Raw genomic sequence first — 144,179 nt, 5'->3', positions numbered from 1 at the left:
TCTTCATATCTAATCGCATTTACTCATAAGTATTCTAATACCCTAATTACGGATATTATTGAAGTGAACATTTATTTATTGGGAAATCCCAGTGGGACCCTAGTTATGTATTTTTCGCTTTTTTTTGTAAGCCTTTTGTGGTGTCAGGTGAACATAAGGTGTCACCAAAAGTAATTTAACTTACCTAGCCATGGCATTTTGCACTACTGCTCGTTAGAATTGGCAGAGCGATGATGGTCTTGATGAGTTATTACTACTCGTTGGAACCTCCATATCACTAATCAGGGTTTTGAGGTAATAGTGTATTCTGCCTCTCATACCCTGGGATATACTGTCTCCTACCAACAATATTTTTTCTGTGAAACCTCACTTGAACGATACTTGGTACCCAGATAAATCAGTCTTCCACGATACCTCTTTCTTGTTTGGAAATGCCTGTAGTCTAAGTAAACTGCCTCTCGGTATAACAGTAATCCCACTACAGTCGTGGTTCTTAATTGCACTCTGAAAATTGGCAAAGGATGATACATTTTGAGCATTTTAAAAATTGGAACCATTTCTTTACGATGAATGCTTGATGAGATAAGGGCCGAGTTAAGACTTAAAGGACAACCGGTATGTTGTTGTATCAGCTGGAATCGATAAGTAAAGAGAAATTCTTTGAAAGTGTTTTCCAAGAAAAATGTTATAAACCAGTAACTTTTTTTTTAGTTCAGTTTTTGAATTTATTAAAAATGAAAGCCAAAAAATAAATGTTGATAGTAGCCGAAAAAAGGAATTAATAAGTAAAAGGGTTTATAAAAATTAATTAATACAGATAATCAATGTAATTGATTTGAAGAAAAAAAAATAATGAATAGAAAATTGATTATTTAAGGAGGTGCAGGAAGGTAAGTCATACTGCACTTGGGGTGTGTGGAATGGAAAAAAAGGATAAGGGCCATTGCTTTTCAGCGAAATATTTTCGCAGAGAACAAAACTCTGGTTTGCTGTACCAGTGGTTTCCAAATTGTGTGCCGTGGTACTATGATGTTATGATCCATTCAATAATACAATGAAATGATTTATTAAAACATTTCTTACCATAAACTGTCATCAGTATTCTTAAACCTTTTCATATCTGTAAACCGGTGAAAATTTTCGAAGACCGAAAAAAGAATAAGTGAGAGAAAGAGAATGAATTTACAGACCTGGTGATGACTAATGCAGAAATAAAACCCAATATTGCAAATCTAGAGTGAAGGAACAAGAATTTTTGATTAGTGCGGCATCCGTTTTTCTTTGTTGAAACCGAAAAGTTTATATACATTGACTGGGTGGCCACAAAAGAAAAATGTCGCAGCAGTGCCGTAACTAGGCAGGTGCAACGGCCTAAATGCAAATTCTTGCACAGGAATGGCTAGTCACGGCACTGTGTCGCAGTGTATCGCAGGCCTGGTGTAAGTATTAGAGTTGTTTTTTCTGTTAGGGACTGGGTCTGAAAAAAGTTATCATTTTATTTCAGCGTTAATGCAAACAGCACCGTGAACCGAAAATATTTGGAAATTACTGGGCTACACACTATATGTGCAGTAGTGCATAATGTGTGTACAACAGGTGCGGTAGCGCCGGGACCCGTGATTTAGGCGATTCTGCACTTAAGGTGTCTACCAACACGGGAAAGTCGCGGAATTAGAAAAAGGTCACGGAAGTCCATAAAGTCACAAAATTTGAGTGGAGGTCACGGATTTTTTTTGATTCTCCAGAGACCTTTTTTTTTCGATTTTTCCTTAAAATCTAGGCTTTGGAGAAGCTGTGGCATTTAATATTTCTTTCTTCTCCCTCAGGTTTTATTCATTCTTTTTTTTTGCCCTGGAGGGATAGATGGATGAGTAGCAACAGAAAAGAACAATGCCAATATATGCAGCCACCCTACATTGGGCCAGACATATGGGTGGGGCAAAAAAGCTATTTAGACCTGGATGAACAAAAAACTTTTCTTTCTTTGCTTGTCTGGACCTTTCAACATCTGTAATATTCCCTCTGCAGTGTTCTCATGACCACATGATAATTCCTTGAGGGGGGACTGTAATAGACCACGGTAATAGGGAGTCCTCTTGGGAACAATATTGGTTTTCCGTTATGGTAAAAGGGACATGATCTTCCCCCCCCCCCCCCACATCAGGGAGCAGGGCCGTTGGATCTTTGGCGGGTCCGCAAGCCAGAGTTTTCACTGAGGGACCTTTTTAGTAAATTTATATCATGAAAAAAACAATGATGATGATTGTACTGGGCCTTTGGGCTGCAGCCCCATCCTTGTGGGGGACAAGTGAAAGGGCACCAATTTTTCCCCCGGGAAAGAATTTTTTTTAAATAATCATCCATTTTTTTATTTACTTATTTTGATCGCGTCGATCTTTATCGACTATAGCTATAGCGAACGACGAAATCGTATAATATACGCATGCGGCAGAACGAGAGAGTTCACGAGAAGACCGACATCGGACTCGTTCGCCATTAATTGTATTGCGACATAGCCTTTAGGCCGAATTTAAAGGAGTACACCACAGTGCTTCCAAAAGTGTGCGTCGGGGCTCCTAGGAGCATCGTGGCGAGCTCAAAATATGGATTTGTGCGCACAAAACCTATGCTTTAAAGTGGTTCTTTTTATATGGCGAAAAAACTACCAAACTTCTTGGGAAGCCGCCGATGAACCATGAAATACAAGGGAGGCAGCTGACAAAAGAGAACCATTGGAATTCGGTAACAAGCTTGTGATCTAGACCAGTGGTCTTTAACTGTTTTTCCAGTCGCGAGCACTGCCTGGTACCATCATCAAAAGAAGAGCACTCTTACGGCATGTTTGACATACGAATGCATGAAATCCGGATGATTTTAGTAATTGAATGCATGAAATCCGGATGATTTTAATAATTGAATGCATGAAATACGGATGATTCTAGTAATTGAATGCATGAAATACGGATGATTTTAATAATTGAATGCAATTTGCACAAGGTGTTTAAATGAAACGTTGATCAAATGCTCGCGAGCACCGAATCGGACACGAGCACTCTGGGTGCTTCGGGGAGCACCATGTTGCTCACGAGCAACAGATTGAAGATGCCTGATCTAGACATACACCTAGGCATGATGAGGACTGGAACCCGTCTCTCGTTTGCCGGACGAGTGCTCTACTAGCTAAGCTATGAAGACACAATTGCCGCTTCTTGGAGCGTATGTATATGCCGAATGGCTTCGTGCAATGGACGGTGGCAACACTGCTAATAGTTCACCCGTGAGGGCAGAGATGAATTTTTCTTTTCTGAAATATCGATATCTCCTCACTCAGCCAGTTTTTCGTATTGTCAAGGGAGAGGGACGTCTTTCGTCATATACTGCCCCATCTGTTGGCCCTGATGTCATTTGCGAGCTATTCGCAGAGTGTTGCCACCGTCCATTGCACGGAGCCGTTCAGCATATACATACGCTCCAAGGAGAGGTAATTCTATGTGTCTTCATAGCTTAGCGGGTAGAGCACTCGTCCGGCAAACGAGAGACCGGTGTTCGGTTCCCCGTGAGGGCAGAGATGACTTTTCCTTTCCTGAAACATCGGTATCTCCTCACTCAGCCAGTTTTCCGCATCTGTTGCAAGAAGCTGATAGTCTGAAGAAGAAAGGGTCAACAGAGGAGTTGAGGGACCAGTAACTTGTCTAGGGAGAATAGAAAGGGGGGTGGGGATGGAAACATCCTGGGGGAACTACAAAATCAGCATGGTACCCACTCAACTCAGCTTAGACCTCAAAAAGACGAAAGATCTGTAGTATAATACATTTATTTCATGTCTGTGCCGGACAATGCTCTCTTGGGGGAATGAAGAAAGAAAAACTATTAATAGTGGTGGTAATTATTATTTTATGTTGACTGATAATCGAATGTCCCTCGCTAATAATGCAAAAATAATATTAGAATAATTAAGAATATTATTTTGGGAAACAAGGTTTCATTATTTTTGAGACTTCAAATCTTAATTATACTTAAAAATTAACAAAGGGAGGTGACATGGAGGGGGGGGCATCTGTTTTTCGGTAGTATGTTCATGACAGCTCCTCCTTCGCGAAAACAAATTCTGGGGTTGCTAAACCCTGTGCAACAGAAAACTGGGTGTTCAAGCACAGGGCCGCAACTGGGGGGGGGGGGAGCAGGAGGGTCTGGTGCCCCGGGAAACAGTCCCCCCCTCTAGGCCCCTGAAAATCAGAAGGGGCGGAACCCATAGTTCAAGAGTCCATGGGGGTTAACAGATTAGTTCGACTCATCTCTCAAGCCCCTGTGAATCAAGTTTGGGTCGTGACCCATCGCTGAAGAATCCCCGGCTGTAAGTGGATTTTAACGAGCCATCTCGCAATCCCTTGCGAATAATGTGTAAGCCGTCACCCATAGCTCAAGAACCCTTGGCTGTAAGTAGATTTGTACACTTTTTGCTGCAGGGGCTTCTGCGGAATCAAGTTTGGATCATCACCAAGATTTACGCCCATAAATCCTTGGCTGTGAGTGGATTTTAGCGACTCATCTATCAAGCCCCTGCGAATCAAGTTTGGTTCGTGACCCGTAGTCAAAAATTCGTACGACCCTTCTCGAGAGCTGCGATTCTGAATACCCCAAAATCCCCGGCTGTTAGTGGATTTGAACGACCCATCTCGAAAGCCCCTGTGGCCCAAGTTTGGGTCGCGACCCATAGGTTAAGAACCCCTGTAATAGACAGTCGGGATAATAGTGTTGCTATAAAGCAGGAATTCTCAACCTATGGGTCACGACCCAAACTTAGGTCGCAGGGGCTTCCAAGATGGGTCGTATAAATCCACTTCCAGCCAGGATTTCTTAATCTATGCTATGAGTCATGACCCAGACTTGATATGCGGGGGTTTCAGAGATGGATCGTGCAAATTTACTCACAGCAAAGGATTCTTAAGATATGCGTCACGACCCAAACTTAATTCTCAGGGGTTTCCAAGATGGGTCGTACTAATTTACTCGCGTCCGGGAATTTTTCATCTATATAGGTGAAGATCCGAACTTGATTAACAGATTCTTTTTAGATGAGTCGCACGAATCCACTTGCGTAAGTCTTGTTATAAATGCACTTATTTCGTCACTGGCTTCACTAATTTCGTAAAACGAACAGTCTCGAAAGGGTCGCGAAGCTGATCTTGTTGCCGTTTTTGGGTCGTGGCTGAAAAAGGTTAAGAACCCCTGCTATAAAGCTTCGCGATATGGTGAAGAGAGAGAGAGGAAACAAAACACACAGCGCGAACTTATTTGAATTTATCCCACTGGTGTTTGGACGTAATATTACTCCCGTGATCGTATAAAAGAGGTTAAAAACACCCACACGCACACACACGAAAACCCTTCATTAAAACAACTACGTCGGGAAACAAAAACCGATCGATACCTTCGGAAGCAACAACCGCCACCAGATGTCGCTCCGAAATCATAAACACAAGAGATGTTGCGCAATTACTGACCTTGAAGAATATAGGAATCCCACACATTTCTTCAGGTAACAAACAACTTTATTTCTTACCGCTAAATATGTTTTAGTATGTGAGAAGAATTCTCATTATTTTTCTTCGCATGCCTGACCTTATAAGAGATAAGGGGGGGGGGGGAAAAACTCTTTAGACACGGTACAGTTGTTACAGCTTGTCTTTTAAAGCTGTACCTATCCCTGGAAATAGCGTGGTAACAAAAAAAAAACATTCAGTCATCTTAAGACTATAAGACATAATCCTTTTCCGGAAAGAATAACATTAGCGTGACATTATATCCAGAAAATCCTTCCGATGTTTCCCATTCTTTAATTCGATTCCTTCCGATATTATTCGCATTCCATATTCCAATTTCAAAACACGTTCGATAATACATATTGATGTTTTCACTCTGACCAGATGTTGCGAAATTGCCTCGTTCGGTTTGTTTATAGGGGTCGCTAGTGGCACCATTTTCTCATTCGTGTGTACATATCGCATTGATATATTTAATTAATTTACTTTATTAAAAAAAAATCAAAATAATTATTCATGAAATATGGCTTATATTATGGATAAAAAATGAGAAAAATTAATGAAAGAAATAATAACCAAAAAAAATCTAAAACCATCGAGAGAAAAATAAAAGCTTTCAGAATTATTAAAAGGAATAATTCCAGAATTAATAAAAAGAAATAATTCCAGAATTAATAAAAAGAAATAATTCCAGAATTAATAAAAAGAAATAATTCCAGAATTAATAAAAAGAAATAATTCCAGAATTAATAAAAAGAAATAATTCCAGAATTAATAAAAATAATAATTCCAAAACTAATGAAAGAAATAATTCCAGAATCAATGAAAGAAATAGTAATAAAAAAAAAACCAAATCAATGAAAAACTATTTCTGAATTAATGGAAGTGATAATTCTAGAATTGATGTACGAAAAATCCATTAATTAAAGGAAGAAAGAATAATCCAGATAATTCAAAATCAATGAATGAAATAAATTATTTCATAAATTTATTATTATTTAATAAAAGAAATAATTCCAGTGTAAATGAAAGAAGTGATTTCAATGTAAATGAAAGAAGTGATTTCAATGTAAATGAAAGAAGTGATTTCAATGTAAATGAAAGAAGTGATTTCAGTGTAAATGAAAGAAGTAATTTCAGTGTAAATGAAAGAAGTAATTTCAGTGTAAATGAAAGAAGTAATTTCAGTGTAAATTAATGAAAAAATTCCACAATTGCTGAAAGAAATAATGTTCCGAAAAATCAATGAAATAAATTATTTTGAAATTAATGAAAGAAACTATGAATTAATGAAAGAAAAATTCCACAGTTAATGAAAGAAATAATAACCCAAAAATCCGAAATCAGTGGAAGAAATGAATTGAAAAAAAACCGATTTCTGAATAAATGAAAGAAATTATTTCAGAATTAGGGAAAGAATGAAAGAAGTTAGATGCAATATCTTCTATTCAACTCCAGAAACAGATAAATACCTTGTTCAAAAAAGTATAAATTACCCAAGACCAACCATTTGTAACAAATTCGGAAAAAATCCCTTATCAGACCTTAGAATAAAAGAACATCTAAAGCAGGGGATTCTTAACCTTTTTCTGCGCGACCCAAAATTAGCGACAAGATCAGCTTCGCGATCCATGAGACTTGTTTGTTTTTCGAAATCAGTGCAACCAGTGACGCAGTAAGAGCATTTGTAACAGGATTGTGAGAGGCATGCCTACTCCTCACATCCTATAACAGGGGTACCAGGGCTGTGAAATTCAGCCGGCCTCTAGGACAAGTTTAAACGGCCCTCTTGTGGCCATTATAGTGAATTTATAGTGTGAAAAAACGAAATAGGCAAGAGTCGTTCCGGGCAACGGGGCTGGAGCCCTGTCAACCCCGCCCTAGTAGAGACCCCCCTGGTGAATGGTATGAATCATCTCGGAAGCCTTTACGAATCAAATTTGGGTCGTAACCCGCAGCTCAAGAGTCCCTACCTGTTAATGAATTAGAACGACCTATCTCGGAAACCCCTGGTAAACGAGTTTGGGTCGTGAGAAACCCCCATCTCAAGAATCCCTGGCTGCTAGTGAATTTGGGCATAGCCCACTAAACAATTATGTTAAACAATTATGAATGTCTAGTCGGCCGTGATTTGGGTGACCCATCTAGGAAGCCCATCTTTTGCTCATATGCGTTTTAGTTTTACTTCATATTTTTCTTTTCTTATAAAAAAAGGCGAAACTTCAGTGCTTTTAATATATGCAAATTTTTCTTTTTGTGTAAATATTTCCTATTGGGTCATATTTCCATTTTTAGGTCATACTTTTGCATTTTCACATGCAAATTTTGTTTTTCATTCCTTTGCGGTCATTTTCCTTTTCTTAGGGATTCAATGCAAACTTAGCATTTCTAAATGCAAATTTCTTTCTTTCCACATATATTTTTCTTCAATATACCTGTAATGCATATGAAAGAATTTTTAAGGCATATTTCTCTTATAATAATAATAATAACAACGTGATCCTCACGTATTTCCAAGGGATCAGCATGATACGTCCAGGGAATTTGTTAGTGTTAGTAAACATCCATGCCCGAACCGGGATTCGAACCCAGACCTGCACAATAAGAAGCTAGTTCCCTAACCACTGGACTGCCGCCTGGTCATTTATTTCATGAATATTTCGGTATTTTGAATGTATGTTTCAGCATTTTTATGAATTTTTTTTTCATTTTGGTGAATATTTTTAATTTCATGGCATATTTCGGCATATTTAAATGCAGATTTATCTTTATTTTTAATGCATACTTTAGTTCAACGTTCTTTAGTGATGCTTCGGCGTTTTTTTACGTATTTCAGCATTTTTTTACATACCTCAGCATTTTTAGTGCGCGTTTCAGCGTTTTTTAATGTATATTTTTGCTATTATTTTAGCGCATAGTCCGAGTTTAATTATAACAAAAAATATTGGAGTTTAAAATGACTATTGATGTTAAAAAAAATATTTCGGCATTATAGATATTCATCAAATTAATAATTAAAAATTAATTAATTATCTAATTAATTTTTTTTAATTACTTTGCTGACAGGAAACTCTTTAAATGATGCTCGTAGTGTTTCTCGTCGTTAACAAGCGTTTCGTTGAGTGTACTGCTGAATATGAGCTCATTTTTATTCAGCTCCTTTGTAGCGTCAATTAAATAACGGATGTGCGTATGATTGTGTATTATACACAGACATGTCGCGTATTCAGTCGGGTGTATTGTATGATTTCCATGTACTAATGCATTCTTCCATACCGATTTTTTTCCCCTTCAATACTCTCTTTTCCTGTCATCAAGAAACAAAGAGATGCAGCGGACATGTATTTTCAGGTTCGGGGTCAATCTTATTTCCTGCGGGGCACGTGCCCCCCACCCCGACAAAGAGTTTAACCTACATCCTCTATCAAAGCCCCGACATACGCCCAGAATCAGTATAACGTTAATTTGTGAATGAAGTAGAAAACAAAAATGTGTGTACACAGTGGAATCCCGCTTATAACGTTTTGCAAAAAAACGAAAAAAAAAACAAAAACCGTCATTGGGAAACGTACTAAGCGGGGGAAAACGCTTTAAGTGGGAAATTTTGATGCGTTTTAGTAACAGTGGGTATTACGAAAATTAGTCGTACTCGGTGTGTATTTACAGGGGGGCTTGGCAGAAAATTTGAGGAATGAGACGTCAAGAAGACTAGTAGAAAGGAAGGGTGGCGAAACTTGTATATATAACCCACAATAAGTCCACCTTTTCCCAGACAGCAAGGGACTAGGTCAGTGAGTGACTAAAAGAGTGGCCTAGAGCAAGGGTACTCAACGTTTTGGAGAGTGCGGGCCACTTGGGTGATCTGCTACAGTGCCCCAGGTTATTTAAGTGATGTATAAATGTGCTGCGGGTCACTTACGTGATTTGGAAAAGTGCCCCGAGCTGCTCAAGAAATCTTTACATATGCGGGTTCTCTTGAATGACCTGTAAATGTGTCGCGGGCTGCTTAAGGGATTTGAAACTGCACCCCGGACCACTTTAGTTATCTGAAATGCACCGCGGATCACTTAATTAAGTGAGAGTGTGCCGCGCGCCACTTGAGCGATCTGTTAGTTAGAGTGCCGCAGGATACTTGTGTGATTTGTTACAGTGCCCCAAGTCACCTAAGAGATATGGAAACGTGACCCAAGTCACTTAAGTGATGAGTAAATGTGTCGCGGGTCACTTAAGTGATCTTGTACAGCACCTCAGATAAACTTGGCAACTACTCCCCCTCTTTTACTGCCAAATAATAATTTCCCCTTGTGTAATCAAAGTATGCATATGAATTTAAAACCCCTCATTAACGGTCACCCCTCTTTTACGGACGAATTTTTTTGTCCCACCGGTGTCCGAAAAAGAGATGTTTTACTGTATTATGATAATTATGAATCATTTGTCACAATTAATTGTAGTCTAGAGCCTATCTTTTGCGGACATGGCTGGGGCAAGACAAAAATAATCCGTAAAAGAGGGGTGACCGTTAATCAGGGGTTTGAAAAGCACATTTTTATGCTCGGGGAAATTATAATTTGGCCGCAAAGGAAGGGTGAAAGCGACTGAGGGGGGTGTCCGTTAAGTGGGGTTTTGCTGCATTATGAAATAATCTTAATATTCTTGATTTAAAAAAATTCAGCAGAGCCTTGATGAAAAAACTGAAAAAAACGGGACATTTTTCGTAAAAAAGTTGCAGCCAAAAATTACGGGAATATCCCGTAAAATACGGGTCACCCATCTCTTTATAAACAAGTTTCTGGCCCGCGAGTGGCATGTCTGGCCCGTGGATTGAAGACGTTGTGCACCCCAGCTCCAAATCCTTGTTTTTCCTTCCGTATTTAACGTCTAGTTCTGTTCTCAAGCGGATAAATAGAGCTCTGTACGTACGTAATATGGGTTGATGGGATTCTCCACTTTTTCTCTTTTTTTTCTGAACCCGAATAAGACTATTCTGTTCTAAGAGTGTGGGAAAGATATGATTTCTCCTCCCTCGTTTATAGCGTGTCTGTGAAAGAGTTCTTCCCGACAGGAAATGCCACATACATGGTAGACTGCTGTAGAAAAATTAATGAAAAAAAAAGAAAGGTTTTTGAAATGATATAAAGTTACTTTATATACGAGTATAAAAGTCTTCTATATAACAACCTTTACCCTCTTTTTACCAGTTAGAACGAATCTCCACAAATCCCATTTAAGACTTTGAAGAGAAGTTTAAGACCCTTGAGAAACGTTCTAAACTAGGGCCCTTCAACGCATGGCCCGCAGGCCCCGTTTGGCAGTCGGAGCTGTTTGCCGTGGCCCACCGATCATTTTTTAGAAAAAGGTTGAAAACGTAAGAATGACTTATTCTAGAATTAATGGAAGAAATACTAATCAATTAGAATTATAATGAAAGAAATGTGTACTTGTAGAATTAATGAAATACTTCTAGAATTAATGAAAAACACGTACTTCTAGAATTAATGAAAAACACGTACTTCTAGAATTAATGAAAAACATGTGTACTTCTAGAATTAATGAAAGAAATGTATACTTGTAGAATTAATGAAAAAAATTTATACTTCTACAATTAATGAAAGAAATTTATACTTCTATGATTAATGAAAGAAACTTATACTTCTATAATTAATGAAAGAAATTTATACTTCTATAATTAATGGAAGAAATGTATGCTTCTAGAATTAATGAAATACTTCTAGAATTAATAAAATACTTCTAGAATTAATGAAAGAAATGTATACTTGTAGAATTAATGAAAGAAATGTATACTTGTAGAATTAATGAAAGAAATGTGTACTTCTATAATTAATGAAATACTTCTAGAATATCAATGGGAGAAATGCTTCTAGAATTAAGGAAGTTTCGAATTATCCTGGAATTATTTCTTTCATTAATTTTCTATTTTCATTAGTTTTTGACATCTATCAATTCTGAAATTATTGTTATTGTTTATTGTTTTAATGCTTTATTGCTTTCATTAATTTTTTATTTCGATCAATTTTGGATGTCTATCGATTCTCGAATTATTTCTTTCTATTTATTTTGTATTTTGATTAATCCTGAAATAATATTTCTGTCATTACTTTTCTATTTTCATCAATTTAAAATTTTCTTTCATTTGAAATTTTTATTAAATCTGGAATTATTTATTTTCTCTTTTTTTTTGTTCTTTCTGGAATTACTTCTTATTTATTATTCATTTCAAATTTTAAACTCTTCCAGCATTACCATAATTTTAATAATTCATGTTTTTTTTGATGCTGTCTCCCACTATCAAAAGTATAAAATTGGGACTCAAAGCAAGAAAAGTGTCAGGTTTATCGGTATCCTTGACATTCGCACAAGGACTCGATTCCATTACGATAATATCAGTTGATATTATGAATCGCCACCATTGAAACCTCCTCCTCATCATTTTCCGACGTCAATAGCAATGTAAAAAAAAAAGAGCCTATCCGTGCGCCAAAAGGGAATATAAAGGGCCTAATGAGCATTTTCTTCCTCCCTTAAGCCTTTTCTCAAATGAATAGTTCGGCCTTGGTCAAGCCTAAACAAACTCGAAAAAGTGTATACTGTATTCGATTGTAATAAAGACTCGGTGTTTCCTTGCCAATATTTTTCGATGACCTTCATCGGGCGATACTAAAGGATTTCAGGGTGGTTATTTTCTGAGGGATTAAGGATTAAGAATACATTTATGTATGTGTAGAAAAGGATATATATATTTTTTTTCGGTGTAGATAATGATCATGATTGTAAGGCCGCGTTCACTTTCCTGAATAGACATCGAATTTATGGTTGGTTGTCACGTTTAAAAACGTATAAAAGATTTTATTTATTTTGCATAGAGCCAAATTTTCAACTATAATAAAAATAGTGCTTAGATTTTTAATGTGAGTGGGTTCACACAAGAATATTATTTGAAAAATATAGGACACTTAGCTGTGGGTACACCTTCGGGACTCAAGTAGTCTGTGCGATCATCATCATTCGTTGGTGTTCCACAAGAGGGAAAAGCCTAGGCAGTTTTGCCCATTGCTCTGACACCAAATAGTATAACAGGAATTTCGTAATTAATCCCAGAAGTTTTGTAATATCGTTGGGAACGAAAGGCATGGGTAACTGTTACAGTTTTGTTGAATATTAGAACTCCTCAAAGTGGGATATTATACATAATATACCTGCAAACGAGATATATATATATATATATATATATAAAGGCTGCTCCCATCTGCGATACGCTTTCAAGGGAAAAAAGGAGTAGTGGAGATCTAGGAATATGGCCAGAAACTCAACATGAAGTAAAAAAAAACATGAAAAATAACACAACTCAACATGAAATAAATACTGAAAAATAACTCATGAGAGTTTGGATCACAGCAGAAAATTGAATTCTTGCCGCTGTAGTGATCGAGTGGTCATAGTGACGGAATGGGGGAACCCGGGACCTCGCATCGAACCCCACCGTCACCACAGTGGTGGTCAGCTGAAGTTGGTTTTCTGTGTTTCCCGACTTCAAGGCGTGAATGCGAGCCGATCTGTCCTTTAAAAAGTCTCTCCATAAGAGAGCAACAGATCTAAAACAGATACAAATTCAATCAATACACTTCACTAAAATTAGATACGCACTCAGACTGTTAGGTACACACACACACGTACACATCCGGCACTACTCACTAAGTAGTAAATTGCCCATAGATAGCGCTAGACCTGAGTTGTGCTCGGTTTGAAAGAAAGAAAGAAAGCAGAGAATTGATAATCACACCATGAGTTCAGGTGTTTAGTGTAATTAAGAAAATTTACCAAGTTGTAAATGTTGCCTGCATTTACTACTTAGCATCACCTGATGATCACCAAAGTAGTTACTTCTTAGGATAGGGAATATAAGGCAACATTCTAAATCTAGACAATGAAGTGGAGTTTCGTTTTCTTCTCCATTCGCAGGACAGCTAGACGATAGACGAATCTATGTACCCACAGTTGTATAGATGTTTCACTAGGTTAGCACATGACCAGTGATGATTTGTATAAGTAGTTTGTGTGTATTCAAAGGTACGGCATTCTCGATCATGGTTTTCTAACTGTTGTTTCGCGGGACCTTAGGGACCTTCCGTGAGAGCTTTTTTGGGGTTCTGCCTAATAAAACGTCACGCAGCCCTTAAAAATCACGAAACACAGAAAGCTTTAAAAGAAGAAAACTGATCTTTGCAAAGCTGCTCTTTATTATGAACTTTAACGTGATAGTGACGTTTAAAAAAAAAAATCCAGACCACACAACACTCTCTCCCTCTCTTGGATGACTAAACAACATAGAAACAGTGACAGCTACATTGTTTACACCGAACTTTTTGAACCAGAAGCTAGTTTAGGAATGTCATTTTCCGTTTCATCAGAAAATTATGAAAAAAGGTGTAAAAATGATTTTTTTCTAAACATTTTTATATACTAGTAATATTCTTGATATATATATAGTGAGAATTCTTGGAATTGCAGAATTTCCACAACAACGCAAGTGAGGAATGCAATGGATAAGGACATACAGACTCTTTCCTTCATGCCTTTGCCTCTACTGGTAACCTCACCCTTCCTCACATCAATCATTGATGATATTCCAAATCCTATTCAAACACTTTCAACTGAAACCCAAACATCTTCTCCAGCTGTTTTTCAATCCCAACCTCTCTCCATTGCATCTACTAACACTTCACTTCATATAAGAGTGGGTTTGGGCACTGGACACCCAGGGTTATCTAAACACACGAGTCCCATCCGAAACGCCACGGGGAACCTCAGTTGCATAGTGGCTTCCTCGATAAGATCTGGATCATTAATTTATGACAATAACTGAAATTTATTTTTTTTTGCCTTGATGCTGTTGTAGGCAGGGCCGCAACTAGGGGGGGGGGAGCAGGTGGAGTCTCGTGCCCCGGGCGCTGGACCTGAGGGGCGCAAACTTCATTCTGAAACTTCTCCTTCAACATTACAAGGGGGTGTCAAAATGCGCGTTTGCCCCGGGTGACCAAGCATCTAGTTGCGGCGCTGGTTGTAGGGACACTTGTTTTTTTTTTAAATAAATGTTAAAAATTTGTTTGAGTTTCGTGGAACAGCTCAAGGGTTCCGGGAGAGATTTTACGTTGGGAAACCCCTGTACTAGATAAATATACAGGGTGTCCTGTAAGTGCTAATGCGGCTTTTATCTCATCAACCGTCCGTCGTATAAGTATAGTTTCAATTTAAAAAATGATCAAAAGGTGTCAAAAATTACCCCGTACCAGTTTTGACAGTGAAAATACAGTGTATCACAAAATAATAAAGCTGGGTTATTAAACGGTTCCCCCCCCTCTCTTCTAACTTCCAATTAGAAAGTTGTTGCTCTGTCTCTCTTGAGGCGAAAAAAAATCCAAGCTCCTATAATCCAAGTGCAATAAATCCAAGTGCAATATTTACAGAGATATTCGAATTCAAAAATCGGAGAAAAGTTGGGAAAGGGCAGCCTAAATGAGAAATGGGAAGTCTCCGTTAGTTTTTGCTTATCTTCACCAACTTTCCCCCGATTTTTTGAATTCGAATATCTTTTTGAATATTGCACTGAGGAAATTGGAATTTTTTTTTTTGCTGGCCTCAGGGAGGCAGGGCAACAACTTTCTAATTGGACAAGGGAACCGTATAAAAATTTTCATTTTGTGACACACTGTATTTTCACTCTCAAAACTGGAACAGTGTAATTCTTGAACGCCTTTTAAAAAATTTTTAAGTTGGAATCATACCTCTACGACCGACGGCTGATGAGATAAAGGCCGCATTAGCACTTACAGGACACTCTGTATATTGTATCCTAAATTGAACGGCGCTTCCATAATGTTTACGTTAACAACATCTTTGGAAATAAGGCCGAAATTAGCAGGCCATTTTATTAGAAATTTAAAGCAGTGGCCCATTTTGGGGAGAAAAATTCATTCTACGAAAGGGTATTTAGAAGCAGGGATTTACGAATCTTTGATACTGTACCACTATGTCCATAGTGGATACAGACTCTTTGAACGGGAGGGGGCGAATCACCGATGGGTGATAGTAAACGGGGAATGCAAATGTCCACCTCCGCCCTCCCACCTATGCCAATAATACAACTTTTACACTGAACGGGGAAGGGGGTGGCGATCGCCCCTTTGTATCCGCCCTCCACCCTTGGAAATGAGATTAAAATTTTAAAATATACTCGGGGGGGGGGGGGGGGTGGCACTCCTGATTTTTCCCCCCGTTTTTTCCTTAGCAAATAAGCTAAATTGCTGGGAATCACTACTCGAAGTTTTGCATTTTAATTCCGGCTTCGTTTTGGGTTACATCCTGCACGTGATCCTAGCAAACCTCTTGCTGTGGTCTGTGAACCTCTGTTGGAAGATATTGGGGAATGCGTCTGATCCGATGATGCTGAAAGTTGTGTTTGGTCCTGAAGATATAAAGGATGCTTCTGTTCCTAAAGATACTGAAGAACGTGTTTGGTCCTAGAAATATTAAAGGATGTGTGCGTCTGTTGCTAAAGATATTGAAGGATGCATCTGGTCCGATGATGTTGAAGGATATGTTGGGTGTTGAAGATATTAAGCACTTCACGTACAAGTTTTTGGCAACAAACTTGGATGATCTCTATTTGACGAATCGGCGATAAATCTGGTAACCTTGTCCTAACCTAATCACACGTTCGTAAAAAGAAGGGGAAAGAAAAAATATATATAAAAGGAAAAAAGTATAATCGATATAAGGGAGATAAGAGAATATTTTTTTAAGAGTCTCTTTGTACCCTCACCCTACGCGTCTTCTTTCACTCTTACATGTATATAGTAGAAAGATACATTATGTGTGGGAAAAAATCATTAACAGGAGTATAGAACGATATACTCCTGTTAATGATTCAATTGATAGGGTTTACTGTAAAACTTCGCGATGGTTAAGAGGGAGGAAAGAAAATATAGAGAACTTGTTTCAATTTATTCCACTTGCGTTAGGACGTAATATTACGTCCGTGATCGTAAAGGGGCAAAGAATGTATATCTGCTGTTAAATATATTAAAGGATGCGTTTGGTCCTGAAAATATTAAAATATGCGTTTCGTCCTGAAAATATTAAAATTTGCGTTTCGTCCTGAAAATATTAAAGGATGCATCTCATGCAATGATACTGAAGGATGTATTCGCTCTAGAAGATACTAAAGGATGTTGTGTGAAAGATGTTGAATGTTGTGTGAAAGATGTTGAATGTTGTGTGAAAGATGTTGAATGTTGTGTGAAAGATGTTGAATGTTGTGTGAAAGATGTTGAATGTTGTGTGAAAGATGTTGAATGTTGTGTGAAAGATGTTGAATGTTGTGTGAAAGATGTTGAATGTTGTGTGAAAGATGTTGAATGTTGTGTGAAAGATGTTTAATGTTGTGTGAAAGATGTTTAATGTTGTGTCTGTCCCTGAAGATAGGGGAAGGATGCGTCTGGTCATGATATTAGAGGATGTACCCGGTTCATGGTACATTACATTTGGGAAGCTGAAAGAACTCCATCCTGGGGTGGGGGAGGCTGGAATGAATCTTATTATTTTTATTACTTTAAAATAGAGATATACTATTGAGGGACCAGAGAAAAATCTTCGCCCGATAGACCAAAAAACCTTCCAAGGATATATTTGATTTTGAAAATTTTGGAATGTTTGGACATTTATATCGAATGTGCGTGTTGGTTCTCGAAAACATTGAAGTGTTAGGATCTGAAGTTATCGAAGGACGTGATCCTTCAATATATTCAGGACCGAGACCTTTCACATATTCGGAGAGAAGAATTAAAGCCCTGACTTTTTATATAGAACCAAACACACCCACACAAAAGGCGTTTCTTCTCCACATTAAATATGCGCATACATTTCCCCACTTCACATCATGTTAAGAAAACGTAGAAAATGTTAAATAATCTCGTAGCTTGCAGCAACAGCACTCACCAATAAATAGAGAAAATATTTCTCCTTGATAATATTTTTTGCAAAGGAAAAAAAAAAAAATTCTCAAAGATTATCCTACGCCATTTTTTTTTTCACCGCAAATATCCAAAATATAAGAAAAAAACTCTAAATGGAGGAATATGGCCTCTTGGCCGTACGACAAGCATGAACACAACAAAATCCCTATCCGAGAAGAAAAAAAAACACAAGCAAGTCTTTTGTATGACAGAATTTTTACGTATTTATTTCTAGAAAAAAAAAACCACATCGGGAACTGGTTCTCCTCAAGCAAGTAATTCGGCAATTCGAATTCCCTAAACATGTTAAAGGACGCACACACTCGAGGAGATTCATTCAGTCGGAAAAACAGGGCTTGACTTTGGATATGTGCAATATGGGAAGACAATACGACAAAAAAATAAAGCCGTATTTTATTTAGGAAAAAAATGCAGAAAATATATCGTGTTGTACTTTTCGGAAGTGGATCGTTAAGTTAACATATACGGTAGCAAAAAAAAAATAGGCGTGTGTATAATATTTTATGTGACGGAACAGGAACCGTGAAGTTTGATTTTTTTTTCCCGTATTTCGTAATAATCCACGAGATATAGGTCAGGGAATATATTGTTTTCCATTGTTGTTGTTTTTTTTTACCCCTTGTATAGTATATAATTTATATTTGGTATCAATAGCCATTCTTATATGAAGAAGGTTGGTTGATTGACAGATTAGGTTTTCTCAATTCTGTCTGAAAAATTTCTTTAGGAACTATAGGGAGATGAAGACTGTTGAACAGAATGCACTAAGGTGGTACTTAATTATGGATACCCGTGCACGGAACGAGTGCCTCTCCTTAAACCTATATACCCATTCCCCTCTCACCTTCCCTTGCGTACGCCAGTTGAAGGGCCGCAACTGGGGAGGGGGGGAGCAGGTGGGTCTTGTGCCCCGGGCGCTGGACCCGACGGGGTGCAAATCTCATTCTGAAACCTCTCCTTCAACATTGCAAGGGGGACGTCAAAACGCGCACTTGCCCCGGGTGAACAAGCATGTAGTTGCGGCCCTGGCCAGTGGTTATGTCGGTTTTGAACAATGTGTCCATAGCTCTTATTTGGGAAAGCTGGCAAAAGACCTGGTCCTGAGGATACCGAAAGCTGCGTCTGGTCCTGAACGAATTGAAAGATATGTCTGGTCCTGAAGAAATTGAAGGGTGTATCTCTCTGGTCCTGAAGATATTAAAGGATGTATCTCTCTGGTCCTGAAGATATTAAAGGATGTATCTCTCTGGTCCCCCCTGAAGATATTGAAGGATGTATCTCTCCTGTCCCCCGGAAGATATATTGCAGATTGTGTCTGGTCCTGAAGAAATTGAAGGATGTATCTCTCGGGCCCTGAAGATATTGAAGGATGTATCTCTCTGGTCCCCGGAAGATATATTGAAGATTGTGTTTGCTCCTGAAGGTATTGAAGGATGAATTCTGTCCAGAAGATACGACAGGTTTCGTCTGATCCTGTAAGTATTGAAGGATGTGTATTAAAGGGGTACTGTAGGTATTGAAGGATGTGTATTAAAGGGGTACTGTAGGTATTGAAGGATGTGTATTAAAGGGGTACTGTAGGTATTGAAGGATGTGTATTAAAGGGGTACTGTAGGTATTGAAGGATGTGTATTAAAGGGGTACTGTAGGTATTGAAGGATGTGTATTAAAGGGGTACTGTAGGTATTGAAGGATGTGTATTAAAGGGGTACTGTAGGTATTGAAGGATGTGTATTAAAGGGGTACTGTAGGTATTGAAGGATGTGTATTAAAGGGGTACTGTAGGTATTGAAGGATGTGTATTAAAGGGGTACTGTAGGTATAGAAGGATGTGTATTAAAGGGGTACTGTAGGTATTGAAGGATGTGTATTTAAGGGGTACTGTAGGTATAGAAGGATGTGTATTAAAGGGGTACTGTAGGTATTAAAGGATGTGTATTAAAGGGGTACTGTAGATATTGAAGGATGTGTATGGTCTTGAGGATATTGAAGGATATATCTCTGACCCTGAAGATACTGAACTACGTCTGGTGCTGAAGGTATCAAAGGATACGTCTTACGAGCATTGAATTGACAATTGACGTTTCTTACTACGTACAAGGGCTTATTTACCAATATCTACCCAGTAGCGAGTGCCACCGACCAAGCCACGATACTTCCCTTTTTCTTACACCAGCGGATTCTGCAGGTTGTGGGAGAATGCGTGTTTGGTCCATGGCTTTTACTTGGGAAGGCTGACAAGTCTCTATCATTTGTTTGTGGAACCAGATTGTCATGAAGATATTAAAGGATGCGTTTTTTTAAAGATAATTGAAAGATGCGTCTGAAGTATTGAATTTATTGATAGATGCTTCTCTCCCTGGTTTTGGAGATATTAAAGATAATGTCTGGTCCTGAAGATACTCAAGACAATGACTGGTCCTGAAAATATTCAAGACAAGGTCTGGTCCTGAAGATTTTAAAGGCAATGTTTAGTCTTGAAAATATTGAAGATAAAATTTCTGGTCCTGAATATATTGAAGACAATGTCTGGTCCTGAAGATATTGAAGGATGCAATTTTTAAAAGATATTAAAAGATGCCTCCCAAGTATTGAAGATATCTAAGGGTAAGTCTGGTTTTGGATATATTGAAGATTATGTCTAGTCCTGAAGGTATTGAAGATTATGTCTAGTCCTGAAGGTATTGAAGATTATGTCTGGTACTGAAGGTATTGAAGATTATGTCTAGTTCTGAAGGTATTGAAGATTATGTCTAGTCCTGAAGGTATTGAAGATTATGTCTGGTCCTGAAGATATTGAAAGTTGAGCCTGGTCCTGAAGATACTGAAGGATTCGTCTTACGAGCATTGGCACTGATTGACACTTGACTGTCCTTAGTGCTTACAAAGACTTAATTATGGATACCTACCTAGTAACGAGTGGAGCTGCCGTCATATTTTTCAGTCCTTAACGGCGCCGACAGGATGTGTGTTGAAATGCAACTCACTACTCCATATTACTTGCTTTCAATCGTCGATGATCCATCCGCTGAGTTATCTGATCCCTGACAAGACGATGATGTGCATTGCGCAGTATTATTCTCATGGGTCAGGATAAATTCAGGATATAAAAGCTTATAGCGCGAAATATGCATTACATAGTCCCTGTAATGCCTCTCCTAGTGAAGAAATGGCTAAATTTCTTATTGCAGGCGATGGATTTTGTCATTACTTAGAAACTGGATATTAGAACATCCAATATCGTATATTTTCTCATGCAGTTAATAAGAATACCCCAAATATTTCCCAAGACACTATCCACTGATCATCCGACCATGGACCAATTCGATTTCGTTCGCGCGACCTCATTGCCTACCTCATTTCCCAATGCCTGAAGTTGCAGAACGATACGTTCGCAGCATGATGGATGCCACATAACAAATTTATGGCGAATTACCGAATTTAACATTTGTTTATTCCCTTCAGGAAGTACATCACACATGTTTGGCTGTCGTTAACGAACCAAGTAAAAGAGCTTTGCATGCGTGTGTGTGTACTCGGCATTATCATCATCGTAAAAGATGGCGTAAAGATGCAACATCACGTGATTTCGTGTGAGAACCTGACCAACGACATTCGTGGTGCTTAGCCATGCTTTGCTTTCTTTTTTTTAAGAGAGAGAATCACATGAATGGATTCACTTTCCCACCGAAGAATTTTCGACATTTATCATGGTATGTGAATGTATTTAGTGGGAATGGGAACATATTACACATGAAAACAAGTATTCAAAATAATAACGATCATGCAATCATGATCCTAAGGCGATTGAGAACTCGCTTATGTGCAGTGGGTTCTTGCTGAGCTCATAGGCGTAAAGTTATTCGAAATATTGAGAGGGCTTAAAAATATTGGGGTGGGGAATCTTACTCTCCTGGGCCCATTACAAGCTTACGCATATGGCTGAGCTTGATTTCTGCTCGTTCAAACGGGGAATATGCTCAGTTCTCTTTAATTTATAGGGAGGGGAATCAAAACAACATAGCTTCAGTGGTCGACCAAATATCTCCGATCCCGGTTAAGGTAGGGGTTCAGTCACTAATGTTAGCTTTGCTCAGAATCATTTCTCTCTCCCTCTCTCAAATCAAATTTGGAACTTGTATTCTATTACCTTAATCCGAAATATTTTTAAGCAATGTTATATGACGAAATTTTCGGCTACAAAATCGAAATTTTTCTTAAGGAACCCCTGCATAGAACTACTATTACTGATGGCATTTCAAGCAAATCCTCGGTCAAATATGATTCTTAAGGTAACAGCGAATAACAATTAGTTCATGAACAGGTTGAAGACACCACAGTGCTTGCGAGCTGTGCAGTCTTAAACGAGCTTTGGGGATCCCTTCAGCCCAATTTTAGAAGGAAATTGGGGGAAGGGGAGTGATCAATGCAGCATCAAAAAATGCATAGAATGAAAACATAACGAAACAAAATACAGTATGTGAGCACACAGAACAAAAATTAATGAGAAATTTAGAAAAATAAAGGAAATTATGCCAGAATCAATTTTAAAAATGGATTATAGTATTAACAAAAATTCAAGATTGATGAAAGAAATGATTTCAGAATTAACGAAAGAAATGATTTCAGAATTAAAGAAAGAAATGATTTCAGAATTAAAGAAAGAAATGATTTCAGAATTAAAGAAAGAAATGATTTCAGAATTAACGAAAGAAATGATTTCAGAATTAAAGAAAGAAATGATTTCAGAATTAAAGAAAGAAATGATTTCAGAATTAACGAAAGAAATAATTTCATAATGGATGTGAATTCATGACAGAAGTAATTTCATACTAATGACAGAAATTGTTCCCTAAGTAATGAAGAAAATAATTTCAGAATTGATGAAAATAATTTCAGAATTGATGAAAATAATTTCAGAATTAATGAAAATAATTTCAGAATTGATGAAGAAAATAATTTCAGAATTGATGAAGAAAATAATTTCAGAATTGATGAAGAAAATACTTTCAGAATTGATGAAGAAAATAATTTCAGAATTGATGAAAATAATTTCAGAATTGATGAAGAAAATAATTTCACTATTAAAAAATAAATTATTTCAGAAGTAACGAAAGAGATTATTTCACAATTAACATAATAAAAAGGTTTCAGAACTAACGAAAGAAATAACTTCGTAATGGATGCGAATTCAGAATTGATGACAGAAATAATTTCAGAATTAGCAAAATAAATACTTCCAGAATTCAAGAAAGAAATTCATAATTCAAGAAAGAAATAATTTTAGAATGAGTGGGAATTCAGAATCAAAAATATATATTGTTTCAGAATTCCAATGAAAGAAATAATTTCAGAATTCCAATGAAAGAAATAATTTCAGAATTCCAATGAAAGAAATAATTTCAGAATTCCAATGAAAGAAATAATTTCAGAATTCCAATGAAAGAAATAATTTCAGAATTCCAATGAAAGAAATAATTTCAGAATTCCAATGAAAGAAATAATTTCAGAATTGGCAAAAAGAAATAATTTCAGAATTGGCAAAAAGAAATTTCAGAATTCAAATGAAAGAAATAATTTCAGAATTCCAATGAAAGAAATAATTTCAGAATTCCAATGAAAGAAATAATTTCAGAATTCCAATGAAAGAAATAATTTCAGAATTCCAATGAAAGAAATAATTTCAGAATTCCAATGAAAGAAATAATTTCAGAATTCCAATGAAAGAAATAATTTCAGAATTCCAATGAAAGAAATAATTTCAGAATTCCAATGAAAGAAATAATTTCAGAATTCCAATGAAAGAAATAATTTCAGAATTGGCAAAAAGAAATAATTTCAGAATACCAATGAAAGAAATAATTTCAGAATACCAATGAAAGAAATAATTTCAGAATTCCAATGAAAGAAATAATTTCAGAATACCAATGAAAGAAATAATTTCAGAATTCCAATGAAAGAAATAATTTCAGAATTGGCAAAAAGAAATAATTTCAGAATTGGCAAAAAGAAATAATTTCAGAATTGGCAAAAAGAAATAATTTCAGAATTAGCAAAAAGAAATAACTCCAGAACCAAAGAAATAGAATTAACAAGAAACATATATAATTTTGGAATTAACGAAAGAAATAATTTCAGAATGGGTGAGAATTCAGACACTGTTTCAGAATTCACGAGGAAAGCAATTTCCGAATAAGCAAAAGAAATTATTTCAGAATAAAAAAAAATTTATTTCAGAATAAAAAAAATAATTATTTCAGAATAAAAAAAAATTTCAGAAATAACGAAATAAACAATTACAGGATAGATGAGTTAGAGTCCCAAAGAATATGGATCATGAAAGAAACCTATAAATTTGGCGCGTAGCACGTAAGGAATACAGAATCGAAGAAGTAGTATAAAAAGTAGCGATAAACAGATCTATAAATATGGGGACTGAAATGAATTGTTAAAGGTGCGACATTATTGTTAACGGGCGATCCTATTCATATATTGTTTCATTTTTTTTTCATTTCACCAACATACAACTTATACCGATCTCTTTCATAATGCCCTGCACCCTTTATACGATTCATTTCAGTCCCCATATTTATAGATCTGTTTATCGCTACTTTTTATACTACTTCTTCGATTCTGTATTCCTTACGTGCTACGCGCCAAATTCATAGGTTTCTTTCATGATCCATATTCTTTGGGACTCTTAACTTCTAACGCCTGGATAACACCTGGCTGGTATGGCTTTGAAATACATAATTTCAAAGTCCATCCTTTCATACCATTATCTCTCGAACGATACTATTATTTAACTTTGCTAATTCCTTTACAGTATAACAAGAGTTCAGAATTAATTACAAATAATTTCAAAATTAACAAAAGATATTGTTTCAGATTTAACAGAAGAAATTATTTCGGAATGAATGAAAGAAATAATTTCAAAATGAATGTGAATTCAGCTTTGGTCGATTCGAGTTCTTCACTCATCGCGACCAATTACGGATTACTTCAAGCTTCCTCAGGACAGACAATCCATTTCCACAAGGACTTTGCTTTCACTGAAAAAAAACAAACAAGAAACACATAACATCTCTTCATTTTCGTAAATGATCGCATCAGGGACCATTCACTTATCAGATCATTAGCTACTGCGATTCCATACAAAGATTTCCTACACAGCCAATAAATCATTCTACACTTGTAGCGGTTTCTCTTTTTAATCCTCCAATCCACCAGATGGTGTTTACTATATTTACATCAGATTAAAAAAAAAATACCTCCAAATCATCAACCACTTGTCACCTCGTTTCCAATACAAGAGCCTGAATTTCTCTTTCTGATCCTGCGAGAAAAAAAAATAACGCGATGATAGAATAGCTGATAAGATATAGAATGGATCAGTGTCTGCATAATGTAATCTGTGATTTGATCCGAGTTACGAATCATGGGATTTAAAAAAAAAAAAGTGTTATATCATGGTGTTGAACTCCTAAGACCTCTCTCACTATTATTTCTTTTATTTGGATCCTTTGGACCTTTGAGTCTTTGACCTGCGTTTGCCAATGAACTATTCATTCACATGGAACTTGTGAATATACAGATAAAAAAAAAATTTGATTTTTTTTTCATGTATTATTTATTTATTTAAGATGTTTTTTAATTAAACGAATGAACAAAAATAAAATAATTTGTCAATTTTTTAGGATATACACTCATGTCCATAAATTGAGGATAATGCCAGCTCCGGCAAATGAAGGTTCAGAAACAAAACAAACGTTACTTATTCATAAAGCCCATTTACTAAACAAAAGATAAAGAACAAAAACGATGGTGTATGTATGATACCATTCATAAAAACTACGATTTTTGCTCCCTGGAGCAATTGTAAAAAATATCTCCTTTACAAAAACTTACTATTACATGGTTGGTATGATGGTTAATACATTGTATGTCTCCCATGCGATGAAATACAGTCCGTACAACGCCTAGGCATGCTGAGTATCAAATTATCGATCTGATCTTGGGGAAGATCACTCCACTCAGCGAGCAATGCTCTCCGAAGTTCCGGTACACATGTAGGAGGTGGTTGACGGGCTGCAACTCGTCGGTCAAGCATGTTCCACACATGCTCTATCGGATTCAAGTCAGGTGAGAATGCTGGCCATTCCATACGTGTCATATCCTCAGATTCAAGGCATTCGTTTGCGATTTTTGCTCGGTGAGGACGGGCGTTGTCATCCATAAACACAAATTCTGCGCCCATGGCACCCCTAAACAAACGTACATGTTGTTCCAGAATGATGTCCCGATAAATTTGGGCTTTCATGGTTCCGGTTTGAACATGCAGATCTGTTCTGGAACCCAGTGTAATTCCATCCCAAACGAGCAATGCTGCACCACCGTAACGGTGTCGTTCAATGATGTTGTCTTGGTGGTAACGGGTACCTGGCGTTCTCCATATGAAAGTCCGACGTGAATCAGACTGCAAGCTAAACCTGGACTCGTCGGAAAACATCACACAAGCCCACTGTGACGATGTCCACATTGCATGTTCTCTACTCACAGTGAGTTGCCGTGAGCGGAACACATCTGACAGGCCTGCGAGAATATAGACCAATATCTCCCGAACGTCTGTACACGGTTTGTCTTGAAACTGTGGTACCCGTGGCTGCAGATAGCTGACGAGACAGGTCGGATGCTGTGCTTCGTCTGCTTCTTTTGGCAGTTACTGCCAAATACCGGTCTTCATTCGGCGTTGTAACTCGGGGGCGACCTGTACTGTAACGTCTACTGACATTTCCGTTATCTTGGAATCGTTGCCAAAGCCTAGAGATGACACTTTGGGCCATTCCAAGTTCCTCGGATACTTCCATCCGATAATTCTTCCACGTAAAAAATCATCCACATGCGTCCCCTGTGTCATAACTATTCGCTTATGGCACTGAGCGCCTTACAGAACTCTTGTGAACAATTTTACTTCTTTGCCACCATTCCTTATATACCCCTCTCTTACACTCTCGTCATTGTGACGTACTATCGGCATCATCTGGTGGCTTCCTGAAATTTGCATATCATTCTTGCAAGCATTATACTGATTCTAGTAATATTTCACACTTCTAAAAATTATTTTAATTTTTGTAATTTTAGATGATTATTTTAAATTTTGGTCAACAATTCTCTGGTTTAATTTTTTAAAACCTGGTTCATAATTTCGATTTATTTTTTAATTTCATCGGTAATTTTCATTTATTTAGTTTTTTTTGTATTTCATCGATAATATTGATTGATTCAATTTCCTAAATTTTATCAATTATGTTGATTGATTTGATTTTTTAAATTTCATGGATAATATTGAATGATTCAATTTGTTAAACTTCATCGATAAATACTGACTAATTTAATTTTTTAAAACTTTATCGATTGTGTTGATTGATTTAATTTTTTGAATTTCATCGATTTTGTTGATTGATTCGATTTTTTCAAATTTCATTGACAATGTTGGTTGATTTAATTTTTAAAATTTAAATTTAGTCTTTATAATTGCAATCCTTTAAATTTGACTGATTAATTTTTTTAATAAGTCAACTGATAACTTTAATATTGGTAATGGAATTTTGTAGTTAATCATTTTAGTTGATTATTTCAATTTTAATCTGAATTCATAATTAATTTTTTTTTAATTTGATAATTTTAGTTTTTGTTATTCAATTCGACTTAAAGGAAGACACAGCATTTCCAGGCGTCCCGTATTTTCGGGTTGCGTCCGTGGACGAAGGTGGGACTTGCGTTTCATTCCCTACTAGTTATTCAGAGTTGGCACGCGGAAAACATTAGGGCGTACGGTTGCCAGTACGAGGGGAACAGCCTCCCCGAGTCGCGTCGTGCGTAAGATGCTAGTCTATTACCATGAAGGTTTCCGTCAGGTCCGATCCTAGGGAAAGGACATAGATAACAAGTTCTTTCCTGCCGAACCTGAGGTGACCACCGATAGATGGCGCCTTCATTTCTGACCCAACTCTATCGTTAGTAAATTACAGTATGGCGATATGACCGGAGTTGGTGTATGGTAAAATATACGTTTTAGAAAATTCACCCTTTTGTCCTCCTCTTTTCAGGTTTCAGGGATTATTTTTCTTTCCTGTAGAAAATACTTTTTTTGTTCTGAAACATCTCTTCATTCATAAGAGTCTTTGTGTATCCTGCACCCTCCCCCCCCCACACATACACACACTCATTTTTACACGCTTTAAGCCGGCAAGGCAAATACTTCTTCAACCACGGCTCAGCTTGCTCCAGGATAATATGAAAAAGACGCACCGAAAAACAGCTCTGGAAGGAGAAACTATGAAGGTTCGTGTCAGGTCTGCGGGTTTGATTCTGGGGAAGGAATTTGGATAACAAGTTCTTTCCCGACGAACCTGAAGACCACCGATAGATGGCACCTTCATTTCCGACCCATCTCTATCGGTAGTAAATTGTGGTATGGTGACATGATCGGAGTTGGTGTTCGGTGAAGTAGTAGTAGTACGAGGAGAAAAAGTGAGGTGCACACCACTGTATATTCATGAATTTTTTGGTGGTCGTTAAGCCCCTCACTCACAAAAATTATTGGGGGCCTCAAGTACCGCGAATCTGGCACCTATAAAGTTATTGAGATAACTCAGTACCGTCACAGAGTTTATTGAGTGGGCCCAAGTGACCTGAGTCTTCCAGATTTTCGACATCTATAAGATCATTACTATCTTCCTGCGGAAGGACGCGTCCTTGCTCATCAAAAATGCGTAACGCGTCGCGCTTCTGACGATGCGTACGCATGTCACATCCTAAAATATCTTTGCCGTAAAAGAGTTGTTTGTAGATGGAACAAGGCAAGGAGGTAGAAGAAATATTACCCTTACCGAAGAAGTCAAGGAAATATGGATGTTCTTCTCGAGAGAGCGAAACCATCGCCATCAAAAAATAAATAAAAGAGGGAAGTGTGAGATTTTTTCTGTGTGAACGCATCGCTAAAGATGGCGGCGGCGGCGGCGTTACTGTTGTTCAAGATGCTGTTCCGCATTAAAGAGTTAATGGCAAGGCTGTCTTAGATGTCTCGTCCTTCAGAGTTCGACCAACCGATATGGTGGTCACGTGCCCTCTGCTACTAACTACCACCATTCAGGAAGAGATGCCTGACTTGATTTCGTGTTACACATTATTATCATCGTCATCATGCCATACCCCGTGACACTTTTTAGGACCTCGCATGTGTTGTTGTTCTCTAGTTGGCCTCGAGGATGTTGTTGCCTATTTCTTTATTGTCTCGGAATTGGCTACATGAATGATTTATACAAATACTTTTAATTAAATGGGTGTTTCGTTTCCCTGATGTCAAGATGAATGATTGTCTTTATATCTCCTACATCTTATACCCACTTCTTTTTTTTCTAACACCTCATTAACTGTCATTGTTGCCGATTGTTCATTTACGGTCGTGATTAAAAATCTTCCAATCTTTCGTCCATGGGAATTGTCCTACATAATAGCTTACAGGTTGACCGATGAGTTTTGGGTTACGTGTTCTATTATAATGACGATCGCAGAGCACTTTTCAACTGTTAACAGGGCAATATCTCCAAAATGAGAGTTGCTGTAAACTTTTTCCCTGGTGATATCCGTGTTTAGCAGGTCATATGATTCGGAAGTGTATATTTTCCATAACGTGCGCAATTTCATTGTTGTCCAGTAATAACGCTCAGACAGCACTTTTTCAACATTTAAGATAGTAATATGTCCATAACGAGAGCCAATAAAACTTTTTCATGGTGATATTCACGTATTGTATATTAGGGGGTGGTCAACAGTTGGCCCGCGGCCCATGAGGTAATTTTGTGTAGACGGCCACTAAGTAATATTAGTGTGTATTAAATTGATTATTTTCTAATCATTATTTTAGTCATCATTTCGCAAAGCAGACCTGTTCAACAGAATATTTCCATTCATTATTTCTAGTGACGATAGTAATTAGTAGAACTCGGAATTTCAGGAGAAATGCCATAAATGTTGTTTTTTTGCTTTGCTTTTTGACTATTTTCAAACTTTTTTGTTGTTGTTGTAAAAATGCCTTTTTTTGATTTTTCCTGTTGTAAATTCTTATTTCGATATTGTTTTCCGATTCACGGTTTTTATTCATGAATTTTGATGGCTATATTCTGTAGAACTTAGATGTTTTCAGCATTGAGAGCTCTTCACAAGAATTTTCAACCATTGCATTAAGTGACTCTGTTGATTTCACTCCAGATGGCAGGGTTTGAATTTGAAACACATGTTCCCGTAACAAGTCTATAGCCACCACACTCTGATTTCTTTCATTGTAGGTGATGGAATTGGGGGAAGGAGGGGATTTCAAAACTTCTCAAACAAACATTATTTAAGTAACTAGTAATCTATAAAATTGATTTTTTGTCTGTACGTCTGTGTGTGTGTGTGTCTGTTCTCTCTATACAAATCTACAGTTTTAGACCGATCGTTGCCAAATTTTGCATACCAACGAAACAAGACCCGGATGGACCCGGATTGGCTACTTTAAGGCAACTGACTGCGTTCAAAGGACGATTTTTTTCGAAAATTGTCGAAAATGGTTTTATAAATTCATTTGAAAGAATGTTTTACACAGAATTCAAAACTATTTTATTCTTGTGAACGCAACAAACAATTTTCAAACGCGTTTTTTGAGGATTCATTTTTTTCGTTACTTTATTTCACGCGAAACCTAATTTCTCAAACACTATGCAAGATATTCTCATGAAATTACTCAACAGTGTTCCAGATAACGTTAGCTGTGCAATGAACTAGGATCTTGACCATATGTTTAGAATTCAGTATTTTACAGCTGAATGACAAAAATTTAATTTTTTTTGTGAAAATTCACGTATTGTTTCACGAAAACTGCCATATCTCAGAGAATATCTTATGTATCTTAAAACTTTTAGTTCATTGCACAGACAACAGTGAAACATACAACACAGAAACATACATGATTAAAATTATTCAAGTAAATTGTGTGGTTTATAGTGTACAATATTTGGCGTAAGTACTAAAAATGAGCCAATTTTGAGGACATAATTTAGAATATCTCAGAAAGTTTTAGAGGTATTTCAGAAATTTCACTGGATTTCTTTACTTCATACAGTACTTTTATTCAAACCCCACTTGTTTTGTGAAAATCACTGTGTTTTCAAAAAAAGTGTCCCGCACGTAGTCAGTTGCTTAAAAGTTCGTCATAGCAAGGCAAATGGCAGCAATTGGGCAGAAATACCGTCGGGCCCCTCAATATTGACTTTCAAAATGTTTACTTTGCTTACCATGGTTCCCTAACAATGCTTTTTAGACGTGTGCGTATGCTTTCACAATAGTTCGTCATTTCTTTAATGCTGCCCGTATTATAAATAATAGTTTATTCCTTTATAATGGTCTGCCACTTTTTCAATCCTCTCAGTAATTGAAGATAACCCGTGCAGCGCCGGGTATCATAGCTAGTCATATGTAAAATATTATGTTTAATTTGGTTAATACATCGAAAGAGCCGATTCGCCTGCCAGGGAAAAGTACTTTTAATAGCGTCCTTTGCTGTTGACTTAAAACATCAAATTCTGAATTAATGAATACAGTGGAACTTCGGTTAACGAGCTTAATTCGTTCCTCCAACGTGTTCGTTATCCGAATAGTTCGTTATTCGAATCAATCTTCCCAATATGAAATAATGGAAACTCGGATAATTCGTTCCACAATTAGTCATTCACATAAAAATGACTAATAAAAACGGCATTCAATCAATAATTATACATAATGCAATAAAATCTACGTAATGGTAAATAACGCCATAAATAAACATACACTACGATAATATTTACAAATTAATTTACTCTAAACGGCGAGAAAGAGGAGGACTGTTGTTTAGAACGATTTACAGGCTCACTGTTGTTTGCTAACTTTTTTGCGCAACTTTTAAAAAGAACCTTATCCAACGACACTTGCTTCTGCCTCTTTTTTAGGATTTCTGGGAAATCGTAAGTCGCAGTGTTCATTGGAGAGATTCGTTGCTTGCACATTGCTACAGCTTTATTTGTGCGTATGAGCGGAGATACGGGGGGGGGGGGGGCAGCGTCATAAGGTGGAGTCGGCTGATCTAATGTATATATGTATATATGAACTGACATCATAATCATCATGCCCCCCAGCAATAATGAACGTGCCCCCCCCCCCCGACTTCCAAGTCTATCTCCGCCTATGTTTGGGCGGTTCTTTTCTACAGAGTTTTGCTCAGATTCCCAAATTCTACGCATCTCTCAAATCTCACTTTATGTGAGAGGGACTCCTCTTTACTACTGTCTGCCTTAGACGATATACCGTCCATGAACTCTTGCTGGTGCGTGAAAAAGAGATCCATCATTTCATCAACCGTCAAACGTCTAGACATTTTTCCCCACTAGTTTTTGAATGCCATCCTCATGCACCTCCAGTCCATGGTCTTCCCCCAAACACAAAATCTCGTGAACAAGTGGTGGCACTTGTTCATGAGCTAGCCCCCCCCCCCCCCATCAAAATCACATTCAATAATGTAATCATCCCACAGTTTTTTCCAAGCAGAATTTAAAAAGAAAACTTCAAGTGCACATAAGCATCGCTTCTATGCTACATCTAGTTTCCTATCGTAAATATTCACACTCGCCCGTGTGTTCAATTTCCGACTGAGGAACGCTTACCGGAGACCGTAGGGGAGAATATTACCCTAAATTCCATAACACGTGTGTGTGACCGAAAGCAAAAACCATCAGCTCAGTTGTTATAACGCGAAATTAAATTAAAAAAAAGGGCAAATTTTTGCTCGTAATGCACCATCGCTCGATAACCGAGTCAAAATTTGTTCAAAACTTTTGCTCGTTATGTGAATTGCTCGTTAACCGAAGCTTCACTGTATTATATAAACATATTAAATTTCTTTACAAGGAGAGATAAACATATTTCTATAATGTTCATTAATAATAAGTTTTAAGCTATTACTCTTTAATAAAATTGTATACAGTTATACTGAATTATAGATAATTTACTGCAGTCAAATATTGGTTAGTATAATTTTTATTTTGGTCAGTGGGGCAAATTTTGTTTCATTTCGAGTCAGTTTAAGTTTCGATTTTGTGCGCGCCTAAATAAATTAGTTTTGCTTTCAGCGCCATCTATCTTTGACTTTGAATATTACTTTCTGATTTACGCGTATAAGATTTGGTCATGAATTCTATCGTTTTGTTGTTTTTTTCCGAAAAAAATCAATATTTTCATAATTTACAAAATAATTAATTATTTTGATAAGTTGTTCACATTTATAAAATAATCGGATACAGTGAAATATCAGTTAATACGATGATTCGTCTGCTTTCGAGAGCCTGAACCATAAAAAGCATTAAAAAAATTTGGCCTTTTTAATGTATTTCTAGAGCGTTTATTTATTACGTTTTGTGAATATAGGAAACAGGGCTGGATGGGTATTTTGTCCAGGCATTTTAATGTTTACCGGGCGTATATTTTTTCGGTCGCTTCATTCGATACATAAATTTTACATATAATATTTATATTCCCAATCTCTAACGCTGATATGTTCAGATTGACGAGAAGCACTGATTTCTACTTGGAGGATTTTCCAACAAGACTTCGCACCGCTTTTCTTTTAGAGCCACTGTATATAGTGGATCCCGCTTGCAACATTCCCACTATATGTTTTCCCGCTTAGTGCGACTTATTTTTGTGGTTCTAAATTTCACTGATACTCATCGAAATTTCCCATTTAAAACGTTTTTTCATGATCGTTTTTTTGAAGAAACGTTATAACAGAATCTACTGTATTATTTGTCTCGAGATTGTCTTCTGACTCGTGATAATAAACCTGATAATTACGAATTGTAAATTTCTTATACCATTTCCATCGACGTGGCATACTTTCTATTTGTACTATTTTCCTATATATATATATATATATATATATATATATATATATACAGGGTGATTATAAAAAAACTATCCCGACATATGGGTCCCTAACTATCATACCATTCACAGAAACTGAATGAAATTTTGGCATAAGGTATTTTGAGGTATGCGCTCAAGAATGATATGGAAAACAACAGTGTCACTCTAACAGTTACGGTTACAGTGAGAAAATTTGGTAAATATCAAATGGCAACACCAAGTTTTTTGTATTGGAATGCGATCTCCATACTGAAAAACACTAAATAGCGTTGGAATGGCACCTGTAGCACGAAAATCCCCGGAGCTAGGCAAGGAAAAAGTAAAAAGGACTTTGCCGTGCACCAGAGCATTAATGTTCGTTTCATTCGTCACACCGTTTCTTCGGCTGATTAGTTTCCCAGTCTGATTAGTCCTCCACAAGGTCATGTGGGAAATTTGTGAAACACAATAAAATGCTTTATTTTATGCTGCTTCTCTGTCCTTATTGGTTGTCCTCACTTTTAGCCTATCTACCGCCGGTGATTTTCATGCTACAGTTGCCGTTCGAACGCTATTTAGGGTTTTTCACAATGGAGATCACATTCCAATACAAAAAACTTGGTGTTGCCATTTGATGTTTTCGAAATTTTCTCACTGTAACCGTAACTGTTAGAGTGACACTGTTGTTTTCCATATCATTCTTGAGCGCATACCTCAAAATATCTTATGCCAAAATTTAATTCAGTTTCTGTGAATGGTATGACAGTTAGGGGCCCATATGTCGGGATAGTTTTTTTATAATCACCCCGTACATATATATATATATATACTTTCTATACTTTTTTACACGCCAATTATTGTTATCTATTAATGAAACAATGGATTCAGTGAGTGCAGTCAGTTTTTAGCCAGTTAAGGACCCATAATATAGCAGTTTTTAGTTACTTTTCTTTTTTCCGCAAATGTCTTTTTAATGCCTATTTTAGGCATTTTTAGTGTCTTTTTGCCTGCCTATATTGGCCATTTTTAGTATCTTTACTTCTGGGCTTTAATAATTAGCTATGTTCTCATCACACTGACTTTTCGTCACACACGTTGCCCTTAAAATTTGTCATGGGGCTTTTTTACTCCATTACTTTCCGTCAAATCATTGGGCAAGTTGCCTTTTTTGTGACCTCTGAATTTGTAGCTGAATCTGAATGCATATTTGACGTTCTGCTCACAGTGATGAAACTTTTTCGAAGTTGATGCCAACTCCTAATGACACCTCGAAATCACAATCGACTAGGCTACGCAGACCTCCCAATAATTATCCCAAAGAGCAAAAAATTTGTATGTCATATGGGATGGTCGGATTCATATTGTGTCGTTGAACACGAGAGTTTCACACCCAGACACGATGACTTTTTTGTGTCGAAAACAGAGAATCAGTCATCTCTAAATTTCGACATAGTGGGTTGGTGGTAATCCAGGTTAAAGCACAGACTAATACTTTCTCAAACCAAAATACATACACTCTGTTCCAAGAAGGTAAGCTATAAGAATACATGTATCGCAAATCTGGTACCGTTAATCTCATGGACACACAGAAGCACCAGGTAAAATGATGCATGTATGCATCCTTTCACATCTACAGGTAGCTTGCCTGGTCCATACGAAGCTGTTCCATTTTATTTTGGTACCATCATGTTTACTCATTCCGGATAGTCAGTACTATCCACACGACTAGCTTTTGGCACGCTTTCCACCACAAATAAAACTTCTCTCGAAGGCTACCGGTGTGTGAATCAATTCCTTGAGCATCTATTCGACTCCTGCGACACCCCCTCCCCCACCGGTTGCAAATCAGGAATGAGGGATAAAAATAATTGCAAAAAAATGTTTTGTTTGTAAAATTCAAACTATGGATATAATAGGATGTGATAATTTGCGAAACAGTAATTTTTGATGCATTGCATGTACCAGCTGGGAACCGAGAGGGTGCGGGGATCAGTGTATGAAGAAGTGGAGCCCAGAGTAAAATTTTAACGACTGAATTGCTAATTTTCCATCCATATTAAATAGCTGACACAAATCTGCGAGTTTTCTGGGTAATTTTACGGGTGCGACTAATACATCGGAGTGTTGTCGCCAGTGCTGCCCGCAACGTCGCAGCTGCCCATTATGTTGGCCCTTGAATAGTGAGAAGTTAGTCACCCCTGTTGTATATTTTCATGTCGGACGCAATTGCATTGTTGTCTAGTGTAATGAATTAACTCACCATTGAAAAATTTCAAAGTGAGCTTTCTTAGTATACTCGGCAGAACGGCATTTTCCCAAATACTAAAACAGCCGAATACTATGAAAAAATGAATAATTCTGTTCTGGGAAATACGTACTGATTTGCCGCCTGGCAGTCCAGTGGTTAGGGAGCTAACTTCTGACTGTGGTGTGCAGGTTTGGGTTCGAGTCCCGCTTCGGTCATGGATGTCTACTAATAAATTCTCTGGACAGATCGCAACGATCTCTTGTGAATACGTACTGATCACATTATTAAAATAATAATCAATTGTAAAATGAGATTTTTCCAATCATCAATTTCTTTCGGCCAAATGGAAAAAAAAATTATTGCCAATCCAACCATAACACGCCAAACATGATCGATTCTGAAGCCAGCGGTTGCTTTTCTCTCTCTCGCGTCTCATATGTCTTGTTTGGCTGAGGAAAGGGTTACAAACAAGTTACAGAGTCAAAAGTCAGCCAAAACGCTGTCAGCTGTTTCTCCGGCCTGCCTGCCGCAAGCAGACGACGACATGCAGTCTCGACTTAGCTGTTGAAAGCAAAACACGCGTGGAAAAAATCTTCCTTTCTCTCTCTCTCTCTCTCACTTGATGATATCGGACACTTGCCATTGGATAAACTTTGATTGTGAGCGATGTGAACTTTTTTTCAAACTGGAAACAAGAAAAACACGCCAATTTTTGAATTTCATTTAAAGTTATAAAAGTGAGCAAAGATTCGAAAAAGAAAAAAACCCATTGAAGTTGGATTTTCATTGTTCACAATTAAGGTAAGAGATGATTTTTTTATACATAATTTATACAAATACAACGCCACAACAGGCAAAATGCCCAACGAGGTGGCTGAGAAAAAGATGCTCAATGCTCATAAAAATATGGATGTCATACATTTCAAAAATAAAGCAACCCAATTAAAAATGCAATTAATAAAAATTCCTCGCCAAAAGACCGGATTGGAATAATTGATCGGAGTCAATGTCAATTAAACATATGAATGATTTCAGAGTCCCCCCCCCCCCCGAAATCCTGGAGGTCCCTAGGCCGTCACCACTGACGAGGATTTTTCACACCTCCTTTAGATTTATAGTTAAATATATATATATATTGAATATTACCCGTCCCAAGCCTTATCAGCCTGCTATCGTGCAGAGGCACCAACACATGGGCGGTGGAAATACGGGGGGGGGGGGGGCATCAAAGGTGGAGTAGACTGATCTAATGTATATACGAATTGACATCTTGCCCCCCCCCTCCCAGCAATAATGACCGTGCCCCCCCCAGACTTCCAAGTCTATCTCCGCCTATGCATCAACATGAAAAAAGCATTGAGGGAGGTCCTAAAGTTTCTTGTCCCGTGAATACGGTTCTCATGCACGTACATAACAGGGGGAGATTGCGTTGCGCTCAGTGCCTGTTTCTTATAAGTTCGGGCCTTAGGCAAACACAACTTTTTAGGGCCCTTTATATAGCAATTTTTTTTTTTTTTTTGAGGCAGAAGCGTATGCAGGCGAAAGGGCATGGAGGGCTCCGTGATCCCCTCAAGACAACAAAAAATGTTTTTAAATATTTTTATTAAGAATTATAAGATATTTAAAGGAGATGCCAATTTTGGCATCCGAATGGGCCCCAAAAATTTGTGGGGCGTGGGCTTGTCCATGTGAGAAAGAGGCCCTGGTTACGTTGAATTGTATATTCATGAGTAATTGGGGGGGGGGGGAGACCAATAGCTTGAGCCCCAGGTTCCGGCAACTTATGTGGTGCCGGCTTAACGGATGGGGCCGCACCTCAAGAAAAGGAGGGTCCTCACGAAAATGAGAACCGGTTGAAATTTTCGAGAATTTGCCACGTAAGGGCCTCAGAAAAATCCCTTGGCCCGGGGGCCAATAATGCTCTTAAAACGGCCCTGCGCCTATGGGACATAGCATGCAAATATGATTTTTTTTAATTGTTGAAATTTAAATTTAATAAAGACACATACTACGGAAGACGGATACGCAAACAAATTTCATTCCGATATTAACCCTAGGGATCATACGATTCGCCCAGGGTTCATTAACGCATAAAACTTGGTTACAAGCCAACCAGATAATTCGTATTTATATCTCAAAACTTTTCAAACTAAATATTCGAATACGTAAATTAAGAATTCACAAATGCGAATTCTCGTGGCAACCTGTGGCGCAGGTGGGTTGGATCAGCCTTCCAAAGCAGTGGTTATCAACCTGTTATGCTACGAATACCTCCTGGAAATAATTGGGAGACCTGCGAACCATTTTGGATCGGTGCAAAGCGGCATGTGTACCCCTTACAGGCAGACATAAAAAAGCGTATGTAATCCCGGCACGCATAAAAAGAGTGCAAACTCATTGATATGCATGAAGAGCTTGCGTTTATTCCTTGAAATATTTTTCCCACTGTTGCTGACTGATTATCGCGTACCCTTGTATGGCCTCTCAAGAAACCCCAGGAATACGCATGTCACCGGTTGAAAACCCACTGTTTTAAAGAGGTACGAACTGTCTGGGGCAATTGAAGCCAGATTTCTCCTAGTGGCCAAATTTTCGCGTGCTTTTCTCATTTGGTCATTTCACAGTTGTCACAGTACCCGTGAGTGATGTTCTGCCCTTTCCCTATTTAGTTAGAGGTGTGTCTACCGATTTACATACTTTCAAAAAATCATGATTCCAAGGGAGCGCGCCAAAATGTGTGCTTGCTCCGGCTGACCAAGCCGGCTGTTGTGGCAATGAGAACATATTGAACATTTATAAAGTTTCGACACATCCGAAATTAAACATTTTTGATCTACTCAGAATTGTGACCCAAGGCGAAGGCTTCCAAGATGAGTCGTACAGATCCTGTTACAAATGCACGAATTACCCCTCACTGATTCCACTTTGAAATCCACTCATGGGTCACGTAGAACATTTGTAGATTTTGGGTCACAGCTGAAAAATGTCGAAAATCCCCTGACTTTGGGCATTGTAGTTGGGCTTTCTCGTGGTTCCCAGCAGCAAATGCTTTGTCAGTATAAAAAGTAACGGATCCAGAGAGGTGCAATATATGGGAAAAACGGGTCTTGCAAGTAAAATACGGGACGATCCAACAAATCTCGAAAAGTCACCTTTCCTGACACGTTGTCCTGGATGCGCTACTGGCTAGTTATACTACTCAACACAGAGAATATAGTACAGGGTGTCACATAAATTCGTAAATAGTTTAAAAATTCATAAAAACTGAAGGAATTGAGGTATTATTTGAATGTTGTTTGCTGGAAAAGTCATTCCCGAAGGGGAATTTTTTTTTTGGTATAGGAAAAAAAATATAGTTCAGATTTTAGTTGATAGGTGTCGTACGGAAGCAAATTACTGGAAATATGAAAATCAGAGTTCTATATAAAATAAAGAATTTACGATTAACAACTCGTTTCTGAGTTTCTTGTTTCTGCAGCTCACATAAGGTTTCATTGTGATGTTGGCATTGGTGGATAAAGCACTATTAATGAAACTGTTGTACCTCAGCAACGAATCACCGACTGAAGATTTTTGAATGCTTCGGGCACAGAAGAGATTGAAGAAAGGTTCAATCACTCCTGCTTCTATGGGACTGGCTTTCCCTGACCTTCTATCGACAAAAATTTGAACAAATTGTTTTTTCTGCATTCAAAAGAAAAAAATAAATCCCACTTCGTGATAACTTTTTTCGCAAACCGCATTGAAACACGGGTATCCCCTCGCTTTAAGCGATTTCACTATAACGCGATTTTGAAAAGTTAATTTCTGAAATTTCGACCGGAAAAATTTTGTCTGAAGTTTGATATCAATCCTGAAAAATGGGCGTGAAAATTAGAGATGACATTATTAAAATAACAAAATTCAATGGATTTATTGATGTTGATCATAGTTTCCCAACCTTTTTTGTCCCATCGCCCCCTTCAGAAATTTTTTTCTCCCAGCGCCCCCCCCCCCCCAACGCAATCTAACCCATAGAGTCCTATGCTATACCCGTAGATTCTACCGCCCACCTGGAACATTCTATCGCCCACGTTGGGAATCACTGATGTAGATGAAACAAATATACCCTGCAAGGAAGAAACGCGTTCAAATCCGTCTCACAAGATCTCACTAATGAATATCTTTTCGTTACACATCGAAAATGCCATCGGAATTCGAATCTTAAGCCGGGATTACATTATAAAAGTTTGATAAAAGTTCGTTTATAAAACTTGAAAAATATAACCAATAGGCGGATTAGTGAAGTTCCCTCAAATGTAACAGATATGCTTATTGGTTACATTTTTCAAGTTTTATAAAACAATTTTTATCAAACTTTTAAGTAAGTGTATAGTTTGTACTACTTAAGTGTAAAGGCCGGCATTACATTATAAAAGTTTCATAAAAGTTCTTTTATAAAACTAAAAATGCAGCCAGTAAGAGTATTGGTTGCATTTGCGCGAATATAACCGGTACGTTTATTAGTTGTATTTTTCAAGTTTTATAAAAGGGCTTTTACCAAACTTTTATAGTGTAATCCCGGCCTAAGAAAACGATCTTGATTGATCTAGAATTGTTATGTTTGCGAGGGATATTGAGAATTCTGTAGCTTTGCTTCTAAAGTTTTTATAAAGAGACGAATCTCGACTGCTTTCATTAACCCCTAGAATGTTATAAATTCTCTCAATTCTCTAAACGAAATGTATTTCAGGTTTGTCTGAGCAGAAATCAGCCGAAAAAGGAACATACGATTACATAAATGCACGGTAATAGGGTGGAAAAGAGATGGCTAGTTAGACTTTTCTTTCCGTGTGTGGATTTCAAACTGGTTTCCATGATGCTATTTGTGTGAAAAGATAGATAATAGAAGGTTTAACCTCTTTGCTATCGCGGGCGTAATATTACGTCCGAATTCCAGTGGAATAAATTCAAATAAATTGTTTTCTTTCTTGTCTTCACCATCGCGAAGCTTTACAGTAACCTTATTATCTACGGAAGAATTTTTCCTCCACGCATGTTTCTTTCGACTATATACGTGTAAGAGCGAAAGGGAACACGTAGGATGAGGGTGAAAAGAGGAACAAAAAAAAAAAGAAAGTTTGTCTATTATACCTAGGGTGACCATATTTCCTCAGGAGAAATACGGGAAATTGGGATTCCGAATACGGGAAAATACGGGACATCGCCAATTATTGCCAAAACCGAACAAAGTAACCAAATATTGTTGAAATAACGGAAAAATCACAATGGCGAGAAATGCAGTATTACTAATTGCAGTGGATTAAAATGAATTCCACGAAAAAAAACGTTGACTAAGACAAATATGGGAGATTAATATTCTCATTTATAGTTGTAATTTATGAGTTGAAAAATAATTTCAATCTTTGACTTCAGTAAAGAATAAAAATTCAAGTAGGCTTCGTGCAAAATACAGGAAAAACCGGGACACTTTTGCCAAAAAGTCGGGACAGCCAAAATAAACCAGAAAATACCGGGACTGTCTCGGGAAGTATGGTCACTCTAATTATACCTTTTATACTTATTTTCCTTTCTCCCCTTCTTCGTTTTTCTAACGCGCGATTAGGTTAGGTCAAGTTTACCATATTTATCGCCGATTCGTTAAATAGAGATGATCCAAATTTCTTGCCAAACCCTTGTACGTGAAGTGTTTAAGATACAACAGTAGGCGATGTATATATAGACTGTACAAGGAGTTCGGAGGACGTTTACGAGTGAATATTTGGTGAATTAATAGTTTTATGCTGAGCTTGCAAATTGCATGAAACGTCAGTTTTCTGTAAGCAGCATAATCGAAAACAAGAATAGTTTGCTCTGTATTCAAGACCTGGTGTTGGTCTTTACCTTCAAAGGCTAAATATGTATCATTTATGCGATTTTCTTTTATTGATGAGTGTAGATTTATTTTCATCTATTAGTTATAAGAGTTTTCAGATTCTTGCGCTATGCATAGCAGCATAGATCAGACTCAACAGGGCCACCCTTCCAGACGCCGGACTTCTTTCACGATACGAGAACAGTTTTCTCTAATTCCTTACACAAAAACTTCCCACAACGATCATTCACGATTAACGATTCTTTTTTTTTTTTTCAGGCCCGTGGAATAGAGTTTTTAATGACGCGATTCCACGTCATGTCAAAGACGTTGTGAATTCTGATTCGTGGAAATTCTGTGACATGGGAATTCCCATGAATTCCTTATCGAATTTCCACAAATTAGAATTAACTTATCTAACGGGAAGTAGGTCTACGTAACGTCATAGTAATATGTAGTGGCCTTTAATATGCCAAAATGAACAAAAATTATTGCCATCGCACGTATTAGAAAATAACGACTTACGAGATCCTATATGAAATCAAATGCGATTTCTGATCAGAAAATCATACGCACTAAAAATGTATTGCCATGATATGCTTGCGCTTTTTTCTTCTACAAATTTATCTTAACCCTTACAGTGGCAATCACGAGATATTTCGTCAAACTCGATCTGTTTTATTTCAGACACCCCATAAATATCTCGGGTTCTTACAACGCTTTTATTTTGGCAATGACGAGCCCAAATAAGGTTGAAGTTGTTTTTCCAGTCAAACATGTTTTCCATTTTCCCCCCTCCCCTAATCGATCAATTGCCAGTGGGCAGTCAGCTTTTGTTCAGTTAAATAACAGGAAGAGAAAGACCGTGTGGTTTTTACCACACGCTCGGTATAAATAATATTTTTTTTTTCAAAAAAGTATTTATCTTAAAAAGCCATACAAACTTCATGGCATATAGGTATCTTTGTATCATATTGAAGGAAATAAAAGCGATGGGCGGAGTCAATTTTCTTGGTTTTTTGTTGGGGAGGGAGAATTAATCAGCTCGCAATCGGAAAAATTCTTCAAAGTAAGTGGCACTTTGTAGAAAGTTTAATGATTTTCTATGCGGTGATTATTATTGCGGGCCAGGAAAATTTTAAAAATCACTCAAAGGGTTAAAATACATCACCTCAGACAAAAACGAGTGGGTAAAAGAAGATAATTTAGATCGAAAAGAACGTGTTTTTATTCTCACGCGAAAGGTTTTAGTGTTGCTTTGTTAGGCGCACACACCCGGTATAGTACCGGTATATACACACAGTAGCAGCGAAGGTATGGTATTTTATTCCTTCCATTTAGCTCCAGACGTAATAATACGTCAGAAACATGGTTAAAAATGTTATCAGCCTATCCTTTCGATCTCTTAAGGAAAGGAAACATACACATGAGGAATGACCACCACTACTACTGAACTAGACATGCACCTCGTCCATATTCCTATGCGGAACTTCTAACGAATTGGTACATGTTGGAATGTGTGCGTATAGTGAACCTTCCGTGAAGTTTGTTTCTGTGTAATTTTTGTTGTGTAGTGCTACCATCTGCCATCAGTTTTTCTAACTATGCGTGAAGTGTAATGATTGAATTGTGTACCGTTGTAGGTTTGTTGCTCTCTGCGGCGTGACTTTTTAACGGGGAGATCGGCTCACATTTGTGCCTCGAAGTGAGGAATGATTGAGTAATTGATACAATAGGTAGTGAGTGACTGACAGAATTAGTGTTGGTGAGTGATCGACCAGATGATTGAGTGTGTAACAGAGTGAGCAACCTAGTGAGGTGGGCTGATAGTGAGCAACCTAGTGAGTTGATAGAATGAGTGACCTGGTGAGTGAGTTAGTGAGTGATCCACTGAGTGAGTGACCTATGGAAATTAAGTGCCAGTGAATGAGCGACCTGATGATCAAGTGAGTGACTATAGCCTACTGAAAGAGCGATCGAGTAATATTGCGAATGAGTGACTCGGTGAGTAAGTGAATGATCTAAGGAGTGAGTAATAGAATGAGATACCCAGTGATTGTCTGAGGGCGGTATTCACCGACATGATTTAAACTATAGTCACAATTTTGTGATATGAGATCGACACAGATTGGTTAAATTCAGGTTTTTAACCAATCTATGTTGATCTCTTATCCAAAAATTGTGACTAGTTTAAACGATGTCGGTGAATACGGCCCTGAGCGACCTAGTGAGTAAGCTAGCTTTAGTGACATGCCGGTTTAGCTCATTCATTTGCTCGCTCGATTATTCACTCAATCGCTCATTCATTCATTCCTTCGTTCATTTGTTCGCTGTCACTTAATCCGAACTGAGGTCGGCGAATTTTCCTAACGGTGAATTATTGAAGAATGTTCCGGACACGGTGTTCTGATGTATGAAGGGTGAGTTTTCTTAAGAAAGGTTTTACTATAATAATTCCAGATGTTACAAACTTGAAATTCTTCACAATTTGTGACCCTAGATTGCTACAATCGTTATCGAACACACACACACACACACACACACACACAAAACCGTTTCTTAGAAAGATGGACGATTTCTTCGAGACTTCTTTGTTATGTTATCACATAAGCAGGCTTTAATAAAAAAAAAAAACACGTAACATGGCGAACTTTCCAAAGAAAAAAAGGCAACCGTCTTCTTTTTCGCTCATCCGGATCCGAAGACCTTGGATTGCGTGGTAGGTCATCATGAAAAGAAGAAGAAGAAAAAAACACAATATATAATAATAATCTTTTTAGTGTCTCGGGCAAAAGTGAGGCCATTCGCAGCTCGTTGAAAAATACTTTTTTTCTCTTCGTGTTTAACGGGACGAAAAGGCCAATTTACACGCAATATGGAGCCCTTATGTGTGTGTGTCCACATACGTACACTCGCTCTCTTTCATTATTATTTTCGTTACCGATCGTCCGTAACGATCGTTTCATAACGATCCGTTAAGTCACGGCGGACGTTATAAAAAGGACAATGATCCGATAATTTCGAATCGTTTGTCTGTTGGTAATAATAGGCGTGATCTCTTCGTACAGGTGCATACGTATGGGGGGGAATAGGCAAATACCGGTTTTTCTCCGACTTCTTTTCGAATGTTTATGATTCATTGTTCTTGAGAAGACAAAGAATTCGACAAAATGTCGTTGAGAGATATGTGAATAAGAAAAAAAATGAACGTATTTTAAACTCTTTGGGCTTTCAAATTTTTCTTGTTGCTGAGGGACAAAATAAATTGAGCATTTCGCATGCGGTTGCTTCATTTCATTTTTTAAATTTTCGTGGAGCCGTGGAATTTTTCTGCCCTTAACCCTTACAGGAGCAATGGCGATATATCTCGTCTAACTTAATCCCGTTTTATTTCGGCATTCACGAAATATCTCGGCTCCTTAAAACCCTTTCATTTTTTCAATCCCGAGCCTAGCTACTGCGTTGAAGTTCCTTTTACAGTCAAACATGTTTTCAACTCTTCTCCCCCCCCCCCCCCAAAACTTGTCGATCAACTGCCAGTGGTCGGAGTCAGTTTTTGTTCAAAGGCTGAACAGAGAGACTGTTCTTTCTTTCCCTTCGAGGTAGTATAGGATCATGCGTGCAGTAAAAATAACAAAACCATTGCCGTATAATACAAGGTTCAGAGGGGCGGCAAATTTAAGGAATGAGTGCCCAAGAAAGTTAGTAGAATGGGAGAAGAGGGGGGGGGGGCAGGCAGCGAAATTTTAATAAATTACATCAATAAATCCGCTTCTGACCGAACAGCGTGGTACTAGTTTAGTTAGTAATGATCTAGACGAGTATAGTTTCTCAACCTTTTTTGTCCCATCGCCCCCAACGCAATCTAACCCATAGAATCCTACGTTATACCCGTAGCCTCTACCGTTCCCTGGAACATTTCATCACCCCCCCCCCCCCAGGGGGCGTTAACGCCCACGTTGGGAATCACTGATCTAGAGCGATTGCAAGCACGGGAGTGAGTAAAAGAGTGACATACCGAGAGAAAGACCAGTTCAGTGAGTGGCCTAGACAGGGCTGCCACTAGATGCTTGGTCACCTGGGACAAGCGTGCATTTTGACGCCCCCTTGTTGAAGGAGAGGTTTCAGAATGAAATTTGCGTCCGCCCGGAGCACGAGACCCGCCTGCTCCCCCCCCCAGTTGCTGCCCTGGGCCTAGAACATGTATAAACATGTGATGTAAATGATCAAATGAGTGACATATAAAGCATGGAACCGTGTCAGTGAGCGACCAAGAATGACCTAGAGTGTGGCATGCACGTGGGGGACCAAAACGGTGCAAGCATGCGAATGACTAAAGGAGCGACTTGGATAGTGTGTGAGCATGGTAGTAAGCAAAAGAGTGACTTAAAAGTGTTTCTTAGAGACACAGTTGAACTTGCAGGAGTAAAGGGGGAGGCCACGGGTGCGCGAATACGAGGAAAGTGTTGCGATTAAAATTATTGGACTAGAATGGGAGAAGAGGGAGCAAAATTCGTGCATCCCACAGGCGGCAAAACCATAAATGCGCCTCTGCCCTTGAGTGCAGGAGAGTCTGCCGGACTTCTCCGCCCAACATTAAGTGTAGACACGATCAGAAAATCAATTTATACCAGGATTATTTATAGCTGTAAAAGCTCGTGTTTGATTTAACACAGGCGTTTGAAGCTTGACGCATGCGTAGGCTCGGACCTTGTCATCCAATACGCGTCCACCACCTTAACACCGCCAGGAGTAATGATATCTATGACACACACGTGGGTTTTTCCACATTTCTCACATTGTAGCTTTGAATAATTACGAAAAAGGGAGTCTTTTTTGGTATTTATTTCAATGACGTCACATATGGAAATAGTGCCCCAAAAAAATGTAATTCAAGTTTTTCCCCATTAAATTTTATTTCAAAATATTCCCGCTTTAGTTTTTTTGCTTGTCAGTGCGTGTGGATGTCTTATTAACCCCATGCTGATTCCAACGCAATTATTTCATGCTCTTTAAATGTCGCAACAAACGTGAATGCTATTATGAGTGAAAAAAACAAACATAATCGGTTAACGGCCTCCACGAGCCCGATGCAATGGCGTAAAACCGCAACTGGAGCCGCAGTTTCCATGGAAATTAATCCATCACTGGCCTCAGTAGAGAGAGAGAGAGTAAAGCAAGATATAAAAGTGGCGTGATGCTTGACATACGTATAATTTCGATTGTGTAAACACCTGTGTGTGGCTGTGAGATTACATTCTTTTTTCTTTAATACGGCTTTTCTGATATTTCCCTACAGGGTCGTGATCTCTATCGGCCTATATCATCCCATAGACTGGATTTCCTTCCGGCAGGGATTTACTCTTTTGATATCCCGATGTCAGTCATACCTGACACAAAACGAGTATGATTTCTATGTTCGGGTGGTTCCAATAGGGTTTCGGAGGCTGCAGATGTAGAGCTAGGCCGGGTGGAAGGGATACCTTTTTTGTGTGTGGCCCTAATACAGGCTGTGTTCCTAATTCGCACAGTGGATATCAACTATTAAGCATAGGTATTTTCGATTAGAAATTAATTTTTTTTTTTTTCGAACTACGGTTGCTGTGCTAAAACTTCCAGTTATTGCAATGTAAATGCGGCTCTGGGAAGTCATTTGCAAAAAAATAGGTGTTTTAAATGCAGTATTATAGTAGATATTTGACTTCTCGAAGTTTTTAGCGTTTGTCGCAGCCGCTGTGGTGGTCGAGTGGTCATAGTGACGGATTCGCATCGTGAGAACCCGTGCTCGAACCCCGCCATCGCCACAGTGATGGTCGGCTGAAGTTGGTTTCGTGTGGTTTTCAACTTCGAGCCGATCTCGCCACAGAAAGCAACAGGCATCACAACGCTGCAATTAATCAATCATTACACTTCACCCATGGTTAGAAAAATTAACGGCAGACGGCAGCACTACACATACCAAGCATTACACAGAAACAAACTTCGTCAGGTTCACAACACGTACACGCACATCCCGACATGTATCAACTCGTTGGAAATTCCGTAGAGGTATATATGCGATTTGCATCATGTACAGTTAAGTAGTAATAGTTGTATCCAGCTTATATCCTCCATGGGGACAGAGCGGGGGGGGGGCATGGTTGGCTGGTTAAGTAGTAGTAGCATTTGTGTCGCCAATAATTGAGGGTATGGCTTACAAATTTGCTTCATGTAAATTAAAATCGAAATTGTCAAAATAATTGTCGAAAAATATGATTGTCAAAGTAATTATATTTATACTTTTAATTGCCAAAATAATTTTCAGAAAATGTTATCGTAAAAATAATTGCCAAAAAAAATTGAACTATGAAAATGTTTATCAAGAAACGTAATTGTCAAAATTTTTGTCCAAAAATGTTATTTATTGCGAGCAAAAAAATGTTCGGGGTTCGCTCTATTTGTGCCCAGTCCCTAAAAACGACAAATTTTCGGACAATGAAAACTTGCCAAGAAAGTGATAAGTTGCCAAAACATAGAGCTTTAATATACTCTATTTAATATCTGGATAATTATTGCATTTAATAGTATGAATTTTTTTTTTTGCGCGCGAAATAACTTTTCAGAGCGGGATCAACAATTTCAATAATCGGAAGTTTCAGCACACGGGGATGTTGTAGACACTTAATTTATTTCATTAGCTTAAGTAACTGCACCCCCCGTCATTTCAAAACGTTTTGTAAATGAAAGTATGTTTCTAAAGTCAACGGTTGCAGAGATACCTGCTGTGCAAACTATTTGGGACAGCCTATGTATAATGTCATAATAGGGAATTAAAAGACTTGATAGAACTTTCTTCGACTTTTTCAGTGGCGTAACATCGCATGTCACGTACATCATATACCCATTAAAAGCTTGGCTAAGCTGTGAATCACTGTCCCATTTATTTTTCTAACAAGGAATTCCCCCATTAAGAGTTTCTTTCATCTCTTTGTGATTTTCTTTTTCACTTTTATCTCTGGTTATTTGTTCTTATTCTTCGGGCATTTATTAATCACAGAATCTTCGAAAAGGACCTTATCTTTGTTCTCAATAACCAGTGAAAACTGACAGCACATCATCCTCTATAAGGGCAGTTCTTTTATTCTCTTTCTTAACAGGATTCTGAGATTTCTTGAACTGATTCTAAGGATTGCGAGAAAATATTCTTCTCTTTATGGTGTGTTAATCAGATAATAGTCAAAAATCCTGTTTAAGGCCGGGATTACACTATAAAAGTTTGACAAAAGCTCTTTTATAAAACTTGAAAAATCCAACCAATAAGCATATTAGTTACATTCGAGCAAATGCAACTGATGATCCTATTGGTTGCATTTTTCAAGTTTTATAAAATAACTTTTCTAAAACTTTTATAGTGTAATACCGGCATAACAGAAATCTCTTTCGCAGTGGCGGCTTGTGCAAGGAGTGTGGCGTGGTGCACCTAGGCTTTTGCTTTAACACATATTTTTAAATTTTTAATTATGAAAATTTACAAGATGCCAGCGCCATCACGTTTCCGAGCCATACCTTGGCAACAAATTTTGTAAAAACTTGAATGAATCAGCAGAGCCTGGGGGCGTCGTAGCAGAAAAAAGAATGGTCTCTATCACAAGGGGGCAAGTATGCATTTTGGTGCCCAAGTCAGTAATTTTTTAGGCAATTGTACAATTATCTATACACAAGGACAATAGCATGATTACGGACTGAGACTAACTGTGGACGATGTTTGTTTATAATTTTTATTCCACTGATTTCTCATTGCATGAAGGTATATACAGGGTGCATAGCAAACGGGGGTGTGGCATTTTACTACTTTCAGAATAAAGCACAACCGTAAAAGAGGGGTGACCGTTAACTAGGGGTTTCAAATGCATACTTTTATCATGCAAGGTGGAAATTATTATTTGGCCGTAAAAGAGGGGTGACCGCATCTGAGGGGTGTCCGTTAAAGGGGTTCTTACTTAGCAGAAAGTAACAGCTTACACATACCGTATGGGGGGCCCCAAAACATCACTTCGCCGGGGACCCATGATGTTGAGACGACCATGCATCAAGAAGAAAGCTCGCTGAACTCTATTCCAGGGGGTAGACGCAGACCCAGGGTGATGTGTAGGGAGAATCGAGTTACTGTGTAGGTTCGTTGGGTGATCCCGTATTTTAACAGTCCTATTTTTTCATATAATTCTTCTGTCAATAGGAATAACCACCTACGTTCTGAATCCGTGCCTGGGCCAGGTTCCCGAGATCGAGCTTATTTATAAAATTTTTGTTCATTACAAATTTAGTTTTGATTAAATTCAATTCGATAAGTAGAAAGGGTCTCTGTCTTGGATGAGGGTAGGAGGCTCTGGACCTTTTACGGTGGGCCACGGGAATAAAATATGGTCTAAAGGGGGCCATGAGCAGGAAAAGGTGGAGAAGTACTGATCCATATTCAGGGTCCCTATCCTCATCGTGGTGCTCTCGGAGCATAGGTTAAAAGATGACTGCGCTATATGGGGAAATATTTTTCCTCGATCTCTCCCATAAACACTCGTAATTCGACTACAGAAGTCACGTGCCCTACATCCCTGATTTCTTCGTTGCAAAAAAAAAAAAAAAATGTTTTTTGGGTTGAATAAATAAACGTGTAATTTGTAATAATTAATGCTGATATATTTAGCCATAGGTGGCGGTAGAGAAATTGGAGCTCGATATCGTTTTTTGGGCCCAACACAATTTCCCTGTCTGGTTGCCGAAAGCCACATAAGTTTAGTATATTCATCGTGTTATTTATCACAGAAAATGGCCCGCCATTTACGATCAAAGCGTTTTCGACCCTGAAGCTGAATCCCATTCTTCTAGACGTGAAATTCTGGCCTCTCTCGATTCGAAATCGGACTATTGTAGCTTATTTTATCACGTGACCTCGTAACCTTTACCTCTTTCTGTCTACTCCACTGTATTATTATAATAATACGTATATACAGTATGTATAAAAAAATAAACCACATTGCTCCAGTGCCCCAAAACATTAGGTATTCAAAACCACCGTCAGTCATTAGTGGTTTTTTTTTCTTTTACATGAATTTATGAGTCATTGGAGGAAAAAGAGAAACGGGTCATAGAGGGACATAGGTCATGTCAAGATGTCGGATAGCTAACAAAAAAAAAATGAATTTTTTCCCCCTCTGGTGATGTCTTGAGACGGGTTTTGATTTGAGTAAAGTGGTGAGAAAGACGAATCCCGTTCTCTTTTTGACCCAAAATTTGTATATAGAGTCATGTGTTTATTCAAGGTTTGGCAGTTTCCTCTTCCGTAGCATTGACACATACAAGGGATGTTCGAAATATTGTGGGCACGTTTGTTTGTGTCGGAATTTAATCTGTCCAAATGACTTTCGGAAGTTTGAACTCTCTGCGGAAGGAATAGCTTTGAAGTACAGTGATAACTCGGCTGACGAACGTCTCGGCTTACGAACATTTATATTGATAGGGGCCATTCAAGTATTACGTAAGCAAATTTTTAGCTATTTTTGACCCCCTCTCCTTGTCGGCAAAATTCAGCAAAACTGTGACCCCCCCCCCGTCAGCAAAATTTCGTCATTAGCTCTGCCCCTCTGAATCCTAACGCATATTGGCGGGATCAGAGATATACAAGGAGGGGGCTCTCGTTCCCTCCCCCAAGATCAGAAATTTATTTTTTTAATGCAAAAAAAATATTTTTTTAAATTGACATTTCGGAAGAAAGTACCTTTATGTTATTATAATCAATTTGTTAATTTCAATGTTATTTGAAGGCTATGAACTCAAAATTTATCTTTAATAAATACATTGCGACCCACCCTCTAAGCCATATAATAATACATCGTATAAAGGCCCACGGACTAAATATAGCCCTGGGGTTCTTTGATGCGGCCTGCCCTCATCAAACCTAATTTTGTAAAAATGAACTAAGTGACACGTTTAGAAATCCCTTGAGTGACATGTGACGTGGTTTTAGAGCACTTAAGTGGGCCCCCTGTGCGGTTCTACGTCACTCTAGTTACCCGCGGCAAATTCTCAGGTTATTTAAGTGATCCGCAGCATATAATTACGGAGCACTTGAGTGATTCGTGGCACACTTCCAGATCATTTAAGTCGTCATTCCAGATCACTTGAATCCGCGAAACATTTAGAGATCACTAAAGTGGCTCTTTAGGTCACTTATCAATAGTGGGGGAATATTACTTCAAGTGCCCACAAACTATCGAAAGGTTTTTCTTGTTTTTGGCTCACCGGGTAAGATGCCATTAAGAATATTTCATATTTTCATAAAGGGTGGTTGATGACGTAAGCATTATCCAAACCTTCGGGCCCCCCCCCCCTGTCATCAAAAGTCAGCAAATCGGAAACCCTCTCCCCCATCGATGCTGACGTAATACTTGAATGACCCCATAACATGATAATTCTAAAAACTCTCTAATGAGCTGTTGCATTTGCTCGAATGTAACCGATGCGCTTATTGGTTGAATTTTTCCAGTTTTTAAAACATCTTTTATCAAAATTTTAGAGTGTAATGCCGGCCTCAGGCCGGGATTACACTATAAAAGTTTGATAAAAGTTTCTTCATAAAAGTTGAAAAATCCAACCCATAAGCGCATCGGTTGCATTTTAGAAAATGCGACCAATGACCTTATTGGTTGAATTTTTCGAGTTTTATCAAAGAGCTTTTACCAAACTTTTATTGTGTAACCCCGGCCTAAGTAACACCATTTCCTTAGGGAAAGGTAATGAAGGAAATACTTGCGGAATTGAAAATTGATGACAGAAAAATCATTCTAGATCTAAGGCCGGTATTACACTATAAAAGTTTGATAAAATCCATTTTATAAAACTTGAAAAATCTAACCAATAAGGTTATTGGTTACATTCTAGAAAATGCAACCGTTGACCTTGTTGGCTGCATTTTTCAAGTTTTATAATAGGACTTTTATCAAACTTTTATAGTGTAATACCGGCCTAATAAAAATTCAGAATTTATGAAAAATACGATTCCAGAATTTGTAAAAAGAAAATATTTCTAGATTTTTTTTTTTTTGTGAGTTTTCTCAATAATTAGTGCTTCCCCCACATTTGATTCAGGGGCCTGGGCTCAAGCCGTCATCATCGTTATCTCAAGATGGTGGTGCCCAAGCCCTGTTGGGCCCCCTATTATGACGTCACTGACTAGTTTTGAATTATAAAACCAAACATTTTATTATTTATGAATATATAATAATGATATACTTTAAATTCAAAACAGACAATGGGTCGTGAAGTTGATGCTGCTGTTGATTTTAGATCGTGGCTAAAAAAGTTAAGAAACCCTAGTTATGGCGATCTAGCCCAGTTTCCAAAACTTTGTACCATCGCCCCCCCCCCTACAAATTTTTTTCCTCTCATCGCCTCCAACTCAAGCGTACCCATAAGATCCTATGCTATACCCGTAGCTTCTACTGCGCACTTTGGGAAACACTGATCTATCCGCTCATACTTAATAACCCTTCATTAGGCCTACTCGACTTCAAAGCATACATGGACGTTCGTCCGAATGACCTTCATAATAAGGTTCCAATTAGGCCATTCCCGTGCCGGTCATTTCATTGAATTGAACAATATAACATTACATTGTCAAGATCCATTCGGTCGTTGGTTATTATTGTTATCACTTCGGATACACTGTGTGTAACGAACGTGGGGAATAGCAGTTGGGCCGGACAGCGTGAGTCTAATTAGGATGACTTCATCTCATTGTTCTGGTACACTAACACCGGAACCGCCTCGTTTGATTCAACTGTTGGCGGTGTGTGTGTCGACCGTATGACCGTTCGCTTACATTCGGTACTTAGAAGTTGGCATTGCGATTGCATAACGAAGTGTTTGGTAATATTGGTAGAATCGGCGACGCCATTAATGGAAAATGATATCTATTCGCGATGTCATTTGATGGTTCCAATGGGGTAATTGACTTATGAATCATTGATGCCCAAACTGTGCCATGGAGGAAATTGTGTAAAATACATAACATATATATGGGGGGGGGGGATATGAGTTTGGGAAAGTGCATTCAGATGCATGCATGACATAGAATCATAGACATAAGATTAACTTATTAATAATTAACTTATTTGTAATAAATATTATGGTCATATTATATCTATGAGGAAAAGGGACCTAGTCTCCAAATGTATTCCGATCGTCCTTACCGAATTTGAAAAAAAAGAGAGCTGTTGTAGTTTCCTGTCCAGGGTCGTAACTAGGATTTTTTTCAGGGAGAATGCAGTTCCCGCTCGGTTATACTGAAAAGAACTCTACAGGTACTACGAGTTCCAAAGCCACTCTGTCCTCGTCTTTTCCTGACACTAACGCAACACTGTCTGCCTATAAAAGAAAGGTGCCATCAAGACTATAAGGCCCCTTTCACACGGAGCAGATCCGCATCCGCATGCCCTTTCACACGAGCACTGATTTTGTTTTCACCCAGTGAACGCCATCCGTGGATAGCGCGTTGTTTAATAAAAGTATTTAATTTTTTTCAAGTTTTATTCACGGTTTTCCCTATGAGTCACAGCCCAGTGCGCTCTTAGTTTAAAATTTGTGCATAAGAACCTTTTTTTTGCAATTTTTGTAATTATTTTTCTCCTTCACCCCTGATTCAGTGCCCTTAGGCAGCCTAGAGCCATTTGGTGGCTTAATCTAGAGCCCCATAGAATATAGGTAAAAAGATCTGCCTTCAGTTCGATCTTCACAAGTAGTCGATGGGAGAAAACATCAAAATATTTTCAGAAGATTTTGAAAAAAAAATCGAAGACACTTTTCTTTGGAAATATGAAAGAAAAATTCCAAAAACATCCAATGATGTTCCAAAAAAAAAAAAAAATCAGAGGATATGAAAAACCTCAAGTAAAATAAAGGGGGGTGGGACAGAGACTTTTAAAATGTCTGGGCTTAGAAATATTCACATCACAATTCTGTCTTAAGCCCGGATTACACCATAAAAATTAATTCATAAAACTTATTGGTTGCTTTTTTCAAGTTTTATAAAATAACTTTAATAAACCTTTTAGTGTGAAATCCCATCTTTAGATAATTTACTTCTGAAATATAAAATTTCAATTAATTTTTTAAAGTTCAGACTGAATATCGAGTAAAATATACTTGTAGATATCGGGGGGCGGGGGCGGCACCAAACTATTCAAGTGCTTAGGGCCTTGAAACGTCTTAATCAGGCCCTGAGTGAATGCCGTACGTGGATAACGTTGTTTAATAAGAGTATTTTCTTTTAAAGTTTAAAAAATTTAAATCTTTTAATTTTTTAAATTTTTAAAAAGTAATTTTTTAATATTTAAAAAGAAAAAAATTAAAAATTTTAAATTAAATTAAGTTATTAAAAAATGTAGTCAATTAAATATTTGTAATGAACCGAACGGCTTATAGTTTTGGTCCCGTCAGTGGCCGTTGTTGGCAGGTTTTATTGTATAAAATTGTGAAGTATGGACAAAAGACAGTTAAAGTTGCTATATCTCAATCTCAGAAGGAAACAAAGGGATAGACGTATGTGGGTACATCATATTTGATGAACAGGGACCTTCATATGGTGTTTTTAAGGGTATTTATGGCAAATAATTAAAAAAATTCAGTGCAAAATAAGCAGCCAAAGATGCGGACGAATATATTCGCTCCTCATCCGCATCGTGTGAATAGCGCTGAATAACCTAATTGTGAAAATTTGTATGTGCGGATGCGGAGCCCGCACTTAGGTTTTGACACATGCGTACGACGTCCGGACCCACATGAACATTTCGAAGGTGCGGGCGAATTTCGGTTCGTCCGAAAGGCTCAGTATATACCAATTGTTGAAACTTCTTCCGGACCCGCATCCGCTCCGTGTGAAAGGGACCTAACTTGAGCATAAATGGCTACCTTTATCCCCTTAATGTACGGGGACGAGATATCTCGTTTCTGGGTAATATGGAATAAATACACATTCCCCCGCTCTCTTCCTTCTCTGAAGACTTCATTTGATAACCCTAAGAGCGAAAATGTTTTTCTTTCCCCTTCAGCAATAAATTATTTCTTTTCTCCCTCGTTACTGTTCAATGTGCAAAAAGAAAGAGCTGGCTGGAAGAGGGAGAAAAAATGGGAAACCTGTTCCTCTCTCATCTTTTTTTTTTCTTGCATTTCTTATATGTTAACAATAATACCGGTTTTTAAGATTTATCGCTGCTACTTCAACTGCAAATTGCCCAAATTTGTTGCCAAAAGCCTGGACGTAAAGGGAAGGTGGTTAAATGTCTTCACTCAGTGTTTTGCGCTAATCTCACTGAGAAAAGCTGTTGGATGGTCGTTACGTACTACTCCCATAATTGGGTCAGGTATAAATTGTAGGATATGATCTAACTAGTCGTCGCATACATAATCGTGGCACGTCAAAAGTTATCGAGGACCTGACGTGCCAGAGGGTTGTACGTGAACCCCTCGGGTGCTTGTTGAAATCAAATGCCTTTTAAGGGTGGATTTCTTTACTTATAAGAACGCGAGGCCGTCTTAAGAGCACGAGCCCCTGGGCCAAGTGATTTTTCTGAGGCCCTACCAGGCAAATTTACATGTATTCTCCATGAAAATTTCAACTGTATCTAATTTTTGTGAGGCTCCATGCGTTAAGACGGCAACTGTAAGAACAGCAAACTCTGATCAACCAACTCACAAAGAAGGTATCAAAGGAATGCACAGGAAATATTTATTAGTTTAATTATTCACGGGGGGGGCCTTCGAAACAACTTTTGCTTTCTAAAGATATCAATACTCCAGAGTTCGACTTTGAACTCCGACCTATATGAACATAAGTTTGGTGCTATGCAAACCTTAACTGCTCTGCAGTATTGTATTAGCTTATCAGGTGCTTAACAATAAATATTGCGACTGAAACGACTGCAATTGTTGATTCTAAGAAAAATTATTTAAAAAAACAAACAAACCCATCTTTTTTTTAAAAATAGCTGTTTTGAAAGAAAAAACTATTTGATAACACTTTTATCGCTTCCTTCTTGGGATGACTTGTTCTGATAAATGGGAAAACCAGTGTCATTTCAATTGCATTCCGTCAGCGTTGAAGAAATCTCCAAAACCCACACTCGATTGTGCGAAACTTACAGAAAATGAAATCACCCTCTGCTTGTATTTGCACATCGTGCATCATTTGCACTTTGTTTTCAGGATGTTTTTTCTGAAGGCAAAAATTCTTTTAATGGGAAAATTACTCGAATTTATGTTTCTTATCTCTGGGTAGTCTTCGACGTATGGCCCTCGAATCTTTTTTCAGTTTGCCCATCGACGAAAAGGCTTAGGGGTCATTCAAGTATTACGTCAGCATCGGGGGGGGGGGGTTTCGGATTTGCTGACTTTTGATGACGAGGGGGCTTTGAAGGTTGCTTACGTCATCAACCACCCCTTTCTGAAGATATGAAATATTCTAAGCTGCTGACGAAATTTGCTGACGGGGTGAGGGGGGGGGGGTGGTCAGTGTTTTGCTGACTTTTGCTGACAGGAGGGGCGGCGGCTGAAATCTGCTTACGTAATACTTGAATGGCCCCCTACATAGTTAGATTTTATAAAAATGCTGCGGGGGGGGGGGGGTAGGAACCTCTGTGGAAAAAATGCATTTCAGTATTGCTGTAAAAAGAAATTTCAAAATTACTTTAGAAAACATTTCAGAACTAATGAGAGAAATAACTTCATTATTATTGGGAAAAATAATTTCAGAATAAATAAAATTCTGCAATAATATATGAGGGGGCCCTTCCCCCGTTCGACTTAAAGCCCAGGGTCCCGTTGGCCCACCCGTTAAGACGGTAACGTGTGAATCCAGATACTGCAGCATGACTTGTTAGAACTGCTGTGGCGGTCTATTGGCCATAATGACGAGGTCGCGCGATGATCCGGGTTGGAACCCTACCGTCGCGACAGTGGTGGTCGGCTAAAGTTGGTTTTCTGGGGGGGTTCCCAAATACGAGCCGATCTCTCCTTTCAAATGTGTCTCCACAGAAAGCAACCGGCCTATAACGATACAATTATTCAATCATTACATTTCACTGATAGTTAGAAAAATAGATGGCAGTATTGTAACAAGCACAGTAACAAACTTCAAGTAATAAACTTCCAACATGTACCAATTCGTTAGAAGTTAAAGCAGAGGAATATGGACGAGGCACATGTATAGTTCAGTAGTAGTAGTATGACTTGTTGATCGTCTGGCTTTGTGAAGATAGTTTTTTTGGTTCTCAGTGTCTGAAAGGTTGAAGATCTTTGATGTAGTGTATCTTCGGCCGAAACAGTAAAAAGTCTTTACACTGTAACACTTTTCATTTCAAAAAAGGGGGACTTTAATACTGATAATAGAAACAGGAAAATACTAATTGAAATTAAAAAGTTTATTCCGAAAATATTAGTTTCTGGATATTCAAGATAACTATCTTGAACATGAAGAAAGTGTGTTGATCTTAAATTCAGGGCCATCTTAACAGCGCCATAGATCTCCGGACAAAGTGATGTTGTGCGGGGGGTGGGGGGTCTCTACCTAGCTAGAAGTACATACTTGACTTCGTATTTCCATTCTTAGAGTCGAAACTGTGACCTAAAATCCCATTTCACCCAAAATCCTTTCGACCCAAATCCCATTATCACGATCAGTGTTATCGGGAAAAAATCATTTTGGAGAGTAATTTCGCTCTTTAAAATTTTAAGGGGGTAATTTCCTGTAAAAAAAAAGAGGGATTTATATTTTTGTTAATGATTTTTGCCAGTAAATAAATTACCTAAAATATGAAGGAGTATTTGCACTAATGAACGAAATTTGGAAGTGTAAAATTGAATTTTGTTGCGTATTGCCAAACGTCGATCAGGATGTGCCCTCTATTGCAATTGAGTCCCCCCCCCCCACTTTTCCCCGGGTCATGCTCGGGTAGACCCATGCGGCTAGAACAGCCATACGAATGCTTTAACAACTGGCTGATGCGAAGATGAATTCAGGAAAGAAAATTCAAAAAACTGCGATCGTATAAACGGCTTCTACGGGGAATCTAATCCACGCCAACGTTATGCGAGAGGACGGGGTTCGACTCCCTGCAGAAGCGGTTGAATTTTCTTTCCCGAATTCATCTTCGCATCACCAGCGAGCTGTGAAAACCTTAAAATGAATACTGGAAATTGACATCTTCAGAAAATAGATGTAAAGATTATGTAAATAATTGTAATTTAGCACAAGTAACAAAATCGGAAATATTTTTAACCAAATTTGCTTTACGAAATACTTATACCGATTTCCTCTGGATTAATTCTGGGGCTGCTCAGACCCGTGTCGCAAACTAAAGTGGGTGCTCGAGCACCCACAGTACCCCTGGCTCCGACATCACTGCTAGGAAATGCATTTAAATTTTATATATATAATTCAGACAGCGCATTAAATTCGAAGTTTCCACAATTTGAAAATTTATTTTTAATTTAAACAAAATTTTTCTTGTAATTTGATATTTTTTAAATCTTAAGGTCATTGTAGAGTTAAAAATTCAGCCATGAAATAATTAATCTTTGGTTATTTCATGTTTATACGGTTTTCTTATTTCAAAATAATAACTCGAAATATAGCGTATGAACAAACGTAAACAAAATACGCATTACCTACGGTACTCTTAATCGTTTCCAGGAATAACAAAGAGTAAGTGGAAAATGTATTATGTGTCAGGAATCGATGGGAATTCCCGGAGATATCTACTATTATATGATCTCTTGTACACGACTATTACTCTTACTCATTTCCTAGGAATTTTTTTTTTGTGAGTATCACGTTTTTGGTTTCACTCATTTCTTTTGTTTTACGAGGAAATCGTCATGTCGCATCGCTCTCTCTATCCTCTTTATTTTCCACTTCCTATCAGTTTCTACGTGCGTGAACGTCACGCACAAAAGACGGTCAATAACAGACAAAAAAAAAAAAAAACAAGATCCAAATTGACAATACGTGTGCTACCAAATCCTGTATTTCTGGAAAAGGTTTTACTAGCCGGTAGATGGGGTAGCGTCTCTCTTTATTCCACTCCAACAAGATCTGTGAATCATTCAGTCAGTAGAGGTCAATCGTTCAAACGTTGTATGTCATGTTATTTTATGCATGTGTAGTGGAGAGAATATATAAAATAACAACTGGAAGGATGGAAAGTGTGAAAAAAAACGAGGAAGGATTCGACCACCTTATGGAAGGGAAGAAAAATAGTATGAAATAAAAATAGAAGCACCCAATCATAAAAGTCGATGTTGTTGCATCACGTTCAACTGGAACAGGTCGTTCAACTCCATTAAACACAGTGATGGGGGGGGGGGGGAAACACATGCTCTGAATGAGAGGCATCTTTTGTATTGGATGGATTCGATCTAGTCAATGTCAAATGTTTTGGAAAAACCATTTCGTGCTTTTTAAATGCGTATCTGGAATCGAAATTCGAAACGAATAGGCCTACGTGTTTGCTATTTTCCATTCAACCAATTAGAGCTTTCATTTTTTTTTAAATAGTATCTGTCGGTCTTGCGTGCCTTAGCAATCTGTCTAAATCAGTGATTCGCAAATTTTTTGTCACCCGAGGCTCCCTTGTCCAATTCATGGTTTACCTGTGGCTCCCCAGAGAAATTTGGTTATATATTTTCTATTTTCTCATATAAAAGAACCACTTCAAAGCATGAACAAGTACACAAAAAACGATGCTTCCCGTTCACCATGACGCCTTGACAAAAGTTGATGTTCTTTGGAACCGCAACGTAGTCTTTGAGAAACAAAAACTGGTCTAAAAAATCGGTTAATGCTGGAAAACTAGCTTCGATTCGTTGACTTTAACATACGCATGTCTTGTATGACGAGCTTATTTTAAAAAGGAAACGTCACACTTTGCTAAATTTACAGCAGAAGTAAAGAACGTGTTCCTGAGGAATACACTTGCTTTGTAAAAGTAGAAAATAGCCCAACAGGTAGAGCACGTAGGAATGGTAGAATAATATTTAAATACTGTGCTGTGTGTTTCCTGATAAACATTCAAGAGTTTCACATTTTAATATTGGAAATGTTCTGTTTCGAAAGAAAATTATAGTGGAAATGTTACCTTTTAAATTAAAACTGGAGTTGGCCAAGTCTGAAAAATTGAAAATTTCTACGTCACCTGTTGATTCCAGAAGCTACTCTTACTGCGCTCTCGTCATTAGTATAAGAAACACGATCATTCTACAGTGGAACCTCCTGTAACGAACACTCCCGTTAGCGTACACCTCCACTAACGAACACAATTTTGAATTACATCGACGGGACTCGATGTATTCAAAATTGATCCACTATTAAATCACCCAAATACTATCCATTAACGGACACTCCTCTTTAGCGGACAAAATTTTCGGTCCCATGGGTGTCCGTTAGAGATAAAAAAAAATACCAAAGTATATGAAAAAGATGGACATGTCCCCCTTTTGATAGAAATGACTAATTTTGCATTGCAATTTCTACCAAAAATATTCCCGTTTGAATAATTCTGGTTGCATAATCTGACAGAGCTTATCCCAAAGATTCCTTGAACCGTTAAAAAAAGGGCATTTCGGCAAAAAGTGGAAACGTTCCCCTTTGAAAATAAGCTCCTCATATAATAAAGGGATAATCGATATTTTAAATTATCTATAGTGTGTACAGTCAAAGCTTTCCAGATAGTAGCATCTATGAGGCTTTGGTACTGTACCTATTGCCTCTTTAACAGCATTTCTCAACCTATTGTCCGCAGATCAAAGGTTTTTCGCGACGACGGCATGGGTGGTTTGCAGGCAGACTCGCTAAAATTAATCCGTTGTAATGGATATTAAGGGGGCGTTCAAGTATTACGTAAGCAAGTTTTTAGCCCCCTCTGACCCCTCCCCCCTTGTTAGCAAAATTTCGTCATCAGCTCTGCCCCTCTGAATCCTAACGCATATTGGTGGGATCAGAGACGTATACAGGTGGGGATGGGGGAACATAGAGAGGCTCGTGGGGCCCCGACGATCAAAAATTTATTTTTTTAATGCCAAAAATATTTTTTTTAATTTGAAATTTCGGACGACAATACCTTTGTTATTATCAATTTCTGTTAATTTCACTGTTATTTGAGGGCTATGAACTCAAAATTTATCTTTAATAAATTCATTGCGGCCCACCCTCTAAGCTATATAATGATAAATCGCATAAAGGCCCTTGGCCCGCGAACCAAATATGTCCCCGGGGGGGGGGGTTTCTCTGATGCGGCCTGCCCTCCTCAAACCTAATTTTGTAAAAATGAATTAAGCGGCACATTTACAGATCGTTTAAATGACCCGGGACACAGTTCCAGAACACTTAAATGATCCGTGACACATTTAGAGATCCCTTAAGTGACATGTGACGTAGCTTTAGAGCACTTAAGTGGCCCCCCAGTGCGGTTCTACATCACTCAAGTTACCCGCGGCACATTCTCAGATTATTTAAGTGATCCGCGGCATATAATTACGGATCACTTGAGTGATGCGTGGCGCAGTTCCAGAGCGCTTAAGTGGCCATTCCAGACCACTTGGATCCACGAAACATTTAGAGATCACTAAAGTGGTTCTGTAGGGCACTTATCAATAGGGGGTGATGTTACTTCCAATGCCTACAAACTATTGAAAGGTTTTTCTCGTTTTTGGCACACTGAGTAAGATGCCATTAAAAATATTTCATATTTTCATAAAGGTTGTTTGATGACGTAAGCATTATCCAACCCCCCCCCCCTTGTCATCAAAAGTCAGCAAATCGGAAACCCCTCCTCCCCCATCGATGATGATGCAATACTTGAACGGGTCCTTAGTAACATTCATATGGGTTCAAACAAAATTATACCTTTATGATTGCATATATAGGTTCGCCATACATAATCGAGGAGAATGCAGGAAATTGTGAATTTGATATCACTGAATTTTCAAAAAAATGTCAATTCATTGCTTAAAATGCAATTTGCTAATTACTGCTAAAATTGCTAAAGGGTGCAGAAATAAAAGGACAGCTACAAATCAGTTTTCAAAAATGAACAGTATTTCAGGAAAATATTCAAATGATCTGATGACAATACTTCGTTGAGAAAAATAAATTAGACTGGGATCTTTTTGTTAAATGATAATCCGCACAACGCGGGACATCGATAATCGTCATAACAAAAACATTACCAAAAGTAGGGACAACCACTAATCCTAATTAAAATTGCTGAAAGATTGCGGGAAAAACCTGACAAATATGGGCGATGAAAATTTAAAATTTTTGCCATATAGTTATCATAATATAATTTATATCATGAAAACACGGCGTGTGTGTATAACGACTTTAGTAATTATTACAAGTTCAAATAAGTATCGTTGAAATGTATAAAAAGGGTCAGAACAATGGAAATTACCGGTATGTCTTGTAATACGGGATACGAGTGGTCCGTCAAATTGTTTGACATTTTATTGGTCCTTGAAAGATTGAAAAAAAAACGGATCTGTATATAACATAATCCCCTAATTTTTAATTTCTTTATGAATCTGTTCTTTTTAGCCCCCTTCAGTACACTATATCCAAATACATTGATTTCCGAAAAAAAGGCTATATTGGTATTCAAAAAGGGGGCAAGGAAAGATACCGTGACAAGATATGCCGTGACTTCTGTGAAAACTCATCATAATTCGTATCTCTGTTCCCGATATACTATGAATTCAGAAATAATATGAAATTCTCTCTTGGAAAGGGGGAATGAATGTGTGTTATTTGTTTAAATCAAAGATTTAGTCACGAAAATAGGAAACATCCTCTCAAGGAACTCACGAATATGATATTTTCTTATGAAAACAGAAACTCGTTTTCTAAGAAAAAAATATCGTTTTTTATCATCAGTCAGTGGTTTGACATCCGGATTGGATTGCGTACCATTTATGCAAACAGACGGACTGTCATGGACCTTTTTCTTTTACGACCAGCTGATAAAATAAAAGCCTGTTTTTATTTATTTTCTTATTTTATTTTTTGTACGATGACTACATCTGGGGAATAAGACAAGTAATCAGATAATAAAGTGATAAAGAAACACTGCAATGGCTTCGTATTGATGTATGTTTTCTTGTTCGTTTATGAATCTCTCTCGCTGACGGTGGAAAAAAACATTTCGGTAACTATGGGTCCAAATTACTGACTTGAACTGGTGGCTGACCTTGTACATGTTATTAAGTTTCTCCCGAAAGCAGAAAGAAACCGGAGAATTTTTGGCCTCGTGCCTCTGATTTGTGCAAAAAAAAAAAAAAAAAATGCTATTTATATCCTACACGTTTAAGCCATCAAATTTTTTTTTCCGTGTTCTTGAACTTTTTGTACGTGTTTCTTCGCGGGAATATTAATATAAATATGAATTGATTGAATTTCTTTTAACGGGGGCTTTACAGTTCGGTGCTGGCCATTATGTTATCAGACCACTTTTAATTTAGTAGCATTACTACTTAACCGTACATGCAACTCGTACACATTACTGTCTGAGGAATTTCCAACGAATTCTAACTCACTTTGTTTATGATCATGTGACTAAGGCGATGTTGTCCAAAAATGTCGATGTTTATTTTGATTTTCAGAAAGCATTCTATCGGGTCCAACATGGTAAACTCTTGAAGCGTTTATACCATGACCATATTTGGTGGGCCGGGGTCCCAATCACCGCTTGGGGGAACTTGTGGTTGTTAAGAGATAGGTCATAACGAGTTATGGTGAACGGGAAATTTTCTGATTGGACAGGTGTCACAAGTGGAGTCCCTCAAGGAAGTCTCCTTGGCCCTATACATTTTGCATTTTTTATCAATATACTCGATCAGGGTATCGATGGGATTGTTAGCAAATTCATAAAGTGAAATATCTTCTGAACTACACGAGCACAGAAGAATAGTGCGTAGCTATCGAAGTAAAACTGAGAAAAGTGAGTAAAAGTGATTCGGCGACTATGTTGAAATAACTTTAAATGCCTCTCCAGGCAGAGGAACTATGATCAAGAATGTACGCAGATCAATTCTTCAAAAATCATCTTCATTATCAGCAGATCAAGAGCTTACTTTGGTTATGAATATGAGATTATTGGTAACATTTGCATGAATAGATGGCTTTTTTTTCTCAGCCATCATTTTTTTCAGCCTCTCTAAACCGTCCCACCTCGGGGGCCATTTCCTGAAGTTAAGAGAGGCTGCTAATGTCTCTACTTCAGCGCCTCACGCCACAGTGCGTGAAATAAGGAAGGCCGGGTCGTGTCTACAGTGGTGTATATGGCAGCATGCTTGACTGGTATGCAAGAAGGCCTGGATTCGAGTCCCGGTGGAGACAAGATGACTTTTCTTTCCGAGTTCACCTCAGCATAATACCCAGAAAATGAATGTTTCCTTGATTTGCATGAATGTTTCCGATAATCTCATTGGTTGCATATGCTCGAAAGTGGCATGCTTTCGTGCTATTTAGTAGCATTTGTATCACAGGTCTAAAATCTTACACCAATAAGCAAAAGACTTTATGCGTGAACGCTATCCTGCGTATTATAGGATTAAGGATTCAAAATTGTTATCCACCTGGCGTCAAAATAACATATCAACAGAAATCCCACTTATCATCCAGATGACTTCCAATCAAATCCAGATTCATCGAACAGTGATACAGAGCAGGCTTTCCCCCCCCCCCATCATCTTTATTAGCATTTTTTTACTTTTCGTTTATTTATTTGCGTGCATTTTTTTTTGCAATTTATAATTTTCGGCACGAGATATGGTGGAATGAACACTCAATCTAATTTGTATTACATGTTTATCTTCATCTAATAATGGTTGAATTTTAAGGAGCTAATCCACATGTATATCTGCATTGAGATAGGACGCAAAAATCAATCTCGATCAATTTAAAACAGAAAATATTTTTGTTGCTTCCCCCCCACCCCAATACCAGATGGTCAAAATAACGCACTGTGCACCGATTCAAAATCTTATTTCAATGTATTGGACGTTATTTTGTTTTGCATATGTCTCATCATTAACGTGAGGCTCCTCATCAACCTATATCCAAGCGTTAAGGCTGCCCTGTGCTTTTCTGGAACCTACTCGGAAAGGTGTTTTTGACTGATCTGAATTTTTAAATTTTTACCGAGCCCAACTAAATTGAATTTAAGGGGAGGTTTTTTTTTTTAGTAAAAATGAGTTAATTTCTGGGCCTAACCCTCAACACCATATCTCGTAGTATTGGAGAGGGCCGCAAAACTGTTCTTTCACCGGGCCGCTAAGTGACTGTCCATCCACCCTGGGTCTACTGAAAAAAAAAAGTTGAAACACTCAATGGATTTTCGAACGGTGTAGTTCGAAAGACAGTTTCGCCTATTACCTGCGCAAAGACACCTGGGACTAACCATCAAGAATTTAAAGGTAACTTTCAATGGTGAAAGGGAAGTGGTGTGTGTGAGTGAGAGGGTTTACGGCAGCTATTCTATTACATAATTATCATTGTAGCCACGTGCAATCGCCCTCCCCCCCAGAACGGCATTTGCTTCCATTCACTGCCTTTTCCTTCATCACTAAGTCTTCCAATTGAGGGGGCACGCGGCCTTGAAAATAAGCTATAGCTGAGGCTGTTCGGGTATACCTCAACACGAGCCTCTTCTTTTTTTTCCTACCGAGGGCCTACGCTCATTCATTCCACTGTGGCAACTTCCAAGGTCTTGCCCATCACGGTTTGATTCAATTAGCTCGAGTTGTGGATATGGGCGGTACAGCAGGAATGAAATAGCTTTTCCACATCGTGGCACCTGTATAGCAAGAATGCACATATATATATTTTTTGGTTTATGTAAGTTAGAATACACGTCTTTAAGGGAGGGCATGTTTCAACTAATAATCATTATATATCAGCGATGAATTCCATCAAAAATTTACAGGTGGCCGATTTACTTTACCACTCAAGACGGTCAATAGCCTCGAGTAAAACGAGATGCCCGCAGGGTTTTTTCAGATATTTATGTGGCCTCGAAAAGGAATAACTGGTTATATGCAGTGTCGTCTTAATCCACAAACCCCAGCCGGGCACAGCCCGGGGGCTTGAGAAGGGGGGGGGGTTTACAAAATGAGATACATGTATAAGTCCTCGAAAATTTCAAATGTAAATTTCTCCGGAGGGGGGGTCCATGCTGCTAAGATGGCCCTGGTTATATGTAGAAGGCGAAACGCTTCTTGTATTGTCAACTGGAGGGGGTTTCAGAAAATTTAGTTGTGATTCTGTGGCTTCATTGAGCTCCGGAAATCTCCACGTGCCTTATTTCTATCAAAATGGATTAAAAAAGAACCTTTTAATAATTTTTACCTTTTGTGTAATCCACGGACCTTCTGTGTCCCAATAAAATAAGTCCACGAACCCCCTTTGCAAAATAATCGGTGTACAGTCGTATCCCGTTATAACGAGACAGGAGAAATCACTTCGTTACAACGAAATTTCGTTATAAATTAATTCCAGGTTTTTGCATTGTTCCTATGTAAACTTATCTGGGAGATTAGAAAAGTGGACGTTAAAATGAGATTATATATATATATATATTTTTGCTATAACGGTATTCGACTGTATATAGCAACGGGGGAAGGGGGGGAGCAGGTGGATCAGATGCCTCGGGCGTTGGATTTGTGGGGATGCCGAATTCACCCTTCAACTGTTGCTCTTACGCGCTAAAATGCGAGCACAAAGTATTTAGTTGCGGCCCTGTACAGCAAGGCAAAAACAATGAGTTGCTGTATTTCTTCGCATCAGCCGGTATGCCGGGAAACGGCGAGGGAGACTAGTATACTGGGAATGGACCCAACCCCTCGTGGGGACAGAGCCTGGGCCATGTCTGGTTCTACAGTATATCGGGAAGGATAGTATTTTCTGGTATGCCGCAAAATTCGAGTCATATGCTGAGAATTCTTAATTTTTATTCTAGAAATCCATCGCATTGGCTTAATGCATACCATGTTCTTTGTTGTGCCCCCGCTTTTTCCGACATGCCGGAAACAGATCAGATCCCAAAATGTAAAAAGCTGGTATCCTCGAGCTTTTACGGCATGCCGGGGAATACGGTAATTTTTTTCTCGTCCTATCTCATGGACTCCATTGAATTTCTCTAAAGCCCTCCATGGTACTTTTCATCAAGGTCCTGCAGCAGGCCTCCAGGCTGTGATCTTTAGCGGCGCCCCAGCGCAGATTTCTCTACGGGCGATATAGTGACAAGCTTATAGTGTGTTTTTAGTGCGAAAAAACAACAAAGATAAGAATCGTTCCGTGTCCCCCGGGCTGGAGCTCAAGTCCCACTTGTGGGAGCCATGAGCAGCCCCGTCTTAGATATTTTTCGGGAGTTCTCGCTCTTCACAGTTTGATAATCCGAGGTCTACTGCGATTTCTATTCACAATAACCTCAAACCCATGCATTAATTAATCCCCATTAGGTTTCAAGGGTAGGAACGGCATTTTCCCGGCTTAACACGATTGCCTAGTTACAGTCTGAATCTTCATTAATCGCTAATGCTCTGTGTTTCAGTGTATTTTTGAGTAATTTGCATATTATGTAAGCCATTCTCGGTCTTAATAATTAGTTTCTCATACGCTTGGATACTTATTACAGTAATCTTCGTGTGGCTCTGAATGTATTTAATCCTCCCCTTCTCTGGAAATTCAATTTTCTCCGTTTATGTGAATTTGGCTATTAATATGGATGGATGGAGGGGGGGGGGGTTGTTTTGAGCTGCAGATATAGCTGAAATCTCAGTAAAGGCTGTAAACGTCGATGCCGTTAGGCGAGCGATGGGTTTTACGATGGTGACTGAGGACAATTGCCCTCCATCGGTAAATCTGACTCACCAGGGAAAAAGAACGAGTTGATTCAAATAATTTTTATTGATTTACATGCCATATTTTATGCGTAGGATCTAATTACATTGGGATTAATTTAATCTAATTCCTACTAATTTTATTAGGCTTGATAAACTGAAATTTGAATTGAATTTGTTCCACACTCCTACCCCCCCCCCCCTCTCCCAGAGCAAAGTATGTGCTAACACTATGCTCTAAACCAGTGTTTCTTAAGCTTTTTTGGCATTCTTCGGACCACTTTTATTTTCTTCTGGCTCTTTTCTCTACCAGCCCCCCCCCCTCTCACTCCACCCCCCCCCCCCCGGATTATCCCAGGGACTCGGTTTGATTTTTCTCGCAACTGGACATATAAAGTCGTGTTCTAAGGCTAATTCGAGTTCAGTCCTGTTGAACCAAAGTTCAGTGGAATATTATTCACCATTTTATTAACTTGTTCCTGCCTTCCAAGAACTTGACTTGAAAGGACCCTGGCAAAGGAAGCATTTGGGGTCCTCCCCGACACACGATCGCTCTGAATGTTTTTACGTAATCGGACTTATTAATGTGCGTGATAAGGCGATGTGTCATCTCCCTGCAACCCCAGGCTCGCTTATCAGCCATTTTTAGGCAAAAGTGTGACGTTAGTATTATCACCTGCGAATCTGTGTGTTCCCTATCCTGTTTTGTTTTTTTTCAACTATTTCTGGGACATCACTTTTGGAGCGGGAAACCTGTTCTTTGCTCAAAGATAAGTCCACTCTCCTTTATACCACGCATACTCAACCCATTTCTCACGGGTCAAATGTGGTCCTCGGAATCATGATGCGGCCCGCGACCTCAAACCAATTTGTGAAAATGAACTATGCGAACTGTTTTAGATTTGTGGGTTCTTCACTCGAGTTTTTTACGTATAATACTTTGATATTTGAATTAATTCTGGGTATGCTCTGCCACTTGATAGAAAATTTCGTGGGTACTCAGGAACCCCCGGCTCCGTTGCTCCTTGTTCCGTGGAATCATTTTAAACGTGCGCGGCTTAGTATAGTACACCCCCAGCTGAAAATAGGACTTGGGTTCTCCTTCACTATCGATAAAGTCCATCTTCAGTCCATAAGCATCGTTTTCTTCGATCCTAGAACAAAAGAGATAGGAAGCGGGTACTTTTGACAGTCTCGAAGTGCACGAGGTGCATGTACGGTTAAGTATTAGTAGTAGTCTCGCAATTTTCAAGCCCATCAACCCTATTGGGAAATCACTCTTCCGTAGGGTAAATTGAATATTCCATCGAGAGCCATTACCCCTGACCTCAATCAGAGATGCACTGACCCTGTTATTGGGAGCGGAATCTAATGGAGTGCCTTGGAAAAACACGGTCCAGGCTTCACGAACAATTTAGTCGTTGCCAATTTTGAATTCTTGAATTCCCAACCTACTCGATCAAGTAACAGCATGAGTTCAGACCATACCCTTCACAGGTGTAATATTTTCATTACTTTTTTTGAAGTGGATGGATACACTTGAAAAACAGATTCACATCACCCCATCACAACTGAAGTGAATCGCTTCCGGGTGCATGTGTATGTTTGCGTATAAAATTGCTTGTTTTTCAAAAAACAGCGAGAACGATTTTTACTCGAAGTAAACAAAATGGACGCCATGAGACACCATCTCGAAAACTATTATTATAAATGCACACACAGAAGAAAACCATCATCATTAAAGGGGAAAAAAATGAGCGAGAATTCCCTCATTTTTCTGATTTGCAGGACATTCCCTCTCTTCTTGCTGTATCCGGTAGGAATCCTGCTTTTCACTTCCTACTTTTCCATGGTACATTAAATACTGAGAATGTTTTTGTTTTTTTTCCCTATTTACTTAATGGGAAATGATAATGGTGACGACGGAAAGTGAAAATAACGCCGTACGGAATGGAAAGAAAGAACATGTATGTATATACAAATGCTATCCGATATCTCTGTGCATAGTTGTGCTGGTATCGCCCTTCAATCGTAGATCATTGTACTTATTGTTCTTGAACAGTTAAGGGTGTTTGTTTCCCCCCCCCACCCCACCTCAACAGGTTATTGTATTCCATTGATTTGCTTTCACTTGTCTTATTATTCTCTTGGTCTAGTTTCGGTGAATACAATAATCTAACCCATCTCATTAATGGCAGTAAATTGCAATATAGCGATATGGCCATAGTTGGTGTTCGGTGAAGTAGTTTCGGTTAATAACATCGTTCCGAAAGCGAAAATTCCATTCTTTCTCTGAGCTATTTACCTATGAAGTCCGGAAACTAATTGACGAAATGAAATTTGGTTATTTAAGGTATCCGACATTATACGTTTAAAACGTCGTTTTTGGAAGAAAATATCGATTTTTATTTATTTTTTTCAACTGTTATGAAAGATTTATTTCTTGTGATTGTCCAAAACAGGCCTTGTTTTGTTTATATGATGCTTAGAACTGAAGTTATCAGACCACTTTAGTGTTGTGTTTTTTCGCGCTAGTAATCTGTGACATTGGCGTACGCAAGGTTTGAGCCACTTGAGCCAAAATTATAGTGTTATTTGCAGGAAAAAAAAGTAAAACCCCTCAGAAGCAAAAAAATCTGGAAACCCCCGAGAAAATTCTGCGTACGCTTATGATCTGTGGAAAAAAAACCACCATTAAAACGTGTTTTAAGAAGAATGCTAATTTTGACATTTTTCTTGAGTTTGAAATATGGTTCCAAAAAAATATTGATTGTATCATTACAAAATTTTAATATAATATTCTGCCACATATTGTTAAGGTAATGAGTATATGGCTAAATCTAAGTTCTCTCTCTCTCTCTCTCTCTCATATATTTGTCTAATTGCAGGGTTTTATACACAAGTAGAATGACATTTCAAAAAAAAAAATTCACACATCGAAAGATTTGGGTGTAACTTATGATCATACCGTACAATCCTTTTAAAATTTGGTTTTTAATTTGTATCACCACCAGCTGAATGAACTGCGAAAGTAACAAAACATTTTTCATTCATGGACTTTTTGCAATCGTGTTTCGAATATTACATGAATTTTTCTTAAAATTTGCATAAAAATATAGAAAATGGCACAGGTAACCAAATATTTAATTTTGAGACTTTCAGTAAAAAAATTTTATCAAAGTTCATTCCAGTACCATTTTAATAGAACAGTAAACAAGAAAGGCAGTCGGGATACATTATACCAAGTGTTAATTACGTCTACCAGGGGTGGTTTACGCGAGAGTGCAAGGGATGCGGTGGATTGTCAAGGGTGGCAGCTTAAACTTTAGTTGGGCGTCAAATTTTCTTTAGATTTCCAGTAGTAAAAATTCACGCACCATCTTGCTTTAAGAGCCATATCTCGACAATGCAGATGCTGAGAAAACTTGAGGGAACAGGCAGGGCCTGGCATGGCTTATCAATAAAAGATGTAATGTGGGAAATTTGGCACATTTAAGCGCAGTAAAATAATTCTGGATCAAAGAGCGGGATGATTTCTTTGAAAGCGTGATGTATGGTCACGCGTAATTTGTTTGGTAAGCAATCGTGAGCGGACTGTTGCTATTAATAAAATGTTTATCCCAAGGTCCCATGAGCTGAAGCAACACCACACTAGAAATATTTAGTGTGGTGTTGGCTGAAGCCCTTTTCAGCCTCTAGCTAGGGTCGTCTTTGTGGGTGGCATATGAGGTTTTGCACCAGGGTGGGAGGTAAGCTCAAGCCGCCCCTGATGTCCACCATCATGTTTATGCCATCAAGCCGATTACACTATTATAACAAAGGTTTTTTTTAATTCTTTGTCCTGTGGTAAGTTATTTCTCTTTGTTTTACCTGAATAATTATGAAAATGATGACTCTGCTTCAGCAACACCTTCTCTAGCAGAGCCTCCGCGCGAAGCTTTGACGTCACTGAAGTAGTCCATTTCATCTGTAGCCATTGGATATAGCAGTCTGACGTATGTGTCTTTACCTTTTTTGCAGTATATTGAAATACTATAGAGGAAATGTACGACTTCAGTGACGTCATGAGCTTCGCGCGGAGGCTTGCTGCTATAGATGTTCACTTTAGTCGTTAGGGGATCGATGTTTTTGAATACGTCATTTACCATTGGCGGATTGAGTGACTGGAGTATTGAAAATTTCAGAAAAAAGAGCTTTTCCCATCTTTATTAATATATTACAATTAATTTTCACGTTTTAACTCCCAAAAGTAATCTCCATGGTACACTATATAGCCAAAAGTCCGTGTCCCCTTTGGAATTTAGATATATATCAGAATTTCTAGAAAAATACTGAATGAAATCACTCAGAAATTTCGGTCATATACCGTGTTTCCCCGAAAATAAGGCCCGGTCTTCTATTAATTTTGGCTTCAAAAAATTATTAGGGCTTATTTTCGAGGTGAGGCTTATATTAAGAGCATCCTTAAAAATCACGCTAAGGCTTATTTTTTGGTAGAGCAACTCTATTTTTGAATGATGGTTACATAAAAATCGATAAAAAAGTGCGTATAGCCTTGTTCACACGATAAAAGTTTAATAAAATATCTTTTACAACTACTGATTCGGTTGGCACCAAATTGATTGCATTTTTTCAATTTTCATCAAAGAGCCTTTACAAAACTTTTATAGTAAAATCCCGGCCTATGACAACGGCATTCATTCGGTAGCCAGAATGTCATAGCCCGGGATTACACTATAAAAGTTTTAGGAAAGCACTTTTATAAAACTTTAAAACAACCAATAAGCCTATTCGGTTACATTTGCTCGAATGTAACCAATACGCTTATTGGTCGCATTTTTTTTAGTTTTATAAAATATCTTTTACAGTGTAATACTTGCCATATGTTGTTTTTTATTCATCAGTAACGCTGTGAGAAGTTGACTTTTATCAAAGAAAACGAAGAAAATTACGTCTCATTTACCTGTTCACGTAGGCCGCGACTACACTATAAACGTTTTTTAAAAGATCTTTGATAAAACTGGAGAAAAACAACCAATAAGCCAACTACTGCTACTAAACCACACATGGACCTCGTCCATATTCCTCTGCGGAACCTCTAACGAATTGGTACATGCGGGAATGTGTGTGTACGTGTAGTGAAACCTGACGTGAAGTTTGTTTCTGTGTAATGCTTGTTATGTGTCGTGCTGTCATCTGCCACCAGTTTTTTGTGAGTGAAGTGTAATGATTGAATAATTTATCGTTGTAGGTGTGTTGCTCTCTGTGGCGAGACTTTTTAATGGGGAGATCGGCTCGCATTTGCGCCTCGAAGTTGGGAACCACAGAAAACCAACTTCAGCCGACCACCACTGCGGTGACGGTGGGGTTCGAACCCGGATCCCCACGATGCGAGTCCGTCATTATGACCACTCGACCACCACAGCGGCCAATAAGCCAACTGGTTGCATTCGTGCGAATGTGACCGATGCGCTTATTGGTTGTAATTCAGATTTTAGCTAGGGCTTATTTTTAGGGAAACATGGTATACTTTATGTTGGTATCCACCATTTCCAGTGAAAACCAAATCACGAGTGTATTTAGGGGACCAATAAAAAAAAAAAAAAGTTTTTGATCAATTCTATATCAGCAAATGACTCGCAACTGTGACAAAATATTGTAATAACCTTGTGTAATACTTCTGTGTATTTTCGTGAGAGAGGCACGTATATTCACGAACGGGGAAGGGAAGAGGTTCAATCAATATCTATTCAAAGTTCTTCAATCTTTTTGAGTCGTGGGCACCCTCAGATGCGTATTTATGGGAAGGGGACTTTAGCGGGCTCTTGCCTAAGGCGGTGAATTCGGAAGGGCAGCAATTTGAGGGATGAATGGCCAAGAAAATGATTAGAATATGAGAAGGAGGCAAAAAATTTTGTAGTGGTGAACAATAAATCTTTTTCTCTCTACTACTGCCTAGAGAGCTAGGGACTAGGTCAATGAGTGATCAAACGAATGACCTACAGGGTTTGTCAGCATGTGAGTGAACAAAAGAGAGTGGAAGCACGTGAGGGATCAAGGAAGGATTAAAAGAGCAGAGAACCAATCAGTGAGAGATCAAGGGACTAGGTCAGTGAGTGACCAAAAGAGTAAGTAACCTAGAGACTGGCGCAGTGACCCAGGGATCAAAGGATCAGGTCAGTGAGTGATCAAAAAAGTGACCGAAACAGCGTGTAAGCACGTGAATGAAAAAAGAATGAGCAAAACAATATGTAAGCATGTGAATGATTAAGAGAGTAACCTAGAGTGTGTGCAAGTATGTGAGCTACCAAAAGAGTGAACTAGAGACAGGTGTATTTACAGAAGCGTGGCCCGGGGGGGGGGGGGCAAATTTGAGGAATGAAAGTGATCTAGAAAATTAGAGTGGGGAGGGGGCGGCAAATATGTATATCCCACAGACGACAAAACCATAAATCCCTTTGAGCACCATCTAGGAGAGAAAAACTGTCTTGAAGATGAATAACCGCAAGAGAGAACGAATCTTCGCCAATGAGAATATTCAGATGCCAGAATTAAAAATAAGTATAACTTGGCTGGCGATCAGGAAGTTGGCGGTTTTTTTTTTTCCATTTCATTTTAATGACCGTGAATTCTGTTCTTTTCCTTTGCTGCTGATTTTTTGATGGCCATGACTTCATTCGTGTCATAAAGAAGAGGGGGGAAAGAAAAGTGTTATTGAACCCACACACACACACGAGACCACTTTTTTCCCCCTTGGACAAACACCAACGCGTCACCCTATCGAAGGAGAAAATATGGAAAATCGCTTGTAAAGTGATTTTCTTCAAATCTTAACAGAACAGTGTTATATCCCGATTTACGCTACCCCGAGTTACGCGACTTCCTGTGAAAAATGCACATTTCTAAGGCCGGAATTACGCTGTAAAACTTTTACAAAACTCCATGAATAAGCCTATTGGATACATTCACTCGAATGTAACCGATGCGCTTATTCGTTGGATTTTCAAGTTTTACAAAAGAAATTTCATAAAACTTTTATAGTGCAATTCCGGTCTAAAATTCATTCATAATCACAGGATTGTTGCTGAGATATAGTAGAGATTATAAAGTGATAATGAAGAAAAGAATTGTTATTCGATTTAAGAACTGATATGCAATGAAATATGTTACGACCGAAGACCGAAATCGGCCGGTTCGACCCGGCCAATGTCCGAAATTCTATGGAGTTTTGGAAATTGGCCGAAAGGGGCTCGAGATAGTTTTAATACCGATATCAAACCTAAGAGTGTTTCCCAACCTGTGGTCTACGGACCCCCCTCCCCCCAAGGACTACCAGTGTAAGGGGTCGGCAGGAATCATTTTTATGTACTACCATTGCATGAATGACACATTTTGTGCTGTGAAATTGTAATTTATTCCATTTTTGAATATGTAAATTATTTAAAAAATAATTCTTTTTATTTCATGGGAGGGTGGCGTCGAAATTTATTGTCTGACGCTACATGAGGTCTGCAGAAAATTGACTTGCACCACAGGGGTCCGCAGTACGTTGACCTTCACTAAAAGGGGATCCGCGATATCAAAAAGGTTGGGAAACATTGCTGTAAAATACCGATATATTCCGATTCCTTTGATCGTCTATAGCTAACCATGATTATGAATGGCCATAACTTTATCACACACACACACACACACACAAAATGCTTTAACTTGGCGATGACCCCTAATCACGCCTTTTCTTTGGCCGGAGATCTCCAGCCACATCATGAACTGGCTGACCAAAGCCTGAATTTCAGACATTGGGCCGGGTGAGCAGGGCGATTTTGGGTTTTGGCTGTAAGAAATGGAATCTGTTTGGTTTTTGCTATTTTTACAAAAAAAGGTCACAATTTTATACCTGAAGTCCAACATTAGTTTTAAACAAAATTTGTCTAGTGTGTTTACTCTTTGACGACGAATCACCTGGTCTGCAACTTTCAATTAATTTCAACTCGTGGCTGAAAGCTGTTTTCTTGCCTCCAAACACAAGTAGTTTATTTCTTTCGATACACACCAAGATGGTATCAAAACATTCAAAGTACAGTCGACGCTCGTTATAATGACCCCCCCCCCCACCAACGTTCCGTCGAAAACAGACGTTATATCGAGTGGCCGTTATACGGAAAAGAAAACATACGATAGTCCATATGAAAACATTTAGGACTTATCCGATGGGTCATTGTAATGGAATGGTAGGTTATTTTCTAATTTCAAAAAACCTAAAATTTGTAGTAGTATTTTTTTCTTCCACAACCAGTAAACGGGTAAAAATAAAATTTCATCAGTATGTGATTTCTTGTGCCTTCCAGAAAATATTGAAAATAAGTTTCCAAAATGCACAGTATATACTATATTACACGTAAATATTGAACTGAACCTACTGCTGCCACCTACCAAATAAAAAATAAAACTGTTGCGATTATTCGATTAAAATTGACCGAATTTTGAGTAATGTGCAGCAGAGAGAAAGTCAATATTGTATCATATTAATAAATATTTTGTAAGCAATAATATTAGTTAAATTGTTTGCTTCAAAATTTAAACAGTTTGTGTACGGTAAACCAACGTTAGTAAGATGCACAATACTCACCCCCCCCCCCCTTGACATTCGAAATTCTAATCGCACAAAGAACATGAGCTAGAATCAGTTTCAGTCTATATCCTTTTTTCGATTACACTTACAAAAAATCCAAGGAGGACTATGCCCTGCGCATCTTACTAACGTTAGTTTACCACAACAACTGTCAAAATTTCGAAGCAAACTTTACAATTTAACTAATATTATTGCTCGTAAAATATTTATTATACTGTTTGGATTTTTTTTTCTATGTGGCACATTAATCAAAATTCGGTCATCAATTTTAATCGAAGAATCACAACAGTTGCATTTTTTATTTCATAGGTGACAGCAGTAGTTCCAGTTCAATAATGTTCAACATGTAATAACTGTACTGTATACTCATTTTTTATATTTTCTAGAAGGTACGTGTTGCTGATTAAGTTATTTTTACCCGTTCATTGGCTGTAGATAAAAGTAACAAAGGCATCATTTTTTTTAGGTGAATAAGTTTGCAAAATATGAACGTTTAGAGACTGAGATTTCTTCCCTCCTTGTACAGTTTTTTGCTGAGCGCAGAAAATCCCCTTTTTTGTAGAAGGTAGCAATGTTATTTTGTTATTTTGCGCATACATCAAAATTCTTCAGAGGAAACTACAGGTCTGTGCAGGTGAAATAAAAGAGAATGTGCCCACTACCTGGAAAAAAAGAGCACATTTCATGTAGGAATAAAATTTTTCCTTTCCCCGTGTGCATTTCGGTGCTCACCTATGGCCCCCCACAACCTGGAGCTAGGCTTCCTGGATTGAAATATTTGGTAGGGCCTCCCCTATAGTGAATTTATAAAGTAACAAAAAATTGTCCTGGATCCCCGGGAATCAGAGAGGCTGAGCCTATCCTTGGCGTGGGGGGGGGGGGGGGCATGGTGCTCACTTGCACCATTGCGGACGGATGCTTGACTTCGTACTTAGAAGATAATCACCATCAGCTCGGATGGAAACCCTATGATTTAATGATTAGCATCATGATTATTTCAGTCATAGTTCTTGTACAAGTGTTTCGTCTGGTGATGGTTATGCCCAAAGCTCTTAATTAGTGAATATGCCTCTCAATAGACTGGCAGGGCTCCAACCTCGTGGTTACGCATCGACTTTGCGGCCACCTTAAAAGCATCATCGGCATCCTGGGCAAGTGATGTTCAGATGCTCCTATCTGGTCGAAATTCACAGCCTGCCAATTTACTCACCTTCTCTTGAAAATCATACTACCAGATCTCAAATAATCACGAGACCCTCCTTTGCATCCGAGGTCTCCGGGTGAGGCCTATGCGGTGAAAAAAAGCACTGGGAGTTTTCACTTATCACTCTACAAAATGTTGGAAATCCCCATTTTCACAGGAAAAAGTTAGTTGCCCAAACTTTTTGTTCCATCGCCCCCTTCTTAAGAAATGTTTTTCCTCTCATCGCCCCCAATTCAAGAGAACCCATAGGATCCTATGTTATACCCGTAGCTTCTATCGCCCCCCCCCCCGGGACCATTCCATCGCTCACCAGGGGGCGATATTGCCAACTTTGGGTAACACTGAGCTAGATCCTGAATGTCGTTTTCCGATTTATCAGAATGTCAAAATAAACTTTAAGAAGTTTTATCAGAAGATTTATCAGAATAAAGTTTAAAAAGGATGTTTTGTCTTTTTTTTTGGAAATTTTTATCCACCAGAAGTGAGGATTCTTGAATTGAAGGAATTTTCATGTATTTTACGGGACACCCAAGGGCATCTAAACACACGAATCCTGTCCGGGCATGGTACAAGGACCCATGGCCTCCAGGCTGGCCCCTAGGCTGGGATCTTTCGCGGGTCCCCCAAGCCAACTGTTTACTGGCCCCTCTATTATGGATTTATAGTGCAAAAAAATGCGAATACTCTCGCTCCCCCCCCCCCTTGCGTGGCTGGAGCCCTGTCAGCCCCACTCCCTTGTGGGATGGGCCATGCGAGGACTTCAGTTGCTTAGGGGCTTCCATGATAAGATCTGGCATGATGATTTATGACAATATGTATATTTCGTTTGCTCCTGGGCTATGATGCTTTTGAGACGGCAGTAGGGACACGTTTTTTTAAATTCCCCAAAACCCTGGTTCGCCTTGAGATATGGGGGGGGGGGGCTGCACTTATATGGCAGGAATCTGTTTTTTTTTATCTCGAAGACCTAAATCAGAGGATCGTGTAAGTCTGAGTAACACAGTATTAAATCTTCGTGACCCGATTCCCACAAGTTTTCTTTTTTTCAGGGAATCCCTTTTTCCATAATCTCGCAATCGATCCTTTTATTCTACAACAATTCTACGTTAACCTTCACCATATACTGCAATATATTTTTAAAATCATCAATATCCATGACCCAGACCCACACTTTTTTTTTTTTTATAATGTAGAACAAAGATCACATTTCTTACAATGTGAAATTCATGAAAGGGTTACACGTAATAATACGTCGACCCCACCACGAACCTCTCTTCGTGTTCGTGGCACTCGGGGGGGGGGGGGGGGAGATTGTAATAAAAGCAAGCAGAAAGATTTTTTTTAACCCCTTTTTCCATTACAAGAGAAGTATAATAAAAAAAAACTATCTAAAGTTCAATTATTATAGTATTATAATAGACTAGTTCACATCCTCATCGCAGTAATAACCATGGCATGGCTTACATCGCTCACGCCCAAAGTGCTTATAGAAACACTTCTCGTTGTATCGGGAAACTGGTTCTTGAATTCGGTTATTATTTTCTCCTGTTGACCAATGCGCAAGTATTTCGGAAATTGTTCTGACAATCGGTGGCGTCTCTACGAGTTCGGGACCCGGGGACCAAACATTTTTGAGGACACCTTTGCGCTCAGATTTGATAAACGGTAGTTAGCGAGGATGTCGAAAATTCCCAGTTACAGAATATACAGCAACACTGAAAAATATCCTCTCGAAAATATTAGCTTATTTTTAAGTTGAAATTTCAGAACCATTCAAAGAAGTTGATGCATAGTGTTTCAGAATGGCTAAAAATTCTGAATTAATGGAAGCAATGGCTTCGGAACTAATGAAGAAATGATCGAATTAGCGAAAATAATGATTTCAAAATGGGTGAAGATTCATAATTAACGAAAATAATGATTTCAAAATGGGTGAAGATTCATAATTAACGAAAATTAAGTTAGAATAAAGTCAGAATTAACAAGAGAAGTTTCAGAATTAACAAGAGAAGTTTCAGAATTAACAAGAGAAGTTTCAGAATTAACAAGAGAAGTTTCAGAATTAACAAGAGAAGTTTCAGAATTAACAAGAGAAGTTTCAGAATTAACAAGAGAAGTTTCAGAATTAACAAGAGAAGTTTCAGAATTAACAAGAGAAGTTTCAGAATTAACAAGAGAAGTTTCAGAATTAACAAGAGAAGTTTCAGAATTAACAAGAGAAGTTTCAGAATTAACAAGAGAAGTTTCAGAATTAACAAGAGAAGTTTCAGAATTAACAAGAGAAGTTTCAGAATTAACAAGAGAAGTTTCAGAATTAACAAGAGAAGTTTCAGAATTAACAAGAGAAGAATAGTTTTTCAGAATTGACGAAATAATTTAATTCAGAATGAATGAGAATTTTCGCAGTTGATAGAAAAAAAATTTCCGAATTATTGAAACTCCTTAAATAATTTAGATAATTGCTCAAGTTTGACTACGGTTCATTAATAATAATCCAACGGGGCCCACTCGTTAAGACGCCACGGAGCTTAACGTATGAGAAGGGGGTTCTTAACTTTTTTCAGCCGTGACCCAAAACCCCACATGATCAAATTCAGGACCCATCGGTCTATTTTTAATTGAAAAATTCTCATCAAATATTTCTGTTTAAAAATCAGTTTCTGAAATAGGCTAAGTGAAACCAGTCCATGGCGTCTTACCAGTTGGGTCAGCGGGGTCTGAACCCACGGACCCGAATCAAACAAGGGGTTCCCAAATTAGTGAAAGCTCTTCCTATTTCTGAAGTGATTTCTTTCGTAAATTCTGGAATTCTTTCTCTAACTAATTTCCAATCATTTTTATCAATTCTTTTTCATTAATTTTAGAAGCATTTTTTATTAATTTTGTTCAATTAGTTAAATACAAATTAACTAATTATTCATTAATTTTCAAAATTTAAAATTTTTTTGCAATTCATCAATTCTAAAATTAATGAATTGAATTCTAAAATTAATTAATTCGTTAATTTTCCTTTCATTACAGTTTTATATAGATAATTTTCAGCATTCCAGGGCATTCTGTAATGCCATACCGAACTCTCTCAAAAAATACATAAAATAATGACTTAATAGGCCCCTAAAAATGTCTGGGTCCGAGTCTAGGCCACTGCTCTGAAGTCGTTAAGACGCCTGTGAAACCAGTGGTGTAACAAATGAACTTATTTACAACTGAATAAAAAGTGAGTTCGTGCGACCCATTTCAGGAACCCCTGCGACCCAAATTTTGAGCATGGGTCAGTAACATCTGACGTATGTTAATACCTTCGAGTCAAACAAGGTCCCCACTCCGACTTTTCAATCTCCCTCTTTATAAAACACAAATATGCAAGAATTCTGATAAATGGCTGTCAAGGTCTCAAGTATGCCTCACCCCCCCCCCGCTACCTCACAAAACTCTTGGTTCTTGGGTAACCGAAGTCGCGGCCCTAATCAGCATGCGACTTCTCTCGTTCGTTCCCATTGGGTGCCTATAGGGGAATTTCAAGGAGCTCTAGATCCCAGTCAGGGCCGTAGTGTGCCTTCTCGGGGCAGACTTTTTCTTGGGGAGGGGGGCGCCCTCTTGAAAGGGTAATTATTATGCAAAACAAATGTATACTTTTGTGGGGGCCCCCGGTTGCCCCAGCCCAGTTACGACCTTGAACTCGGCAACCACACGAGTAATTACAGAAATTCTAACATTAACCATTAAAGAAATAATGCAATTTCTTTAATGAAAAATATGAACTAATGAATAAAGGTAATTCAGATGTGTTAATTTCAAAAATAATGAGCATTCACAATATTTATTTAAAAAGTATTTATTATTATTTTTTTTAATGAAAGAAACAATTCCAGAATAAATGAGATCAATGAAAATTTACAATTCGTGGAAGAAGTTATGCATGCCTTACGCAATTTATCCAAATCAATTTGGGGGGACGGCCGTCTTAAGAGCATCATGGGGGCCCCCGGGCCAAGTGATTTTTCTGAGGCCACACCTGATTAACTCTAAAAAATGTCAACCAGATCTCATTTTTGTGGGGCCCCCCTCTTCTCTTGAGGCCTCCGTGGAGGCCCATGCGTTAAGACGGCACTAAAAATTCTGAATTCTTATTTCATTTTTCTCTTGAATTTCCGTCAAATTCATTAATTTGTTTGGAGGAATCTTGGCGAGTTTTTGTGTTATTCGTGGTTTTAATAGATTAATATTTTTTTGCACTAATTTGCCCGAGATATTAATAAGTAAAAAAATAGATAAGTACTAGAAAATCTTTATTAGACATGATTCCTGCATTCTGGAAATCGCTCCATCGCGTCGCCGAGACGCTCCGTCTGCCGCCAAATTAACCTGCCCTACGACAGCCATTTGGCGTCTTAAAAACGAGTTTTTCCTGTATCTATCATGCAGTGTTTACAACGGGGCTGAAGTCTGCTAAATGGGGATGATGTGTTTACGGCCTCGGGAGGATACCGGCGACCACGCGTTCGCCAATCGTAGACATTATCACGTCAGTTAAGACAGAACAAGCTTTACATAAGGCACGTTTTGATTGGCGAACTTGAAAAACTCATCCCTCCGAGTTTTTTTTTTTCTTTCATTCACTCACTCGCCATCCTAGTTTTTTATTTTTCATGGGCCTCCCTCAGAGGATGTTCCTGACGTCACGGCATCCTCTTGATCCTGTGTGTAACAACATAAACGTGTGGAGAAAATTCTTTCTTTCTTTTTTTTTCCCCTTTTCTTTCTGCTGTCTCTATCACTTTTGTTGTTGTTGTTTATTTGACTGCTGCCCGTTTGTTTCCAATTTCCATCTTTGCACAAATGCTGCATCGCGCACACGACGCACACAGCCAGCTCTCGTCTGCAATTACGATACAGTCGTCATTTTCTTTTTGTTAAAAATATCCGTGATGAGTGAGTGAGAGACATTGCGGGCGCTGGGATGCAATTAAATAACGCTTCCAGTTATGACTGAGGAAAGAGGAAGAGCCCTTCCTCCTCATTATTACCATAAGATTGTCAAACTCCTCCATTATTATTATTAGTGTGGTGGTGAGTGAGGAATTGATTAATTGATTGTTATTTTATGAAAGTTAAAAGTAGACTTATTAATCGATCTTGTGCTGATCAGAGGTCTATGCTTAATTAGCCACCATATTCCCTAACATGTGGTGTCTGTTAACATGGCTAAACTCGGGAATTTGGTTCTCCCTTACGTTTCAATAGTGTGTTTATTTAGCGGATTTAATACCTGCCATTTCCTTTGAAGTTCTAAAAATCAAATTATTTGTTTATGAATTTACACGTGTCTACAGAGTAGTTCATAATTAATGTCAACATTACATACAGTGTCTCAGTGTATGTCACATGTACAACTTTAATTTTATCAGGTTGAAAGAGGTTCTTGAACTGGTTGGTAGGCTATGTAAAGCTATGCGGACAAGACAATATGGAGTGAAGTAATAAAGTGGGGGGAAAACATAGGCGGAGATAGACTTGGAAGTCTAGGGTGGGGGGGGGGGGCACAATCATTATTGCTGGGAGGCATGATGTCAATTCATATATACATTAGATTAGTCGATTCCACCTTTGACACTGGGGAGGGGGGGGGGGGCAATGCCCGCCCATGGGGAAAAATATTGTTAATGGCACGATATGAAATTTATGCCAGTTTCCTGCGTGCTTTGGAAGGGTGAGGGAAACAATGGAGCTCTACCTATATGTAAGCTTTTCAAGAGGTATGCATACCCTCTACACATTTCTGAATGTGCGGACGGCTGGGATTACACTATAAAAGTTTGATATAGTCCTCCTACCACGAGATGAGATTTGGCTACGCCACATCATGTCACGTCAAACGATTCTATTTTATCCTAGAAGGACAAGCCAATCGTGAAAGCTCAGTCACTGATGAACTTTTCTCGATGTGCAATCGTTTTACCGAAAAAAAATTGAATAAAATCATCTGACGTCAAAGACACCGCGAAAATTCATCTCGTTGTCGGAGGAATATAAAAGATCTTTTGCAAAACTGAAAGAAAAATATAAGCGTATTGGTTTTATTAGAGTCGAACCCCACTGTCGCCACAGTGGTGCCTGACTGAGGTTTGTTTGGAACAGCTGTCGTAATAAATCTATTTCTGTATTGATATGTTGTGATCAGTGATTTCACTCAGAATAATGGGAAATTGCCTCATTCAGGTCTCTGCAACCCAGATACGGGAAGAACCTAAGACATTAGTGAAAACATACCAAGTGGTTCTTGAATTATATTCTCCCCTCCCCAAAGACGGGTCTTTGATGGCTACCTGACCAGCATTTTTCAAGGCCCCTCCATAGTGTATAATTGTATTGCTGCTTGGCAGTCGAGGGGCTAGCATATTAGGCGTTAATAAGACCTTAATGTGTGTAGGTCTGGGTTTGAATCCTGGTTTTGGCACGGATATCTACTAACACTAACAAATTCTTTGGACAGGTCATACAGATAGATCTCTTGCAGTCGCTGTGGCAACCTAGCGCCTGAGATTTGTCAAGCCTTTTTAAAATTAGATACTTGTCTATTTTCTTTTCTTTTCACGAATTGTAGGGGTTAAAAAAGCACGAAATTTTATCAAACTTTTTTTTTTTTAACATTTTAAAAACCACAAACAGGTTAATAGAAATATTTTTTTGACATTCTGTTAACCTCATTTGAGTACAGCTTAACAAGAAAACATGTGTTGTAATTTTTTTTGGAAAATTGATGGGCACATATGGGTTAATTTAATGTTAAATAGAAGAATACAATTGATTTTTCTCGTTTTTATTCATTTTTTAAGTGAAGTGTTTTTCTTTCACAGGTTCAGCGCAGTTGTCTGTGATCAATGGCGTACAAAGTGCAGATCATCCCACTTCTGTGTCTCTTCTGTGTGGTGGTGGTAATACTCAGCAGTATTGCTGCTGCCGTGCCAGATAGTGATCCTGCCATAACTGAAATTCCGGTAACTCAAAAGCCAAGCACGATACACATGAAGAAACGGCTCGAGCAGCTTAAAAAGATGGAGGAATCTGCTCTGAAAGGATGGTATGACTTAGTCCAGGAATTCTTGATGCTTATAAAGCCAGATGACAAAGCTATAGGTAATCCTCATCTTCTAATTTTTGTTTTATAAAATTGAAATGCATTCTATTGTGTTTACGCACATGCATAACGTTCAATATAGGTTAAAATCAAACAGGAATAACTTTATTGGGATGTTAGGAGATACTGACAGTTTGGTTTTCTACTACTTCATATTTTTGGATATACGTTAACTTTTCTATCTATGTATGTTACACACCACCCAGGCATTGGCTGTAGCAGGGGTTCTCAAACTTTTCCACCCCTGACACCTTTCTCCAATCAGTGCTTGTCCGCAGCTCTCCAAAAAGTAATTCAACAAAGTTTTTGAAAAACTTTTATCAGCAGTATCCCTGACAAAGGTTAGCGGCACACCCCAAGATGTCGCAGAGCTTGAGAACCCCTGGGTTATAGCACCGGACTTGCCATACAAAAGAAGAGGGGGAAAAAAACATAGCGGAATTTCTTGGAAGCCAAACTTTTTTCCCCACAAGACATATGGTCAATAACATTTCTTTCTTTCTGGGACTAGTCACTGTGACCCAAAAAAATTTATTTGGAAAGTTCTTTTGTTCTTTATCCCTGTAATGACATCACAAGCATAAAGTAAATGATCACCATTGCCTCAAATCATATTTCATTTTCGAGGGAGAAAAAGACAATTTGCCAAACAGCCAGCATCATTTGGCCTTTCGACATCTGAAATTGATGAGATGACTTGTATCTGTGATTTGACTATCCCGTTTTGGGCCCTATGGCAATTATTTTGTTGATGACATTTGATTTGGGAGTAGCAGTGACAGGTAATTTAATCCACTGGTTGGTGATGATTGGCGACTTTGTGCATACCAAAGTCAATTAACACCATGTCAGGTTTTTGCATAGGACAAAAATTTCTACAATATTACTTTTTGTGAAAAATCCCTATATTGTTTTTGAAAAATCCTTTTTATATTTATACAGAAATTTCGATTCACAGGAAAACCTCCCCAATTCTCATTGTTGACAGCTGGGAAATAACTTGCAAGTTATTTCTTTCCCTATTCAGAAGACAGATGGTAGCACTGCTTAAACACATGCAGGGCACATTCAGACATGCACCAATTCATTTGAAGTTGGTAGCAGTGCAAAGGAAAGCATAATAATCTGCAATTCAATATGTAAAATCCTATTTCTTATTAATGTGCAGTAGTGATACAGGACAGATAGCAAGTTTAGGAAAAGGATGTAAATGTTTTGAGTATTCTCATCCATTTGGTGGACATGGGTCTCAGGTTGATCATATTCAGTGCTCTGCTACAAATACCAAACCATATAATGCTGTCACCTTATCAAATATTTGAGTTTTTAGCTCTGCTTATGTTTCTTTTGAACCACCTATATGGACGGCTTTTATATAAAAGGAACTAAGCATCATTTTTAACATTTCATACTGACATCTGAACTATTGAAAAAGGTGGGATTTTTTTTTTATCTCAATAAAATCAAGTGACATATAGTCTGTGATGCCGTCTGTGTGCACTTGAACCAACTATCAAACTGAAGAGATAACTGAATCGAAGAAACTTTTTAAATGGCTTTTTTTTCTCAGTTTTGATTTAACTCTATAAAGCCAAAACGCCCGAAGACGGCCCAGATAGAGTATGGGTATGTTTTGGATTTTTGAACAGTGAGAGAAAATGAAAGATCTTGTTGGAGACGGAAACCTGAAAAACAAGTCTAAGTGTCCTAGAAGGGTGAGAAACAAAAAAAGAGAGAAAAAGATGTCTAAACTTGGACAAGTTCATTTTGAGGGGAAAAAAACTGACTGTAAAGGAGTTAAGGGTGCTTGGTTCCTTTTATATAAAAACCATCCATTTATTAATAGTGCTAGTTATTTAGCACTATTACTACTAAACCACACATGCACCTTGTCCATATTCCTCTGAGGAAAGTTATTTAGTATTGGGTATCTTGCAGTGTTTGACAAATCTCAAGTGCCAGGTCGACATGGCAATTAAAAAATTAGCATTCATGCCTAAATTTTCTATGTGTTTGATGGGCTCTGGGAGGAAAAAAATACACTTGGCCTTTAAAGCATTTAATTGGCACCTAAATTTTTTTTCACGTTTGTCAAGCACTGGTATTCAGCCAATTTTCTGAACATGCTATGTATCTAGATATTTTTGGCTTTACAAAATGTTGATTCTCTGTCAGTTAATTTGTAGTAAATGCAAATTGTTTTCTTTTACAGAAGTCATTCTTTATTATATAGAGGGATCATTGCATTTTGAATTTCCATCATCTGTCATGGAGGTCAGTTCTTTTTTTTCCCCTCATTTTTATAATTAACTTAATTATAAGGTATCTATTCTGGGGCTTGGCATGTATGAAAAATGTATAAATTTAAATGCTTTTGCTTTTTTTGTATTTTATTTTTTTTATTGTGATTTAAAAAAATATATTGTAGAAATTTTCACTGGATAATTTTGTTTTGAAATCATCCAATTGCTACAAGCTTTAGTTCTTAAACCGTTCCCATCGCAGCTGGACAAAAAGCTTATCCACTAGCTCAATAAAGTACATACGAGTACAAGTCTGCATTCAAGCAGTGTGGACTCGCTTTTAGAGAGAACCTCTGAAGTGGAAATCTCGTTTTTATTATTTTGATGAGATCTAAGTCTTCTTTTGTAATGTCTCTGTTTAATTTATTTTTTCTTTTGGTCTTTCATTTGTAGCTGGCCAAGCAGAATTCATTGTTTTTAGCTATGATGTCATTAGGATTGGCATATGTTATCATAATGCTCAGTGCAGGGTTCGTATTTTTGTGCTGTCGAATGTGTGGCAGGTGCGGTGCCAAAGACAGTCAAAGGCAAACTCGGCACATGAGCTGTTGGCGGACCACTCACAAGTTCTGTCTCGTTTTGTTCATAGCATTCCTTGTGTAAGTATTATCATTTTATTATTTGTGTATTAAATGGATCTTTCTGCCTGGCAGCCAAGTAATTTTATTGTTAAATCAAGGTTTAACTGAATTGCTATTTTATTTTGTCTGTGATGCTCACATAATCTGGAATTTGTTAATGAAAACACAACTGGATTAAAACACTTTTTTTAAATTATTTTGTCCAGGGTCCCTATCACATGCATGTTCATCATCAACGAACACATGAGTCGAAGCCTTCCCAGTCTGAAGAGAAATGCCAGCAGCATCTTTCCTATGCTCTCACAGTTTGCAAATGATACAGAACAGGTAATTTATGATCACAAGAATATATGCTCAATTTTTTTCTATTCTCAGTTAAATTTTTAAGATGGAGATTTTGCAACTAGTAGTCATGTTGATCAGGCCTCTGTGATGATAAAATATGTGTTTGAAAATATGAAATGATTGCCAAGTGGCTGCTGAAAAATAATTTAACATGTACAATATTCATCATACGATTTCAGTTTCAGAATTGAATCTCAGACTTTGCCACTGTTGTATTTTTCTGCCAACTTTTCAAGTTCAAAATTCTTATTACTGAAGCTTCTTTATGTATTTAATATATTATTGAAACTTTATTTACATGTATCATATTGCTTGATCGAGGCAAGACACATATTATTAAGAAACAAAAGTTCAGAATTTGCAACAGTTACTTTGATATGGCTCTCACATTAGTTTTTATTTTGCTGAAAGTAACAAAAGAATAACAGTAAGTTAACAAAAGAAAAACGAAAAAATATTAAATACTGTTATATTTTTAAAGTTTAGTAAATTACCATTTAAGTACAGTCAAACCTTGTTGTCGCGCCCCTCCCACCTATAGCACCAACCCCTTTTCCACAAATTTTCACGTCTACCATATAGGAAATATAATGTAAAAAAACCTGTGTTTTATCGCCAACTCATTATAATGCCAACTATTGTTTTTGATGTATACAAAGTCTGTCATTTTCCAAGAATTTCCACATTTCTTCGCCCATCATTTTGCTTTTTTTCTCCAAAGGAGTTGAGGATTTATCCTTTTCATTCCACTGTTATTGGTCAACGCAACAGTTTAGAGCAAAAGACTTAAAAAAAAAGTAAAGATTGGAGTTGTTGTTGGGGGGGGGGGGGGCAGCTAGAAATCACATTTCTCATGAATACCTGAATGTGTATATGGACCTTAAAGCTAAAAAAACAAATGAGTGCACTGCACCAGTTTGTTCACTATTGCCAAAGTAAGTTTTTCAACAGTGCATTTTTTTTAGTTGCTAGTCATTACAGTTCAAGTGGTATGGGTAGTCATTAACAGGGCTGCCACTAGATGCTTGGTTAGCTGGGGCAAACATATATTTTGGCACACTCTTGTGATGTTGGAGAGGTTTAAGGATGAAGTTTGTGCCCTGGTCATTAAGAGATCGTCTCTCTCAATTTGCTCTATTCAATCATGTTGAAAGAGTTATTTCTTATTATTCCTGAAAAACAAATTTCATTTAAAAAAACAATATGCAGACTAAAACCAATGCCGTTATTATTTCCTTTTGCTTTTGCACTTATCAGGTGCATCACTAAATTTATGCAGAATTACAATAATTTCAGTGGTAACTGCACGTTTCTGTCAAGTTGTATATGCAGATATATTAAAGTAATTTTACAGTGTTTACAGCTTTACCATTGTGTTATTTTATTTGGGTTATTTTATTCATCGAATAACACTAGTAAGGCATTGAGATACAGTAGTTGGTAAAAAATGTGTGAATTTGATAGTGCTTCTGTGAAACCATTCTATTCTGACCATGATACGATATAATGTCAAACTTGTTATAGCCTCAAAATTCTTCAGGACGGATTGTGGCTTTAAATCAAATCGACTATTTAAATGCAAGTAGCTTATATAGCAAATATTTCGTATTCAAACATTAGTGAAATGAAGGAAAACCTATAATACACATTAGGGTTATGTAAACATTTATTTTTTACTTGCTTTCTTCATTCAAAACATGTGTTTTTCTGGAAAAAATGAAAGGAAAACCCCACAATTCTGAGAAATAGTAATTTGCTCTAAAATAAGTATATGTACTGTTCTGTTTGACATAAAAGGTAGTCCTGTTACTTTTTGCCTCTTTTGTAAGCCTAACTGAATCCATCAAATATTATGTGTGTTCCTTTTGAGGAAACACTGGAATTTTTTTTTGTTCATTGATAGTGTTTTTTCAGTTTTAAAAACATAACATGATTTTTATACTGACAAATCTAGCTGCTATTATATAAAGAGATTGTTGAGGATTCAGGTAACACATTACTTATATACCATGTGTTAGTAGCTGTTGCTACTCCAAAAACTTAAATAGATTCATGATAATTTTTTTTTATCTTTGCACATTTTATTTTTACAGGAGGTAAATGAAATAGCCAAGGAACAATTCAATGATATCATTAAAAGTGTACAAGACAAAGACAGTGAGTATATTTGCTCTTTCTTTAAATTTTATCTTTGAGTGGTAGAAAAGAAATGTATTCATATACACATGTTATTTACTTTTCAATATATTCATTGTTCTTCATTTACTACAAACCTTTTTCCCTTTTAATCCCTGGGATTTCTATTTAAAATTGTTTAATTTTGGTGGCACCTTCTTGAATGGTAAAGAATTGATTTAAAATAAATTTCAATAAAGTGAAATTATACCTGCTCTAATAAATCACACATGCACCTCGTCCACATTCCTCTGCGGAACCTCTAACAAATTGGTACATGCTGGAATGTATGTGCATGTGTTATTAACCTGACATGAAGTTTGTTTCTATGTGTGGTGCTGCCATCAGTTTTTCCAACTATGAGTGAAGTGTAATGATTAAATAACTGTATCATTGCAGGCTTGTTGCTCTCTGTGGTGAGACTTTTTAATGGGGAGATTGGTCCCCCTTGTGCGCCTCAAAGTTGGGAAGGAAACAAACCTGCTTAAGGCTCTAGTGGCCTAACGTCATTTACAAGCCATAGCTGATTCTTGTTACCAACCATGCACGGTATCATTCAGCATATATATGCGCTCCATTGGTTAAACATTCTATCTGTCACTATAGCTTAGATGGTAGAGCACTTGACTGGCATTCCAGGGACCTGGGTTAGAGTTCCTGTAGGGGCAGAGATGAAAATCAGTATCTCTACAAAATTAGCCAGTTTTTCTGTATATTTTGTGTAAACCTTTATCAATAAAAGTATTTTTTCCCTTTCCAGATTTTGAAAAAGGTTTTGCTGTTCCTTTGGAAAGTGATATAATCGAAGCATTCACACCAGAAAGATTAGATCAATTGGGGGACTTTGCATCTTGTAAGTAATGCTTAGGAAGAATAGAATGTAAAATAGAGGTTTTTTTATCATACAATAAAGATGTACTATTGTATTATACTATTAAATTTATGATTATACTATTAAATTTATGATTATACTATTAAATTTATGATTATACTATTAAATTTATGATTATACTATTAAATTTATGATTATACTATTAAATTTATGATTATACTATTAAATTTATGATTATACTATTAAATTTATGATTATACTATTAAATTTATGATTATACTATTAAATTTATGATTATACTATTAAATTTATGATTATATCAACATAAATTCAATAGTATAATCTTAAACCAGTGGTATTCAAATAATTAAACAATTGGCTGTTAAACTGGTTGCACCTGAGAGGACATTGGCAGCTGCTTGGGCTACCTTAGAGAGAACCTAGATTGTAGATGTTGTCTTTTACAATCTGCTTAGGGAACTGAATAAAAAAAATATAGTATTTGTTTTACAAAATGTGTATAAAACCCACTACTGTATTAAACTTATTTTTTCCAAAACTGGTTGTATATCAGATTATGTTTGATATGTTTTAGATAATTTCAAAACTTTATAACCCCCCCCCCCACACACACACACACACACAGTGTTAAAGCAAGTTTTCTCCCTTTTTCAGGGGTTCTTGAAGTAAAGACACATTATGTGCCAGAAGTGAGAAATGTTACAGCAAGAATGGCAGGAGATATTCAAGATTTGAGAAACATCATACAGAATCTCACAGAAGAAACAGAGAAATTTGAAGCTCAGTGTACATCATCTGGCAGTAATGTGTGCAAAATAATTCTTGGGAAGCTTTCTGCTGATAAACTGAATGTCAGCCACATTCAGGTAAAGCTTTTTTTTTTCAGTGATCTATATTTATTAGTACGTTTTTACTTTCATTTAGTTTTTATTTGTTACTTCATTGATTATTTAATTTGAAGTTCTATTTATAAACTTTTATGTGTTAAAAAAAATCCTATCCATATACTTTCAAGGCTGAAATAGATGCAAAACTCCAGAGACTGTTAAATGCTGACTCAAAAGAATTGAAGAACATTGCTGAAAAGGTATGCTGTAAAATTTTTAAGCTTTTGTATATACAACATCTTGCTATTATAGAAAAGAAATACACAATTACTAAATCCTATATATCACTTTAACTTCCTTCATTTTCAGATGCGTAACAAAACTTTCCTGAGCAGCATGATAAGAGAGAAAAGGGAAGATTTGAAAAGTAAGAGTAATATTTTATTAAGAATTATAGAATCAATTGTATTTCTAATTTGGTGTTGCATGAGTATCATACTTTTGTCTGGTGGTTCTTTTCTAATTTGCTCTCATGTGTATAAAATGATTGGTGTGAAGAAAAATGGCTTGACACAAATTTGAATTCTAGCATGATGGCAGTGTTTGGAATCTACTTCAAACATATAAAATAATCACAGTGCTATAAATTGAGTCAATGGCTACCAGAAAAAAACTTATAAATACGTATTTGAGGACTGCTTTCCCATGTTCATGTATGAAGAACAGGGATATAGAACCTGTGGCTGTGTGTCCATATGAAGGAGGTTTCGTTTGGCCCATAAAAGCTGTATGTTCAAAAAAAGAAAAATCTATGCAACATCAGAGGAATACCATGTTTTAGCCTGTTACCTGTAGTCAACTCCAGCCCATTAATTAAAAAAGATGGCAACACCTTTGCGGGGGTTTCATAAAGTTGCATTCTAGTGGGAAAAACAAGAATCTATCTTCAATTTTGTCTGATTACTACCTATAAAAAATTGTATCGTGTGTGTTTATGTATTTTATCTCAGAACATTTCTAATTTATTCATCTGGCCAATTAATTTCTCCTTTTCCTTTTTTGGAAGTTTCAAGCTAATAAATTTATTGATTTAAATTTTTTATGAACACATTGAAACTGAGTGTTTGTGTCATGTTCTTTATTGTTTTACAAAATCAACAAAAATTAATTTAATAATTGAAGCAATTAATAATTTTCTAAATTATGCCCGAAATTGTGACATATTTCAGTGTAGCCAGATGGCTGGTTAATTATATATACTTTTTATTTTCTGCAGGCTTGATTTATTTACTCAGTTATTAATCGTTTTTTATGGCTCTTCAATCTGTTAAATTTGTGTTTTTCTAGTATTTTATTAATTTTTTCCCCCTCTACATTTTTAGGGTTTCTAGATCGACTGAAACCAAGGCAAGATGAGATACTTGAAAGCATTATAAAATCTATAAAAATGTATGCTGACAGTGTAAGTAAATAATTTTTTACTTGTCTGATAACAATAGGTGGTTTCTTTAATTTTTACACCAGATATCAGTACCAAAAAAAAAGATTGTCATATCGAATACAATAACTAGAAATATAATCAACTAAGGATTTATAACAAAGTTAATTCATTTCGTTGCTGATGTTAAAACTTGAATAGTGGATGAAATGAAAATTTAGCAGTTATAATTTGGTTTATTTTTATATGATTGTCGCAAAGCTTTGTGTAGAAGTAGAGCAGAATTTAAGGAAAACTCTGGGTCTGGGGTTCCCAAATTATGTGCTGCAAAGCGGCAGCCCGACAAAGGTTTTCTGGAGAGATTCTTTGTTAAACTGCTCTGGGGAAGCCAGGGATAAGCATTGATTAGGTTTAAGGTATGCCGTGGCTGGAAAAAGTTTAAGAACTCTTGTACTAGGTAGTTGTGCAGAATCATGTGATATGTGCTGATGCTCGGCAGACAGTATCGTCCAACAAGCAATAGGTTGGTTGCAACAAATGGTGTGATTTTTTATATATTTTTTTTTGTGTGTGCAGAAGGAGTTGGAGTTCGTAAAGTGCATTGGCAAATGAAATCAGTGTACGAAGAAAATGTATTGTCATTGACTCGTATGCAGGACTGGTACAAGCGTTTCTCCAAGAAACGAGAATCTGTAAATGATAATATTCAACCTGGTAAAGATCACGTCATCGTGGATGCTTTGGAAAAGAATTAGAGTAGATAATTAGCTCAAACAGACGATGCACCATAAGGGACATCAGCAAGGTGGTGGGAATGAGTTTTGGTTCCGTTTGTGCCATCATTATAGAGAAACTCCTACAGAAAAGTGGGTTCACAGTGAAAACGCTTGTGCCAGTCCTGCTCACGAGTCAATGCTCACCATACACTGCCTTTCACCAATGCACTTTGCAAACCCAAACTCCTTCTGCCACTAAAAAAAGAATAACACCACATTGCTCTTCTTAACTCGTAAAAATTCTGCAGGTGAAAAAGCAACCAATTATTTGGCAGATCATGCTGTTGGCTGACCCCCAGCATATATTGTTCTGTGAAACTTAATTTAGTAGCTGATTTTATTGACATTTGAAGGTGATGTCATGCCTCTGATGGGTTTCTAAGTGATTAAGACACTTTATAAAATATTGTTTCATAATTTTTTTTGTGTAATCAAGTTTGTGAAAAAATATTGGTCATCATATTTAACTTCAGTATTTTTTCCAGGCCCGGAATTTAGCTAGTCAAGGGCAAGAAATAGTTGATATTATGGTCAGGGAATCTGACACTTACAATTTTTATAGGTATTTCTTTTTCTTTCAATATCTGCAGTTTCAAGTCAAAATTTTTTAGTTTGTTTCATATTTGATTTCCAAAAGAATGTTGCTTTAAAGAATGAAAGCTTTTAAATTTCTTAAGATGTTTTATTTTATTAGAAATATTGAAATTTTATCTATTGAATTACTAAATTATGTATATACAAGCATATAATATCAGTCTGTCATAATTGAAACTGTTGGTAATAACATATGTTTTGTCCTATATTTGGATGTTGTGGTTTGACAATGAGACTTTAAACATGTATATTTTATGTTGTCAGATGGTGGATCATGCTTGGTATTACTGTAGTTCTTGTCATACCTGTTGTGTTCCTCATATTGGGTTTGGTATGTGGCTGCTGTGGATACCGCAAGGGTTATCATCCTTCTAAAAGATCCATGACATCTCACTGTGGTGGACTCTGTTTAGTGCTGTAAGTTAAATATATAATACTTGTTTATAGTCTAAATAGGCTCGTCATAAATAGAGGGGCCTCTTCACTAACTCTACGTTTGATAAATATCTGTTACATTGCACATTTATAAAATGTATAATTTGGTGAGTATAGGCAGTATTGTTAGAATAGCCACAATTTTTTCTTTTTTTCAGTGCTGTTTATTATTTCTTTCTCGTGTCCTGGCTGTTGATGCTAATAGCTCTTGGTCTTTTTGTGGTGGGCGGGAACGTGCAGTCTTGTGCTTGCATTCCATTTTCAAAACATAACTTCACAATCTTGGATAGGGTATGATCTATTTTTAAAGTTTTAATTATGTGTTATTCTATAAAATATTTTTGATTCATGGATAAGTTTTTTTCCATTCTTTCATCTCAAAATTTCATTCTCCAGGTGAAAGAAAGCAAATATGATGACAGCTTAGATTTTGTGCCAAGCAAACTTCTCAAGTAAGTACATTTTTATTGCATTTCTGTATTGCTGTTTAATAGTAACTACTGAATACATTTAGTCCATCCGTGTTTAATTTCATTTTTATACTTATGATTTTATTAGGCATGATTTCAATTATTTCAATTAACATTTTTTTTATTCTCATCACAGTGATTGCCAAAATGATGTCTCAATATTTGAAGCTCTGGATTTATTTAATGGAAGTGCTTCGAAAGTTTTAAAAGTAAGTCTCCAAAATTTTGAGCAATATTCATCAACTAATTCATCAATATTCAATATTGATGAATCACTCAAATATAAATTTCAGGTTAAATCTGTACTTCAGCATCCTGGAGACTTTTAGGATGTACTTTAGCATGCAAACCTTAGCTGGGGGAAAAAAAACCAAAAAAAGAATTTCATCCATACTAAGGTCTTAATTTGAGAATTTGAACACAACCATTCTTCAACTGAAGTTAATCCACTCAATGTCACATTTAAATTTTCTTGGTCTTTTTGTTGTGGGCGGGAATATACAGTCTTGTGCTTGCATTCTATTTTTTTGAGAATGTAAGTCTATTATATTGTTTATATAGAAATGTAGCTATCCTCACTTCAGAATTCATTCAATTTTAGATCCCTCTGATCTTAGGTAAATCAGCCACAAGCCAGGTCAAACTTGAACTTCCAATTCTGTCATATAGCTCTTTTGAGCTGTCTTGAATCTTTTCATGTTTTCCTATCATTCATTATGAATTTCATGTAAGGATATGGTGCTATGCTTTCCTTAATATACACACACCATTGGTTTATATTTCTGTGGTATGTTATCCCCAGCATTACATGTAGATCCTTATTTGGTCTTGGAAAATTAAAAGGTGGTAATCAGAGAATTTTCTGATCTTCTATTACCATATTGTAAAGATGCTTCACAGTTGCTTCTCCCACCATTTCAAGTATGAGCTTGAAAATTTTGGTTGTTTTTACTTTCAAAGTAATGATTTAAATTTGTATGTTTTATGACTAAAATGAATTTTTTAGCTGAATACATTTTTCAAACCGATATTTTAAAATATATATTCATATGTAATTCATTAATAAGAAAATTGAGTCTCCATTTTTGTAGGAAGAACTTGAGAAGAAATTTGATAATGACAAATTAAAAAATAGCCTTCACAACAGCATATCCTCAGAAATATCCAAAGTTCAAGACTATATTGATGAGTTTCTAAAAGCCTTGAATGTTTCAAATGTGAAGAGCCTTCCTGAAAAGGTTTGTTATTCTATTTTTGTAGAATGTATTTGTCTTGAAATTTTCAATCGTGTTCGTTGGGGGTTTCTTTTAGTATTTTCTTTCCCCCTTACAATAAGTATATTTAAAAAAATGAAGCTTGCCCAAGAGTTTGTATGTGGGGTTCAGAATCTATATATCTTATCAGCCCCAGTGAATAAAAAATTCTGATGCAATTGGATAAATCAGAATTTTATTTTTAAGCTTATTAAAAGTTTGAAGTCAAAATTATATCTAATCCAAATTATTTTTCCTCTGCTGGTGACCAAGAGATTAGTTGTGATGCTAATTTTCATTGGTACAGAGGGAAGAAAAAATTAAGTAGTTCAGAATGCAAATTTGTGGTAGTACAGTAAAAGTCGGTTGTAATATAAGTACTCTTATTATGAGTAGAACTATATCAGACTTGAATTATTTAAATTTTTTATAGAGTTCGTGTTGGTGAGATTTAAAATTTCTTGCAATGTGTTTTGCTATGTATAGTTTGCTTCATCAAGCTCAAAAAAGAACAATTAGAGATTAAAAGCTCTTGCTCTCAATGAATTTTGCTAATTTTTCCATGACAAAGTGGAATAATTGTGTGTGTACGTGCATGCTTAGGTTCCTTAGAATTATTCACCTTCAATGACAAGTGACTAAGCAGAACTATCTAATCTGTCTGAGAAGATTTTTGAATTAATTGAAAACCTAACCTGTTTCAAATAACTGCTTTGACTTCAGACTTAATAACGTTTTACTAATGGCAATGAATGTATAATTTGATGCATATTGTTTGATTCTTGATGAAAGGATATAATATAATATATAATATATATTATACCAAACATTATATTACTCATTCTATTGAAATTAAGTGAAAAATACCATCTTGTTGCACTTTGTGAGGTTTTTATATTGAATTTTAAAATTTTTATGTTCAAATCGACACCACATGCAATGTTTTATAAAAGAGCTACACATAGATATGGCAATTTCGATTTGCTTGCTTTGATGTTATTCTCGGATGAGATTAGTATGCTTTGCATATGATTTTTCAACCATATTTTTATTTTTGAGACAGCCCCCATTATTTTATTAGTTATATTATATTAGTTTTTAATTTCTTATTCCTGTTGCAGTTGAATTCAGCTTTGAATGAAATGAAGTCCACGATTGAGGACACTAAGCAACAGGTGCAAAAGGCCATGCCGCAGAATCCAGATCTAAGCATTGATCTAAAGATTATTGAAAGAACTGCGCAATCTCTTGGAAATGCAATGAACAACTTGGATTCAAGACTGGTAAATAAGTTTAAAAGTTTGCATATACATTCTTTATTAGCAGATAATACAGCTGATAATACAGTAAAACCTCTAAGTTGTCACCTCATGTTATAAAAAAATTATGACAGCTTAACCAGAGTGACGATTTGAGCAAAGTGCTGTCTGTTTCAATGTGCAATATTGTGAAAATCGTATAAATTTAAACTAATATAACATTTATTAAAATATGAATCAAAATTAAAATATTAATAAAATTTATAGATAGCAAAAGAAAAAATAGAAATTTTTTGATTCGTATATCATATTCGTCATCATATATATATGATATACTGGAAGAATAGTAGCAATGAAAGCATCATACCACAGATAGCGTTTGTAATTCTTCAATCACAAAGAAGATTATGCTAGAACATAGTCTCCCAAACTTTTTGTTCCATCACCCCCTTCATCAGCAATTTGTTTCCTCTCATCGCCCCCCAACTCAAGTGAACCCATAGGATCCTATGTTAAGTCCGTAGCTTCTATCGCCCCCCCCCCGGACCATTCCATCGCCCACTTTAGGAAACACTGGTAGAACATCAAAAAACTATTTATTGATGTTTGAATTGTTTCAGAATCTTTAGAATCTAAATAGTTGCCACGGAAAATGCAATTCCAAGGCAGTGCTTCATTGCATATCAAATCAGTTATTCTCAAATGGTGTTACAAGATTGAATTGGAGTGCAATGAGATATTCTGGAGACAAAAATGACATTAAAAGTGTTTATTGAGGTATTGATTCCCAATTAGTGTAGAATACGCCCTTACTCGCCCATGAAGGGTATACAGGAAAAATAGTATACCGGACATCGCAAATTCTGATGGTAGTAGACAGGCATAACCCCAAATTTAGTACCAGCATTTAGCAGTTCGAGAGGTGTGCCACCCTTAAATTACCCCAGTCTGCCAATAAACATATAATCTGTTTTGTCTATCTCAAGTGGTGTGAATTTTAGAGTATTGCTAAATGCATATGCAAAACAAAATTTAAGAGTTTTTGTGTCAGAACTTTGATATAAAAATTTAAAATGTGCTAAAGTGTGTGTTTTTAAAAAGAAGAAAAAGCTATATGAAGGAAGAAACTTCTTGTAAAATAGGACCCCTTTCTTTTCATAACCCAAATTCCTTTTGGCCGTTCTTAATGTATCAGCCATTTTATTATTTTTTGTATTTATTGGTACCCACTGTGATTTTTAGACTTCTCGGAAAGAATGATGGCAACTGTGTGTCTCAATGAATGAACGTGATTAGTCCGAAAGTCAACTTTGATTAAAAGAAATTTTCTTTTTTATCTTATTTCTCCGTGCTGTACAGCTAACCTCCAGTGCTATATTTTTCTATGTGATTAAGTGAATTTCAAAAAAGTGTTTCAAAACTATTTACAGTGCTCGTTCTCAAATCTCAATTTATAAAAATATTAATCTACTCCCCATAAGACAACGCCACCTACCGAATCATACTCTACATATATCTAAACAAATCAATATGCACTCAAAGGGAGTCCATATCACTGAGAAGACCAAACGAAATTTATTGCTTAACCTCATTTAGAAAATAAATATTTCGCAAACATTTTTACTACCTTGCTCCTAAACTATTTAATGCTTTGCCGTTAGTAATACAGAATATATCTAGGTTTGCATCATTTAAAAAATCACTTTTTGAATTTCTAATAGCAATAGCCGATATTGATGTATATTTTCAATTATAGAAGCAAATTCTATTATTATCAATACGCCTGTAGCTGCCTCGTATCAATTTTTATTATATCTAATGTTATGTGAACATGTATTTCAGTATAATTGTTACAAAAATTTATTCAAATTCATTTTATTTAACTTCATTTTTTATTATAAGTTTTGTTATTTTTTGTTTCTTGTCTTTACCTTTAGTTGTTCTGTACAGGCTCAGGCCTCTAGACGACAAACATTGAGATTTGACTGTTTTATGTATTATTTAACTTTGGAAACAAATAAAATAAATTGAATTTTTGAAAAAAAAAATAATTTGAAAATTTCTGGACATGCCGAAGACGTCAAGTATCGGGTACAAGATGCAAATGGAAACACAATGCTTTATGTATATGTGAGGAAGTTGGAAAAACTTTTAGGAAAAGCTAGAACACTGAAAACCTGTACAAAGATTGTGTGGGGGACATGGAATCTGAATATCTATTTTTTCTATGATCTTCGCATACAAAAAAAATGTATTTTTGGGTTTTTTTTGGATCCGCGAGTAATGACTACAAGAAATTTTTAAAGAATAAGGATTTTTTCCTTCTATCGATAATTAGTAACAGTATAAAAATGAGAAATTATAGTATTAATTAAATTATCTGTTACCATACCACATATACAGTGAAAGCCCTCTTAACAGTCACCCCCTCTTTTGCGACAAATAATTTCCCCTTCTATAATAAAAGTATGCATTTCAAGCCCCTGATTAACGGTCACTTCTCTTTTGTAGACACCAACAGGATCAAAATATTTGTCTGTAAAAGAGGTTTTATTGTATATTGATTTATTTTTTTATAAGAACAATATGAATCAAAAGCTCAGAGGTATATTACTGCTTTAAATATGAAAACTTGAAGAAACAAAATTTGATCCACAATCTGGAAGATTCCCTAATCCGAAATCACCTAAGTTCCAAGCAGTCCAGATGTGAGAGGCCCTACTTTATAACATTGTGTAGGTATTATGTACTGTGTAATGTATTGTTTAGTGCTGTTTGTTATAGTGTAAAATGTGTTTCGCTGTACCAAACTATTTTCATGAAGGTACTCTATTGATGCATCGTTTATAGAACTGCAGCTGTTCCAGAGGAGGTAATTTATCTGTTTCTCTGAAAGATTAGTTATGCTTAATGCATAGAATAATTTATTGAGCATCATGAATCAAGCTTGGCTACTCAGATAACTAAAGAGACTTTTTTTTTGAGATGGAAGCCACTATAATGGTGATGGGAAGGAGGCAGAGGAGAAAGAAATGTTGCTGTCTAGCTCTCAGCATGCTCCTAAGTGTATTGGCGCTGCTATTATCTGAAGGTTCAATCTTTAATTAGTGATCAACTAGAGAAGATTTCTTTACCCCCAGCCTATATCATCTATATTTGACTGACGATATAATTCTGGCAGCACTGTCCTTGTACCCAGTGTTCAAACATGATTTGCTGTTTTGTTACACATATCATGCACGTTATTATATGGTGTTACTGTTTTGTGTAGTGTTTTGTGTTGATCTGCTATCAACAAAGAATAATAAATTATATTTTCCAGCAAAATCTATCCTCTATTCTGTTGAGAGTGCATGAAGAAGCAATTGCTTATATGGTGAGATTCATTATTATATAAATAACTTGCCCCTAATACAGTGTAAATTCTCAGTTGTGTCCAGATAATTACTGAATGTTTTTGTATCATTATAACTGTGTATTCATTCTTTTTTTTTTGCTGTAGAATAAGATCAGGTCTTTCAAAGGAGAATTGAAAACAGTTGGTGCCAAGATTCCGAACCTTGTTGACACTGTAAGTAACAGTGCTACATAATTATTCAAATCGATATACCCATATTCCTAAGTTATTCTACAATGAACACTGTATGAATAATACAAGTATAATAACTGATCTATATAACTACTAATATAACTCACATAGGATATTTGTTTAAATATCCTATGTGAGTGTTTAAATATCCTAAGTGGTCTGATTCCCCATCAGACCACTTAGGTTTAGAGGTGTCGCGAGTTCGATACCAGGTTTGTCCTTGTCAGAAAACTTTCCTGACACAAGGATACAACCAAAACGGTGACATGACCACAGAAAAAATTGCTACCGCAGGGAGTCCTCCATTGAGGGGTTAGCGCACCAACCTCTCGATAAGTATAAAAACAAGCCTGCTATTTGGAATCACAATAAATTGTAGGTCCCGGTCTAATTAGCACTTGTGAGCAGAAAATGACTGGTGCAACAAAAATGATCAAATGATCACATAGGCTATTATTCATCGGGATAAAAAACTTTTGGGTAAGTAGTCATGTAAGAGTAAATTGATCATTTAAATAATAAAAAGCTATTATTTAAACATGACAAGAAAATTTTTTGAGTTCTCAGTTTCCTATGTGTTGTACTTTTCTGGCCCGTCCCCCTAAAATCTAGCATTTTTAGGTGGATTTTCTTTTAGTTCTAGAAGAGAAACATGTCACTGCATGTATGCGTGCAGGAGTTTGTACTATTTGAATGGACTTTTTAAACTAACTTCCAATAATCCGGCAGCCCCTGGTCTGATATGCACTTGATTAGCAAGACTACTGCAGTTTATAATTTTTCGAAGATGCTGTGCAAATGATAGTTTGAAACTTTCAAGGACTCTTATTAGTAACTGAAATAATATAAATGTGATTTAAAAAATCTATGTGAAAGACAATTTCTGATGCAATTTAATTTATTCATTTTAGAGACTTTATCTGTATGTGGCAGAAATCGTTAACACAGATATATCTGATAAGGTGAGCTCATGTTTTCTTATGATTTTTAAAAAAATTTCTTTTTGATTTTTTTTTTTCAATTTTGGGGGGGGGGGGTGAGAAAAAAGTTTGCGCATTACCTGTAATAAAACTACAGCTCATATAGTTTTAAGAGGGAATTTCAGACTATATTAGTAAAACTTCCTGTTAAAACCTTATAAGGTGCGCCATTTATTGCAGAAATAATTGATAATAAAAAAAATACTTCCTTTCCCCTTCTTAAACTAAAAAAAGTTAAATCAATTGTGAATCTTTTTTTATTCCTTAAAATACAAACCACTACATTAGGCAAGTATTGAGAAGCAATTATGTGTCAGTGACTGCCAACTTATCCCAAGAAACTCCCTTATTGCTTATTGTAAATGTTAGTGTTCTTTTAGTTTAGAATCCAAATCCCAGAGAGTTAATTTAAAGCTGTGACAACAAAAAACTCCCATTCTCTTTCCAATCATTTTTCTGCTTACAATCTATTTACCAGAATTCATTACACTATTGTATTTTTAAAAGGTTGTGAAATACTGTTTTCATTATGATGAATACTTTGCATTTTGATTGAAATTGACAATTTTTTTTTTACAAAAAATGTAAAACTTTTTCCTTGATCAAATTTTGTATTTTTTTTTTTCTCAGTTGCGATTTGTTGGGCGATGTGAACCTGTGTGGCTGGCGTTTGATACGGCAGTTACTGTGGTTTGCGATTTCGTTATTTATCCAGTTGTAAGTATTTTCCTTTCTATTTACATTCCATTACTGCTTCGTGCCTGAAAATAATAGCTTTTGTAAGGAAACTTATGATTTATACTTAAATGACTCAACATTTCAGAGTACAGTGTATTTGTGCAGAATAGAAACAATATTGCTTAAAAGATTTATACTTTACATTATGCTCTGGTATCACTACCCTAGACTTGCTGGAATCTCCCAAGAATGAGAAATGAAAATTTTTTCTTATTTCTTTGATGCTCATATATCAAATATTTGCTTTCACTTGCTTGGGTATTGTAAGTTGAGGTACCATTATTTGGTTTTGTAAAAATAATACCCATTGATTTCTTTTATCCTAAATTTAATCTTTCAATTTTAGAATGGATTCTGGTTTGGATTGGGCTGGAGTCTCATCTGTATTATTCCGACCATAATCTTTGCCATTAAACTGTCCCGCCATTATCTCAGAATGAAATATGATGACATGTACAGGTATGACCTAAAGTTTGTTTCATTATGTTTACATAAAAAATATCTGCTTTTTGGTATTGGATATACTGAGTTTTTCTACTATACACTTATACAGGTTGTCTTGTAAGTCTTAATCTCATCAGCCTTAATCTCGTCAACCATTCGTCGTAGAAGTATGGTTCTAATTTAAAAAATGCTCAAAACAGTCTTAAAATAAAAATTCTAAATTTTATATATGGTTTTCCAACTTCTAATTAAAAAGTTTTTGCCCTTTCTCCCTAGGTAAAAAACAACAAAAACCCATGTTTCTGTGTAAAACATTTGCTGAAATATTTGAATTTGAAAATCTGAAGTTGGGATAGAAAATCATAAAATAACTGACAAATGCATTTCTTTTATAACTTTTCATTTCTGAATCCACATATCTCGGTGAATACTGTATTTAGAAATGTGAAATTTTTTTGTTGGCCTCAGGAGCGACAGGGTGAAAACTTTCTAATTGGAAGTTGAATACAGCCTGCCGTCTCTTAACTTTTTTTTTTTAAATTTATTTCATAACTGTATGTTTTCACTCTCCAAACTGGTTCAGAATGATTTCTAAACACATTTTGAGTATTTTTTAAATTAGAATCATATGTCTACAACAAACAGTTGATAAGATGTAGGCTGAATTAGGGCTTTAAGGACATCCTGTATATATTTTATAGAAATACTTTCATTAAAAATTTTGACATTTTTTTTCTCTAATATGTATATATACTTATACACATCGCAAAAAGGGAAAAAAACTGCACATGTGAATGTTATTTTAAAATTACAAATTGATTTGCAAAAGAAAAGTGCTCACTCATACTTGAAATAAGATGCATTAGCAGCTGTAATCTTATGCCAAACTTTCAATTTCAGGTTCGATGAAAGAGAAATCATTCCACTTGATGAGTAAGTTTTTTTTTTTTTAATGTTTCAATGTATGTAATATAAATGTAACATGATTTCTGATACTCATGCCGAGTACAATATGTTTCATGCTTCAGTTTCGGTTTTTCATAACCCTTAAACACACATTTGACAATGAATTTTATTTTGTCATTTTAAATATCAATTAACTGAATCATATCCATTCAAAATTCATTCTGAACATTCACAATTTCTAATGCATATTTTTTTTTAAGAATAGAAGAGAAATAATTGATTTAAGTGGAAAATAAATTTTATTCTAGAAAGGTGAGCTGCCAGCGTTGCTTTTTGTCGAGTTCACTTACATATATTAATGATTTTTTAGTCTGGTGCTCATTCCAAAAAATGTGTTAATTCTTGAAACTGTTTTGATAGAAATTTTTTTTCTCTCCTTTATTCCCACACCCCATGCATTGGGTTTTATAAATAATAAATTACAATAAAACATAGCTTATTCATATGAAAGTCTAATTGAATTTTTAGAAAATAACTTTCTGTAAGTATCAGAGAAAAAAAGGTCTTGAATTTAATTCAGTGATCTTTCAGTGGTAGGTTTTACAATGCCTATCCAAAAAATGTCACACAATCTAAAACTTAGTTGATAGACAAGTCTAAAAAAGTTTTTTATTCCAACTGGTGGTCTTGCATCATAGTACAATGTTCCCCAAAGTGTTGTATGTGCTCTGAGCATACTGTAAATGAAAAGTTTGATTTTTATTCATTTGGCCTTTTTAAATGAGATTATATTCATATATTTACAAAATGTGCTATAATTTACTGAGTATGTTTGTGTAGCTATTAGTATTTGATTTACAAAACAAATACTTTGGTATGGTTTCAGTGAATAAATAAAATTATTTTTCTTTAAAACGTTCTGATTTAAATGAAATGTTGGTTCATTATTCGCTTTGTGTTTTCTGTATGAGAATTTTTTTTTTTCAATCGCAGAACATGGTTCCTATTTGTTCGTATAATATCTCTCAACATTGACTAATAGCATGTTGCATTTATATTTTTACTGCACGACATTGCACATGTCAGCAACATGTACTAGCTTCCAACAATTTCTTTAAAATTCATTAACTACTTTATGCATTTATTCAAATGTGTGCATCTGCAAGGCATTAACATTTTAGTTTTCATAGCATGTGAAATTTTTTTGCATGAGAATTTGACATGTATATTTTTTTTAAGAGCAAACTTTGCTAAGGCTTTTACATAGTTTTTTTTATCTCTTTCCATACACAGCAGTATAAGTATTGCCTTTTCTTTCCTTAAAATAGGGTGAATAGACCCAAACCTTTTTCATACACTAACCCAGGAACCATGGGATGGATGTAAGTTGCTGATTTACTTTAATTGAAATGATTCATGGAAATGTGTATTGAAGTTTTCATAAGTGTCATCCATTGTTTTCGTAAGTAATGAACAGATAGAAATATTCTCATGTAAGATTGGGGGCAACTGCTAAGTTCATCTTTCTTTTGAATAATTTAATGTTTTTGCTTTTGTTTGTTTCATGCAAAATGAATACTTCCAAAATAAGCAAGAAACAAACTAAGATACAGAAAGGTTAAAAGTGTTTCAACTTGTACTCTCTACTGATCAGAAGCTTGATTTAACAGACATCACCAATGGAAAAAAAGGGTTAATTTTTTGTCATCTTCCAATATTATGTACACGTTTATCAATAGGTCCAAGATTTAAATTAAATTAACAAAGTTATATAGTTTCAAATTTTGTTGTCTTTTGTTTTTCACATTTCTGGTTTAGGTTTTGATCTCTGCTTTTGTGTAGAAGTATTGTAGTTCAGGATCAGCTTTAAAGTGTAGGTCCTTCATCTCTAGGATGAGGGCTCATGCTTAAAATGTATCACAAAAATCTCATTTAACGTTGGCTTCAAGCTTTAGTTTGATTTAATGAGGGAAAATTCAAAACAAGAATGTATGGTTTATAATCATCAGAAATACTTTGAATATGCATCCTTACGCACTTGAAATTTTGCGCGAGATGTAAATAAAGGGAAATTCTATGGGTTTAGGTGTGCATTTCAATTTGTTGTCAGTGCCGAATGAGCAGAGTTATGTAGTCTTAAGTGCAAGTAGAATATAGTAATGTGCCAAAAGGTCTTCTGTAATGGGGGTGGTGATGGTTTAAGTGTGGATGGAGATGGAAATGTAGCTTTTCTTCAAGTAAATTATCCAGCAAAGATTTCAAAAATCAATCGTGTCATTTTCTGAATAGTTAAGAAATTTTTCAGTTGCATCCACATACTCTATTCTGTCTTTTCGTATGTGTGTTCTTTATCATTGGAAATCACCTGCCCATAAATGTGTTCAAAACAGTTCATGTTACACGAAGAAAAGATGCTATAGAATGACAATTTCCTTTAGGTGTCCGATGATTCACTCGGAAATTAGGCAGATATTTTCCATGTCAGAAATTACGTGACATATCTTACCTGAAATCAAGGTGAGATTCTGTGTGAGGTATTTTTAAATTTGAATTTTTTCCAGTTGTGTCTACCTTCAATGACTTCTGTGACTTTAGATAGTCTGTCATTCTCCATGGTTGTACTAAGACTTATATTATGTCACAAAATAATTTTTGGGATATCTGACCCATAGGATAAACTTGCTAATATTTCTTCCAAGGGTAGCAGTAGATGAGATCGGCAAGAAGGACACATTTATTGATGCTTTTGTTTGGCATACAGTGAGGGGGCTTACTGGACGAACTACAATTTATGGTTTAGTGAGCTTAACTGTTTCCGCAAAGAAGGTTGGCTTCTTGTAACTCAATGCGTGCTGATTTGTCCTCCAACCAATGCCAGACTGTTAATGTTTGAGATATTTACTGTGGTTGGATGATCTGATACAGGGCCTCGACTAGAAATGAAAATCTACTTTGTTTTCTGGGATTAGACTAACATCCACTTTGATGCAGTCTCCTCATAATTTTGAATGGGAAAACATTAAATTCAGCACACAAACACCTTTCCCAATCCAACATCCTGGGCAACAGACTGTTTTCTGCCCTAGTTGCGGCCCTGATCCAATGGGAATCATCAAGTTAACTTGAGGCAATACTAGCATATATTGAGCTACTTGGTCCCTCAACCTGTCGTTCCTATGGTCTTTCAACTAAATCTATTGCACTCATTGTGAGAACTCCTCTTAATATATTGTATTCTCCTGCATTAGCTGGCATGCCGTAAAACTCTAGGGACACAAGCTTTTTTTAATGCTGAGGTTTCATTCCCGGCATATTGGGAAGAGCGAGGTTTAATAAGGATCGTAATATGCATTTAGCCAGTTCAATGGATTTTTAGAATAAAGATATTTAAAAATTAGCAGAATCTAGGACTCAAGTTTCCTGGCATGCCAATCGCTCTGTTTCCCCAGCGTGCTGGCTAATGTGGGGGAATATGACATATTGAAAGAAACTGGTTTCATGAGTTCTCTTAAAACCAGCAGTCCTTGGCAGAATCTTTCCTGACGGTGCTAATATTTTGATTCCCACTTTAGGAAGAAAGATATGTATCTCAAACTAAATTATGCAATCATACGATTTTTGAAAAAATGTCACAAGGTTAGCTCACTAATCTTTTGTGAGAGACATGGTGGGTAAAAGAAATCGGCTGCAGGTCCAGATGAAATTAGCCTTTGAATGCATGCAATTTTTTTCTGGAATTCAACAAAAATGATAATCTTTCAACCATATCAGAGCTTGTCGTCACTCATTGCATTTTGATGAGTCAAAGAAAAAGTCACTTGGAAAATAATCTGCCTCTGTTGGCTTTTTATAGTTATAAAAAACTATTCTAGTCAATTTTCGCAGCCTGTAAGGTAACTTAAGGGCCATTCAAGTATTATGTCAGCAGATTTTCAGCCATTTTTGACCCCCTCTCCTCATCAAAATTTCGTCAGCTCTGCTCCCCCCCCCCCATCTCCTATCGCATATTGGGATCAAAGGCATACACAGGAGGGGGGACATATGGGGCTTGTCCCCCCACCAAGGTGATCAAAAAATTATTTTTCATGCGCAAAATTTTTCCCAAAAAAAAGAAAACACCTTTAAATGTTGAGTGAAATTGTTTCCCCCTCCAAAAAATCGATTCTATGTACTCCTTGATTGGGATTGCCCTTTGAGAATATACATAGTGAGTTTGACCACCATGGTCTGACACTCTGCAATGTTCTTTGCTATGAATCATTTTTCACACAACAAACTGAATAGTGAACACTTTATTTTTAGCTTGTGTCCCAAAATTTCAGCATTAATCAATGGAATTGTATAGATTTTTGTTGCTAGTTAGTGCGAATTACGGAGCATTGAGCGCTCATCTTTATCATGGTTTCTTTTAAATTCCAGAGATGTTAATCGGTCAATGTCAGAATGGTTGCTTAGAAATCAACCATTTGAGTAATTTGGAGCAATTCCTTCCTATATAGTTATTGATGCAATTTGGTGGAGTCATTGTGGATGTGCCTAGTCTTGACTATTGCACAAAGTGGGCCCACACCATGCATGGTCAAGTTTTTTGGGGAATAGTAAATGTACACAAATTAAAAAAGATGTCAATAATATTTCATATTTTTGTAAAGAGGTGGTTGATATCATCATTCAAACCCTCTTTCCCCTTGTCATCTCTCCGCCTATAGTCAGAACCGCCTAGTCAGAAACCCCTCCTCGCCTATCCATGCTGACGTAATACTGGAATGGCCCCTTATTAGATGATTTTAGGCACTCCTCGTGAGCCCCTAAAGAAATTTCTTAGGTTAAATTTAATTTAATGCATTAGAATGTAGTTTTAACTTAGTAATTTTGAACTGAATAACTCATTTAGCAGATAAGCAATTCCATCTAATTTGAAAAGTCTAGGATTGAATTCTGAGGTATTGGAAGGACACTTCTATGTAGCCAAAAAAGTCTTTTGTTTCTCTTCTAGGAAACCTTTGTATGTACATAAAACAATTGTGGTGTCGCATGCAGTGAAATTCATCACTGAAGGGATCCACAAAAAAGTCAAATATGTGGAAAATATGAAATCCTTAATGTATTTCTGCATTAAGAAATTGATGTACTATGTGTGCCATCTTCAGATGATAAATGTAACCCCTATCATGCTGACCGGGGATTCCTTTTGGGTTGGCTACCAAATCTTGACTTCTGATAACTTTGCGGAAAAATGTCTGTTCAAATCGAACATTGTGGTCAAAATGAAGCTGCATGTAAGTCTGATGCAATGTTCTGATTGGTTGCTTGTGATATGGAGTTACTTGATTGGTCTATTCCAGTTTTCTTGAAATTCCCACTTGCAATGAGTCTAACCCATTGCTCTGTGATTGGTTGTGTTGATTTATTATCGTTTACTAACATACTTTTGAAGGCAATAATATATGTGCCTTTGTAGAAGTCTAAATCAGCCATGGAATGTCTGAAACACCCATGCACTTTGTGAAAACTTTTGCTTTAATAAATTTGATCTGTGGCCCTTTTGCTAGCAGTGAAAGATGGTAATCGATTTGAAAGTTAAGATTTGGTAATACTAAATCAAGTGGGATCCCCAGTCAGTGAGATAGTATCATATTTATCGTCTGAAGATGGCACCCATGGCATATCGAAATGTTTTTAGGAATTTCCTATTTTTCCCATGTATTCACATTTCTTCTACTTTTTGTGATTATATTGGGCAAAGGATTATTTCGGTAAAATTCATCTCTAAGTTTCAAACTTGGCTTCATTTGCTGCACTGTTTCATCACAAATTTCTTATCAAACTTGCATGATTTATATTCAATTTTATATTCTCATACACTCTTTATTTTTTAATAGTTCCTTGACTGAAGGTGATTCTTTTTGTTCTTTTTTTAGGCCGCAGACGTATGTTGTGCACCCGACTTCAAATAACAATATACGGCAATTCGACTATAAATAGCATCGATCTGTTGAAGAAGTGCCTTGGCTGTTCTGATGTACATATTTATTATGATTCCTCTATTCAGAAAGATTTCGTGTGTTCGTATGTGTCAAACTGTCCAAATCCCCCTTTTGAGGAGGGCAAAGATGATGGGGAGATATATATATTAAAAGATGTCAGTGATGCCAACAGTATTTTAATATGCTCATTTTAATCGTTGTCCCTATTTGTTTGTGATGTTGTGCATGTGTTATTTCATTTCTCACTTTTTTATAACACTTCGAGTGTTCGTGATTTTCGGAAGTGATTATATGAACACTTTTTTTTTGCTCTTTGTGTATTTTAAAAAAACACTTGAACGTGTTGTGTCCCATTGCAATATATCCATGAACATTGATAATTTTTTGTCTGTGGACAGATAATAACTGTTAATTTATTGCGGGTTTTTCTTTTGTCTGGGTGCTTTCTAGTTCGATACAAATTACAATTTGGATTTTATGTCTTCTTCCTTGTAGAAGCTGCTCTGCAAATTATTGTTATTTTAGCTAATGGAAGGTTGTCTTTCTGAATGTGTCTTGTGTTGAGTTTGTGTCTGAAAAATTTGTCATTATCTATTCACATGAGAAGTTAATTAAGAACTTGCTAAAAAAAGCTTCACTTATAAGAAAACTCATCAATGATAGTTTGTCACCATATGTACTCTCGAATGAGTTCAAGAGAGAATGTTACTCATGATCAGTCACTCTCTCACTTCATCAGTCTGTCTCAGTGTCTCGGGTACGCATTTGAGAGTATTTGTAGTAATGAATTATTTGTCTGAAATAGTTTCCTTTAATGAATTGCATGGAGTTGAATGGTTTTCAATGAATTTTACATCAGTGAATTGTCTGTAGCTAGTTTTCTGCTGGAATAATGCAAATATAATATCGTAGGAACTTTAATTGGATAAACCCCCAACAGAATTCCTACTGTCTTTAATAGCTATTTGACTTGGGACAAGATAACTGTAGTCAAATCAGAGAAAAGGCACGTCAAATTGGCAACAAAATTAAATAGACACTTGTACTTTTGCCATAATGGTGATTGCCAGTATGAACACCTTGGTACTCCTCATGAAGTCTCTTTGAATCAATTATGATGATTCATGAACATTGAGAATTGAGTGTGTGTTACTGGCTCTTCATGAACACCAGTTACCATTCTAACTTTGTCTCGTAATTTGTCATCTAGAAAAATTTTCTTTTTATGTTTTATGATTGGGAATTGGATGCGTAGAGCCGAATCCATGCAGTGATTTGATTAAACTGCGAACCTGTAGTTCTATTCAAAAGCACATTTCTTAATCTGATTGAGATCTCAATATCTTTTGATTGGCATGCACAAGCTAAAATTCCTCTTTTTATATATTTTTTTAAGGTCAGTGATACTGAAATTCATCACCAGGGGTATGAATAAAAATGAAATGAAATGAAACCTGTAATGATAAAAAATGTCCAATTTAGCTGCTTAAGAAATGCAAGTACACAGGTGCTGGCCATCGTTTGATAATTTATTGTGAATAAACTATTCATCTCTCCGCAACTTATTATGGAGCAGCTTCTATAACGGGGAAAAAATATATGTGCTACTGTTATAACGATTTCATATATTTCTAGATAACCTTATACCCCTGTTTCTTGAACTTGTTGAACTTTAGCGTGTATGTTTATGCATGTTGTGGATTTTAATGTTCATGCTCATGGTTATGTGCTTGGTGTAATTGTACATACTTATATATATACACACACACACATTCAAATGGTTGTTATTTTGCGATCCTATCCTTCTATTATCATTTCTAATTAGTGAGATGTATACTTACCCAGGCAGCGATATTCCCACCGTGTCTTGTGTCCGAAATCTGTTTGAGTCTGCATGTTTTTATTCCCTCGTCATCCATCCCAAATAGAATGTTGCACAATGTAATTTTTTTTTGCATGTGTATTATACCGTCGTGCACACATATTGTGTAATGCATGTTCGATCAATTACACATTTCATCGCAATGTTTGTAGATAGGTATCTTTCTATGGCTTAAGCATTTTTAAGAGTAACACCGTCATTAAAACGAATTTCCCCTTCTAATATGACTATGTGCTCTGCACATTGTGATCTTGTATATTCAATGTTTTATTTTTTATTGTACATGTGTAATAATGTGTGTAATATTTCTTCATGGGAATATATATTTAGTTTTGTTTCTCGAAGAATAATGGAGGAACATACCATGGTGATGATAATGTTCGGGAAAATGCAAACCCGTAAAAAAAATATGCTAGTCCATATTTTTTAAAAGGTATTTTTTTCGCTATCGAAATTCTCTAAGAAAACAAAAAAAAAAAGGTTTTACAATAGTGATCAATACTGATATTTTTAGTAAGGGTCATTTCAATATTTCATCAGGGTCTTCCAAGATATTGATTTTGTTCAGTTTCCCCCCCCCCCCCCCCCCCGTGTCCTTCGCAAGAATCGGTTGCAGATGTTTTGAGAAGAAGCTAAGCTTCTTCCACAAAATGAATGGTGCAAAAGATTGTTGAATTTTTTTTGCGGCGATTGTGTGTGTATTTGAATGAAAATGTATCCGCAGTTTTGGAATGTTGTGTGGAGAAGAAAAAAATCAGAATTGGAAGGTTTTTACGTTTCTGTTGAAAAAAAAATATGGATTTCACAAATTCTCCAAACATTATTATGGTGATTATAATTATGATACATAAAAAAAGAAGTATTGTGCCAAATATTTAGGATAATTGTTTGTAAAATTCTAATTTTATTAATTAAAAAAGTGATCGAGGACTTTGTGATTTAGATGTTTTTTGTTGTCCATTGTGAGTTTATATTTGTATCAGAGATGGGATGAATATTTAGAGGCAGAATACCAATTTTCTTAAAATTCAGAGTTATAAATAAAATAGGTGTTTTTAATTGGAAATAAAATTGACACTGTTTTGAATGACAATTTGAGACGATTGATATTGAATTTTAATTATAAAATTTATTTGAATAAATATTAAACTGGCAGTTGAAAGATTTTTATTGCCATGATACTGACAATCAAATTTTACGATATACTCTATTTTAAAATTGCTTACATATTTTTTTCAACATTCATTAGAATTTTACATCTAATTAACAAAATGTCAACCATTATTTACTTTCAACTAGTAGACTAATGCATCGTAAAATTTGACTTATTTTTCCTCATTGAATGTTCTTTGCTCCTTTTGTATAATTCATGCTCGCCTCCATCTTATTGCAGTAGGATTCTATTTTCAGTTTCATGTTTTCCTTATCCTCGAAATTCGCCCTGACATAACCTCTTCAGCATTAGAATTAAGAAATTAGTGGGACCAGTGAATATATGAGAACCTACTGGTTCGCAGACATCATGACTTCTCTGATAAACCACAACACTTGATTTTGTGTTGTGGCTTTATCGAAAAACAAGTATGGAGGTTCAAAGAGGCATTTTTTAAAATTATTTTCAGAAAAAACTGCAAAGTATATTCTCTTATAGGAAGATATATACTAAATGGTTTGCTAAGATTCAAACAGCAACGTTAATTAAGAAATAATTAAAACAAAATATCTTTATAAATGCACGGGTCTTTTATTTTTTAGCATTTTAAGCAAAAAATAAGATATTTTCATGTGTCTTGGCTGGCAAGACAGACAAAAAAAGAATTCTGGAATGTGCTGTACATGCATCCTCAGGAATAAGGGGGAGGGAAAGGAACCACACACATTTTGGTCTGACGGAAAAGATAAATTAATTAGCTGGATACCAAAAGGATTGAGAATCGGCTGATGTTCACAACTCAGTGATATTCTAGTGCTGATTCCCAACGAGGGCGTTAATGCCCCCTGGGGGGGGGGATGGAATGTTCCAGGGGGGGGGTGTAGAAGCTACGGGTACAACATAGGACCCTATGGGTTAGATTTCGTTGGGGGGCGATGGGGAAAAAAATATTTCCGAAGAAGGGGGCGATGGGGCGAAAAGGATTTTGAAACTATGTTCTAGTGCAGTGGTTCTCAACCGGGGTCCTAGGATATTCCAAGGAGGCCACGGATGAAAATCTGGTAAAAGGGAGCCACGGCTACTGATACGGGGGCCACGAAGAAGTTTGTGGAATTAAATTTTTTAGTCACTCTGACTAAAAAAAATTTAATTTCAAACAAAAAATGCATAGAATATATTTTTCGCAATTTTTCCGCTATTCAAGTAACATTAACATGAGGAAGGAAATAAAAAAAGTGGTTCATGTAATCTCGGTGGGTTTACGACTTGGGGGTGACAATAGGCCCTGACACAAACTATAGAAGAGGTTTAAAGCAAAATGGAGTAAGTGTAAAGAAAGAAAGATGTGTGTGTTCGAAGACTTTTCATTCAAAGAGGGCTGCCATAAAGAAAGACAAAGATTTGTTGACCATTCATTGACATTCTTTCGAGTGCTGGTAGTAAATGTAATCCAAGAAGTAGATGGGTGGAAAATGAAAGCTTGTAAAAAACCCCATCGTTTTCATGCAATTACAGACTGATAGCCATCTAGTTTAGCACAAAGTTATCTTCAACCACTGAGTGGTCTGATCATTGATCATTTTTGTCGCACCACGGTCATTTTCTGCATACGAGGGCTAATTAGATCGGGACCTACAATTTATTGCCGATTCCGAACGGCAGGCTTGTTTCTTATACTCATCGAGAGGTTGGTGCGCTAACCCCCTCGATGGGGGACTCCGTGCGGTCAAGTCGCCCTTTTTTTGTTGTACCCCTGTGTCAGGAAAGTTTTCTGACAAGGACGAACCGGGAATCGAACTCGCGGCACCTCTAAACCTAAGTGGTTTGATGGGGAATATATTTATAAAAATCGAATAAAGAACGATTGCTCTGGGGTATTTTTTTATGAATTTTTGGGGAGGGGTGTGCCAACACCCACTGCCTCCACTGAAAAGAAATAAAGTCGAATTCAGTTATAACGAACTCCATCCAAGAGACCAAATCATACATGAGGAAAAATACCCGTGAAATTAAATTTTTTAAAACTACATTGCTGTATAACTTAAACTGTAAATGCATAAATTTGCTGTTGTCTTAATCGCAAGTGTTTATGTGTTAATACTTTCAATTTAACAGGAAAAACGTGATTTTAAACATATTTAAAACGGTCTTAACGTCATTTGGTTTATGCTGATTGGTTTCTATATGCAATCCAAGCAGATAATGTATTGGGACTTCCTCTAAGATTGACACCACATCTTTAAAGTTTTTTTTAATCTATACTGTAATGCTTCCTATTAACTGCCCTACTATGTAAGCCTGCTGCTGGCCTGCAACATCCCAAATAATTTCAATGCAATTTTCCTATCCTGCAAGAACAATGTTGTGGACATTAGAAAATTTTTTTCTAAAATGGCGTATGACGACATTTAAAGCTATTTAAATCCGTTTGAGACTCGCTGCATCTGCTGATTTCTCAGAAACGTGTAATAAATTCTCACGTAAGTCTTCACTTTGAAATGTCCATAACCGGCTCAATGCGTATCTTTGTATAATATTTTTTTTTTCCGTTAAAACAAGAGTCGACCGTATTTCGTCTCAAACTATTTTTTTTACGTGCATATGCAGACTGCATGGTTAACAGGGTGTATGGCACTTGACTGGCGAGCCGTTAGTCTTAGAGACATACCCAACTAGAAAAAGTATCCAAATCACGTGTCCAACTCAGATATGTCATTCATGTTGGAAGGGGTTGTATAGCTATAAAATTAAAAAAAAAAAAAACAACTGTTTATACCGTCCCCGTGTGCCAAAGAACCCATTTAAGAAGTTGTTGCTCTGTCTTTCCCGATGCCAACTAAAATAATTTCACGTTTCTAAGAGCAATATTCACCGAGATATGCGAACTCGAAAAATTGAGGAAATTTGGCGAAAAAAAAAAAAACAGCATTAAATGCGGGTAGAATGGTTTCCTCTCAATTGGGTTTTGGGGCACAGGGTGTCTGTCCACATAAAAAGTTAATATTTTTATTTTAATAACTATATAACCCCTGACAACATGAATCAAATATCTGAGTACTGCACATTATTCCAGGGCCGTCTTAAGAGGATCATGGGGCCCCCGGGCCAAGTGATTTTTTCTGAGGCCCCACCAGGTAAATTCTAGAAAATTTCATTTTCATTTCCCCCTCTTCTCTTGAGGCCCCCGGGCCGTGCCTGGGTGGGCCCATGCGTTAAGACGGCACTGCATTATTCGTGGATTATTCAAATGGAAGTAGGATCAATGGTTCGCCATTAAAATGCTATATGCGCCTTGTATATTAAATATAGTACGGACTGTTATGTGAAATATTGTGTTGTGTTTAATCCAACACGCACGTTGCTTCGTTCGCCTGCGAGAGTGCGGCCATATTACGAACTAAAAAGCCACTTGAAGGCAGCTGGTCATCCAACGAAATATCAGATTTTCACCGTATCAAAATTGAAGTCAATAAACTGCTAAGAGGGGGTTTCGGAAATGCTGACTTTTGATGACAGGGAGGGGGGGGGGGGGGTTTGAAGGTTGCTTATGTCATCAACCCCCCCCCCCCCCTTTTTGAAGATATGAAATATTCTAAGCTGCTGACGAAATTTTGCTAACAGGGGAGGGAGGGGGGATCAGTGTTTTGCTGACAACGGGGGGGGGGGGGGGGGGGAGAGAGAGGGAAAAAAAGGTCAAAAATGGCTGAAAATCTGCTTACGTAATACTTGAAATACTTGAATGGCCCCTTATGTATATTTTCCGATGGGCTTGAAATCCTGATAATGAATCATTATGTTTAGGCTGACCATATTTCCTCGAGAGAAATACGGGACATTGGGATTCCAAATACGGGAAAATACGGGACATCGCCAATTATCGCCAAAAACAACGCCAAAACCAAACAAAGTTGCCAAATATTGTTGAAATTACGGAAAAATCACAATGGCGGGAAATGATGCATCGCTGCAAATTGCAGTGGATTAAAATGTATTCCACGAAAAACAAACGTTCAAGACAAATGTGGGAGATTAATATTCTTATATATAGTTGTAATTATCGTAAAATAATTTATGAGTTGAAAAATAATGTCAATCTTTGACTTCAATAAAGAATAAAAATTCAAGTAGGCTTCGTGTAAAATACGGGAAAAACCGGGACACATTTGCCAAAAAGTCGGGACGGCCAAAAAAACAGAAAATACCGGGACTGTCCCGGGAAATACGGGACGTATGGTCACCCTAATTATGTTCACATGAACAGTTTTGTCACTGCGTTACGCAATGACAAAATCCGTATATACCGGGTGACTCGAAATGTTTCGCCGCCAAAGCAGTTTTTTTCTTTGCCTTGTAGCATTTGCAGCGAATTCACAATGGCACTAACAATTTTAAGGGAATTAAAATTAATATTTAATACTCTAGAATACTTTCATAAATAATACACTTTCATAATGTAATAATATACTTTCATAAATGAATAAGAAATTCATTTTCAAAAATATTGTTGGTGCTGCTACCTACTTTCAAAATTAGAAGTGCCTTATGTGGTGATGACGAGAAGCTCAGGTATAAAAAACTAAATTCTTCATTCAGCTACGCTCCTTATAAACAAAGCTTATAAACTGACCTGAAAGATCAAACTTCCAGTTCAGTAATTTCAAGACCCAAGGAGACATCGAATACCAAGGACCTCCACACAAGCAGACGACAGGTAAGATCGTAAAAAGTGAATTTTTCCACACTCCAGTTCATAGTGATGTGCTGCCATCTAATGTCAAATTTAAAAGCGACCCATGTGGTGATGATGAAGTTCAAAGTAAAAAACTATATTCTTTATTCCGCTCAGTTCCTTATAAACAAAGCTCATAAACTGAACTGGAAATTTAAATTATAAGTTCGGTTATTTTATTTGAGCATAAGGAGACGTCCAAAACGAAGAGCCTCTTAATGAGCAGACGACAGAGAAGAAGTCGGTTCCCTACAAGCTAAAGCTCACAAACAGAACTGGAAGTTCGAACTGCCAGTTCAGTAATTTTTTCAGGACACAAGGAGACGCCGAAAACAAGTAACCTGGAGAGAAGCAGACGACAGAGATTATATATTACAGGAGGGAGCATCCAGCCACCGCGACTGCAGCGACATCAAATGCAAGGAAATTACGTGACTCGGTGAAAACAAACTTCCCGCCTGGCAATTTTTCCATAGAAATGTACAGTTCGGTCTCTATATATTGGGTTTTAAAAAAAGGATAGAAGAACTCATCTAAAGAGAGATGAAAAAAGATTAAATTATTTTCATTTAATACCGGAATCTCATTTCTTTCATTAATGTGGAATAATTTCTTTCATCATTTCTTGAATTTTCCTTCATCAATTCTGGATTTTCCTTCATTAATTATGAAAATTTCCTCCATTAATTCTGGAATTTTCCTTCATTATTTTTTTGATATTCTTTCATTACTTCTGAAATAATTGCTTTCATCAATTCTGGATTTGTTTCTTTCATTAATGCTGAAATTATTTCTTTCATTAATGCTGAAATTATTTCTTTTATTAATGCTGAAATTATTTCTTTCATTAATGCTGAAATTATTTCTTTCATTAATGCTGAAATTATTTCTTTTATTAATGCTGGAATTATTTCTGTCGTTGGTTCTGAAATTATATCTCATTAATTCTGGAATTGTCTCTTTCATTAATTTTGGAATTATCTCTTTCCTTCATTCTGGAATTATCTTTCATTAATTTTATTATTCTCGATTTCATTAACTCTTTCACTAATTTTGGAATGATCACTTTTATCAATGCTGTAATTATCTCTTACATTAATTCTAGAATATTTTCTTCCATTAATGTTAACATTATGTTTCTTTAATGCTGAAATTATAACTTTCATTAATTTTGGAATTATCTCGTCCATGCTGAAATTATTTTTTAATTTATTGTTTTGAACTCCTATTTATGCCGTTAGAAAATAACAGGGGATCGTGTTTGTTTTCGCCGAGTCACGTGATGTTCCGACGAAAGATGTTGGGGGGGGGGGGAGGCAGTTCTCAGCACTGCCAAGGCGGAGACCGCTGACGTCATACTCTCTCCGGAGGCTCGATTTATATACTATTGGTGCTGTCATTTAATCTCGAAATTTCAGGCAACTCATGCGATGATGAAAGAGATGGAAAAAGTTCATTGTTATTTTTTAGCATAAAATTCTTTTATGAGACGAAAATTTTGGTAACAAAAATTGTAAATTTGCAACAATCGATTTTATGTATAAAAAATAATTATTTCTTTCCACAAAAAACATTCGGACAATATGGATGATCGAGCAAATAAGTGAAAACACGGATTATGTGGTCTTCAGATAGGGTTACCAGATTCAATTTACGAATTTTTCGAGAATTTTCCAGGTAGGGCCTCCAAAAAATCCTTTGGCTCGGGGGCCTATGATGCTATTACGACGATCCTGCCTGTCAGCCCCACTCTCGTGGGGGGTCATGGAATTCCAGTACTTGGTTCCTTTACTTCTATTAATTTACATTAATTAAACAAAAACAGCAATAAAAAGTTCGAGAAATGATCAGTTATCGAATTGCAACGTATATTTGATAAAGAGATGATGAAGCGCTTTAAAAGTATGACAAAACTTTATGTCTGTTCAATATGATTCGAGCCACGATGAAGTGTCAGCCGGTGGACCACGTGCTAATTATTATTAATAATTTATGAATTTTGAGAATTTAATTTAAATGTCATTCTCTCTCAATGGATCGTGTTTGATTACGATCCAGACCATCAACGCGTTCCTGAAATAATGAAAAAAAAATGAGTGTGATAGAATTCGTTCTTTTCGTGAAAACAAAATTTCCCCTTCAAGATTTATGTTCGTAACTCGAAAAGTTTGTAAGTCGGGGAGCAACTACATAAAAAAATTTTAGGGGGGGCCGCAATTTTTTTTTTTGCATTTGGCCGGGAAATTCTCCTAAGCCCGGACTTGTCTCCGATTTTTGAATTTAAATATCTCAGGGAATAATGCAGTTAAAAACATGTAATTTGTTTGTTGGGCTCAGAAGAGAAAGAGCAACAACTGTCTAATTGGAAGTTAGAGGACGGGGGTGGGGAGAAGGGAGGGATCGTATAAAAATTTCATTTTTTATTTTGTGTACACTGTATTTTCATCCTCAAAACTTGTACAGGGTAATTTCTGGTCACATTTTGAGAATTTTTAAAATTAGAGCCATACCACTACGACGAACGGTTGATGAGATAAAGGCTGTAACAACACTCCAAGAAGAAACCATTGAATCTTAGAATGGCCATAATATTACTAATAGGCAGGGCCGCAAGTAGTTGGGGGGGGGGGGAGCAGGCGAATCTGATGCCCCGGGCGCATTAAAAAGGGGGGCGCTGATTTATCCATTCAACCTATCCTTCAGCATTACGGGGGGGGGGGGTGCCTAAATGAGCGGTTGCCCCAGCTAACCAAGTATCCAGTTACGGCCCTGCCAGTAGGTATCTTATTTCTGACGAATCACCGTTATATATATTGGGTATTTTTTATTTTTAGATACATTCTGAAGTACGTAATTTAAACCTGGTAGCATTTCTTTTACTTCTATGGATCAAACTACACAGTTGATCCACTAATGACCCACAAAAGTCATGTCCTTATTCTGTAGAACTTGGTTTACTGCATGGGGCCCATCTGGTCACTTCTGGCAACCAAGTGATAATTAGATCTGGTTCCGATTTTCAAGAGTAAATATGCAAATAGGTAGGTAGGAATTTTTAGCTAGGTTGTAGTGCCTCTCTCAGGAAAATCGCTTTGTATGTGGGCGTGTGATAATGTTAAGAGACAGCCCTGGGCGTACTTTATGAAAATTGTGAAAAGCTAATCAAAAAACTCAGCAAAATAATGTGGTCTAGTTTTATTAGTTTCTCATCTTTCGTGCCATCCTTGTGATAACGATCTTCAATTGTACAATCAAGTGTTCTTACAATTTTAGGATCTTCCATCGGATGATGGATGTTGAAAAAAAATGCGTGCATTAAAAAGAAAGTACCATATGATATCTTTTTGGTGGTGCCCCTTTAGTACCGATGCCCTAAGCACGTGCTTATTTTGGTTAATGGTTAATCCGGCCCTGTGACTGCGCACATGATTTCTCTGGAATGAATGTTTCAAACAAATATTTAAAAACTTTTCACACGTATTTATTCATTTTTTTAAGTTTATAGTGGGGCTACAACATGAACCTATATCCTTGATACATGTATTATTGTTGAAAACGATGTGAAAGGTTGAACTTTTCAATTGTGATTAATTTGTGTGTCTACTCTTAACTACTTTTATCCGCATGAAGAGAATAAAATTAATAAAACTGCTTGATACCACTTTTTGCGATTTTTATCACTACAGGAATGCGTATTTTGGAAGCTACAACTGACATTTTCTCAACGAAACCATAATCATTTACACAAAAATAAACTAATGACTAGGGTTGGCAATGAAGGCGCTATCAAGGGGAAACATCTATATTTTCACATGGGTTTGAACCTAGGAGCGTGGCGGCAACCTACACGGTGGTAGACGATCATCTTACCATCACGTCACTCATGGCTATCTTCAACTACTGGTCCCACGGACTACTACAATTATTTTTCCGGTGGTGATTTTAATCAGTGGACCACCAATGATTTCGAACGCTGCCTCTTCCTCAGAAAGGTATTTGAATCACACAATAAAATATCAGTAAATTTTTACTTTCCTTTCAAAAAATATTCGAATTAATATATTTTTTTAAAATTAAGTTGTGCTTAGATTTACAAATATTCGGCCAAACTAAAAGTTGAGTAAAAGGGAGGGCCGCATATCGAATAGCAGCAGAACATTCGTCCCATCTCTAATGTGTACAATATGTTAAGAAATCATATTTTAAGAGATGTTTTTTTTCTCCACCTATAATACATCTTGGAAGTGAACTTTTTGGACATCATGCAGAGTGATGGTAACTCGTAGGAAATTTCCCATATTCGTGGGAAAAATTGGCCAAAATTGGTCCACATGGGAAATTTCGTGGCGTTTGATGAACTCTCAAAATTTCCCACAAACAAAAGAATTTTATTGAAAATATATATATATATAAATGCAAAACGCACAATGTTTTTCTAGTGTAAAATACTTGATTGCATATTTCCACCGATAGATGGCAGGACAATTTTCGGAATACAAATACAAATACAACGCCACAACAGGCAAACTGCCCAACGAGGTGGCTGATTTAAGAACATCATGGATCCCCGAGCCATTTTTTGGAGGCCCTACCTACTACTGCTACACCACACATGCTCCCCCCCCCCCGCGGAACCCTCAACGAATCGGTACATGCGGTTTTTTTTGTTTCTCTGTAATGCTTGTTATATGTAGTGCTGCCATCTGCCACCAGTTTTTCTAACTATGAGTGAAGTGTTATGAATGAATGATTTTTCGTTGTAGGACTGTTGCTTTCTGTGGCAAGACTTTTTAACAGGGAGATCGGCTCGCATTTGCGTCTTGAAGTTGGGAACCACAGAAAACCGACTTCAGCCGACCACCACTGTGGGGTTCGAACCCGGATCCTCGCATCGCGAGTCCGTCACTATAAACAATGTGTGGGAAAAATTTATTCGAAAGGGAAATTTTGCATGATGAGATTACCATCACTGACATCATGTCAAGGCAAACTTCTGAAAGAAAGGTTGGTTTTTCTTAGCAGAGACAACTAACATTTCACAGAAGTTCGCCTTGGCATGATGCCTAGAAAGTCTATTCTAAATTATACGGGGATAGCATAAATGAATGACCAGATTTTAAAAATTTATATTTCCGATACTACTACACAATATAATCAGTGATACATGACAATAAAGGAAAACATTCGAAGTTTTATTGTCAGTTACAAATGGCCGATGTGCAAACCTTTTGTAACATGGCAAACATCTCTAATCAAATTCATTCACACATTTTGCAGTTTTACGCTGTCACTGTTCTCAATTTTGTTTCACAAATGTTAATGGGGCTACTATATGTTTTAAAGTTCATTGTTTCCGGCAATGGTGGTCTATAAACAATGAACACAAAGAACGCATCAGAACTGTCAAATGTGTGGAATGGACTTGAGATTACAGATTAGATGTTTGTCTTGTTGCGAAAAATTGGCACCTTAAACATTTGGAACTTGTTTTTCTTTTCATGTGTCACTGATTTATTTTATGTGTAATAGTTTTGAAAATATAAATTCTTAAAACCCCGGTCATTCTCTTATGCTAATCCCCTGTATACCATCCCGCGGCCACTCGAGGAAAAAAAACCCAGTAAATTAAAAAAAAATAATTGAAATAATTATAAAATTAAATTATTAACTTTGATGAATAAATAAAAAATAGGTCTACGGAGCTCCTTCATAGACATTATATATCGGAAAGGGCTCCGCGTGAGTCAAAAAATGTTGAGAACCGCTGTTATAAGGAATTGGTACATGTGTCAGAATGCGTGTTTTGAACCTACCGTCCGTGAAGTTTGTGTGTGTGTAATGCTCGTTATATGTAGTGCTGCCATCTACCATTAATTTTTTCTAACTACGACTGAAGTGCAATAATTGAATAATTGTGCCATTCTAGGCCTGTTGCTCTCGGTGGTAAGACTTTTTAACGGGGAGATCGAGTTGGGTCTGAAATGAAGGCTCCGTCCATCAGCCCAGATTTGGTAGTTAAAGAACTTGCTTCTGACGGTCTAAATCAGTGATTCCCAACGTGCTCGTTAACGCCCCCTGGGGGGCGATGGAATGTTTCAGAGGGCAAAAAAGGTTGGGAAACTGTTCTAAATACACAGTGATGACACTAGCACCAGCAGGGAATTTTTTTTTCCTGAACATTCTGAGGGAAAATGGGCTACTTGCTGACGTCACGAGCAGCGTGCGAAGGCCATCTATCTGTTGAAGGTGCTGTTCGCATCCGCACCTCGAAGTTGGAAACCAACTTCAGCCGACATCGACTGTGGTGGTGGGGGCACTAAGATGGGACCCGGCGCTGCTCGGGTTTTCTTCAATTGCTGTGAGAGGATTGGAAAAGTGACAAACCATTGTAAAGGCATATGCACGTTGGAAAAGTATTGCTAGGGAACCACGGTAACCAAAGTAAACATTCCGAAAGTGATTGTTGAGGCCCCAAAATCATTGTTGCCCGACAGTTTTTTGCCCATTTGGGGCGCTTGCCCTGCTGATAAAACTTTAAAGTAGTTCAAGTCGGGTCCCATTTGGTTTATATGCAAAATTTGGCGACGATGGATCTAAAATTGTAGATTTGTATAAAGAACACACACACAATTTTATAGAAAAAAACAAAGAAAAGATGGTAATTTTGTCCCGAGTCCTCAGGCCTTGAGCCCTTTCAGTCCAACCCTTGTGAGGGCCACTGGTCGAAAGTCCCACAATTCCCCAATTTCCTCCGATTCACCAAGAAGCAAGGCCGTATCTTGGGGGTGAGCAAGAGGGTCCGACGCCCGGGCGCTGTGAGTTTACGGTCTTTCCGTTTGAAGTAAATGGCCCCGTGAGTCAGAGTAAGTTTTCGTTTCGGATGACCTTATTCGTTAAGACGACCCTGCCCTGAGCATCTCGCATTGACCCGGTAGCGTTGGTAGAACTATGGGCCATGGTCCATGGCCCCCACATCCTGCTGCGAAAAGGCGAAAAATGAAAATAGTCGTTCTACGCTGTAGCCCTGTCAGTCCAGCCCATGTGGGGGCCATGATAGAATGGTATGTGTTTTATTTTCTACAAACTTTAAACTTTATAATAAGAGTATTTACGGAGCTCAGGGTTAAAGCCGTCTTGACGCATGCTTACACCCGGACCCGTGAGAGCACGTGTGAGCACGTTAGTGAGCCAAACAGGGACCTGGAGAATGTGTGAGCATGTGAATATAACCAAAAGAGTGGAATGTGTGAGCACGTTAGTGAGCAAAACAGGAACCTGGAGAGTGTGTGAGCACATTAGTGAGAAAAACAGGGACCGGAGAGTGTGTGAGCATGTGAATATAACCAAAAGAGTGATCTAGAGAATGTGTAAGAATTTTAATGAGCAAAAAAGTTAGCACATGCGAGAATGCGAATAATCAAAAGAGTGACCAAGAAAGAAATGTAACAGGTCAGTGAGCGACCAAAAAGAGTGACCTGGAGAGTGTGTGAGCATGTGAATATAGCAAAAAAAATGACCTAGAGAATGTGTAAGCATGTTAATGACCAAAAGAGTTAGCAAGAGCATGTGCGAGGATGTGAATGACCAAAACAGTTACCTAGATCGTGCGAGAATGCGAATGATCAAATGAGTGACGAAGAAAGAAAGGTAACAGGTCAGTGAGCGACCAAAAAGAGTGACCTGCAGAGTGTGTGTGAGCACGTTAGTGAGCAATAAAGATACCCAGGAAGTGTATGAACACATTAGTGAGCAAAAAACAGAGACCTAGAGAGTGTATCAACATGAGCACGCAGGTATGTGAGTTACCAAAACACTACCCGACCATGTGAGTGACCAAAAGAGTGACTTATCAGAGACAGGCACGTTTATAGTAATGGGGGAAGCGGGCAAGTAGGTTATAGCCCAGGGCAGTGGATTCGAGGAACTAGATGTCAAGAAAATTAGAATAGAATGGGAGAAGGGCAGAGCAAAACAGTAAAAATCCGCCTCTGATTGGTCCCACTGTGGCACTACCCAGGGTACTCACTGGTAACAGTGAGATTTCGTATTGGGAATTTTTTGAGCGTCAGTATCCAAATAGGCAGGCACAGACTTATTAGCCAGGGGCAACATCCCCTATAAATAGATCTTCTCTATGGGGGAGGGAAGGTATGAGGTGGCGAAATAATTTCTTTCATTAAATTTGAATTTTTCATTTATTTGAAATAATTTCTTTCATTAAATTTGAATTTTTCATTTATTTGAAATCATTTCTTTCATTAAATTTGAATTTTTCATTTATTTGAAATCATTTCTTTCATTAAATTTGAATTTTTCATTTATTTGAAATCATTTCTTTCATTAAATTTGAATTTTTCATTTATTTGAAATCATTTCTTTCATTAAATTTGAATTTTTCATTTATTTGAAATCATTTCTTTCATTAAATTTGAATTTTTCATTTATTTGAAACCATTTCTTTCATTAATTCCGAAATTTGCCATGAGAATTTTTCTGTAATTATTTTTCCATTACTCCAAAGCTTGTGCCAACAATTCTGAAATTAATTTTTCATTAATTTATAATTTTCATTAAAATTATGAAATTATTTCTTTCGCAAATTCATTTTTTTCACCCTGAAAACCATTACTTTTAACAATTCTGTGAAATTTTACTGTCAATAGTTCTAAAAAATATTGGTTCCTATCAATAGAACAATTATTATTTTCAATAAATCTGTAGCTATTTTTTCCCTAATTCATTCATTAATTGCGGAATTTTTTTTTCCTGAATAATTCTGAAATTATTTCTTGCATTAATTCTCAGTTTTCATGAATTCTGGAATTACCTTTTTCATTGGTGCTGAATTTTCATCGACTCTGGAATTATTTCTTTCATTAATATTCTGGAATATTTTCTTCTATTTATTCTGAATTTGCATCGATTCTAGGAAATTTACTTTCATTGGTTATAAATTTGTATTGACTCTGGAATCATTTCTTTCATTGGTTCTGAATTTTCCTCAATTTTGGAATTTTTTCTTCCATTGGTTATGAATTTGCCTTGATTCGGGAATAATTTCTTCCGTTAGCTCTGAATTTTCATCAATTCTGGAATTTTTTTTTCCATTGGTTTCTTAATTTTTCTTAATTTTAGAATTTTTTCTTTCATTGGTTCTGAATTTCCCTCAATTTTGGAATTTTTCTTCCATTGGTTCTGAATTTCCCTCAATTTTGGAATTTTTCTTCCATTGGTTATGAATTTGCCTTGATTCGGGAATAATTTCTTCTGTCAGCTCTGAATTTTCATCCATTCTGGAATTTTTTTTCCATTGGTTTCTTAATTTTCCTTAATTTTAGAATTTTTTCTTTCATTGGTTATGGATTTGTATTGACTCTGGAATCATTTCTTTCATTGGTTCTGAATTTTCTTGAATTTTGGAATTTTTTTCCATTGGTTATGAATTTTCTTTGATTTGGGAATAATTTCTTCCGTCAGCTCTGAATTTTCATCAATTCTGGAATTCTTCTTTCATTCGTAATGAATTTTCATTAATTTTAGAATTTTTTTTGTTATAGTTCTAAATTCTCATTATTTCTGAAATTATTCTTCTGATAGTTCTGAATCTTTATCAATTCTGATATTATTTCTTCTATTGGTTTTAGATTTTCATCAATTCTGCAATAATTTCTTCCGTTAGTCTGTTAATCAATCCGTTAATCATCATCGACTCAGGAATTATTTTTAATTATATATATTTCTAAATTTTCATTGTTACTAAAAAAATTGTTTTCTTCAATTATTTGCAACATTCATCAATTCTAAAATTTTCATTAGTTTGAAAAATTGTTTTTCCCCTCATTATTATAAAATTACTTTCAGTGCTGCATTTTCATTAATTTTAGTGAAAATTTCCCTTTAATTGTGTGTTTGAAGTTTTTTGTATGAATTTTTCCCAGCGTTCCTGTATATACTGACGTAATGGATGCCGACTCCCCTCCCCGAAAAAAAATGTATAAAATTGGGGCAAAGGGGGGGGGGCCCTAAACATTTTTGATGCAACGAAATTGTTCCGACTGGCGCCACATCTAGGTGCTAGGTATTTGGTCAACCGGGGCAAGCACGCATTTTGTCGCCTCCCGTTGTAATGTTGAAGGATATGCTAAAGGGTGACATTTGTGCCCTCTCTGATCCAGTGCCCGGGGCACCAGACCCACTTGCGGCCGTAGTTACCAGAGACGCCCTTAGAGGTGTGTGACGGGTACGGTCGCACCGGGCTTCGCGTTTTAGGAGGGCCCCACATTTACGGTAACACAGTAATTTCTTTCACAACTTCCGAATTTTCGGCAGTTTTGGAAATCTGCACTTCCATCTAGATTAAATGAAAATGAAATAATTCATAATAAATAATTTATGAAAGAAATAATTTATGAAAGAAATAATTCGTAATAAATAATTTATGTGTGTGAAAGAAATAATTCTAAATTTATTTCTTTCATAAGTTCTGAATTTCTATAGCATTCGGAATTTTTTTTTCTAATAAATTCTGAATTTTCATCAATTCCGGAACTTCACAAATTCCAGAACTCTTAATTTCTATTCCGGAACTTTGAATTTTAATTCAGGAATTCTGAATTTCCATCAATTCTGGAACTATTTCTTTCATTTATTCTAAATTTTCATCAATTCTAAAAGTATTTTTTTACATTTATTCTGCATTTTCATCAATTCTGGAATTATAATTGTTGCATTTGTTCCGAATTTTCAAGATTTTCATTTTCTGAATATATTTGATTCTCCACAGAAGAAAAAAAAAATCTAGGCTAGGGAGGGCCCTGCTATTATTTTCGCACCGGGCCCAGCTTCTGGTAAGGGCGGCCCTTTTGGTTACGACTCACTTGGCCCCGTTATTAGCTTTGCACTGGGCAGCGTTTGGTACTGGTTACATTTGATGTAACAAAATCGTTTTCCGTCTTAAACATATGCTTTCTCAAAATGGCCGGCGGGCCACGGCAATAAGCTCCAAGAGCCACATTTGACCCGCAGGCTGTGGGCAACCTCAAACTTATTTTTCTTCTGCCGTATTTTACCGGAATATTTACCAGAAAATTAAACAAATCATATCACATCAAATACGTCCATTACTTTTAATATCAGGAAATCAAGATAAAAAGATACTAAATTCGAACCGTCAAACAAGAGACATAACTTTTTAAATACTCAAATGTTTTCTTTATCATATCAAGATTTTCAAGCTTCAAAGATATGAGATGGCGCCACCGTATATTTAGGAGGGCCATTGAAGCCAGCCTCTGTAGAGAATTTGGAATCGAAAAATACGATTCAATTTTCTCACTGTGCCATCAAATGATTGGTTATCATAAGACATTTTTCAACAATGGTAGGTAGCATCAACTTCAGATTCGGAACCACTGATAAAAGCTTTTCAAGTATTGCATAACATTATTAGCAGTCAAACCTGTTGACACTAAAATCTCATGTATTAATTAACAATCTTCACAGAACATGCAAATGAAGACATAGAAATCTATGAAGCTGGAATTCCAACCCCTTGGGGCCATCAACACCAAACAAAAGACCGTCACGTCTATATAAAATTCCAACATGTCACATCCATGTTGGAGAATCTTGTCATGAACACAATTATCACCAATATTACACAGCATTTTCTCCGAAAGGAGCCAAAAAAAAATATCAAATCAAATTCACCGATAAGCTAGAAAACGCTTCTTATCATAGGAAAACATTAGCATTTTTACTGAAAATTGAGTTCCCCCCTCCGAAATTCTTGGAAACATCGCCAAATATGGAAATACCCTTGACATGTAGCATCATGCCATTGCAGTCTCGTTCCCGATCCTTTTCTCCATCACGGGGGCCTCTCTCCTGATTACCATCTAGATACAATAAAAGAGAGTCCGTTAAAGGAATCTGTCCGGGGCCTAAGAAAGCTTTAATGCTTTTTGAATAATTCATCATGGGGGGGGGGGTGCCCTAACCCCCCTCCACTCTCTCTCTCTCTCTCAGTGTGTCTTCTACGAATCTCGGAGGACATAGGGCGAGAATCTCGGAAATCGATATGCTCTTTCCTCCATCATAATGAGAGTCTTATCGCCTTGACGAAAGACTGTCTTATAAATAGAGAGAGAGATATCACCTACGCTACCACCACCACCGGGCGCCCCCTCAGAGTAAGCGCCCCCTGCCACCACCGCTATTGGTGGGAGCGGGGAGGGAAGCGATTTGGATTTAATTAAACGGGGGTGAATGTGGTTGGGACGGAGAAAATCCTCCGGAGGATTTACTCTGGTGGTAGATGATCTTTTCTCATCTAATTACGTGTCATTCGTGGAAATACGCGTCTATTAATACCGGGGATTAAAAACGGCAATGGCCACCCGTGTTAAATTTGATGACGGCGGGAGGTTGTTGTTTGCGTTTTTGTGTTTTTTGGGGGAATTAAATTGTTTACAAGGTACTGTGTATAGAGTTTTGTTTGTCGTGTGTGTTTGCCCATATAGCACTTGTTTTGATGTGATCTTGATCAGTGCATGCGAGATCACCTACATGCGAGGAACAGTTTTGAGCTGGGACCCTACTGCCACCTATCAAATCAAAACAAAACTATTTGTCATAATTCTTAGAGTGAGTATTGTGCGTGAGAGAGAGAGTATTGTGTATTTCTAGAAATGCATAGGAGTAATGTGTATGTATTGCTAGAAATGCATTGGAGTAGTGGGTATATCTAGAAATGCATAGGAGTAATGTGTATGTGTATATCTATAAATGCATTGGAGTAGTGTGTATATCTAGAAATGCATGATGGTGTGCGTTTTCGTAGAAATGCGTGGTGGGGTGTACGTACTCTTAAAATACATATAAAATTTGCGAACCCCAATGACGTCTATATAACACCATAAATAATGTTTCGCAGTTTTCCACTACTGTACTGACTTTTCCCGACATTTCTGATTATTTTTTGCGTACCCATAAATAGCCTGTCACATACGCCGGGAGGGCGTATAATTACAATCCCTACATTCTTGCATTCAAGACATGTTCGCAAGAGGCATTAGCACGCCGAGTATTGGTTACTACGAGCAAGAAAGATAATAATACGTGACGAGGGGCGGAGCTTTTGGAGAAACTGAATTTCGAGGTTTATTAACGAAACATGAAAGTCAATAAATGATAGCAGGGCCGAGCCGTTATTATTGTCATCTTGATGCATATGAACCGCATTTGATTAAATCAGAAAAAGAAATTGAAAGCACATTATTTAAATGATAGCAAAAATGGAGGGAAAAAAACCTCGGATAAGTTTGAGCGGGAATCAAGCTCCTAACATTCGGTACGCGTGTCCTGTGCTCTAACAACACCTTATATAGCACAAAGCCTCCGCACAAAGTTTTGACGTCAGTGAAGTCGTCCATTTCACCAGCAGCCATTGGATACAGCAGGTCGACGTATGCTAAATCTTTACCTTTTTTTGCAGTGTATCCAACGACTGCAGGTGAAATGGGCGACTTCAGTGACGTCACGAGATTCGCGCGTTGGCTTTCTGCTATAGACGGTGCTGGCTCTAACCACTGCTCCTACTGCGGATGTCGGATTCAAGTATAATTATGTATATATATTGTTATAAACGTCGCCACAACAAAAATTTCAAAAAAGTGACGTAATGGCTCACTACTCATTTCGGCCAATCACGATGCGCTAAATTTCTACAATGTACCTAGGAATGTAGGCTTTGTTTATAAGCCACCGGGAGAGGCAAAGGGATCTTGATCTTCATCTATGTAGAAAAAAAACTATAAAATTTTCAATTTCAAGAGAAATCATCTCACAAGAATGGACTCTGGCATATCTTTTGGAAGACATAATCGATAGGGGATCGATTTCTGTTATCTTTGTTCATCTCGTTGGCACATCGATAACAAAATCGATAATTATCATAGAAGTTATTCAGGCCTATATATTTTCAGGGAAAATTTACCATCTTTTTTTCCTCTCTTTGACGATGAAATATTACACGATAATAAATTTCTTTCTCTCGTAGCTTAATATAAGCTTCAACGAGAGATATAACTGAGGCGAATTAATAGTGATAACTCGAGAAATATAAGAGATGGATGGCCAAGAAAACCCTCACTTATATATATATGTGCGTGAGAGGAGAGGTGGTGTTGCCATTCCTCTTGTGCTAATTGCCGAGACATAAACGCGTCACACTCAAGAAGGGACGCTCATTCATCGTCGTTGACACTCTCTCTCATCAGAGTATATGTGTGGGCAGGAAGAGGTCTCTCCTGCCTGTCAACTGGCCGGGGTCATCGGTGACGACTTGCTGAATTGGATGCCCGCTGAAGGTCAGGAAAAGCATCTGTGACAGCGGCATAGATCTGTTCCTAATACCAGTACGTACACTGTCGAGTCACATTGATGTGAACGCTGGATTATATCCAGAAAAACGGGTTCGCGCAATCCGGACAGTAGCAAGATGGCCTGGAAGTGACTTGATAAGGTGCTGGAAGGTTGATTAATCTACAGCAGCGTTTCTAAACCTTTCTGAGCCCAAGCACCAGTAAAATGTCTGAAGTAATTCAAGGGACCAAGAAGAACTTACAGCAGGAGTAGGTTGCCCACATGTCCCGTAAAATACAAGACATGTTTATTAAATGACATTCCTGCATTTTTGGCCGTAACAACGTTTTCATACTGTCATCCTGTTCTTTCAAGAAGCTTATTTGTAATCTTTACTTAAATTATGAATGAGGATAATTTTCATAACACGTAAATTATATTATAATAATTATAGCTATAACTATAAATATTCATATCTCATATATTTGTCATGTTTTTTTTTCTTGAAAACTTACATTGCAATTTCCAGTAGCTCTTTATTTCTCGTTTTTTGGTGGTTATTTCTCAGCTGCTCCAACAACAATTGGTTATTTTGCCAACTTATGGCAACATTTTCTGTGACAACGGGTGATATCTCGTATTTCGTCATATTTAAGATCCTAGTTCCCGACATTTTTCTTAGTGCAATATGATCAAATATGGTCAATCAGTCATGTTGAATGTTTTACTCATGAAATACATTTTTGTTTGTTGAGATTTGCAGCAGCCTCTTGTTCGCCCACAGTACAGAGATTCCAGTAATATTTGCAAATTTGTCGTAATTTTATTTCTTTGGCTACAATTGGCGATATACTGATTTTCATAATTTATACTGTAATTTAATATCACATAACTATTCTCATTTTTCTCGATGAAATGTGATTGCCTTAAGTGAGAAAGTCTAGTTTTCATTTGAACCCTAAGGATATTACAAAAATCAATTGCTATAATTTAATGGCTTTTCATTCAGAGGTAGAATTAGATCAATGAGTCAAGTCGTGAAATTTGTCATGATCGCTGACCAAGACTCGGGTAGTCCGCGGATCATAGGATGAGAAACGCTGATCTCTATATCTAGGTACACTGCAGTGTATTTAATAGCTGCTGTAAAGTGCGTGGAGAGCATAGAGATTTATAGAAAGGGCTTGGTGATCGAGAGTTGGTTCTAATGCTGCCTGATTTAGCTCAAGTCTGACGGTGGCCAGAAAAAAAATTACTTGAATGTCTAAGTCATGCTCTTTGTGCGATTCTAACGTTTTCAAACTAAAAACCGAGTGTGTATTTGTTTTTAAAAATCATATAAATGGCATGATCAATCTGTGGCAGCAAGTTCGCGACTCTCTTGCCTCATTACATTATCTACATGAAAAAGCTGATGTGAAAAATTGCTCACAATAATGTGACTCGACTGTGTATAATTTCACATTCGTTTATATTTATTTATTTATTTTTTTATTCATGTGTTTCTAGAAATGCGCGGAACTCCTACTTACCCCCTAGACGTACGTGTGGGGAATGCTCCTCGGAACACATAGGAGGATTATATGTATTCTAGAAACGCAATGAAAAGTTTGCTTATCCCTAGATATGCGCGTGGGGGCGTGTATTCCGAGAGAATGCATAGGAGTATTATATGTATTTCTAAAAACGCACGAAAGGTTTGCTTATCCCTAGACATGCGCGTAAGGCGTGTATTCCGAGGGAATGCAAAGGAGGTATGCGTAGGTTTTTGTAGTTTAAGATTTTTAGGGATGCGTGGAATTCTAGCTTATCCCTAGACATGCGTGCGGGGTGCACGTACCCCCCGCGGAATGCATAGGGGTCATAATACTTGCATATAATTTCATTCATTAATTGAATCACAGACAAATTTTAAGGGCAGGACTTTTACAGATCCCCCTTATATTGATTTTATAATACAAAATTTATGCTTTTTTTTTAACAATTCTATTTTCGGGACTCCCAGGGTTTACGAACGCTTATTTTTGTTGGGAAGGAGGCGGCATGCGTGGCATAACTAAAGAAGGATTTCAACAATTGTTATTCCTTAATTACGAAAGCAAACATGTGAGAAAAATCCGAAGATTTATTTCCAGGAAATCATTCATCAACACGAGACATTACATAGTAACGAATTATTTATTATTTTAATCATCACCGTTGCTCGTATTTCTCGTATTTGAACTTTGAACTTTGTACGAGCCTAGGAAATATCACGTGACATTAATGTTTTTTTTCTCTTCTGGGAATCCAGAAAAATACATACAGCGTATACACGTGACCCAAAAATTACACGAAATCCTTTTTTTTTTTCCAACGAGATGGTCGCTCGTTAATGGTGATGGATCGCCCATGTTGTCTCGCTAAATCAACTCGCTAATTTACAGCAATAAATCGTGGCTTGTCAAATTGCGAATCCATCGTGGGTGGGTGTCTGTCCGTGAATGCCAGCCATTGTCACTATATAATATAATATACGTATCACACACAGCCGGTGTGTGTGTGTGTGTGTGTGTGCAAACATGACGGAGGGGGGATATACTCTCGTCCCCGAGTATATCTCCGGCTTCAAGTCTCGAAGCGACGCGTGATTATCTGTGATTTCCTCTATTTCCATTCATGTTGATCATATTCACCGCAAAGCAGTCACCTTATGCACATGGAGGGATAATTGGACCGAGATTTGCGATTCCGAATGTTTAATGTATTTGTTACAATAAATGTGATAAACCGGTTATTATGTATAATAATTAGTGTGCATAATCGCCGAAAATTTCGGTAAGTTTGATCGATTTCCCTAAATTTATCACTATTACCTGCGATTATGGTAGCGCCCAAGCGTCGTTGGTAAACTTGATAAATTTCCCTAAATTAATCATTTTTATCGGCGATTATGCATAGTTACCCAAGCGTCGTTGGTAAGTTTAATAAGTACTAATAAGTATCACTTTTACAGCCAATTATGCATATTACCCAAGCGTAGCGTCGTTGGTAAACATGATAAATCGGACTTATTTATAATATACAAAACATGGTAATTCATACATGCATTGTATCATTATATCGTGGTCCGTTTCATTTAGATTTTTTTTTCATATTTATCAAATTCACCAGTTACACTAGGGTATTATGCATAATCACAGATAAAGGAGATAAATTTCAAGAATTTATCAAATTTGCCAACGACGCTTGTGTGTGTGTGTGGATATTATGCATAATCTCCGGTAAAAGTGATAATTTAGTGAGTATTTATCAAATTTACCAACGACACTTGTGGGTATTATGCATAATCTCCGATAAACTTATAAAAGTTACCAAGACGTTGGCAAGTATGAATAATAACAGTATATACAGTCGAATCCCGTTATAACGAACTCCAAGAGACCGGAGAATTCACTTCGTTAAAACGAAACTTCATTATAAAGGAATTCCAGGTCTTTACGATATTCCTATGCGAACGTATCTGGGTGATTAGAAAAGTGTTCGTTAAAACGAGATTTTCGCTATAACGGTATTCGTTAAAACGGGATTCGACTGTATTACATTTTCCGTAACGTGTCCATGGATTTCACCGGGGTTAAAACCCCCGATGGCCAGTGTTTCTTAACCTGTTTTTAGCCCATGTCCTCCTTTGGACGATATTTTTTCCCATGTCTTCCATTGTCTTATCCAGTCACTCCTCCCCCGCCCCAATACGTGAGCGATATTCTTTCTACATTATTAATTGAAACTAAATTGCATAACAGAAATTTTATAAAAGATTGATCTCTGGATACCTGGGCCACGTGCAGATCGGGGATGGGGGGGGGGAAAGATCATCTCTCCCAAGATTCGAGTTACATCGGAAAAATTAGTGTCCTACAGAATACTCACGCCTGTCTATGGGCAAGCAACCCTTTTGCGCATTCTTAGAAATGCACAGGCCTACCTACGCATTTCTGAAAACATACAAACTTTCTATACATGCTAAAGAGTATGCATGTCTAAGGATAAGCAAGCCTTATTCGAATTTTTAGGAATACATAAACCTCTTATGCATTCCAAGGAGATGCATACTCCCTGCGCGCATGTCTAGGGAGAAGCAAAACTTTCATGCGTTTCTAGAAATACTTAAACCTCCTATGCATTCGAATGATATACAAGCGCCCCACATACATGTACAATAAATTGCCTCTCCCGGCATGTCAAGCCTTGAATCTGAGTCTGCCCCGTATTTCAGTGAGTTTCCTTCTAATTTTAGGGGTTCTATGCAGCGCAGTCTCAACATTATGGGGCCCTAGGGTAAAGTGATGTTTTGCGGTTGCATACTATACTACTTTACCACACATCAACTCCGGTAATCTCCAACCAGTGGAGTTGGGAGGGAAATGAAGGCGCCATCTATCGGTGGCCGCCCCAGGCTCGGTAGGTAACGAACTTGTTTCTGACGTTCTATGCCCGGATTCGAAACCGTGGGACCTTAACGGTAACCTTCACAGTGGAAAGCGAACATCTTCCCACTTCGCCGCTCGGGCACTTGCATACCTAACTGAAGTGTAAGAGCTTACACATTTACATACTTACTCACGAAGATCATAGTACCAGATCTCATCATGTAGGCTTCCTATGAGCATGAGACCCACAGGGTCATGTTCGGATTGACATGACCTCTTCCTTGAGATGGTCCAGGCTCTATGGGTAGCTTTGCTGGAATCTGAAGCATATAGGTACACTCTCCTCGCCCCCCATATTTCATTCTTCTTTTCTTCAGCCAGTTTTTTCTTATAACAGCTCTCTGTGGCTCCCCCTTCCCCCGCCTCTAAGGCATATGCCGTGGCTATTGTTTCACTTGATTTCAAGCTGTAGCATTACGTAAAATATCTCAGGGCCCAAAGGGGGCCATATGGCAGGTTGAGAACCACTGACTGACTTGGTATTTTCAACCTTTTGCTTGCGAGCACCGTGGTGATCACTGGATCAAAAATTGGTCGATGACCGTGTTCATTTTCCGGACGTAGTTGATCGAGACTCTAATCAAATTTGTCATTCCGGTTGTTTTCAAAGTTGTTCTGATTTGGTTTTGATCGTATGTCGGAATTGCCATGCGGAAGGTGCTCTTCTGGTGATGATCGGCATGAACGGTGCTCGTGACGCGAACGGGTTTGAACACCCGTGGTGTATTCATAGACTTGCCAATTCTATTGGCTCCAATTCTATTGGAGTCAAAGGCCATTGAAAAATTTGTAATAAATTTCCCTATCAAAGGGTTCCCGAACCCCTTAAGGCTCAATCGTTTTCCACCTATGGTCCGCGAACCACCTGTTCACGACTGTCAACTGCCCGGGGTCATCGGTAATGACTTGCTGAATTGGATGCCAGCTGAAAGTCAGGAAAAGCATCTGTGACAGCGGCATAGATCTGTTCCTAATACCAATACGTACACTGTCGAGTCACATTGATGTGAAATTATATCCAGAAAAACGGGTTCGCACAGTCTGGGCAGCAGCAAGATGGCCTGGAAGTGACTTGATAAGGTGATGGAAGGTTGATTAATCTACAGCAGCGTTTCTAAACCTTTCTGAGTCCAAGCACCAGTAAATTGTCTGAAGTAATTCAAGGGACCAAGAGGAACTTACAGCATGAGTAGGTTGTAAGTAGGTTGGCATAGCTGGCCCACAGGCAGACTTGATATAATTCGGTTTCACATCACTTAAGCTTCCAGCGGAACATTTACAGATCACTCAGGTGACTTACGGCGCTGTCTCAGATCACTTAATCAAGTGGCTCGCACTCGCCTTGAGGTTAAGCATCCTTAAGTGATGTGAAACTGCACTGCGGCTCAATTAAATTATCTATAAATATGCAGTATAAACGTTTAAATGATCTGGTAATGTGTCGCGGGTAACTCATAAGCCATTTTTATGGTCCACGTTACAAGATCCGGACTATTTACCGGCGAGAGTTCCGGGACCGCTCAACAAGTGCCATTACAACCTCCGATCGCGTCGGCGTTTCGATTAGTGCCCGGCGCCCTGGATCGTCACTGGGAGGGGCAGATTCAAGATTATACCATGAAATGTGAACTCGATGAAATTTATCAACGAGATTATCATTTATTATTTGTAATTTTCAATTTTCAATTTTTTCATTGTGTGATCATGATTGTCGCTGTATACAAGTTTGATTTAGAAATAAACGCCAGATGCACATCCATCTCTTGGGAATGCCTTGAAATCTGTAAATGATGTAGGGCGGGATATATATGGTCTTAGGGGTCATTTAAGTATTACGCCAGCATCGACGGGGGGGGGGGTTCGGATTTGCTGACTTTTGATGACAAGGGGGGAGGGGTTTGAAGGTTGCTTACGTCATCAACCACCCCTTTTTGAAGTATGAAATATTCTAAGCTGCTGACGGGGGGGGGGGTCAAAAATGGCTGAAAATCTGCTTACGTAATACTTGAATGGCCCCTTATCGGATAACTCAAGTGATCTGGTAATGAGCCGCGGGCTACTTAAGTGATGCGAAACTGCACCGCGGGTCATATAAGTTGCGTGTAAATGTGCCGTATTAGTACAAAATTTGATTTTTGATGTCGCGGGCCACGTTTTTCTCTAGCGCTTCTCACCGCACCGTTTGGTCACACCAAACACATAAAAAAGAAAAGCGGGACGGATTATATAATGCGATTAGTTTTTAGTTGCAATTTCAACGTATTAGGAAAAATCTAACTGAAATTTTTTATTGTCCTCAAATAAACAAAACCTCGTACCTCCCATATCTCATTCCTGTTTATTCTCCTTTATATTCCCAGATCCTCCTTTTGTATCCAAGAACCACGACACATCTTTACGGCGGGGGAATCTCCACCGACACAGGGAGTCATTTATAATGGAAATCTTATTGGCAAATATGTCGTAACTGATATCGGGGACGTGTATTTACCGCGGTGGTCTGTCTGACACAGCTTAAGCGAAGGGTCATACGGGAGAACCGATCCCGGACGCATACAAACGGTTAAAAAAAAAAAAATAGTGTTTTTTTTTTGTATGGTTGTTGTCATCACAAGCGTCAGTCAAGCCAAGCCAAGTCATAATCCCTCTTATACGGACACGCGACCTCTGATGGTATATAATGGGTCGCATCCAGGATAAAAGGGAGGATCTTACCGAACTGGAGGGAACTACTAGATAATCTGTTGACGTGAAACTTCAGGTTTTTTTGGGGCAAAAATAAACCAACCACAAGGGATTATCGAACTTTTTGGGATGAAAATCAACCATCCCATCTCAATAGGATTCCTTTATTTCCCCCTTTTTAAGGGAAGATTAGCCTTTTTTGGCTTTTTTTTTTTTATCCCTATTCTCCCTTGGTGAGGGGATTTTTCTCCCCCTTTCTTTTCAATAAAAGAATTAATACCTCGAAAAAATTGAATTTTTATCTTGTCTTTTCCCGTTTTTATGATTTTTTTTTTGAATTTTTTTATTGATTAATTAGAAATTACTGTATTAATTGTTTGGATTAATTTTGGGATTAAATTTCGGTTTTCTTCCCTTTTTTTTTAACGGAATGGGAACAACTACTTATATTTTTAATAAAAGGATAAAACATGGAAAAAAAATCGAATTTAATAACAATTTTCCACTTTTTTAATGATCTTTTTAATAAAATTTCCCATTTTTATGATCTTTTTAATAAAACTTCCCATTTTTACGATCTTTTTAATAAAATTTTCCTCTTTTACAATATTTTTAATAACAATTTTTCATTTTTACGATCTTTTTGATAACAATTTAAACTTAATAACAAAAGGTATATTTTTCATAATGGTTTAGAGATGGGCAAACTACGGCCATCGGGCTAGATGCGGTTTGCTTAGAGGTTCTATTCGGCCAGCCGTAGATCACAAAATAATAGTACAGAAACTTTCGATTTCAGTGTTTAAAATAAATTTATTTAAGGGGATGTTTCTTTTTTTGCATATGGAAAATATAGTTGTGAGAATTTAAATAGAAATTGATGCAAAAAAAAAAAGGGAACACATATACAATAAATATGCATAAAGTTATTAAAATACCCTTATTTATTATTTTTTTTCACAGTGTTAAAGGATAAACCGTCTTTTTTTTGCAACTAAACCGTTGCATAGTGGTGCGTTTTGTGAAAATCGTGGCCAAAACCCAGTGGCGCATTAAAGTCGGTCGAGGCCTCGGGCAAAAAAGAAAATATCGGGCCCCTTAAATTAGAAAAAAGTGTGGAGTTTTAGTTTTTCGGGCTCTTTAAAAGTTGGGGCCCGGTACGCCCACAGTTAATTCCAGTTCTGCCGAAACCCCCAAAAAAATTTTGTCATTCAACCCTGATTTTTTCACAGATGTGGAGTGAATAGATCCCGGCTTCTTGAAGTAAATTTTTTTTCGTTCATCATCTCTTGGTTTTCACCCAGAAGGAGCTCCAATGTGGTGATTCAGGTAGCTGTACACCGCACATCAATCTAAACCTTTCACAAAACCGCTCTCGATCAGAAATTTCGTAGCTCTCCAGGGAATTTCAGGCAGCTATTTCTTTTCCTTCAAGTGTGTTAGCAATTTAGAAATACATTTTGAATTTCGTTTTTTGTATTTTTGTTGAAACCAAGTCATTTTTTTAAACAGTTAATTTTTGTTAGTGGCGGTAGCAAAGAACGTCCTTGATGCGACGTCCTAAAATTAATTTCTCAACAAACTTTAGCATGTTTAGTTTATGAAAAAAATGCTGCTAATATCTACTACACCGCTGACTTTCCTTCAACATGCCATAGCTGAGGGTTGCCTAAACGAATGTAGAATAGATTTGAATTTAAGAAAATTTCTTCAAAAATGGCAGATTATTGTTCTGATAATTGCAGATTATTTGAGCTTTAACAATAAAAACTGCAAAACGTGAATCAGAAAAAAATTTAGATTTTAACGAAATACTTATAAAGGATCATTGCTCAAATTTTAAGCAGCAATGCACCGATTTAGAAAATTGCTTAAAGAAATAAACACAGAATGAAGTTTTAAATGCTTAAATTAAGTAAAATTTGAAGAGTGTGCACACAGAAAATGCAAAAACGAATAAATTGCCAATTTTGATTGGTCTTAAGAAACGTTCTCGTTTTCCGCGAAGTACACACAGGGAATCGGTGGTATATCACATGGTGGAATTTGCCAAAACTAAATAAGATAACAAAAAAGATGGAAAATAACAGGTTGGATTAAGGAAACAGCAAATACATCAAAAACTTAAATAAATTCGAAAAAAGTTTCTTGTGTGCAAAAATTTGTTTTTTATCCATTTACATCTATCATGGGTGAAATAACGAAACAACAATTTAAGATTACCGCAAAACGTCTCCAATAACCCAAAACTAGTTCTGACTATTTGAGCTATATTTACATATGTAAAATTGATTTTCTGTATGTTGTTTTCTCTATAGACAAATTTACAATATTAGATCGATCGTTGCTAATTTTTGCATATACTCGTATACGAAACACGACCCGATTTGAACGATAGGCTACTGTAAAAGCTCGTCAGCGCAGGACAAATGTCCGAAATTGGTGAAAAAGCGTCGGGCAACAATGGTTCTTGGGCCTCAGCAACGACTTTCCGAGTGTTTACTTTATTCACCGTGGTTTCCTAACAATGCGTCTCAGACATGCCATTTCTTTAATGCTCCCAGTATGTCGAGAAAATCTGAGCAGCACCGAGTGTTATAGCTAGTTGTTATTAAATCATAATTATGTGTGTGTGAGATCATAATATTATTATGATACCATTGTGACCATAAGATTTTACATCCAGACCGCGACCAGAAACACTTTTCCATCCATTACAAACATTTTATTGTAAATTTCTGTGCTTAAATTATATATACATATATGTTTTATGCTAATTTTAACTTCTTTTTCAATTCTTAATTAATTTTTTGTATGCAGCATTTTTATGCTATTATAGGTTTTTAATGCAACTCAACAGTATTCTAACATGCTACTGCAATTCAAATATCATATATGTGATAATGGGATATCATGAACAAATCCATGTGCTATGTTTTTTTTCACCGCAATTCTATCAATATACAAATACAAATACAACGCCACAACAGGCAAATTGCCCAATCCATAATACAAACATATCATTTTGTTATCCATTTCATATCTTTAAAATTCTTTCACAATCACATAATCTATATTCTGCTGTTAAGAAAGCATAATATTTATTGCTCCAAACAGTTTCAAGAATACACAACGTATTTCAAGGAGAGTAGAGAGTTTTGCCCACGTTTTTCGCAAAACGCACCACTGTGCGTTGGCAGTATTCAAAGTAGGGATATATAGAACACATTCCACCACTTCATTTCTAAGCATAAAAATTCAAATTACAATAAAACCCCTGTTAACGATTACCCCCTGAGATGCGATCGCTGAGTTTTACGGCCAAATAAAAAAAATATCCCGGTAAAAAGCCTATTTAAAAAATTTATTTCGAAC

The 144,179-nt window shown here is 37.0% G+C and overlaps 1 protein-coding gene across 5 annotated transcripts; it reads left to right on the top strand.

Moving 5' to 3' along the window:
* The first annotated feature begins 36,358 nt into the window (after positions 1-36,358).
* Positions 36,359-114,331, top strand: promL (prominin-like). 5 transcript variants are annotated; one of them, XM_089240136.1, is made up of 26 exons: positions 36,366-36,620; positions 85,286-85,565; positions 87,779-87,840; positions 88,263-88,468; positions 88,657-88,777; positions 90,889-90,952; positions 91,731-91,823; positions 92,478-92,689; positions 92,839-92,910; positions 93,020-93,077; positions 94,033-94,112; positions 95,350-95,426; positions 95,723-95,875; positions 96,052-96,184; positions 96,290-96,345; positions 96,500-96,572; positions 97,455-97,601; positions 98,738-98,899; positions 102,198-102,251; positions 102,378-102,446; positions 103,376-103,426; positions 104,075-104,161; positions 104,529-104,641; positions 105,527-105,559; positions 106,861-106,914; positions 111,454-114,331. In XM_089240136.1, exons 2-26 carry the CDS (start codon positions 85,310-85,312, stop codon positions 111,515-111,517), a joined length of 2,550 nt encoding a protein of 849 aa, XP_089096262.1. In that variant the 5' UTR covers positions 36,366-36,620; positions 85,286-85,309; the 3' UTR covers positions 111,518-114,331. The 5 variants fall into 5 exon arrangements, with proteins under 5 accessions (XP_089096264.1, XP_089096262.1, XP_089096266.1 ...); XM_089240137.1 differs by lacking the exon at positions 36,366-36,620 and adding an exon at positions 83,212-83,498; XM_089240138.1 differs by lacking the exon at positions 106,861-106,914 and having other exon boundaries at positions 36,359-36,620.
* The last annotated feature ends 29,848 nt before the right edge of the window (positions 114,332-144,179 follow it).

Source organism: Pholcus phalangioides, unplaced genomic scaffold (genome assembly GCF_987345545.1).
Source record: "Pholcus phalangioides strain wild (caught in Gottingen) unplaced genomic scaffold, Ppha-v1.0 ptg000012l_1, whole genome shotgun sequence".
Taxonomy (NCBI): Eukaryota; Metazoa; Arthropoda; class Arachnida; order Araneae; family Pholcidae; genus Pholcus; species Pholcus phalangioides.
Note: the sequence above shows the minus strand (reverse complement) of the source record. Positions and strands in the feature narration are given on the sequence as shown.

What these genes read in the sequence shown, in the direction of transcription:
- promL (XM_089240136.1), top strand. Translation starts at nt 85,310, where the DNA reads ATGGCGTACAAAGTGCAGATCATCCCACTTCTGTGTCTCTTCTGTGTG. An exon ending in AAGTGTACAAGACAAAGACA is followed by an intron (nt 90,953 to 91,730) that starts GTGAGTATATTT and finishes TTCCCTTTCCAG; the next exon opens with ATTTTGAAAAAGGTTTTGCT. An exon ending in GACACTTACAATTTTTATAG is followed by an intron (nt 95,427 to 95,722) that starts GTATTTCTTTTT and finishes TTATGTTGTCAG; the next exon opens with ATGGTGGATCATGCTTGGTA.